The sequence below is a fragment of the Sander vitreus genome, chromosome 9 (assembly GCF_031162955.1).
Source record: "Sander vitreus isolate 19-12246 chromosome 9, sanVit1, whole genome shotgun sequence".
Taxonomy (NCBI): Eukaryota; Metazoa; Chordata; class Actinopteri; order Perciformes; family Percidae; genus Sander; species Sander vitreus.
The window spans coordinates 15,640,247-15,768,466 of NC_135863.1; the positions used below are offsets into that span (position 1 = coordinate 15,640,247).

A 128,220-nucleotide genomic window follows, 5' to 3' on the forward strand; every position below is an offset into this window, starting at 1 on the left:
CTTTATCATGTGTTCACTGAATCCAGCCTTTAGGAGGGTGAGACAGTCTTTGAAAGTAATTGGATAACAAAACCATTTTTCTTTTTTTTTCTCAAAACCTCATCTTTTCTCCGCAAACAGCATGTGAGGGTTCCTGTGTGAGATTCTCAAGCTGCCTGTCTCTCCTGGCTCAGCTCTGTTCCACTGGATGAGTCAGTTTTTAATTGATGTGTTCTCTAAGGCATTGCCTGTACAATCTTTGCCCGTCCTTGTGCTCTTTAGGGAAATCACAAATTGCAGTGCAAATCCATCACAAAGCAGTCACTTCAAGCACTTGGAAGAACCTGTCCTCAGAACTGCTCCAAGGTACTTGAGCGAAAAATATGACAACTTTGACGACTGCAGTTAATTTTGACGTGCATAAAAACTACACTATTGTGTGTAGCTAACATCAGATCCAATCCACTCTGATGTGTGCACTTTGGTCTTTTGGCTGTTGGGTAGAAATCGAAGAGTACTGTAAATGAAGGGGGAAATGCTATTGTCACTACCTTCCATTCCTCAAATGTCTAGGTTAAAGGCCCGCATGAGGAGATCCAGGTCACCAATATTTGCAGCCTGGAAGAGTTCGGGCTGGTCCATCATGGATAAAGCTATCCTCAGAGCAGCCCAGATGTTTCCAGACATGACCTGGTGGGACTGCTGCCGACTCCGGCTTTTCCTCTGGAGGCTTAATGCAGTCAGAAAGTTACTGGCCGCCTCTCTGGAGAAGAAACAATAATAGGAATCAGTTTGGTTTAGGGCATGCTGTGTGGTTTGGGGAGCGTGCAAGGGTTGATCCCACTCAGGCCCTGCACACCCAAACAGGTGATTTCACTTGTTAGGACTGGTAGGACCTTGTTAGGACCAGCATTTACAGTCAGCGCATGCTCATGGGGGAGAAGTAAAGCTGTGCAAAATTTTTAAAAGTGCTGGCTGAGGGAGTGGAGAACCGAAAAGATTGAAAGTCCAAACCAGAGGAACTATTGGAACTTTTCAGCTGCTTGGCACAATCTACTTTTATCCCATCTCCTCTGAAGTTAGGAGACAGAAAAAATACATCTTTCTATAAACTATGTGAACTTACTGTCCCGTGAAGTGACATAATGGTGCCTTCCTTGTTAGCTAAATGGTTACAGCCCATGCCATGAAACTGCAACGTCCCAAATTCAATTCCAGCCGTAGGACCTTTGTTTGACATTAAGATCTCAAGAATGTGCTGTGTATGGCTGTCTTGGTGTGTGGGTGTTACATTGTACATATTTACTTTTAATAGTATCTCCATCATTTTATTGTAATTTTTATTCTTTATTTATGTTCTTGACTATTGCAATACTTGCCTACTGCCTTTATTTTTAATTCCATTTTAATATGTTTATTATTATTGTATGGACCAAAAACCAAGGCAAATACCTTGTAAGTAAAAACAAACTAAGCTTATTTTGATTCTGGCCAGCTAGCTCAGAAAGCTATTGGGACTGACCATACAACTATGGGACTGACTAAGACTTGCATGTTTCCAACTGGCTAGCGTGTTAGCTTAGCAGAGGCAGTAGTTCACCACTAGTCCTGTAAATAGTCCCTCCGTCCGTCCCCAAGCTTCTAGCACTGCCTATTACATGGGGATGTAGGCTATATGAACTTCACTGTGCCTCTTTCTGGTGTGACCGGGCAAGACAATATGAGTGTGTAGCCTACAAACTGTGTTTAATTGACATCTCCCTGATTAAGTTGTTAGTTTTTTTGCACATTAGCTGGGTCAAATTACACCTGTAGCCAAAAGGCGATATGGTAATTTTTAACATGAGTACGGACCCAGTTTTTTTGTTCAGCGTGACTATAGCGAACTGCTAGTTTGGAGAATATTATAGATCCATGACGAAACTGACAGAAGGGCGGGAAAAAGTCACAATTACAATATCATTAGATTATCAAAGGGCATGCATTTTGGACATTTTGCTAACAAGTGGGTTGCATCCCCTCTCGTATGCCTACTGCCTGTAGAAGAGGTCTAATTAGCCAGAATATTGACAACACCTGTGGGGGGCGTACAGAACCTTAATGTATGCTGGTGATCTCATGCATGTGTGTAATTTGCCCAGAATGATATACACTGTTACTGGAAAGACATTGCTGTTACATTTGTTCAATGGTGTTAACTAAATTAGGTTCACTTTTATTTTATTGGGATGAAGGCAGACATGTCAGAGAAATATTGAACCTGGGCAGTTAAACTCTACAGGTTAGGTGAGTCCTAATCATGGTTTTATGCATACAATGTGATGTGACATGTCATAGGCCTGACCGTATTGGGATATATTGCAAATGCAGCAACACCTGTTAAGCTAATTAGCGTTACTTCAGTGTAAACTTACAACACACTCTTCCAAAAGGCTGTCAGCTGTCAGTACTCCACTTGACCTTGGCTTCACTCATTTGCTAACTAAACTTTGGCTGTGAAAAGTGGTAAATGGCTGCATTCTGGAGTAAACCATCTAAACTACATCAAACTACATCTAGACTGTATATAAAAAGGAGCAAACATTAACACTCATAGTTAGGCTACATTTTGACAGGAGGAGCTGGGTATCGAATCGCCAGCTCTGTGATGATTAACGTTAGTGGACGACCCTCTGTCCCCTGAGTCACGGTTGTCCCACTTGTTACTGTTATATAATTTTATAAGCTATCTACTAAATACTACTGTCATTGCTTCCATATGTTTTCATGGGTAAGCTGACCTCTCCGTTTCAGGAGAGTTTGTGAAGGAACAATCATGTTTGTGTCGCAACAGACACCAGTCATTAGCCAATTGTTAGCCTCAACCCTCACTTCAACCCAGACACTGAGGGTTATTTTCTTGTCCTTGCTGTCTCCAGGGTAGAAACAACTCTTCCATGAGGATTAATTATTCTCCCTTTAGATGCTGAGGGTCACTGCTTCTCTTCACCAAGCTAAGTATTTGCCGTTTGTTGTGCTAACATGCTAAATTATATCTTCTGTGCAGTTGGCTGGCTAGTTGTATTGCTCGGACCTGGCTAGCTATGTCTTGGCCTCTGTTGACTACTGCTGCCCTGTAGGCTACCGCTTTGTTTGTTTGTACCGCATGTGTATTGTTTTTGGAAGCTTGTTTTCTTTTGGATGTTGTCTGGCAGGTGCATTGTGAGTCTAATGTTATTGATTTAGGTAGCTGAATATGAATACTCAGGTTTGGGTAGCCTATTATGTTATGGGCTGAATTGTTTTTTGCTTCATATTTACTTTTAGGTTTTTGCCATTTCACACAATTATGCTTCTGTAATATTGGCTTTTGTCACACACAAAATGAACATTTTCTTTTTCACACTTTTATAATCAGCCAATCATTTGAGAAATGCTTCACTAAAAAGCAATTGCTGTTACACTTAACATTAAGTTTATATCATATATGTAGGCTGCTATATTTACTGTTATTCATCTGCTCATCACACTACTAAAACTACTAAAAATCACAAATGTTGGACAAATTTTGAATTAGAGCTGCAACCATTTTAATAATTGGTTAATTGTTTCAGTCATTGTCCAAAGAAAAATACCAAACATTCTCTGGTTGCAGCCTCTTTAATGTGAGGATTTAATGCTAATTATTATATTTAATGTTTAAAAGAACTCTGAATAATGACCATGCTGTGGATAATTCTAACAAGGATTTTTCACTATTTTCTGACATTGTCTAGACCCAATGATTACCTACTTGCTTAATTGAGAAAATAATAGGCAGATTAATCGATAATCGCAGCCCTAATAGGTGGGTTGCTGAGTTTAAGGTATATTTATCCTTACTTCGCTACATGTATATTCTCTTCAATAGCTGGAAGTACCATTTGGATTTTTCTCCATGGGTGCTAATTAGAGATGTTCTGAAACCGGTATCGGAATCGCCTCCGATACTGCCTAAAACACTGGTATCAGTATCGGGAAGTACTGGAGTTTATGCACCGATCCGATACCACATAATAAAGCCCTAAAGAAAAGCTACGTTAAAGTAGTTTATTTAAGTTCTTTTTCCGTTATGACTGACTGTCAAACTGGATAATACAAGAAAGTTCTGGCATTCATTGTTCATGTTTGTTCATGTTTCACAAAAAGTTTAACCTGAGCCAGGCCGTACAACAAATATCACATTCATACAGGGATAGTAGTATACAACTGTTAAAACATAATAAAATATATGACACACTGGTATCGGATTAGTACTTGGTATCGGCCGGCAAGTTCAGGTATCAGAATCGGTATCGGGAAGCAAAAACTGGTATCAGACCATCTCAAGTGCCAATGAATTCTACTCCACTGCGTCAAACAAGTGTAGGAGCTCTGTCCCACTCTCCTATAGCCCCAGGTCACTCACCTGTGTGCCCCCAGGTTAATACAGCTGATGCCCAGGTTGTAGCGGGACCTGATAAAACCTGGTTGCAGCTCGAGGGCTCGCGTGTAAGCCTCCACAGCTTCCTTACTCCGGTCCCCGTTGGCCAGTGTGGCCCCCAGGCGGTTCCACAACAAGTAGTCCTGGATGGGGGGCGAGTAGTGGTGTTGGTTGAGGGATAAGCAATGTCAGAGGGTGACGATGAAAGATTTGTTTTTAGTGAAGTTCACTGGGATGTGTGTTAGATATGTGGCTTGAATATATAATATGGATGTATTTAAAGTAGCTACGAGGAACTTTTAAATGTTTCTGAAACATATATTCTCCATCTGATGATCATAAATTACCTGTAACAGCAAACAAGACTAACAGTGTAAAGAAAGCTAATTTTATATAGTTTTTATTAATGCCTTTGCCTGGGTCTGATTTCCGCGAAGTCACAAAATGATTTACAGAAGGCAGACCGGCTCTACACTCACACAGTCTGATAGGTCACTGACTTCGGTCCAACATCGGAAAAGCCTGTTATTGTATCCAGCCAGGTAAAAGGTTGCAGGGGATTTCTTTATGTTGGCCTAATTGTATTTTCATTTTATTTTAGAAGTCAATGCTGATACTGGGGCAGGGCAATCAGACAAAAAGGAAATTAAACAAAGAACAACTAAAAGCTAAACGGAGAGTGACAGATGACGAAAACCAGAGTCAACTTGGTCGGGCTTTTAACAGATGGAGATTATTATGGGATTGTAAAGGATTCAGAACCGACCCTGAATTGGCTTTCTTCCTCCCAGACAGGTATGTAATGTGTCTATTTCATTCATAAAATAACTTTACAATGCGAGATGTGGTTGTATGCCAGTAATCTACATGAAATTACATCCCCCTTCCATTTAGCGCCCAGTTTTTATTTCTTTTCACTCCATGTTTGTGTTAGTCTACTATTTTCTTTTTGTCCCCCTGTACTTGTGTAAAGCGTCCTTGGGTTTCATGAAAGGCGCTATATAAATCTAAGTTATTACGTTGGTTGCTACAACAAACTCTTGCTAATGCTTTGGGTCGTGACACAGTGATACCCGGTTTAACTTACGATACAGCCAAAGTAGGCTAAGTTACTGTATGCAACAATTGAAATGCAACAGTGCATTGGTACCATATTCTCTTATTGTAAATTAATGATTTTCTATCTGAGCAAAACATTCATCTCAACTATATGACCTCCCGGTAATGCTAACTCACTAATACAGTGGGTAATAACGTTACATGCTTTCCTCCAGTGGACATTACGTATTTTTTGCTGCATTGGGCACATTATTTTTGCCTTTATTTTTGTAACTATCCCTAGATAATGGTAGATTTGTGTATCTAGTATAGTATTTATTCACGTATAAAGGTTTAACGTGGATATACTGTTTTGCAGCTATGCAAAAGGAAAAGATCCTTACGACAGCAGTTGTGCTAAAGACACTACCACTTTTGTCCTAAGGGGCCGCTAGACAAACTGAAAGTTCCTCGTAGCCACTTCAATTAGTAAACACACTGGCGAACTCCTTCGAGCCTGAAAAACTCATCTCCAACATTATCTTGAAGTCTATAATGCTTTCCACCTCTAAAAGACCTGATCAACAGCAGACAGTGTGTTTACCAGAATCAATAAAATAGAGCTGAATAATCTTTGCTGCTATACAACACTTAGCCTTGTATATGCAGAGACAGCATGACAAAGCAGTGTTAGAGACATCATTCTGTTTTTTATGTTTAATTTTTTATGCACAAAGGACATAGCTCCCTGCTATGACATAACCTAACAAAGGTATTTTAAGGAGGGCTGAGTTACATCACACAGGGTGTCCATGCCGTTGTTTCCCACCTGCAGGTACACAGGCACATACAGAGGTCATGGTCTGCTACAGTATAGGGGTCCTTCATCTTTGGCTAAGCCGAGCAGCGGTATATTATTATCTCTTTGTGTTCAGAGCTATTTTTTTCCAGCAGAGGAGCAGAAATTACCAAGTCAAATGGGGAGGTTGGATTTACCAGTGAGTAATATTCTTGCCGGCCTGGGACATGATTTGCATGAAAAAGACGCAGAGATTGAGATAAAGATTGTTGTTGTAATGTACTGAGCTATCCAGGTGCCCTGTTTGTTTGTTTGTTTGTTTGTTTGTTTGTGTGTGTGTGTGTGTGTGTTCATTCTTAGGCAATGACTGTTTCTCAGAGGCCAAATCAGTTTAGTGTCCAACAGACCAACCGTAGGAGGTAGCTAGTATTATGCTTATTATTGCAAATATTATCGTGCTTTTAGAAAGTAAAACAAAATGCAACAGCCATTAATATCTCAAAAAGTAAATTTTAGCTAGCATGCTGACCCTCCAATATTATAAAAGTAACAGATTATCACAAATCCTGTATTTTCAACCAGTTGTGATGCAATTACTTCACTTCGCATACTTAAAGTTTGACGTTTTTGGCACTTTTTCTACGCTTTAAAATAAAAAAAATAGAAATAAAGCGACAAACTTAAATGACAACAAAACTCAGAAAAGCTTTTATCGGGTGAAGAACCGTATTTGGTAACTTAATCAAACATTTAAACTAGTGTTTTCGTGCCTCTCCGTGAGGTCGTATGAACACGTTGATTTCACATTGACGTCACAGTCAACCAATCTGACCAATCAGGAGTTGCCCGGCGCCTTCTAAACATCAGTGACGTTCATGATTTTGGAAATTAAAGAAATACGCTCCTGCCTACGCACACTTCTACAATCACAACTTCGAAACCAACCATGGCAAGTTGATGAAACTCACACATTATCTGGTTGAATAGTTGTATTACATGTTGAGATAGGTGTTGTTTGTGTAGGATTTCTATAAATTAGTAAAACCTGTGGCTTGAAAAATGTTGAAACCATATTTGATTATACATTCACGTAAGACTAGTGCGAGTGACAGTGAGTCTATTTTTAGACATACGTCCGATATGTCTAGTAAGCCTACCTTTTTGTTTTTTGTTTTACAAATAATGCATTATAACGTAGGATAATAGTACTTTATAGTATTGTATGTAGTAGTATTGTAGTAGCATTGTATGTTGCCACAGGTTTGTATAACATTTTATAGTGATCCAGTGCACTTAAAGTTTTAGTTCACAAATCACTCAAACTGGGCTTGATATTGACTCAAAAACGTAAGCTTTTCTTTTGCAGCAGCTGTCTCCTCGGCTCTTTTTTTAAGGTCAAACGTGGTTTGCAGGGTCTGCCTGGTCCACCTGTGCCTCAATGCTGAGCGCAACTGCTTCATAGAGTAACATGAAGCGCTTGTCTAAGTGACTGGACTCGACATGTGTAAGACATTTTTTTTTTCCTACATGTTACTAAATTATAATTTTAAATGTTAATTTTTAGGTTTTTATGAACGTTGACACGTGAAGAAAGAAAATGGAGAACATTTTTTTCCTAAATAAATATTTTTGTTGAAAAGTCATGTCCTGCAATAACACTCTAGAGTATTTCAATGAGTGCCCTATAAAGGGTTTATGAAAACATACATCTCTTTGATATATGGAGGTCTAATACATTAACATCCATTTGTGAATACATTCACAATGTACCATGGAAAATATAAAAAAAATATTTTTGCAAGTTTGCCGTTTGTCATTTAATGTAATAAGCGTTACAAGTATTTTGTGCATTTAGTGCAAATAGCTCATGTACAGTAATTGTTTGGCATAATCATTGCCAAAATCTCACAATGCTGTGTCGTTTTGGAGAAAAGTGTGTTGCAGTACAACTGAGTACAATTGTCATAGTTTCTGTTTTGAATTATTATTGCAACAACAAAAAAATCACAAACATAGGGCATTTTGCCAAAGATATTATGAAACTTTGCATGACTCCCTGTAATGTAGCAACGTATCAACAGCCACCAGCTAGGGAACGCAAACGAACCAGCATCCTTGGAGTCCAATCCGGCAAAAATAAGCAGTAACAATTTTGTAAAATGAATTGGCTGTGAATATATGAATAAGCCTCTGATTAACCATTAAGTGTTTCCTGAAAGGTGCAGAGTTTACATCATTGGCATAATAGCGTGCCAGCTGGAGTCAACCAGCTGTCAGACATGTTGTCTCTGCAAGGAAACTAGTGCATCCCATGTGTTCACCAACTACAGCTTACAGTCAGCTAGTCAGCTCTTTGCCAGTGAGTCCTCAGCACATGCTGAATGGCAGAAGAATACTCAAAAATGGACAACTCAAAATCTCAGAAAATATTTGGCATGGCTGGATACCACTAGGTATGTTGTGGGGTGAACTGACCCTTTTAAGAATGTGGTGATTTTTGTTGTTTTACCATGTATTTCTCAATATGTCAGCACACTGTATGTGTGTTCCTTTAGGGATGACAAAAAGGGAACAAATTAGAATTAAATATTTTTGATTTAAGATGCAGATTTGCACTTTTTTGCCTTTTAACGTTTACAAATCAAGTAATTTGCACTTTTTTCTTACATGGTTCCTTCCACTGAGGCTCAAATCGACCAATGATACTATGTCTGCTTGCAGAGCATCTCTCAGTGTTTGTACAGCTTCACTCTGTCTAATCTGCATGTTTCCGTGTGTGTGTCCATCCTACCTCGGGCCGCACGGACAGGGCCGTATTGAAGGCCTCTACAGCTTTGTTGAACTCTCCGCTGAGGTTGTAGAGCACCCCAAGGCCCGTCTGCAAATCTGGGTCGACGCTGTCAGAGTTGTGCTGAACTGCTTCCAGAAAGAGCTCCTTGACCTCAGGCAGGAAGCTGTGGACACACACACACACACACACACACACACACACACACACACACACACACACACACACACACACACACACACACAGCTAAGGATTAATGTGACTTAAGGCTGCTGAGTAAGCTCTCTTTAGATGGCAGAACTATGATGTGCAATGTAGTGCATGTCAACTTTTATTCAGTGTAAGAAAACTAAAGTGGGAGAGATTGACAGGGGGGTAAATGAGAGATAAAGTAAGGGAAGAAGAAAAGGGGAAATTAAAGGGAAAAAATGCAGAGAGAGTTGAGTAAAAGGACTAGTTCCGTTTTATTTGTGTTTATTGGTTTAGTTTATGTAAATCAAGTCCTCTGTGTTGGCAGAAAACATAGTTTAGTGTAGTGTTTGGAGGCCTTGTATTTTAATTTTTTTTTAAACTTTTTTAAGTAGTTATTGAAATTAATAACTAATGAAATATTTTTTTGTTTTGTTTTTCTTTTATGTTGATTGGTAAGTTAGTTTATTTGCAATAGACCTCCATACCTTACAACAATATGAATTTCTACCCTCCAATACAACCCATAAGAGCGTTTCATAAATCAGTGCCTCTAGTGGTGGCAGAAAATAAGACCCACTGCAGCGTTTTCCGTCCTCATATCTAAACCAGAGAATGTAACAGTCGCGGAAATAAGGGGAGAGAGATATGGGGAACACTGTGGTCCTGGTTGGTAGCTCCCAGGGCCGACCATGGCCACCCCGCGACGGTCTCCTCCCCTCAGCTGTGTCTTTGGCAGCTCAAGTTGAGTGTCTATGCTTGTGACTGTTTTTCTCTATTCTACCTAAATCTCCGACGTGATATCATGACTTCGCGTAAACATACACGCCACTTCCAAATGCCGTTGATAAACATGCTAAAAAGCGAGTATGCATCTTGATAACACACCAATAATGGCATACAAATTGGCGTGTCATACATATGCCACTTCATGAGATCAGTCTGAAATCTCTGTAGTTTTGAGTTAGTTAGTTAGTTTCACTCCTGTGTTCCTGTTTGGACTTTTAGATATCTGCCTTATTTTACTGTGTATTATATATTATACATTATTATTATTGTATTATATATAATGTATTGCTTTCAGGGATATTGGTGCTGTGTTAAGTTACTATTAATGCAAACTGAATCTTTCCTGCTGTTGCTGCTTCACATTAAAAGCTTTCTATTGGCAAAGCAGCAGAACGCTTTATTTTGAAGAAGTTATAGGAAGTGCAATGTGTTTGTCACTTCATGTCATGTGTCAGTTTTCCACTAGGCCAGTCATAACAAAGGGAGGGAGGGTAAAGGAAAGTAGGAGAAGAGAGATAAAAAGAGGGGGAGAACTGCAAAGAGTGTAAAGAGTGAGGGATGGAGTAAGAAGCAGAAATGAAAAGGATGATATTTCATGTATTTGAGCATAGACCACAGTAATTGTACCTGTATCTCCTCACAGTAACTAGGGGATTAATGATTTGATAAAGTGCTGCTTTACTTTGGGAAACTTATATCTAACAGCCTAATTTTTTCTGGCTCAAGATAACAAAGAGTGGTTTGGCAAGATGGATACATGTAGCTCCATATAGCCTATGCCGCCTTGCCAGTGAAATAACACCAATACCAGCTGTGGTTCAGAGACCTTGAAACAAGTTTTTGCTCTTCCTGATAGAGTAATAGCAGTTTAAGTAAAAACAAATGGCCAGTAAAGATCTTGTTTTTGAGTGTGCAACATGCAGCATATGATACATGTGCATATGTTTGTCAGCTACTCAGTGACTCTGAACTGTTAATTCAGTAATTTCAGTAATGTCAGTAATTGACGTTGCAAAAAAAAAAAAAAAAAAAGATGATTTTTCTTGCAAAATGTGTGATAAAGAGGCTAAAAATACAGCTGACTGCTCTATTCTTTGTTTTCATCAGAGCTAAAGTATTGTCTAAATACTCCACCTTTCGTGTCTGTCCACGTTGGGAGCAGTAGACATCCTGCGTTGGGAGTTTGGGGATCCCATCAGGTGGGTCTTGCCCTTCAGCAGGTGCTTGTACTTTGGATTGTGTCGCAGCCAGCAGAGCAGGGCCTCGCAGGCATCATTTCGCATACCGGTGTTGGTCAGGCTCACAGCCAGAGCCATGAGGGCTGGAAGGTTGTTTGGGTGGAGCTCCAAACACCTGGATGGACACAGAACGCCGACATGGGAGAGAAGAGATGGTGTAAGGTGTGCACTTCAAAGGAAAATCTAGATTTGACAGGCATTAATTGGGACAGGCCAAAGCAAGGGAACATCAGGTAGAGGCTAATGATTTCTGGGTCAGGATGGATGAGCTGCACCTCTCCTGATCTGCCTTTTCTGCAGAGGACAAGGTTTGCATGCTCCCCTCAGCAGCAGCAGGGTTAGATGATTTGCAATAAGTTTGCATTTAGGAAAAAGAGAAGCTAGGGATGGAAAGTGTGTTTGTAGCGAGTGCTAAAGTTAAATCACAAGTTATATCATTTGGACAACTGCCACAAAGTTCTACGCAGGCTTTAGTAATTGAAAATGGGAGAGGAGCAGCATAGTGTTGGACGACCAACTTGGATTAGTTAAGAAACTGGAGGAGGCCAAAACAAGATTTAGCTTTCATTAAGATCATTTTGAAGACTTGCTACAGTTGATGCGCCAAATTCCTGAAAACCCTCATAATCTCAGTCGAACCAAATTATTTCAGTGCAATGTGTTGTTGTTGAAGATTACATAAACTTTGGTTAATCAAATCAAATCCACTGTACACTTTGTTTCTTGTGCAAAATGTTTAGTGTCCCATGCGTACAAAAGTGACCAGACAACCATGTCATCCAGGAACTGTCCCAGATTTGATTGAGAAGTGCTGTGAAGACAAAGCTCCATGTTTTGAGTGTCAAAAGTGAAGCAATGAAAACTAAGCAAAAATTATTTGCATAAAAATGAACAGTCAAACAAAAAGTTTATTTTCAAAATGATGTCTGTGTGGCTATATTGAATGAAGTGGTTAAAAAAAAAAAGAAGCTGAATAGGGCAGGATAACAGGCTGCTTGCCAACTGAAGAGGACTAATGCCAGTTAAACATCTAATCTCACTTTGTACACCATGCAAACTATCGGAGATCTGAATGGTGTTTCAGAATATGCATGAGTCTATTGGATTAAGTGAGATTCTTGCAGGAACTGAAATATAAATAATTCACCATCCTTTGTAATCCCATACATACATAGAACAGCAATTTATTTCTTATTAGTATTTTATTTTACAGAATGGACCATCTACTGTATGTCACACGTAAACAAGTAAGGATGTTTTTTTTCCTGAATTGCTGTCTCCTCTGTGTTCAGTTGACTTGTCAGTGTTCACACTCTCAGATAGGTGCAATGTCTGGCTTCAGCAGTGTTATGAATGAAAGTGGGCCACCTCCCATTGAGGACACATACCCTGGCTCTGTGCAATCACAGAGCCTGGTGTCATGGAATCATGAGGTGTCTCTATTTTAGGAATACAAATCTCAGAATGTTTCCTTCCAATTACTGGTTGGTAAAGTAAAACGATTGAGTAAAATGGTGATGCCGTTCTTCTCGGGACTATAAATGCAGTATGACAAATCTTTCCATCAGAATTTTGAATAGACTTCTCCCATACAGTTCATTGAAACCTCTCAGGCAAATTTCAAACGATAGGCTTCATCTTTTAACAATTCCACGGAGTCCCACTTGTGCAAACATATGGTGTCTCCGAGCAATAACAGCGGACAGCTCTGCCAAGTTTGAGAGAGATTTTTTGATTTTAAAAATGGTAATTTAATGCAGTTGTTTCTCCTTACCTCTGGAGGGAGACGATCGCTGCCTGCTCATTCTCATTTTCAGCCTGTGTGGTCCCCAACACTTGCCAAGCCTGCAGCAAAACAAAATACAGGTAACAGTAAACAGCAGGATGGGAACCTGGTATGCTCAAGGGGCTGAGACACAGTTACAGTGGCTCAGCATCGTCCGTCAGGCTCAATAAGTGGGATCCAGCACAGAGCGAATGATGCCAGTGTTTCAGACACATCAACACAGGAGCTACAGTGCATTTATACATTCAGAAGTCCTTTAATGTAAAACTTTTATGTTTTCAAACAAAGGTGCGTGCAATTATGATTTAAAAACAAAAAAAAAGTGTTTAGCTTGGAGGGTTGTCCTTAGATACTCTCAGATACTCCATTAAATCATCAGAGCGATAGAATGCCATTTATTATTCAATGAAGCTATAAGAGATGACTTGCTGAACGACTGCTTTATGTCTTTAAAAAAATGAAAGTGATAATTTGGTGAGGACTCCTCATTTATTTAGAGCTGAACGATTAGTCGCTCAACATCAAATTAATCAGGGACTGTTGTGAGGTGGAGGACATTTGTCAATGACCTATCCTCCCTAGAGGAGCAAATGGCTTATTTCAAGTAGGTCAAGTTGTGATAATGGATTTAACGTTTGAGTCATTTTTCGGTCAGACAAAACACATGAAGACTTCAAATCACAGTTTCCCAGAGCCTAAGGTGTCTTCTTCAGAATTCTTTGTCTTGTCCTACAAACAAAACCCATTACATTACCAAAAAAAACAAATATTCAATTTACAATGATATATAAAATGAAGAGAAGCAGCAAATCCGTTCACTGGATAAGTTGGAACAAGCAAATGTTTGGCATTTTTGCTTTAAACATAACTCAAATGATTAATTGGTCCTCAAAATATATGCACATTCATTTTGTATCCATCGACTAATAGATGGACTAAACATTTGTTGAGTTGGGAGTTTTTGTTCAGTAAATGTTGAATGTGACTGTGTGCAGGCACTGTGGTTGATCTTTGAACCAGTGTTGGTCCTCAGCAGGGACATACAAATGGAAAGTACCCTTGATCAGCACAAGAGGGCAGACAATGATATAACTAATCTCAAATCCAAAATGTGAGATTATGAGATTACTTCTCTGTATTTGTGTCTGTAAGGACACACTTAATAACCTGTTCTTAGGCTAATCTTTGTCTATGCTTTTTTGTTCCACTCTTTGAATGAATCAATGATTCAGAGGTCTTCACAGTGGGGCAATAAACCACTGAGCGCCCTAGGAGGAATTTTGGAATCGTATTTGCTCCATACACCGCGAGATAATCCTCTCCTCAGAATAACTGGCACATTTCTGTATATTCCAGGGGATTCCGAAAGTACTTTGTATGAAAGCTTTGCTCTTTCAGCCTTCAAAGAGGTCACTTCTTTAGACATGGGGAGAATACAAAAAGGAGAAAGAGAACCCTGCAGAATGAGCTATTATTCAGCTCACTGGGCAAATGGAAATTCTCATCAAGAGTATGAACAAGTATTTTTGCTACAGTAAACAACTCTTTTAGCAAGAAAAAAAATCCTTTGCCCTCTACAGGCAATCAGCATCCTGCCTGTGGGTGCTGCCTACGAAATCTGCTTTACACAACCCATGTAGTCAGGGGGGCATTCTTCCTCTCTAACTTCTCTCAACATGAGGGAGTTATTTGGGTTGGATTTAACCATTACGTAATTTGCGATGAAAACCCACCGGTGCAGGACTTTAGTTTTATTGGCCATGGGTGCTGTAAATGAGCATCCATCCCCCAGCTGTGTGTGTGTATGTGTGTGTGTGTGTGTGTGTGTGTGTGTGTGTGTGTGTGTGTGTGTGTGTGTGTGTGTGTGTGTGTGTGTGTGTGTGTGTGTGTGTGTGTGTGTGTGTATGTGTGTGTGTGTGTGTGTGTGTGTGTGTGTGTGTGTGTGTGTGATGAATTCACCTCTGAATCTTGAGGGTCCTGCAAGACGGCTCCTTCCAGCAAAAGTACAGCGTTTTGCAAGTCTCCCTCTCGAGACTTCTTTAGTCCCTCTTCAAATGCGTTAGGCAAATCTTTATAAGGATTATCTGTGTGGAAGTAGTAACCCTGTCAGCAAAAGAAAAAGGGACAGTGGCAATGTCAGTTTCTCTCTCTTTCATATTCAAATGAAAACCAGGGCAACTGTTCTGTGCAGTTGTATATTTAAGCAAAGCTCCAGCAGCAGGAATTGATCTTTTCTGCTTCACATCAAACCTGGGCTGAGCTCCCAGGGGTTTGTCAGTTATCTTTAAATGTTAAACTTTGCATTTTCAAAATGTGATTACCCTGGTGTGTTGTTGACTGCTTCTGAGTGCTATGACTTTGAAGCTTTTTCTTTAAGATCTAGTTCTGCACTGGGATCAATCAGAAAGCCCAGAGGTCTGATCTCGTATGATTCCCTTTAAGAAAAAGGTCAGCTGATGGGTAAACTATACTGCTCAGCCATGTGCTCTGTCCTCTGACACCCACAAACATGACTTTATATTGCATATGGTAATACTAAACACATAGGGTAGAATATAGGCTGTATTACATGGATACAAAATGTTCTAAATGTATTAATTTGGGGGAACATAAATCTGATTATTCAATACATTTAAAGTAAAAAGTAACCAATGTGTTAGTGTTGTTGAATTTCATGTTTATTTGCCAGAAAGCTCTATAATGCTTACAATCAAAGAATACCACAGCAGCTTCTGTTTCCAGATGGCATTTTTATTATAGGTTTTAAATGTTTACTTCCTGTTAAGAGAGAGAAGTGTCCACACCCAACAACTGGGTTTAAAGGAATAGTTTGACATTTTGGGAGATGTGTTGTTTTGCTTTTTTTGCAGACAGGTGAGAAGATCGATACCACTGTCATCTCACCTCATGCATTAATATTGTGTTCCATTTACCTCGGAACTCAGAAGCCATGCCTGGGAATGATGTCACAACCGAGTTGAATGCCATTGTTGAAATTCCATTTGCAAGTCAGATTTTTCATTGTGGGGTAGGCTCTAGCCAGGTTAGCAATACCAGTTGATAACAACGCATTACGCTGTTTTGTGTGCATACCAATGGCGTACCAACGTGTCCACAGATAGAAGATGAACAGGACTGTGTACGACTGATGAAGTGAGACATAAATGAGACAAAAGTGCTAATACACTGTATGTTACTACAGCTTTCACTACCGTTGATGGACAGGGCAGCCATGTTGGATTTTGAGCTTGGGGTACTTGGAGGTTGTCTGGGGGCGTGTTTCCGACTTTGACCTCGGAAAATCAGACCTCTGAGTACAAATGGAACGCACTACAAGTATGAAGCTAGGGCCTGAAAATGATCATCTTACCTTAGCACAAAGACTGGAAACGGGGAAACAGCTAGCAATATGCTAACTATCTCCATAATGAAAATCTCCTACCAGCACCACTAAAGCTCACTAATTCAGACATTATATCTCAGTTGTTTAATCCATACTTGTGAATGTAAGTGAGTATGTGAGTTACTTTGACCTTCTGGACTCTTGTCAGAGTAACTCACACATTTTACGTTTGTTTGTGATTAAATAAATGTGATAGAACATGTTAATTTGTGAGCTTTAGCGATGTTGGTACAAGCATATATTTGAACTTTGGACACAACCTGTTTTCCTTTGCTTCCAGTTGTTATGCTAAGCTACTGCAGCATTCCAGTTGAACTGAGAAGTCATTATTTCCGAGTTCCGAGTCAACTGAAGTCGAATTTGCGACTCGTAAAATTGGGAGAACCTCACCAACCCCGACATCACAATCCAACACGGCTGCTCCGAAAGCTGTAGGAATATACTGTTTATTAGCATGTCTGTCTTATTTGTGTCCCATTAAATCAGTTGTACACAGTACTGTCTCTCTTCTATGTGTGGACATGTTGCTATGGTGTTAGTAACTTTAAAATACCCCTACCTTGTTAAATATAATGGTTTTCCAACTTGTCACTGGTCACCCGGTCAACTCGGGTAAAACATCATTCCCAGTTCTGACCTCTGAATTCCGAGGTCAATGGACAACATAAGCCAATCACTTACTGACTCAAGCTTTATACCTAATGTACAGACATGAGTGGTATCAATCTTCTCATCTAACTCTCTGCAAGATAGACAATACGTGTATTTCCCTAAATGTTGAACTATTCCTTTAATCTTGGGGGAATAGGTAAACGGGGATTTTGTGCTCTTTTCTATTGAAACCTCATTTTGGAAGTTATGCCTGATTCAGGTATATTTTACATAAAAGTATAGTAAACATACTTTGTATCACTTTTTTCAAATGCTGAGTAACTCATTTTACAGTATAACTTTAGATAGGCATGCATTGTTTAGTCAGTACTGTATATCTCTACATCAGTGTCAAGACACATTTTTGCACATGCTGATAGTGACCTTCTCATGTGGAGAGACAGAGGAGGGAATCTGCGCCTGCTCGTTTTCTGTCAGCCAGTTCCGCCGAGCGAGCTCTTCCCACTCTGCCTGCATCTTATCCCAGAACTCGGTATCTGACTGCAGACGTCAGAGAGAGAGAGAGTGGGAGGAAGGACAGATGTGGGGGGAGAATGAGGGAATGAGTGATTAGTGCACACAATAAAACAACAGCTAATGTAATTTCCTGTCGTCCTGTTGTTGGAAATGTCACGTCTGTCTGGCTCACTGGCTGTAAAGTATGCACAGTGATGTTAATAGGTAAGCGTCCCCGTTTGTTCCCTGATAATGCTACATTGTGAACAACAAAATCTATGTTGAAATCATAAAAATAAACAACAAAACTTAAAACCACAAAAGAACGTACAAAGTTCTTATTAAACCTCATATATATGATTTGTACATACGTCATACATGACTTGTTGGGAGATAGTTTCTTTTTCTGTCCTTTTTTATGTGAGTTTTCTTCCAGCTGGCTGATTCAAATGATTCTTGGCTGTCTTCCTTTCAGAGGCAGAGCAAAGTGGGAAGAATAATGCCAAACAGAGCAGAACAGCCTCCTGTGATTTATTGAGTCCTTTTTAGCCATAAACTCATTAGTACAGTACATGACAGCACTGTGTACAGTAAATGTGTGTGTGTAGTGACACTGTAGAGGGGTAAAGGGTCAGAAAGCGCTACAGTATGAATTTATGTCTCTCGTAGTGTCAAAGGTCTTCTCATCTCCACATCTTAGAGGATTGTGTCCTGAAAATTATGTCTTGGTGGCTTTTAAATATATATTTAATCTTATATCAAATTGTAATTTAAATTTTACAGTGTATGCAAAATTTATTACAATGCATTTTACAATGTATGTGAAATTTCACTCTTAGTTTTACAGCCACTTCTCTTCTAATAGATGTTTCTTTTGCAGTGGTGAGTAAAAGTACTGCAAAACACTGCAATTAAAAATACATTTACATGTAAAAGTGTTACTACTGTAGATAAGGTAAAGTACATTAGTGTTTTTAGCTAAATGTATCCAAATAAACGTACTCGATATGCAGAATAACCCGTTTTAGTCTCTTATTATTCTATGTTATATAATTGGATTATAACTCCGCCAAGGAGGGTATGTTTTCGCTTTGTTTGTCTGTTTGTCAGCAGGATTGGGGAAAACTACTGGCCTGATTTTCATGAAACTTTGGGGAACATACACAAAGTATTTTTCACTTTCCTTAAAAATTGTGAGATAGCGCTTGGTCCTCAGGGAGGTCTGCGCTCTACCGAGGGCCCTTCCAGTTATTACTGCATTAATGAAAATGTTATAATCTATCAAAGAGAAAAAGGTCAATTTGTGCTCAGATTAGAGCTGGTATACTAGTTTTTTACATTGAAACTTGTTGGTTTGCTGCTTTGGAAGAAGAAAGTTGAATGTTTTCACTGTGTAATCTGGAAGAAATGGAAAAAGATTTATTTTTTCTACTGCCCTTTATACTCTAGACTTAGCTTTGTTGTTGAATGATATAGAGGATACAAGTAAGTTACTGGATATGTATGGTGTTTGAAAAAGAGACCTTCAAATTGACAGTTTACTTAGTCAATGCATTTTGAGGAAGAGAACCTTGTATCAGTAAGGGGTGGGTGATTACTATTGTTGTTGCTTTTTACTATTAGATTGATTTGTGAGCAGACCAGCTGGAAGATATTCTCTGTTGTACTATATTGATGTATTGTGAAGGTGTTTTATAATCCCATGAGGGATGGGCCCTGAGATGCCAGGACACTTAAATTCATTAATGTGCAAACAGAAGTTTAATGATGTAGCTTGTCAAGGTGGAGCTATCTTTAAACTGCTTTATATGTCGTTAGTTTAACCTGTAACATTACATCATAATTTATAAACCGCTCATGTCTTGGAATTTGCAAAGCAACTAGAAAAGCTGTTTAGTAAATGTAGTGAACTACAAAACAGTATTTTTTCTTTGAGATGTAGTGAAGTGGAAGTATAACGTAACATAAAATGGAAACATCCAAGTAAGGTACAATTTACAAATACCTCAACTTGTACTTACTGTAAGTACAGTACTTGTAAATGTACATAGTTACTTTCACCACTGTTCCTTTTGTAATGAATGTCATGGGACCAACTGTTCCAGCCCTGCGGCACAATCCCTACACAGTCCAGCACTGCTCCTGGCCTCTTGCAATCTTCAGCTTTATGCTCATGTGAATGGTTCCCATGCTACAGCCATGATGCTTGTTTACATAATATAGTCTACATTTTTAGTTTCATTATTTTCCATTGTGTTGTGGGCCTGTATTTGTACTGTGCCTTAGTCCATCTTCTCGTTATTTGCATCTCATAGACAGTCAGTTGTTTGCGTTGTGAAATCCCATCTGGTGTGTAACCTGTCCACCCCATAATTGCATCACGTGCAACGACAAATTGCTTGCAGTATTGAAATGGAGTAACTATACGGATGCGTTTTTAATTTACAAGAAATCTAGTCATATTTCTTAATGCTGGTGCTTTTTACACTGGCATTGCCAGTTTAATTATGTGGAACAAGACAACGATACAGCGAGGCAATCTATATCCTGTGTATCATTGGAGTGAACCCATAGCTGCGACTCTAATTTCAGCAGCTCTGATGAAGTGTTATGTGAAATAGATTGAATCCAGAGTTATTTCTGCTGCCAAATATGTCACCACTGTTTGGAAATGAAGTGGGGGTTGCAGCGTGGGGTGGGGGATTCATTACTTACGTCATTAATAAATTATTGATATGTGCAACGTAAATAATCATGGCAAAGGTTACACATACCCTCGACTGTTAGTGTCGCCTTCTTTTAGAAAAGGTTTATTTATGTTTTGCCTCTAAAATCCAATTAGTGTTTCTTAGTCAGCTGGATGGAGGTAATAAATACAGTGAAAATAAATGTACGCTGCCAGAAAGGTAATTTGTAGAACTAAGAACTAAGATAAATTATGCCAGGTCAACTGAAAACACAGAAACAAATGCTTTTAAAAAAATAAAGAAAAAATGGTGCAAAACACTTGCTTCAGACTATGTTTCACGAAAATAGTGAATTGTACCCTGACTGGGAAAACATAATTAAAATGGATTATAAAAAAACACAGATGTATGTTTTGGTCTAGGAATAGAATAGAATAGAAATGATTATTGATTATAATTAACAGCTCTCAGAAGATTTGTTTGGTGTCAGTTCACTGTCAATAAAGCAACACAGTTATTCATTGCCAAGCAAACAAAATATACCCTGCAGCATTATGTAAAGATAAGGGATATTTATCCTGTGTTCTCTTGAATTTGGATATTATACAAATACAGATCATAACCACGTCTCAAATTATACAAATTTTTCAGTCAAATGACACTCTGTCTGTAGACCATTTAGCACATGAATAAATGCATAAAGGAAAATGTAGGCTTATAGACTATGAAGCTTTTGGCAACCATCAAACACGCTATTTCAGGCAAGTAAAGTGACTAATTTTTTCATGATCCGCTTACTCAGTGTTTTTACTGCTGAAATGAACATTTTCAAGACCCCATAAATTAAAGCAGCTCCCTTTTGTTGAACTGGTAAACCAAAGTGATGTTGGAATTTCCGTTAATTTGTTGCTTTAGTAAGATTTTTAAATTCCTGGAGCAACTGCTTTTTTTTTGCTAAAATCAGATACTGTAGCAAGATGTTCAGAAAAAGAATATTTGATATAAGTCTTGATATGTGTGTTAGTGCTTCTCAAGTGGACTCTAACCTTTTTTTTTATTTATTTAACTTTTATTTATTCAGGGAAGGTTCACTGAGAGGCAGCCTCTCTTTTGCAGGAATGCCCTAATCACATTTACACATTCATACCTTGCTAAAGGGCACCTCAGTGTTGGTAATGAGGGAGGGACAAGCGCTGTTCTTTCCCCACCCAGATTTTATCCTGTTGGTCTGGGGATTGAACCGATAACCTCCCGCTTACAAGAACGCATCTCTAACCTTTAGACCACCACTGCCTAGTTGTATTAGATTCAACCTTTGGAGGAAACTAAGGTTTACTGATCCACCTTGCCCATGGGGCTTACATTACTTAAAGTCTCATTATTTACCAGTGACATGGAGAAGCCTCCAAAACAAACTCTCCTCATCTCCAGAGCAAGGCTGGCCTTTTAATGTTAATGAGCCACCCACTGCTCTGCTAGATAGGCCAAGTCTGTGGTCAGCAAGACAAAAATAGGAAGCTCGAGTCCTGATAATGTCACTCAGAAAGGGATACATTACCAATGCGTTTTGGCAGACAGATGTGATTATATGGATGTCTGTGATAACAACACAGATCTACTGTACTGTGTCCAGAGCATTAATGCAGTCAGTTGTGAAATTATGACATATTAATAGTGTTCTGATATGTGTTGTTGTTTGGTAATTATGGGCTAAATTAAGGATGCTTTCACACCTGGAATTTAGTTTGTTTGGTCTGGACCATGGTTAAGAAATGACTGATTTTAAGCATTATTACTCGAGACTACAAGCGGCCGAAATGGGTTTCCTCAGGAGGGTAGCTGGCGTCTCCCTTAGAGATAGGGTGAGAAGCTCAGTTATCCGTGAGGAGCTCGGAGTAGAGCCGCTGCTCCTTTGCGTCAAAAGGAGCCAGTTGAGGTGGCTCGGGCATCTGGTAAGGATGCCCCCTGGGCGCCTCCCTATGGAGGTGTTCCAGGCACGTCCAGCTGGGAGGAGGCCTCGGGGGAGACCCAGGACTAGGTGGAGGGATTATATCTCTAACCTGGCCTGGGAACGCCTCGGGATCCCCCAGTCGGAGCTGGTTAATGTGGCCCGGGAAAGGGAAGTTTGGGGTCCCCTGCTGGAGCTGCTACCCCCGCGACCCGACCCCGGATAAGCGGATGAAGATGGATGGATGGATGGATACTCGAGACTGCAACTCAACCTCATTTTATGAATATTGATGAACAATGTAGAAAAAGGAAAAGGGGCGTCTTTCATTGTCCTATTGTCCTTAAATCCTGTAGTTGGTCTGCTTTGTTTTCTCGCCACAAACATTTACAGTCTGCTTGCTGGTCTTTTATGTGTGAAAAGAAACCAAAGCAATGGCAAAATGCAAGTTTACCAACCTATCCATCAGTCAGGCCAGAGCAAACAAACTATTGGTTTGAAAACACCCTGATACTCTTCTTTTCAGGCGTTCTTCTCGCTGCAGTCGTTTTGTCTGCACCAGAGATCGAATTACATCTTTTTCACCAGCCTAAACAGAATGAACCAAACAAACAACGCAAACACACCAGGTATAAAAGCACCCTAAAACAAAAGCCTTTCATGTACTCTGTCAACAACACACTTGACACAACAATATAAGAGGACGAGGTCTAGCTTTTGTCTTCACAGTTTCACTTTATGTATTTTCTGCACTGTTACCTTCTTTGTTATATTCACCCCTGTATGCACCTCTGACCCCATTAATTTCCTCTGTGGGACAATAAAGTTACATCTTAATTTGCACTTGCCGGGTTTTTGGCAGATGCCTTGTGCACCCTCATTCTCATGTTGCCAGCTACACTGGAATGGTTTGGAGTTTGCTTGAGAACGCACTGATGGAAGTTGTTGAAGGAGGTGAAAGCATTACTCACTACTTTTCCCATCCGCATTTTCCCAGGATTAAAACCACTGACCTTTAAAACAAAAGCTCTAACTCTAACTTCTAGGCAGCTGCCTCTGCAATCTCTCACTAAACCAGAACTGCCTTAGACCAATATCTTGCAAGAAAAAAGTGAACTTGTCCCACTGCTGTTTTAATCAAACAAGAGGTCACACAGTCACCTTCAGCTCGTCTTTATCGCCACTGTGGGAGCACTTTCTCATGCCTCACAGCCAAAACAATGCTCCCTGAAATTTCAATTTACCCTGCAGCTGTTCCAGCGGTTCTCTATTTAATAAAAGTATTACATTGTCATCAGCTCAGAGTAATTGATGGTATCCTCATGTGATATGGACAGTCACTTACCTACTGAGAAAATATCTCTTCATCAGCCTCTTTGTAAATGAATTCAAAGCTGAGTTCCCTCTCAAGGCCCACTGCCATTTTCTTCTCCCTTTTCAAGGATTTTTACACACAAACAGTTTCTCATCAGTGCCAACTTTGTAAAATGGATGATATTTGGGAGCTTAATTCCTTGTCTACTCCCTCTGTGGGTCCTAATTTTCTTTCTTTCGGCTGCTTCGTCAAATTGAATGAATTGGCAGAAAGGCGGTGTGCTGATTTAATGTTATCTCTGCCGTCTGAGCTGTCTTCACCTCCATGTCTTCATAAGTATGAAACAGCATGCACATGCACAGCTTCTTGAATGGAAATTATGTGATTGTGGGCTTTGCAATTGGCAGTTGATGCCAAAATGGCTGACCCCTTACATCACAGCTCCTCTAGAGTGGAGGCCAGCACTCAGGCTGCTCAATCGAAACTGTGAGATACTGTTACAATCGATGGTCCATGCTCAGACGCTTGTCCAGGAGCATCTGAGAATCTCATCACTTACCTGCCCTCTGGCTGACGCTTGTGCTTAAACTGTGCAAATATTTTGGAGGATAGGGTTTACGGGTAATACAAGATGTGACATAATCGCTAACTTTAATTTTGGGAAGGGATCCCCAAGCAGGCGGGCCGCCTCCTCTGCAGCTGCTTCTCCTATTTTCTCAACGTCTTCCTGTCCCTGCTCTATTATTTATTGACCATTACACATAGCTCAGTGTATAACAGTCTACTGTAGCCCTCAGTAAAGCTGGAGTAACTCAATAGTGCAGGGTTCACTCCCATTTTCTGGGAAAGGAGATGTCCATTGAGGGGTTTTACCGCGAGTATAAAACAAAACTTTCCTGGTTATCTAAACTTCTGTACAGTACAGACACTCGATGTAACCTTTCAAAAATATCTTTAGCTGAAAGAAAACCTATTGCAAAATAGGAAGAAAAAAACTCATTAAAGTGTGGATGAAAATTAATTTCCATCCATCTCATTAGTAAATAAAATAGTAACTTCATGTACGTTGACATCGAAGAAGGAAAGTTGATGAAAGTACTTCAAACTAAAGCGTATTCTTTCTCTGAGATGTAGGAGATTTTCAAGTAATTTTCCATGTTGTCATGGCAAACTATCACATCCTTGATAGCACAAGAGCGTCAGACATACTTCACAACTCAACACATGGAGGGTGTCGTTACACAGTCCTGTGACGAATTAGGCAATATATAATTACTGTAACTTCGCTATCCCCTCTGGTATCTCATATGTCTGGCGGTAAAATGACTGACCTATTTACCTTCTTATTGTTAGCCAGCTCAGTGTTGTGAATATGTCTCTGGGTCAAACACCCTGTGAACTTGAGTGTGTGTAAATTTAGCATGGACTATTAAACTGTCAGCTACCACCACAGGGACGAAAACATTACAGGAAGCATAATAGTGGCCATTTGACAAGGAGATGAAAGGGCTGAAGGGGTCAAATGGAAATCCGCTCCACAGGACTTGAAGTACATACATTTAAATTGCATGAATGATATGAGGCTGCATGGGCAATGATGATGGAAATGTGATACTGAAAAAAGCCTTGGCTTGAAGTTCACAGAATACTTTGTTTCATCTCCTTATATATTTCTAAGAGCACTCGATGGATTTTTCCATCCCTTTCTCAAAAAGTTGGGGATGAACTGCAGGGTTGAAGTTTCTACTGAGAAAAAGATGTTCTTTACTATAGGAATATGAAAAAGATATAAGACCAGTTTCTTACATTTTATGATCAACACAATTCTCATTTGATCTGTCCTGGGTGGTCAAAGGTCTGAGTAGCCCCATTTATTCGCTGCAGTGGAGTCATTGGAAACTGTTTGGAAAAGAGCCGGCACTTTAAAAAAAAATAAATACCTGGAAGGTGATTGGATGAACCATCTGTCTATCATGTCCACCATTGTTGTTTTGAATGAACAGTCGCGGCCATGGTTGTGGCTGTCACATGCACTTAAGCAGCCTGTAGCTGTCAGTAGCTCATCACCTGATGCTGATTGGTTCAGTCTGCTGCTGTTCAGAGACAAACCCACTACTTGAAGCCTGACAAGATGAATTTCCGCGTTATGTGATCCAGTGATTCTCACGTGATCATGTGATATCGCGAGAACTGGTGGTGGGGACATTAAGTGGATGTGCATTTGCCAAACCAACCTGTATGTCCTCATTCTTGAAACCTTTTCCATTGTAAAATTAAAACATGCTATTATAAAAACCCCTCTCATAAAGGATATATGTCAACTTTGTGTAGCTTATCCGAGTTTGTTTTCAAGTGTGGCCAGGATGAGCTCCCTGCTGCCCCTTGTGGTAGATGAGGGAAATAGCTTCAACTACAGAAGCAGCTCTCAACAACTGTAGTTGTACTGTAGTAGGTTTTTTGTTTCCAACCCTGTCTGCTACATTACTGCCCCAGTAATATGCCCAGTTCAGCTCTGAAATGTTTTCAGAAACTACATTTTGATTTTTAAAAAAGACTTTAAAAATAAGGGCTCAGGGGTTAGGTTGACAAATTGGCAAATAGGGCTGAAGTCACGGTAATCTATAGAAGAACACTTTTGAGCTGCTCGGGATTCAGTATCTTGCTGCTTGGATCCCAGTCATCTGTTTTAAGCAATATCTTTAACCACTAGACCACTCTGATGCTTCCAAACAACCCAGACAAAGCTGTAAAGGACAGTGCACCGAGGAGATAAAGTTTTGCTGTTTAATATTGAAAAAAACAACTTTCCTGTTAAGTCTTATTAAATGTTAGTGGTGGAGATGGCTCTCTGTTGACAGGTGACAGATGTGAGGTGTACTAAGCAGCACTCTGCTTACCTCAACAGCAGCCTTGGCTCGCTCAAACTCTTCCTCCAGGGACTGATGCCTGGACAGGAGAGCGCTGCCCCACCGCTGCTCCTTGCTTAGGCGAGCCTGACACACACACACACACACACACACACACACACACACACACACACACACACACACACACACACACACACACACACACACACACACACACATTTCATAATGTATACATATATGCACAAACAAAATCCATTAAACATACACACTCACATTCACACAACACATCACAAGCAACCACACGGAGAGGGAGAGACAGGCAGGGAGAGTGTGCAGGGTCAGCCGTCTCTGCTTTCTCAGGGACGAGTAAATATCCCTACCTCGACAAAGCCTCTGACATGCTTAGGAAGGCCAGCAGAATCACTACTGTCAGCATCTTGCCCCACCCCGTATCTGAATGCCATGCTACTCATCCAGCCTCTTGCAATTTCACTCCCCCACCCTCTCCCTTTCCCATTCTCCTGCACATGCAATTTCTGAAATATGCTGATAGCCTCTTGGTTACAAACTTACATGTAAAGCCTTGCTCTGCTGTGAAAATGAAAATCGACCAATTACACGCATGTGGTTTTGTGTTATGAGAGTGCGGAGTAGTTTACAGGATTCCACATTACACCTACACATTTAAGTAGATGGTTTTGAGATACCCTGTCATGCTCAGATGTGATATGGGACTAGGTTTTCTGTAAATGACTGTATGTATTCCAGGACTAGCAAATACATTGCAGAGCTTAGGGAATTAATTGCTCACAGTCAGTGGCTTCCCACAGAAAGGGCCATAGAGTACCTGTAACAATTCCCATCTCTACAGACTGCCATAATGCAAAATTAATTGGGGTTACTTAATCTCAGTATTAATGGACTCAGAAGAAACTGCCTCATCCATTTATTGTAGATAACAAAAAAAAACTGCAGTATGCTGTAATAGGGTTGTTAAAGGAAAAATCCACCCCAAACAACACTATTTACAAAACCGGTATTGACCATTTTGTTGCTTTCTGGTCTTTCTGGTTGTAATTATTTATTTTAAATCCCCCTGAAGTCTAGAAAGAATTGTCAAATGGGGCATTTTTCCGGACTGAGTTTTTCATTTTCACTTAAATACAAGAGCGTCAATGTAGAAGAGGCAGTGACAGCAATCAGTTTGCCAACACAAGACTTAATAGACCAGAATGCAATGCAGCCTGTTTTGAATCAGAGGTGTTAGTAATTTGTTTTCATACTGTATGTCCATATGTATACCTTTTCATTTACAGCACCAAGTTCACATCTGTTCTTTTGGGTTTGTGGAATAGCATCATGGGAAATGGAGTCCTGAAGTAGGCAAGGCAGATTGAGAGAAATTGACTGTTTGTTAAGCCCTGACCCCCTAAGATACTGGTACTGTCCAACTTAACATTCCCACACAGTACACAGTTTACAATGATGATGGTGGCAGATTTACCACTCATTGTTTTTTTATTTATTTAATTTCATACAGAGGCAGACAAAAGCTGCTTGGCTGGCAACTTTCGATTATTCTGACTGACATTACAATTGACAATAGATGTTTGCTGTCAGACTTGATCAACTATAGCTATCTAGCTAATTAAGCTATCATTGCCTACATGAATTGGTTGAAAACGTTCTTTCCGACTGTCTTGTTAATGTTTCAGCTAATGTTTTACTTAATTAATCAGATTCCTGTAAAAGGAGTTTAAATACTGTATGCATTTGATGGCTACATACATGATGTCATGCTAAAAAGTCTGATACTAAAGCTGTATGTCTCCGGAAAAAAAATCAGCATCCTCACCAGTTAATGATTCATGTAGCTAGAAAACATGTAAATATAAACAAAGAATTGTTGTCTACTGCAGTGTAGAGCCGGTTAGATCACACTGTTGTTTTGTTTCACCATAAACCAGTTTGGCTGTTTAGCTTACATATTTGTTTGTATTTCAAACAGTATATTTTTACTTTACTGTTACAAGAGAAAAGACTTGTGATGAGAATTAATCAATGTGTATTACAAACATATCGCTATCTTGGGTAACATTGGCAGGAGTTGCTAAAGTGTAAACTTCCCTAAATGCAATAAAGAGCAGGACAGAGCTGCTAACTTAACCCCAACTTTGACAGCATCTAGGATCGGCTTCCACTCAGTATGGAAATACATTTTGTCGTGAACATGGCTTTTTTTTAAGATTTTTTTTTTTTTGGGACAGTGATAGTGGAGAGACAGGAAATGCGGGGAAAGAGAGTATGGGAATGAAATGCAGTAAATTGTCCGGCCAACCAGGAATAGAACCGGCGACTCCCTACTCAGGGCATTTGCGCCAATGTATACACCCTAATCACTCGGTTGTCGGGTCTTCCTGGAATCTATTGGGCGCTTTAAACTGATGATATTTAACGCTGCATCATCATCTGAGGGTGGATTTTTCCTTAACGCTCAAATTGTTGGGCCATTTTTGCATGTTGGTTGAGTGTGTGTAAATCTCATGCAACACAAGTCTCCCTTCTTTGCATGCATTTTCTGTTTGTGTGTGTGTGTATGATACCTGCTAAGTAGGAAACTAAAACCACACTTTACAGTGTCTCTGTCAGCTATTATGTAACTCCTGAGCTAACAAATTTAGTGTGTTTGTTTGCCAGTAACTTCCCTCGGTCAGTTATCTTTAATTCCATATCTATTATTTATCAGAATGCTGAAAAGGTGATGTACAGTGGGCACGGAAAGTATTCAGACCCCTTTAAATTGTTCACTCTGTTTCATTGCAGCCATTTGCTAAAATCAAAAAAGTTGATTTTATTTTATTTCTCATTAATGTACACTCAGCACCCCATCTTGACAGAAAAAAACAGAAATGTAGAACTTTTTGCAAATTTATTAAAAAAGAAAAACTGAAATATCACAAGTATTCAGACCCTTTGCTGTGACACTCATATTTAACTCACATGCTGTCCATTTCTTCTGATCCTCCTTGAGATGGTTCTACTCCTTCATTGGAGTCCTGCTGTGTTTAATTAAACTGATTGGACTTGATTAGGAAAGGCACACATCTGTCTATATAAGACCTTACAGCTCACAGTGCATGTCCGAGCAAATGAGAATCATGAGGTCAAAGGAACTGCCCAAGGAGCTCAGAGACAGAATTGTGGCAAGGCACAGATCTGGCCAAGGTTACAAAAGAATTTCTGCAGCACTCAAGGTTCCTAAGAGCACAGTGGCCTCCATAATCCTTAAATGGAAGAAGTTTGGGACGACCAGAACTCTTCCTAGACCTGGCCGTCCAGCCAAACTGAGCAATCGTGGGAGAAGAGCCTTGGTGAGAGAGGTAAAGAAGAACACAAAGATCACTGTGGCTGAGCTCCAGAGATGCAGTAGGGAGATGGGAGAAAGTTCCACAAAGTCAACTATCACTGCAGCCCTCCACCAGTCGGGGCTTTATGGCAGAGTGGCCCGACGGAAGCCTCTCCTCAGTGCAAGACATATGAAAGCCTGCATAGAGTTTGCCAAAAAACACATGAAGGACTCCCAGACTATGAGAAATAAGATTCTCTGGTCTGATGAGACCAAGATTGAACTTTTTGGCGTTAATTCTAAGCGGTATGTGTGGAGAAAACCAGGCACTGCTCATCACCTGCCCAATATAATCCCAACAGTGAAATATGGTGGTGGCAGCATCATGCTATGGGGGTGTTTTTCAACTGCAGGGACAGGACGACTGGTTGCAATTGAAGGAAAGATGAATGCGGCCAAGTACACAGATATCCTGGAAGAAAACCTCATCCAGAGTGCTCAGGACCTCAGACTGAGCCGAAGGTTCACCTTCCAACAAGACAATGACCCTAAGCACACAGCTAAAATAAAGGAGTGGCTTCGGAACAACTCTGTGACCATTCTTGACTGGCCCAGCCAGAGCCCTGACCTAAACCCAATTGAGCATCTCTGGAGAGACCTGAAAATGGCTGTCCACCAACGTTCACCATGACGTGAGTTCCGTCACCTGACGGAACTGGAGACGATCTGCAAGGAAGAATAGCAGAGGATCCCCAAATCAAGGTGTGAAAAACTTGTTGCATCATTCCCAAGAAGACTCATGGCTGTACTAGCTCAAAAGGGTGCTTCTACTCAAAACTGAGCAAAGGGTCTTATACTGAGCAAATACTTACGACCATGTGATATTTCAGTTTTTCTTTTTTAATAAATTTGCAAAGATTTCTACATTTCTGTTTTTTCTGTCAAGCTGGGGTGCTGAGTGTACATTAATGAGAAATAAAATGAACTTTTTTGATTTTAGCAAATGGCTGCAATGAAAATTTAAAGGGGTCTGAATACTTTCCGTACCCACTGTATGTTTAGCTAGCTTGGTGAGATCAACACTAATGAGCACAGAGTCAGGCAGCTGAATAATTCATAGGCTATTAATTTAATAATGGTGTCTGGAAACAAGACCCATGATGCAGACCTACACAGAGACATCAACTCAGGAGGAAAGCACTTGACATTTGGACCTCGTAGCACCACAAGGGAACAATCTCAAGGCCAACAGTATATCTGGATTTCCTGAAGGTTGCCTTTTGGCTTCAATAATCTCCTCTTTTTGGTCTTTTAAGTCCAATTTCATGAGATGGTGCGATGCTCTGCCCCATGGTGCAAATGTATAAGTCTTTCAATATCATATGAAAGGATGCATAGGGAGGCTTACATGTCTTCCACTAATATACTGCCTGTTGAGCTGAAATGGAAGAATTGTAGGTGTTTAGTTAGGACAAAATGATGGGTAAACAATTATTAGGAACAAACTTTAATATTAAGGCTACGTTATCATGCATTAACACGCAGTTGCTGAAAAAATTTAAATTCATCATTTCAAAAAATTATTATGAGGGTTTCACCATCAGTCACAACAATATGTTTGAGGCGTGTGAAGCTTTCTTACTTCAAAAGGATGTTGATTTCAGGTGTAGACAGCACATACAATAATGATGATTACTGCCTGCTCCTGTCACACTGAGCACTTACTTGAGATGCTAAAGCACACTCTGTCTCCACTTTGGTTTTTGCTTCCAAGTTCTTGTTCAATGGCTCTAATTGAGTTTTACAGTCTGTGGACCTAAAGTAGAAGAGAAACATGGGGTTTATATGATACAGACACATTGAACTCAACTTTATCTTTTTTATTTTTAAATAAAGAAATATGTAATAGTTAATGACCACCCTTTTCACAATCCAGTGGCCATGCATGTACCCTATGACGTGTGTGTGTGTGTGTGTGTGTGTGTGTGTGTGTGTGTGTGTGTGTGTGTGTGTGTGTGTGGGTGTGTGTGTGTGTGTGGGCTGGGGGATGTCTGGTGTGTGTGCTCACGGACATTAGGCTAGGTTAAATAAGCGATTGGTTTTCTGATGGACTTACGATAAAGGCACTTCTCGTTGTGGCTGCACTGTAGATATTATTATTTTCCTTTCTGACGTTGTGATAGACATTTAATCTGTAACAACCAACCATACCCAATGCACAGTTTTCTGTTTATGCATATGGTATAAATGGACTTCTTGTTGTCACATTTTTGTGGCTGCATGGGAGCTGTCCGGTGCTGAAGTCTTTCACCTTTGCACATGAAGGTTGTTTTTGTCTTTGCCTTGTGCTCACTTGTATCAGTATCACTTATAACTATTTTGTTGAATATTCTTTCGCCAAATTTAATTCAAAACTACATTAATATCGAATGGCCTGTGTGCCATTTCTGCTTTAATGAAAAAACTCTGAAGTCATAAAAATTGCCTATTTTTGCACCCCACATATTGGTGAAGCTCCACCTTAGCACCGGGAGAGAAACAATCCTGGCGCCAGCTATGAGAGTGGTGATGTTGGACCAAAATAATTAGCTGAAAGATGCTATAAAGCTCTGTTGAGGTGAGGGAAACTACGGAGTCGGCTAACAATTCTGTGAGTTCATCATTACAAGTGACCCCTTTTACATAGGCTACATCTAGTCATGTGATATATTGTTTATAATAAAAATATTGATTTAAAGCACAGAATGTAAATTTTAAGGCATGGAATTGTCCAATATGGGCATAATTCTCATGGATGATACAAAATGTGGCCATCTTAATAATGCCTGTTCAGGACAATACCTACCAAAGAAATTCATTGGATGAATTTTTAGATGAACGCCGTCTCTCCAACTTCCATTTTCTGTTGCCATTCCTCTCAGGGTTGGGGTTCAGCTCTTCCCATTTATCCAATGTTGAACCAACTGGTAATGGTAACAAAATAATTAAGAATAAAATAACAATTAAATCAGGAAACAGACTAAACTGACAAAAGAGGCAAGTAAAGTTAATTTGTTTCACCATTGATCAAATGAATCACTTCAAATCTAAAATTCACCTCTGAAATATAATTTACCCTCAGGACAGTCTGTTATCTGTTAATTTGGAAAAATGTGAATGTGTATTAAGCACAGAAGTACATTTCAATTTTTGTCATTAAGCAATGACACTAATTTAAAAAAAGTAACTATGTTTTCCATTAGTTAAAAAGCAAACCTTTTCACCCCGGATTACAACCACTAATGAAGTTATTCTGATAGGACAGCTAAAAATAGGGTGACAAAAACATCTGCTCACAATTCTAACAGGACATATAGTAACGTTTTTCTTGAAAATGATGCTAACTGGGTTATAATCAATCTCACTGCCATGAATTATTCACCACACTGTAGTTTGACTCAGTCTGCATAATTAGTTCTCATTGAAGACTTTAACCTTTTTAACTGACAAATAGGAAAGTAATTGGCCGTTTCCTTTTAATGTCTTTTAGGAGGATCCCTTTCATTACAGTAAATTGGCTTGATCCTTCTTTGGTCTATCTTGTGTGCGAGGGGGTCAGTTCCACAGATGATACATGGATGATGATGGGAGTTTGAGTTGTTGTTGGGAGATTTATGGCTTTTGAGAAACTGGGTGAGATGGTTGCAACAAGATAAAGCAGGACAGGGGACTATATAAAATTATGGGATTTTATTTTTTATAAATTTTTCGATGTGTATGATATTGTATGTATATGACATATAGATAAAGATAATAGGACAGCACTCCAATTTGATGCTTTTTATTGCCACACGACGGACCTTTCGGGCAGCGCCCTTCCTCAGCGTGTGCACAGGCAATTACAAACAATGTATGTATATGACATGACAGAATGGATCAGGTGAAATACACACAGACTGAGAGAAATTAAATTTTTCTCTGTTCAGTAGAAATACCTCACTGTACACTGAATGCAGTGCTGCCTGCTGTTTGGCTGAAAACACCATGTATGCTATAGCATTAATATACAGAATCATACCTAACAGTATATGCAGGTATGGCTGGGTATTTGAAAATTATTGCCAATACAATACCTGAGTTTTGAGACTGATACCAAAACAAGTTTACTCACTGAGAAATACAGTATAAACATGTTTTTTTGTTTTTTTATTTAACAATAGAAAGCAAACTACTCAAATGTTGAATTTGATCTAAACACAAGCAGCTGTACAAGAACTTCGCTTAAATAAAATGCAGCAAAATACACCAAAAATGAGCAAAAGAACGATCTGATAAGTATTCATATTCAATGCCCGCTTTTAGTAATTGACAGTTTTGTAAGTGCTTTTTCACTGTGTACCAGGGTGTTGCTGTCCTTGTAACAGGATTTTCAGGACCAAGTAACTGATTGGTTGGTCCGCATCATTGTCCCTAAGATGAACTATCTTTTACCCATAGATTGCATGATAGGAACGTATATTTGTGGCTCTTTTAAAGATTGTGAAAAATCCAAAGTTTACAATCCGTCTCTACCTGAGTCTATTGACGCCCTCTCTGGGGTCCGCATGCTTTGTCCTGTCTGTTCAACTTCCACCTGGATCAGCTCCGTCTCATCTGTCTTCTTCCTGTGAGGGTTGTTCTTCTGGCTGTTGCCCCGGGACGACAGGGGGCTCCTTTTGTCCTTGCTGCTTCTCCTCTCGCCAGGTTCACTGAGATCCAGCAGGTCCAGTGTTGAAGAGAGAACTGTGCAGGACATGACAATAGTTACGTTTAGTTTGTTTATGCTTTACAATTTCTAACCAAGAATTCTTGGGAATCTGAGAGAGAACGGGCACACATCTTCCACTTGCATGATGGACATTAACCACAAAGTGTACTGTAGATTGCACCAGTAATATACTTTGTTTATTGTTGGTTTTTATCAATGTGAAGGGCTGCTAGTTTGACAAGGTTCACTACTGATTAATTCTGAATCAGGAAAAGTACAGTTGAATTGCACATAATTTGACTATTCAAACATGCTATTTTCCAACGTTTTATTACTGAGTAAACTCATTGTATCACATTAAAATATTCAGGTATAAATGGATCCTTTGAGTGGTCTTTAATACTAGAAAAACACTGTTGCAATCTCTTATTTGCTGTGTTTTTTCTCTCCATTCTTTTGTTTACTTAAATAATTTCTCTTTGAAATGTATTGAGATTTTTGGTAATGTTCCTTTCTCTTTGTAAAAAGATAGAACAACAGGTTTCACTTATAGTGCTGCATGAAGCTTTGATTTTGAGACACACATTTTCTGACAGCGAGTTGAGCTGTCAAGGGTACTTAAGCTGTCATGGTATTGCCCCCTCGGTGGACATCTAAAACGTTTGCTGCTGCTCTTTTCAGAAAATCTAAATATACTACTGGCCACTGCAGTCTGATAAGGATAAGACAGGCAACTCCCTGAGGAGCTCCAGTTTTGTCAATTAAGTAATTCAATTGCAGGTTATTAGAGCGGCAAAGAAAGACAGAGCCTTCTGTCAAGGGGCTCAACGTTTGTCTGTGCTGTCGTCCAGCTTCACCACTGTAGACTCTGTAACAGTGTTACAATTCTAAGCTGATACCCAGGTTTCCTTAGGAAAAAAAAGAGAATGTTTGTTTGATTTGAGTAATTATTGCGATACATTTAAAACCTTACATCATAGCAGAATGTAAATGTCTTTCTTTTCCAGAAGAATTTTGTATGTACTAGATTTCTTTGAATGTAAATCAACTTCTTATACTTTCTTCTTACTGCCGATTTTTCTATTCTCTTTTTACTGCCACTTTTACTTCACATTTTGTCTATTGAATATGCTCTGTGTTAGTAGTTCGATTTTTCGATTTGTTGTAGTTTGAGTCAAATAAGCAGTATGTCCTGCAGCTGGCTGTGTGTTGCCATTTTTCGCTGTAACTTTAAAGGTGCTGTAGGTAGGATTGAGAAGTTTCAGGACTTAGCCAAAAAATTTGAACATCGACAACTTCTCAGTCCCTCCCCCCTTTCTGCTAAAGCCTAAAACGGTCTCCTAAGCCCCTCCCCGCACAAGGGAGAATGAATGTGTGTGCCTGAGCAGTGATTGACACGCAGTTAAACCACAGATGGCCTTAGTTGGTACATCTGAACAGGGAGCTGTGGATTTTTGCAAATTGCACTACAGTCTGTAGGTGGTGCCAGAGGAGCCGGATTTATTTTTTAAATTAAATTACCGGCTTCATGCAGTTCTACTGAACATAGGGTCTGTAAGGTTTAGCCCCATGGTGGAAGGACATTTTTCACCGGGTGCTTTGATTTATTTCTTCCCCATTCACAGGGAAAGTGCAGTAGTGCAAGGGTGAATTATTACAAAAATATATCAAAAACAAGGAAACTAAGTACAAACTATTCAAATTATCATACCAAACAAATATTAAACCATACAAAAACCTAAGTCAGGCCCTGCCACACCCGCACCCCGCACCCTTCCAGGACAAAACTGTTCTGCTGCAAGGAGGCTCTGCCTCCTTCCTTTATACCTGAAGCCCCTCCTACAAGACAAACCAAAGTTAATTGGAAATCAATCAAACCCCATCATCTTACCTCAACATTCCAAAAACATTTCTGGCTACATTAATACACAATATATCAACTATAAAACCAAAAATTAAATGTTACATTTTGAACAAGCTTCTAAAAACAGAAACTTTAGGCACTCCAGTACCCCCCTCTGTACTGGCTTACACTTGAACCGATCCAGGTCTTCCACCCTATAAATGACTCCAGACTCTATCACTTCTCATTTGCCGCTTTGACCCAGATCTCTGCTTGAAGATGAGAACAGGTGAATGAGACATGCAAACATTTGGATAACCTTGGGTAAATCCAATAACCTAAAATAAATGACTTGACATTAACTGTGTATGTGTCGTATTTATCAAATCATGATATCTACTCTTTCGACTAGTACTTAAATACACTGAAAGGAAATAACATGAATTGAAAAGCCATGTGTCCATTGATGCTAGCCCACATGCTAATGGTAATGCTAATGCTAACAGTCCTATGCTAATGCTCATGCTAGGGTTAGCTTAGCATGCTAGGACCAAAGGCTACCACTGACTTAAATGAAGGCATGGGGTAACCCCATGACAGGGTCAGTTTCAGCAAATATAACTAAAAGTTAGTTTTATAAGTCTTACCTATTGCACCTTTTAGACTGCTTCGTTGGTTATTTTCTGGAACTGAATATTTACAGTGCTACGTCGACAGTAGTCATACTTGTGTGAATATCTTGCAACTGAAATAAGTAAATGGATAAATAAAACAAAAGCAATTAGGGTGAAATGCATACAGGTGCCTAATTCCAAGGGGGACTTTATCTATTTATACTTCTATTGTTTTTTTCACTGCCTCCTGATTTTTATGATTCAATATCAGTGAAAAACATTGTGTAACAAACATGGGATGGCAATTGTTGCCTAAAATTCAGGATCCGTTAAGATAAGAGGTTCATAACCCCAGTAAAACAGTCTTTTTATGCATTGGTTATTTGAGGAACTTACAAGGTTCTCTCATTCGTTTTCCAGGACCCTGACTGTGTCTTTTGTGCAATGCGAGCTACAGACACATGGCTGCATAATTGGCGTGCTGCTGTTTCATGACGGCCAACTGAGAGCATTTGTTGACTGAAATCTCTGCCTAATTAGAGAGTACGCTTGTCTTCCATGCCTTGTGCTCTTTAGATGACAATTACAAATCAAGGGAGATACTCGTGGGGGAGGTTGTGTGAAGAGTTTTTAGCATTGAAAGGAAACAATCTTTTTCTAAAAAGGCAATGATGTCAAAAATGTTTTGGCACCCTTGAGTCTACTTGAAATGATGAGACTGGGAAGACAATTGCAAAAGTTTTTCTCATCAACTAGATATTTTAACTGGATGCTTGTATACTGTATATTAATCTAATGGATAACTAGTTTCTCTGTGATGACCAATGAACTGATGGTGAGCAAATACATACGATTACTGTGCATTTCATTGAAGTCTTTAGCTTTTCAGCTTCACACACAATGAAGACTGACGAGCGATGGGGTAATGAGAGGAGGAATGGCATACATACAAATACAACCTTTGAGAGTCAAACCTCTCAGTTTAAAAGTGTTACTGAGTTACCAAGAAACCCTCAACCCTTAACTGACCATTTTCTACAGTTTATAGCAACAATGTTCCTGTTCAAAATTCGTAGTAATTTTTGAAACAATGGGTTCTTGAATTCTGACCGAGACGAAAGCAGCCTTCTCATTTCTAGCCAATAATCGCTGATTTTGCAGACAAAAAAAACAACTAGCAGATTTAATAACGACGCTCTCTCTGTTTCACTTGTTTTAAAACAAGAACCCTGAAAGAATATTAAACAGGCACGTGAAAGCTACATAACTTATTAGCCCCTTACTGTATAATGTTAATGAAAAATGTTCATTATTCTAATGTAACCCAGCTTGGATGCTGACTATACAAGCCATGCGGAGGTTAGATGTGTCATATGTTGTTCCTCTGTATGCAATTTTTTTTTTCTTCAATTTTACAAGGGAAAAAGGTTTAAGGATAAAGACTAACTGATGAGTTTGGCAAATAATGGTAACAAATAACGGTAACCGTAACGTTATCTTAGGTAACAATTTCAGCTGAGATTGTTTGAATGTAAACTTCCCTAAATCCAATAGAACAGAACAGCTAGCCAACTCCTATGCAGTGGGGGAAATACCACACAATGGATTTGCCAGTCCTGAACAGCTAATTCTAATGTAACCCTTAACCTCATGTAGTTAGTTGATATGTTCATTGGTGTTCAGAGTAACTCTAGGTTAACACTGTAGATAATACGCAAGTTGTCCATGCATGCTAACGTTTGCAGCTTGCGATAGAGCATACAAATACTGTTTAAACCTTACAATTTTGTTTTTGTGGAAGGTGATAAAAGAGAGGCTAACCTATGAATGGACAATTGCTGTTTAGGGGGAAAGGTGTCCCTAATGGTCAAATGGGTGTTTCCCTAATAAGACAACATTTCGATTTACAATGTTTACATTCATCAAACAATATGTTTCAAGAGAGAAGAAAATGAACACTGAAATCTCAAACAATCAATTGTGTTCAAGTGAATTCAAAGGTAAGAACCATTGTGTCTTTAGAGTATTCATATGACTACTAGAATTTTAGAGCAAAGTGCTGACAAAAGAAATAAACGATTTGTAAGTGAGTATGGAGGAGAGGGGATTTTATGCAGCGAGAGGGTGTTGATGAGAGGCTCTTCTTGAATAAATTAGTTTCAGCCTACGTCTGCTATTGAGTAGTGATGGATATCCTAACCAGAGTAGTGGGAAGGACATTGCACTGTTATTTTGTCTCAACTGAAGGAATCAGCAGATTAGGTTAGTTTATAGCTCCAGACTTTTTCTCATTTTTTTACTTAAAGTTAAAATTAGTTAAAACTAAAAATGTAGACATTTATTTGACTAGTGGGTTTCTAAACCCCAGATACCCATGCAACCTATTTATAATTTATGATGGAGTTTTTAAAGTTCCATCAATGGGCAAAAATATTCATCAACCTCAAAATCAGACGAAAGTAAAACAGCATGCAACAGAGCACAACATGATGTAGGTCTCGTGGATTAGCATATCTGAGCTGGTAATTATCATTCATTATTGATTTTCCTTGCTTGCTTATTCCAGTTTAGTATTATTCAGTGCCAGTTCATCACAGTGTGAAAACAGATTGACAGACAATCACAATGAAAATTCTCTTCACCTGCATGTCTTTAGACTGGGAGGAAATCGGAAGCCGCTGGAGGAAACCCAAGTGAACACGTGGAGAATGAGAAAACTGCTTACAGTGTTTTAACACATGACATTCCTCTTCCAGAACCACTTGGCAGCACTGACATTTACATGTATAGGATTTGCTTTCAAATGGCACATACCTCTACAATATTGCACATGGACTACATACTAGACAGGATCTGACCATTTTGGGAATTTTGAGATTCGTGACCAATTATGTTAGGCCTACGTCATTGTCAGCGGGAGCAGCAGGAGGCACTGGGGAGACAGAAGGTTGAGTTTCCCCACAAAATTCTCCCATACTCTGCCCGCCTAAATCAGCACAGTCAGTGGCCAGTTTGGAGATGACACATGTCAGCTGCAATCTGGTTCTGCAAATCATCCGCATTCAAAAAACGGTACGGCTCAGTGATCAAGGTCCTATTCATGTGGAAACCAAGATGGCACTAGGCATCTGTTAAAGTCAGAACATTCAATTTCTCAACACCTACTTTGACCTAGTTAATTTTTAGTTTATTCATTGGCATGATGAGAAGGTTGTAAGGAATATAAACTGTACAATACACATCTAAGGGAGACACTCTTTCACATGCTCTACTGATGTTAAGACGCTGCCCTAAATAGGTAATGTTCAGACAGATTAAGCTACGTATTTTACTAAGTAAAATCTGATTTGACAGTTTGGGCCAATGCTTTGAAAAGTAGTGGTCCTCAATAGGCTATTATTATCACTGACTACGTTTACATGCACATAATATTCCGTTTTTTTGCACTGCTACTACTTTTTTTCCGTGTCATTGGATTACTGCAAAATACGGATCTTTTTTCTCAACGTGTCTTAACGTTTTATGGTGTGACTGCGCTTGGTTTCTGCGTTTGAAGAGGCGTCTCAACAGACTGGAGGTCCAACACTGAGTGTTCACTGTTACGTTTTAGTTGAATTTAAGTGTCGGGGCATTCCGCCACCGTCTGTCTATTGCGTTCCAAGACAGCCGTGCCGCGATTGGATTTCATAAGGGCGGATTGTTAAATTGTTACAATGTAATTTAAAATTTGCTTTAAAAATAAACATGTTTATGTAGCATGTTTGTTTTGTCCATATGTGCTCGTGCTGTGTTCCCCAAGTGGTAGGCCAGGTCTCTGTTGCTACAATGATTTTTTTTTTTTGCCCCCCCTGGCTCGAATGTCAAACTCCGCTGATGTTGATATCCAAGTCTTTGATAAGGTTTAAAAGTAGCTGTGTTTCTTCTTCTTATCGGGACTCCAGCCTTGCAAACTGTTGGCTGGTTGGTTTGTGTACAGAAACCATAGCAACGCACAGAGCTGACCATAAGCCTGCGGTAAAAACCCCGATTGAGACGCATATTCCGAATGAGCCGTATACATGTTCAAACAATGCCTCTAAAAACCCGAATGATACTGGAATATCCTATGTCTCTTCGGAAAATGCTATATTTGGAAAAAGGCCTTATTTGGAATATCCAACCGGAATATACTGTTTACATGACCTGTATCAAATTTGGAATATTGTCATATTCGGAATAATAGTGGAATATTGGTGTGCATGTAAACGTACTGATTGATGCATTTGTATCTAGAATTATGATTCATTCTATAGCCTATAAAGTACGGCTTCCTCCCAGTTACATGTACACCACATTGGACTGTAGCGACCCCCAAACTCAATCTCACATTTTACCTTATAAAAAATGTCACAAACATATTTTTTATGCTTGGCTGAGGTGAAAAAGTTGGTGTATTGATAATTACAAAATGCGACAATAGCGCAGAGCAAACTTGAACATGACTTACATAAGGCACGAAACAAACAGAAATTCCATATTCAAATTGTGTTTTCCATATTGTTTGCCACAGTTTCAGGTTTAACTGGAGCTATGTGCTGCTCATGGTGAAAAAAGTATTTCAAAAGGACGATCATTTTTGAGCTGAAAGGACGTTTTTCGATGTAGAGTGCCGCTTTATCGTCACCGGTGTTGCTTGGGGTACTCCTGGATGAACGCCACTATCACATCTGGCGTTTGACTACTAGGGATGCTAATTTAGATTTTCTTACTGACCGATAGGCGACCCTTGTTAACCAATCATTAACCGTTAACTGACAAGCAGGCAGCTGAGTCCCAGTTCACCAGTCCCGGAGGCTCAGACATACTTTATGCGTTCCGCAGACAGCCGTAGACTTGCGCAGCCACGATGTGCATTGTTGTGGACGCAAGCAGCCACTTTCCTGGAACTGCAAATAATCTATTCAAAAGACCTAAGTGGTTGAAAACCGATTTCACAGATTGACTTCTCTGAGTGTATTACTTAACAGAGAGAGAGAGAGAGAGAGAGAGAGAGAGAGAGAGAGAGAGAGAGAGAGAGAGAGAGCATGGAGACCAACAGTAATGCATTAGCTGACAAACAGAAACAAAATGAACCTCCGTTAGAGATGGTATTGCATTTTCCATTCATGATCCATTTTTAAGGCGAGCATATAAATAGCTGGACATACCGTGTTTAAATATGTACATCAGGTTGCAGTGAATTATTGCCTGGGCAGCCGTGTATTATCGGACGTGGTTACTAGAGAGCTTTGTTTTGTTGCGTTTGTTCTGCATGTCAAGAACATCAGATAACCTACTCTTTGTGTTGCTAGTAACAGTGATCATTGATATGATGTTGTGTTAATTAGACACATGGCCCAGCAGAATAAAAAAACACCCTCCCCAGTATAGTTGCCATGGTTGATAAAAACATGTTGACAGGAGACAGCATCCAATGTGTCCTTCAAATCCCTTATGTGTTAACAACCACAGCATGGCATCAAAGAGCTTTTCCTCTATATACTGCAGGGTAATAGTACATTTGTATTCCATATTATACTTTTGACATGGAGGCCTGTCTTAATGGTTAAAGGGCATCATAAACAGCAAATTACTTGTACTACTGGGTAGTCATCTACATATGTTTCACGTTGTCATCAAATTAACTGTACTGTACCAGCTGTGTTGGAAGTCACTGGGCGGGAAACCCCATCACACTTGGTCTCGCAGAGGAAATCGTCGATGGAGGGACTTAAAAGTGGGCGGCTCTCTTGTTGCTCACTCACCAGCTGTAAGGGCAAACAGACAAAACAGTTCAGGCTCTCACTCACAATGAAAATCCCATCATACAAGAGTCTCTGGTATGTTGACATTAAGTGAAGTTCAGTCCTTTTAGGCATAATACCGAAGACACCAGTGTCCCCATACTGACACATTGCTGCATTGCAAAAAAATGTCAACACGTCTGTGTCTTTTTCTGAAGATAACACACATTTGTGCTCCTTTGCAGCAAATTTATTCACAGCATCTTGACATAGATACTGTACACTGAAGTGGTTCATGTGTGTGTTGATCCACTCAGATGTTAGGCATGTTGCAGCCTTTGTTACAGTTATAAGAGTTTGTACTTGGGATAATGCTTATGTGAAGAGCTTATAGAGACTTGACATGTAACAGAGATCACATTCAATCATGTACTGTGTATTTTGAGTCATGGTAAGGCTCAGTGGCTGCTCTTTGATTCCTAGCAACATGTGCGAGCAATGTTTGAACACTGGCATATGGTTTTAGTGGTGCATTAGTATGGGATTAGTTCTTTTGAGTGGTAGCTGATGTTGCCCAAATGTTTCAACTTATTTTGAAAGCTTTTCTAACAGACATTAAAAAATTCGGTACAGTATTGTACTGTTGAGCTGTGGAAACCAGTTTTAATTGTTTAGTCCAGTTTAGTCGCAGTCGCCATCTTTCTCAGCTGCGTGCTGTGCACTACAATACATCACGTCAATAAAGCATCTCCGTATCAGTTTAATAGAAAAAGGAGCATCTGTATTTTTGAAGGAATGGAAAATCATACCGTTGGGATTTCTAAATACCTTGGTATACCCTAATACATTGGAGAGCAATTTCAATCAGATTGGCCCTCATTTATCAACTTAACGTAGAAACCAGCGCAGATATGAGCGCAGAAATCATCTTACGACAGGCTTCACGTGTGATTCATGAAACGTTTGTATCACACCAATCAGAGCGTAAAAATGGTCGTACATTGATAAATGCAGCGGCTGGAAACGATCGTAATTTAAATATCACGCCCCAAAATATTCTCGGTTTTGAGGCCTCGCCCCTACAATTTACGACATGGCGAGACGTAGTCCGGCTAAGAAGCAGCACTTTTCAGAGGTGGAGATTGAAACCCTGATATCTCAGGTTCATTTGCACTAACGTGTGTACTATTTGGCAGCCTGAAAACTGGTATTAAAGGCTGTAGAAAGAATGCGGAATGGAAAGAGATCACTGATGCAGTCAACAGTGTTGCCGTAGTAAATTGGACTCCAGCTGAAGTTTATTTAATTGATACATCCTTGACATATGTATGCTACAGTCCTAATAGTAATATACAGGCTTATATTGCAATCTCTTAGGCCTACATGGTGTACCTATATTTAAATAAACACACAGTAGCGGAGTTTATGCAGTGTCTTTTATTTTACTCGTATTTTTCATGAGTCAGAGCCAGGCAACAGCTGTGAGGGAGAGCGCTTGTCCTCCGCCCCCCGTGCAGGACCACCACCCCGACCCAGTCTCCTGACAGCAGAGGGGCTGGAAAAACAAGCCGAAATAACTCTGTCAATGGCAGAAATAAATCGTTCACTTGTGGCCATCAACACTTTAAAAGAGAAACGAACACCTGAAGAAAAATCAAAATGTTGTGCATCGTCATGTTTCATGTATTGAATATCATTGCCAAACATAAGACTATACCTTTTAAAAGCGAGGAATCATATCCTGTCTCATTCGTATAGCCCCCAGTTGGGACTGTGCTGGACACTGTTCTCTGGGCATCGGGTCATCTGGCTCCATCTCTACATTTATGGCACCCTGTTTTCCTGCTCGATGTTGTGTAGAACCCCACAGGCTAAACAATGTTGCAGATTTAGGGTCCCCCCCGCTGATGCAAGACAGAGCTATCTGCCCTTAATCAATCCGATGGAGCGCTCCACCGTGGCCCATGCACATATGTGTGCATAGAGGTCCTCTAAAAGAGCCAGATCTGCCATTGCTGATACATGATCAACTGATGACTTCTACTTCTCCTGTTAAACTGATGATATGCTGCACCGCAAGTCCACACTGACTCGAAAACTTGCGTACACAAGTTCAGACCAGACGTGAGATTTTATCGCAGCCTACGCTCACGTTCAAATTGATAAATGCCTTGCTTTGCGCAGGAATCAGCGTATGCCCGTCCTACGCCTGTTTTAGGTCGTACGCACGTTTCATAAATGAGGGCCATTGTGTTTGGGTGGATACTTGGTGTGACTGCACTTTCAGAAGAGGTCTAATCAGGCACAATAAGTGAAGGTGTGTAGGGCGTTTACTATTTCAGATTCTAATGTTTAGATATAAGTAGACATTGTTTTAAGTCTTTGACATGCACATTTAAAAAAGAAAAAAAAAAAAACGTTAGAAACCCAAGTAAGTGTACACAATTAACTAAAACTATGTCTTTCATTTACATTGTATTTATTTAAAAAATCTGATTACTACAGAAACATGACCAGGCAGTGCATGTAATCTCACTGAATGAGTCCTATAATAATCATTGAGAGAACCACTGAGATGAGCTGGGCTGAGAGAAACCTGCTGGATGTGTCCTAAACAATAATTGCTTTAGCATTATTGCTTATCTCACTTTCCAAGCCATGGAAATGCTAATCACCTTGCTTGTGATGCACCAATTTGTAGGCTTGCCAGTGCAGCTGCAGGATAGGTTACATCCAATTCATTATTGGTACCCTGAATCCTCGATACTCCAGGTGCAGCTGGCCACAAACCAATGCTTCATAATTTTGAAGTTAAAAACCAGTTTTTCGGGCGGTTAGAGGTTTACTCCTCTACGCAGCGGCTGCGGCCCTTTGCTGCATGTCATTCCCCCTCTCTCTCCCCTTTCATGTCTTCAGCTGTCCTTTATAAATTAAGGCCTAAAAAATGCCCCAAAAAAATCATTAAAAAAAATATTTCCCCATAGAAAGGGTAAGCTGCCACTACTGTTGTCAGCCTGTTTGGAGTGTGTAATGCCAGCAGTGAGGAAACATGACATTTGCTATTGTAGCTTTCCAGGCCATGTTCGCAGGCAGAATTTTAATGAAGTTAAAAGTTTAATTACCAATCATTGAATGGACTGAACACCACCTGCAACATCCTTGATATGAAAGGTGCTGAATGGGGTTTTCATAGCATATCTACACTGTGCCCTCACAATAAAATGTATAGTATATATATCCTGTGTGCCTTTAGTATTTAACCATTGTGTTTTGTCAACATTGGCTTTACACCCTCATTGTTTAGGGTCCCATTAGTCTATATTGACGACAATTAATTTATGGGATCGCTCCGGTGCCGCCAGATGTCCCTCATTTTCGGCTGGATGGCCCTCACCTATATTCAGACTTTCATTCAATATATTCAGATGTTCATTCAATATATTCAGACTTTCATTCAATATATTCAGACTTTCATTCAATATATTCAAAGGTTCATTTAATATATTCAGACTTTCATTAAATATATTCAGAATGAGATTCATTCAATATATTCAAACTTCACATATACATAATAATTTCCTAAACGGCATGCCATAATATATATATATATAATAGAGCACATGCTTAATTTATTGTATATAACCATGTTTTACATCTGAGATCCCAAACGGAAGTAATGTGTAATTTTCTGTTTTCACACAGTTTTGTAAGCTGTTTAAGAGGGCCTGGGGTCTCCGGGGACACAATAGATATTTAGGGTTAATTCCTGATGAGGTGGATATTATGAATTTGCTTGCATATTACATGCATATTTAAACAGAAATGTTTCTTTAGTTGGCAGTGATGTCCATCAAAGAGATGAGTAAAATGAAGACATGTAGAGGATGATGATAAATGGTTTGGGATAAGATTCAATATTTGCTGCACAAAAGAAAAAAACTGAAACTTTTGCAGCAGACAAAAAAAAACTCTTGAAAAGAAAGCGCATAAATAAGACCCGGAGAGAGGTCATTACTTTGTTGAGCAAGAGTTTGTGCTGCGCTGAAGAATGCTGACCCAGCATAGGTAATTAGAGTTTGTGCTGTTCTGGTGTCAGAATAAAGCTTTGGTCCATGGGAGCTCTCACAGTGTGAAGTAACTTGATTTCACCCTCTACTGCTGCTAGTCCATGCATTTCCCCCCAATTTTGGACTGCAGCGACAAATCATAGGATGCAAATTTTTTTTAAAGGTCGAATTTATCCAGTGATTTATGGTTGCCATTGACTAAGTTAAAATTGTTTTGTGTTGTCAAAGAGGCATCATTTCATCTTGGCTTCAAAACTTCATAAAACCTGAATAATAATCACTCAAATGTTGACCTTTGTTTTTTTTTTCCATATATTTTATTGGATACAGCGTTTAAACAATATTTACCACATAGTACAATATAAGTCTCCATTTTGTGTTTTCAGAATGAACAATTCTTCAAAATAAATGTCCTTTCCAAAAAAGAACAAAAAGGAATAAATAATAAGAAATAAAAATAAGTAAGTCAGTAAATCAATTACTAGACATATATATGCGTATACATACATACGCATATGTACACACGCACATACATACATATAGCTCTTAGAGAGTGAATTCAGGAAACAAATCAACAAATAACAAATAAAATAAATGAGTAAGTTAGGAGGACTGAGTGAACTGTAGAAAAAGGTTAGTAGTTGCCGACACCCAGGGCGCTGTGCCAGGTTGCTAGGATTCATGGACCAGCAGGAATCATGAGGGCTATGGCTCAGTTACACTTATAATGCACCTGATTGTGTTGCGGGCAGCCAGTGAGGTAAAGCGAGGTAGGAACCTATGCAGACAAATACTAAATATGCCACTACAGTGACATTTCCCTAACGGAAAGCTGGTTCACATAATTAATCAGTGGTTTCCAATGAGAATAACATTTATCAGTAGAGTCTTTGAGAGTAAACTTTATCTTCTCAAGTTTTAAGAAAGATAAGGTGTCACATAGCCAGGCTTTAAACGACGGTGGTAAGGGTGACTTCCATAGAGTCCGAATTTTACGACGAGCAATTGGAGAGGTAAAAGCAATAACAGTAACTTGAGTTTGTTGTTAATTTGAGTCCGTCCGGAGGTCTGCCAAAGATCACTATATGGGGGGAGGGACAGATCCTCAACGCCAAAACCTTCGAGATTGTGTCAAAATATAGCTGCCAGAAGTTGAACAATTTGGAGCATGACCAGAACATATGGGTCAAATCACAAGGGGTCTGAGAACATCTATTGCGTCCCTCGTCCGGGCCACCCGGATAAATCTTGGCAAGCCTGGCCTTGCTAAAGTAAATGTTGACCTTTTAATGAAAGAAATGAATCATTCCAAATGGCTTCTGCTGCTTTAATTAGATGATTTTTACCCGCTAACAACCTAAAGGAACCTATGGAATATTTAAATTGAAATACCCATCGCAGGCAGCGAGAGGAGAGAAGCTCTGCTTGTCATTTAGAGAAAAACAGCAGCATTCATCCACCCTGCTATTATTTACCACATCAAAACACTTTTTCCCTTTTAGCCTGCATGTGTTTGTTGTTGATGAGAGAAGGTTATAGTGGTCTAGCTCACAGTGTTGTGTAGGCTGTGATGTATATTTTTGAGAAAACGGGCTTATTTTTATCTTTTAGAATATTTTAACGGTCATATTTCATAATATAGATCTAGTTCACTCATGAAACATTCCTGGCATGTGCTGTGGGAGATCCGATCTTGTTCATCTAGACAATTAGAGCTCAACTAATTCATTGATTAGTCTGATTGACCTGCAACAATTTAGAAATAGTTTTTAATTGAAATTCTAAACTCCAATGTGACATTTTGCTGTCTTTCTCTGTTTTTAAATAATTTTAAATTGAATATCTTTGGGACTTGGACTGTTGGCCAGACAAAACAAGTAATTTGAATAGGCCCCCTTAGGCTCTGGGACACTGTGATTACAATTTTTCATTATTTCTTGACATGTTATGAACATTTGAGATAATTAATTAATTAATTGACTTGACAAAAATAATTGCTAAATTAATTCATTATGAAAATAACCTCAGTCGATTCCAGTGTTCCCTACAGTATCATGAAGGCATGAAAAGCCTTGTATGTATGATACATTATTGATATTGTACATTATAGATAATTTAAAAAAAATCCTTCTGTTTTGTTATGTTTTAGGATCCTGAAAGACCTGAATTCAACAAATCAAATGTAGCTCCATCCAAACAGCTTCTCAGCTGACTGGTGCATTCAACATAAATGCCAGTGTGCTCTCTTGGAGACATGGGACCTGGGGACTGGAGGAGAAGAATCTCTTGACAATATAAATGACATTCATAAATGCACATGCTCGCAGTGGATGATAACCAGAGAAACATCTGTCAGTGAATAACAATTTTTTTTTATGCTTGTGCAGCATCGATTGGGGGCATCTTGGTTTTACAGTGTGCATTAAACAGAGGTGGACTGTTAAACCTCTATAGTCTGTGTGAAAAAAATGATGGATGACCTTGGATTTCTCCACTCCGAGCAATAAAATGTTATCTACATGCCTTTTCTTAATAAACACTATTTTTGTGATAGACTAAAAGTCCACACTAACAACGGAGTAGCATGCTGGACATTAAGAGCATACTGTACCATAATCTTTAAGTAGTACATTAAATTCATTAAATAGTCTGGATGTGTTTAGAGAATAATGAGAAATGTTGACAGAATCTTGGCTAAGAGCCCTGCTGAGTCGTGTTCACTGCTTAAAGTTGGCAGCGTTATCATATTCTCAGAAAATACGACATGTTAAGTTGTGAAATGAGAACATTATTTGTGATAAACTGCAACCAGCTTGGCCCTTAAATGACTCAGTAAGAATTACAAAAACAAGAGGTGTGACACAGCAGGCTGCTGCTTTAACAACTGAGTGATGCAGCTCTTAGGGTAATACATTTTTGGCATGTATTCTAAAGTTTTTGTAGCCTGCACTTTGTGGCTGCACTAGGGATGGCAAGGTAGAGTTTAGATTCTCTACCCAAGCCCGACCCGAGCCCGGCCCGAAAGCCGGGCCGTTATTTTCCGCCACTATCCTCGGCCGGGCCGGGCCGGGCCGGGCCGGGCTGGGCCAGGTCCTTGATCAAGCATTTGTGTTTTTTTTAATCATTACTTTATTAGCCTAATTGGGTGGAGAGAAAGCTATGCCATAATCAGAAATACTATCTGTATATGCTATATTTAGGCCAAAGTAACAAATGTGTCCAAAATGTTACACAAGTTGGACTGCAGTTACAAAATGCAACACGTGTCATGCGCGGAGTCTCCTCCTCTCGCACACATCACACCAGGGCTGCTGGGCTGTATGGTGTAGCGTAAATGCAACATGGAGCTTGAGGATGTAAAGAAAAAAAGAAAAACAGGAAAATTACCTTTGAGCAAGTTTGAAGGAAAGTCGGAGGTATGGAACCATTTTAAACAAGTCGTGGGCAGTAACAACATATGTGTCGGCTTTGTCGAGTGCATTAGGCTAAGTGCGGCAAACTGCTCGCCTATGACAGCAAATAAAACGGGGACTTGGATGATGAACAGACACACTTCAACGTCCTCTTTTGTTACTTCTCCAAGCATGAGGGCGAAGCAAGCCCTCACAGAGAAATGCGTCGAGTTCAAACAACTCTGATTTGTAGTTGAGAACATCAGTTATAACGGCCCACGTATTAAAAAAGTGTCGGGTTGAAATCGGGCTCGGGCTCATAATTCCAGTTAATGTGTCGGGCCGGGCCTGTCTCGGACACAACGTGCACGGGCTCAGGTTGGGTCGGGCTTGATTTTTTGGGCCAGATCTAAGCTCTATGGCAAAGTCGGGTGGTTCATTTTTAAGTCGGTCCACCACTTCTGAGTGAAAAATCTCAACATCTATTGGATGGTTTGCTATGAAATGTTGGTGACATTTCCTCTAGTGCCACAATGAGATTGACATTTGTGGTTTTCAGTTAAATGTATCCACAATAGTGTTGCAGGGATGATGTATTTTTTTTTTCTTTCTTTTTTTGTGGGCATTTTAGCCTTTAATAGACAGGGCAGCTGTAGACAGGAACGGGGGGAGATAGAGAGGGGGAAGACATGCAGCAAATGGCCACAGGTCGGACTCGAACCTTGAGCCGCTGCATCGAGGACTGAGCCTCTGCATATGGGCGCCCACTCTACCAGGTGAGCAACCAGGCGCGAGGGATGACGTATTTTTGTAGGCCAACTTAGAAGTTAGTATCGCCCTAGTTCCCTTAACAAAAAAACAATGTTTTTTTCCGTTGGTTTTTGGATCATAGCACACAAAAAGCTTTGTGGCAAAACATTTATGATACTTTGTTCAGCAAGATAATCTTCAAAAATGAACACCACTTTCGTGTTCGCTATAAACGAACAACACCACCACTAAATGCCAACTAATTTCTGGGTTTTATGACACATTCCTGCAGCACTCTATGGTTGGATGGAATACTAGGAAATATAGTTTAGACATTCATGTTCAAAATTTAACTTCATCCAATACGCTGGTTTAATTATAATCGAATACCTGCAAAACTTGAGATGAGAATTCCCTAACGGCAGCCTCAGCTTCACTTTGTGTATAGGAACACACTAAACTGAGATGGTAAACATGGCAAACATAATACATGTTAAACATTTGCATATTTGCATTGTCATTGTGAGCATGTTAGCATTATGACGTTAGCATTTCGCAGAACTTACTGCTGTATCCAAGTACAGCCTCACAGAGCTACTAGCATGACAGAGTGACTTGTAATCGCTGTTGGTCGCATCAAATAATTCAGATTTGTAGTTTTTAAATCTCAAAATTCACTGTCAGTTTTTAACAGATACGCCTGAAATGTGGCTGTACATCACCGTTGGTCTCATGATGGAGGACACTGAGTTATCTTCACTGCACACTATGATCAATGTCGATGTTCTTCAAAGCACTTCCTGTGATTGCCATGGGGGACAATTTTAAATAATGGTCTTGAAATGATGAGACCTCTGCATTTTCCCTCTTCTAATCATCCAGAAAATGGGGACAGGAAATCTACCACATTCATCTGGGGAGATGCGTTAGGCACTTTGATAGCAGGTAGCATGCAAACGCCCATTATGGGTTGACTCTTAAGCCAAGAGAGCAGCTTCCTGAGCTGTTTGCCCATTAATCTCACTACAACGAGGTTACTGTTTTCCCCATCTGCTTTTGTCCTCCTTTGCTCCCCTTCTGTTATACCCTTTTGCTCATATCCTATGCAAATCACTTTGGCACTTTGTTAAGGAGTATTGTAGAAAATTATGTAATGGAAAACTTTAGCTAATTGTGCCGCTTGGGCTTGACTCCAAGAGATCTCTCAGATGTTGCTGTTAAGGGAACCGTGTACCAGTTAAACTTGACAGAGCTTTGAAGGCGGGGAGGTCGAGGTGAGGACAGGAGGAGGTAGAGAGGATGGAAAACACTACATAAAGGGAAAGGTGGATGAAAAATATCAAAGTAGAGGACTTACAGTGGAGGCTATGTTAGGGATGGTTATCTTGAGAAATAATTACAGCCAATATCTTTCAGTATGTTTAGTTCACATTTGGAATATGTTGGGTCAGCAATTATATCACATTTAACTCTTCAGTATCAGATTTTTTAAATCCAAAATTGTATTTTCTTGATTTTGATGTCAATGTTCTCTATAATGCAGCAAGTTGTGTACTCATTACAGTTGTGTGCAAGCTGTTGTGGGTGGCAATGTACTGTTCCATGTACTCCCACGGGCCTGTATACTGGAGTTCAGTTAGTTGGGTATTTTATGACTCATCATAATGTCTTTACATGATTTACCCTTAGGCTGCAAATTGGAAATTAAATTGTTAACAAGTAAGACAAAATTATCTACTATTGTGTGTTTTACGTCTTTAAAGGATATGGGTGACATTAGTCTGTATGATCTTATATTCAGCTAACCGCATGAAAAGACGAACAAAGCAATAGCCTGTCTCCTCATACTTTCCAATTTTCTCTGCTCTGTCTGTGGCACTCAGCCCCAAGCCAATACTTTCTATTTAAGATGAACATTTAAAAAAACACTTCACAAATATATAGTTTCAATTTGAAAGAAAAAACAACTCAGTCATTTTCTTAAACAGCTGGGCACTGTAGTTTTTTTTGCAAACATTAAAAGTAAATAGTGCATTTGTTGGGGACTATTTCTAGCTGCAGAGTACTTTTCTAAGTATCTATGGCACCAGAACGATGTGGCAGAGCTGTAGTACTTGAGTCCGGAGTCAAGACGTTATTCTATTGTCTCGGACTTGACTTGGATTCGTCTTGGACTTGGCCATAGATAGATAGTAAGAGGATGCCTGATTTAATGCTGCTTCCTTTGTCTTTGTTGTGTTTCCTTATCTTCTCAGAAAGCTTGGTCTGAGTGGAGACCCCTGACTCTGTGAAGCCCAATGAGACATTGTATGTGATATTGTGAAATTTACAAATAGACTTGATTTGACTTGACATGTGGCGTGAGGAGCCACAGCCTGTCACTTAGCCTCTGCCACTTGCTAAGTGACATCAAGCTGGGACACATTGCCTCTCAAACTGCAGCCTTAGCCACTGGAGAGCACGGCAGCAATCATGGGTTTGGTTCTAGATGTGGAAACAATGTCACGTTATCAGCTTTAAACTGCAGTTATTTTAGGGGGGTTTTAAGCAAAGTGATATAATAAAATGTTTAAATGAGAGGTGACTTATGGACTTGGAAATCTAGAGGAATCAAAATGAAATTCTTTACATAAGAAAAACAGAACAAACGACCTAATTCGTTTTTTCTCTGATTTTTGCTTTGCAAGGTTCAGGCATGAAATATTTACCAGCTGCTCTTAGCAAAAAAAAACACTGTTTTGTAACAGCTGCTTACTCACATGTGTGTGCTTGCATATGAGAGAGTTGGAGTCGCCTGCCTGCCTGGAACAGTGATCATTGTCAAGATTTAGTTTTTTGGAGGCGTCCCTAGTTTGTTGCTGTGTTTTGTACTGCAGTTCTGAGCAGTCACTTGACAGCGATGTCGCAGGTACTTTAACGTGACTGGATTGACAGCAGGGGTCGTTAATTGTCATGTTTTAAAGTGCTCATATTATGCTCATTTTCAGGTTCATAATTGCATTTAGAGGTTGTACCAGAATAGGTTTATGTGGTTTAATTTTCAGAAAACACCATATATTTGTTGTACTGCACATTGCTGCAGCTCCTCTTTTCACTCTCTCTGTTTTAGCTACAGAGTGAGAAATCTCACTTCTGTACCATCTTTGTTGGGAGTCGCACATGCTCAGTACCTATGTAAGGACTGATAGCTTGTCAGTTGCAGAGTATGAGGCAGTGCCATGCTAGCAGCTAGGCAAGCATTATAACGTGTGTTACAAAGTGACGCACGTTGGTCACGGAAGCAAAGGCTGGACTACAATAGAGCTGTTTGGAGCAGTTTGTGAACAGTGTTTTCTCTGGAAGATGGTAAATCCCTTTGGGGTGGACTTTGGGTTTTTTCACTTTGTAAACCTATAATGTGCACAAAAATATATATAACACAATAAAGGAAAGGGGAAAAGTCAAAAAGCACAACATGAACACTTTAAGGTTTATTGAAGGATTGCAAGAATTCTACGGCCTCTTTTACCAAAGATTTACCAACCTACTATTTACCAATGTCAAAAATGCATTGTCATCAGTCATGAAACCATATCTGTTTTCTTTGTTTCTAAAACATTTAATTTCGGAGATACAATGTTTTAGAATGGGGCCTTGCTGTTCTACTGTAATAGCAAAGAGTAGTGAATAATCTACAAAAAACACTGTTATATTCTTTAATATATTGATAATGATAAATGTAATAATGATTGTTTTGATACATTAGAGCATATATTTCCTTTATTGTGTTGTCGTACTTCTGATAGGTTTGTCCTGTTTTGTAACTATATGACTGGGCTGTTGGCTTGGTGGTTGGTTCTGGTTAAATGCCATTGGTTGTTGTAGCTGTTGACACTTCATGGGCAATCAGTGTGAGAATTATGAGTAGACGTAGGTTGGTAAGAGATCCATAACGTCACCAATTTGATGAAAAAATTAGGTAAGTAGAAGGGAAGTAGAATCTATTGCGTCTATTCAATAGATAGCAGATATGTTGTTGTAGAGGGAAGTTGTTCTTCGCTGATGTTTTCTTGCCATTTTTCTTTTTGTGATTTAAATTATGACAAATCATGAATTAAACATTCAACAAAATAAACTATATTTCTAAAAATATGTAAAGTCATATCCTGTTAGTGTGAGCTTCCGCCTATCAGTATAATTGAATCCCCTCCACTTGAGCGGAAGCATTATCTTGGTTGTATGACAGCTTTTTAAAAAAAAGAGGGCACACACATACACATGCATACTGTACAAAAAAGCAATCAAGCACAGAGCAAGGAAACTCATATTGGCATCTGGGGTACCGACTCCATCCAGCTACAACAAAGCAAAAGAGAAGTGAAAAGCTCAGCAGCAGGTACAATCATTTGCTGCAGTATTTAGTACACAGAGAGCTCAATCAATAGCTCAATGCCATGCTGTGTGGCCTAGCATTGTGGAAATGCATTCATACGCTGTTTGTGTTGAGGATTAGCTGCTTATGAGGTGTAAAAGGTTCATGAGGGAGTTTTTTTCTGTCCTGATTAGGAATGGGAGAGGACATTTGTGTGATCTCTAGTTAATCCCTCCGACATTCATACTAAAAGCACAATACATGTTAACTAGAAGAGCACTATAAATCTTTCAGAGGCTAATTTGAAAAGAGAAAAAGTAATATGGATAACTGCAACAATTTGAGGCTGCTTCTATAGATCATAAGATGATAATTCACTGTTTGTGTAAATTTAGTGATATAGGAGGAGGGTTTTATACCCCATAGAGCAGCTGGAAATGAAATATTTGTTGCTTCTTCGTTAGATGCAACAGTCAAAAGCCTTAAATAATGAGTTAGTAGCAGTGTTAATTTTGACAGCAAATTCTGATTTAGTCTTAGTCTTTTGAATAACACACCATTTAGTTTTAGTCTTAGTTTAGTCATCTGAAATCTTTTAGTCTTAGTCTAGTTTTAGTTGACTAAATATCATAAGAGTTTTAGTCTTAGTCTAGTCTTAAGTCTTTTAGTCTTAGTCTAGTTTTAGTAGACCAAATATTAGCAGATTTTAGTCGACTAAATCTACAGTGGACTTAGTTGACTAAATGTTCCTCCAGAATTTTTGGTCATTGGAAGTATCCATCAGTCTTTTATGGAATGGTGTTAAGGTTTGAATATGCAATACAGACACAGATTTAACGGTTCGTCCTAGACCTAGCTCTGACATTTCTGTTGTTCATGAGACATGTCATTGACCTCAGACCGGGTGCACTGCAAAACGTTAGCGTGTTGCTAACGAGCGAAGTCAACTGAAATCGGCCAAAGCTGTGTAACTAAGACTGTGCAACTAAACACAACTAAGTATAATGTAAACAACCTAACTGTTGTGAAAACGTCCTCAAAACTGTGCGAAGTTCTGCAAACTCGTCCTCCTGTGTAACTGCTGCTGCGTTTGTTTAGCTGTTGCGCCTGCATGTGCCGCAGCTTTTTAAAATGGCTCTGCTGCTTCCGCATAAATCAACCTACCCTCAAAGATTCGCTCTAGTCAAGATTTGTTGACTAGAGTGTCTGTTATATTTCGTCACAGTCTTCGTCATCGTATCTGACTTTTTATTTAGTTTTTATTTAGTTTTCGTCCGTGAAAAAGGTTCGTTGACGAATATTTTTCGTCATAGTCTTCGTCAACGAAATTAACACTGGTTAGTAGTAGACAGTGGAGGTCAGTCATAGGACACTCAAAGCTTTGCTATTGTTCAGTATGACCAACACAGGAGGAAGTTCCACTTGGAATCAGGGGGGAGGGCAGGGGGAGGGCTGGGGGGGGGGGGGGGGGGGGGGGGGGGGGGGTGTTTCTGAAATGGTTCTGCCCACCTTGGTAGTCACTGTGAGGAGGGGCTTCCCTTCTGATGACGCCTTACTTGGTATCTCCTTCAGGACCATGGCAACAGTCTTATCTGCAGCCCTAGAGTCTTTCCCCTACAACAGTGAAATCAACAATGACTTGTGTCAGGACAGTTGGACAACTCAGTGCTTTTTGCCCCCGTCCAGGGCATCTTACAAAAAAGACTTTACCTTATGATGATGGAAATACTGCGTGGGGCTATCTACGGTAACAACACATCGATTGAAGACATTTCCACAAGACTATGGCAATGAAGAGAGGGTTACTGCACAATGTAGAGGGTTGACTGTAGACAGTGATGAGCATGGTCGTCCACAGTAGTACTTAAGTACTTATGATGACAGAGTATCATACAGCGCTCATTACACAGACCATATTATTTACTAAGAATGATGTAGTGTCTGGCAGATAAATGTCTTCTGAGCAGCTGAAAGTTGTCATGTATCTCTGGTTGTGCTGGCATGTTGGAATCACAACATAAAGGTAATTGAAAGGTTCAAACTTCAGTACTGAAAGTGATGCAATGTGATGATTAAGTAAACTGCAGACGGTTTTCATGTTGACTTTATGGCAGAAAACCAGACATTCATTCACTTATCATTTTATGACACACAGATGTAGCAGAATTATAATCACACAGGAGACTACACATTTCATCTCAGAGAGCTCATCCCCTTGCAATTAAATGTGCTGACCAGAGAGAGACAAAACTGCTGTTCATCACACTCAGTTTCTACATTTTGTAGACTCAGGGAAGCTGCCTGTTTAGACTGTGCATGAAGCACACTGAAAGCCTTTGAGCTGAATCTTATTAGGGCTTTTCACATTTCCACATGCCAGAAAAATGAATTAGGCATTTCTTCCACTGATTTCCTCAGCTAATCATGTCACAAAATGCATTTGTCTGGAGGGAGAGTTCCCTTGAAAGCATAATGCTCCTATTAGAGTCCCAAAAACCACCTGCGCTCACTCTCTAGCTTAGTTGTACTCAGTATAAATGAACAACATCCATCGCTAAGATGACACCAGTAGCAACACACCATTCACATGGCAAGAGATGATTCTGAAAAACATTTGTTTTTAGTTGTTTTTCTGAATGGCAAATTATGTAATTTGAAAAGTGCTAAATGTTCCTTCTGTGCCGTATGTGCAGGTGTTGATTAAGCCAACAGTGTCGAGGATATCTTTCACCAGGCACACAGTCAGTTTGTATTGGCTTACAGTCTTGGCCCGCCTGCTGTTGTTTTGTGTCAACTTTTGCTGAACTGGCTCTTATTTTTCTAGGAATGAATATAGATATGTTTGGCAGCGCACAACAGTGGACAGTAATCGAGGAACTTGATAGCCTTTATTTATTTATTTATTCTACATTTTTGTTGTCCTGATCAACACAGCAGTTTGAAAGCTGGACAATAAGATAACTATGTGCTGAAAACGAAGAGAATGTAGACAAAAATATGAATTAGTAATTGTTTTGTTTAAGAACATCTGATTTCAGTGTCTGAGCTGAATGAAACAGCAGATTTTCATTAAATAGTGGTCTTCCCTAAAACAGCAGTTTAAGATTTGGTCACTGTGGGGCTGTTCTGGAAGATAAAATACAATAAAAACAAATTATCTTTAGCAGATGAGATTGACTGCAGCATTATCCAAACCGTTTAATCAAATCATTAGGTGCTGTTGGTTGCAGAGGACATAAATGGCTCAGAAAATCAATTTAAAATCTCCCAGCCACCACATCGTGTTCAACGCTCCAAACTAATACATTTACTGGAAAGTAACGCAGGCGTTCACATAGGATTGAAAAGCTTTATGAATTTCATAAGATTCAGTGTTAGTGAGTCTGGAGAGAGTTTGTTCCACATGCAATAAGTTGTATCTATTCTGAGCAAAAGCATCATTACTTGAAAATGGTCTTTATAGAGAACTGCAATTTTGCTTTCATGCTGGAGCAGTGACCTTGTTGGGTGAAGGAGGCAGCATGGCTTTAGTCTGACTCAGTTTAGACTCAAGATCGTCTCATTGTTTTCTGCTTTCTGTCTGAGTTGCTGTTTTCAAAATCCCTGTCTACAGAAATAACAATACTGAATCCTTCAGCTAAGGAGCTAATGATGGCCTGTTTTTTTTCCATTCAGAGGACTGCTTTTGAAAATGCTAATAGAATGTTTTTTTCTTTGCCAGCAACTTTAAAAGCTCCTCAATATTACTGTATTTTCCCTACTGCCACTCTTTGGCACAAGTACTGGTGAACTTCTCAGAAGGACTTCAAAACCCAAAACATATTTTTGTGGAGTAAGCCCTTTTCAGACATTGAATATGAAACGTTGCTGGCTTCATCTATCTGTGATGGCTTTTTGTCATCATTCAGACATACAGTAGGTGTCACATCTGACCACGCACAGCTTTGCTCATGACCTGATTTTAAGAAGGGTCTGGTATCCGCTTTCCATCAAAGACTACCTGCATTCAAGCCTGTGTTTCTAATGTGGGACAGTTTGAGATCAAATCTGAGGAGCTGTGATATCTCCATGAAGCAGTTTACACAGAAAGTGTGTTGCATGAATAGCAGGCACCAGGCTTTGGCACTTGCATTATTAGGATATTTTGTCTTATGCATGTTCTTAATTATCCGTCCATTTACACCAAAAAAAAACAGTATTAATAAACTGAAAAGGTGTAAAATTGCAGGATAATGCATTACAAACAATGGAGGCATGATGGCTCTGACTAATGATGAGTAAAATTACATTTTTAATGCAGACAGGCTATATTGTACCATCTTTTGTGGCATTCACAAGACATTGATAAAATAATCTATAGCGAATTTCACGTGTCATTGCTTCTATGCAAGGAAATTAAGTTTGTTACTAAACCTCTTTAGAGATGAAAAACTGTAAATGGTTGAAGGAGAGAGGAGTTTTGATCGGTTAGGAGATGCCTGTACTCTACCTTACCTTTTTAAATGTCTGAAATTGAGTTTAGTGGTCAAAACATGTCGCTGGACATGAGACCATTCTTTTCGGATTTTTAAGAGTGCAGTGCAGTGGGAAGGGGTTATGCTGTGAGCTTGCCTACTTTCTGTATGAAAGGGTGAAGCTTGTTTCCACAAGCTATAGGTAGCTATATACTGTATGTCACATCTGTTCTGGGGGGAAGGAATCCTAACTTGAAAATCTTCTGTCAATGTCTATAAAATAAAATTAGTGGATCCAGTGGATTGAGGTTTTTGTAGGAATGAAAACAAATGCACTCTTTTCATTAAATGTGGACTTCACAGTAGCTCCATCCTACATAGGCTAGTTCATGTAAGACATGGATTTCACGAGGGAATACCAACTGCTGAAAATCCGGCCACCTTTCTGTTGATCCGTTGAATGGTGTTAAACTGGTGACATTTAAGTCCTGCATTATGTAACAGGAGAGACCTCCCTATTTCAGAGTCAAAAGTAAAAAAAATAGCCACCTATAGGCCTATATATATATATATATATATATATATATATATATATATACACATATATATTAGGGGTGGGACGGTACATGTATTCGTATTGAACCGAAACAGTACGGGCGTCTCGGTTCGGTAGGCCTACATGCATTTACACAGAGGATAGGCCTACACGGTAGGGACGGTAGCCTACATGTAGGCTATTCGTATTGAACCGAAACGGTACGGGCGTCTCGGTTCGGTAGGCCTACATGAATTTACACGGAGAATACACGGTAGGCTATAAAAATAAATAAAACTTGCATGCAAATTAATTAATGTAATGCGGAACTACTGTTAGACACGCGGTTCTTTAGGGAAACCTAATCTGTAGCCCTGCCCTTAGCTCTGAAGCTCCCGATCTCCGCCTACATGTCAAGTCAGTCGGTCCGGTGAGTCCACACGAAGCAAACTAGTCTTTTCCATATACAACCAAACACGGACATAGCTGTAGGCCTATCCCTTCTCGCCTCGACCACAAATGGCCTCCAGGCCCGTTTGCTTCGCTGTTTGCTCTGGTATTAGCTGTTAGCTCCACCGTTAGCTGTTAGCTCCGCTATTAGCTCTGCTATTAGCTCCGCCATTAGCTGTTAGCTTCGCCGTTAGCGTGTGAAGCTAACACCAAAACTCGTCAACTGCTCTGTGTAACCGAAGCTGCTCTTTTAACATCCCTGCTCTGTGCATTCACATACAGTCAGGTCCATAAATATTGGGACATCGACACAATTCTAATCTTTTTGGCTCTATACACCACCACAATGGAGTTGAAATGAAACGAACAATATGTGCTTTAACTGCAGACTTTCAGCTTTAATTTGAGGGTATTTACATCCAAATCAGGTGAACGGTGTAGGAATTACAACAGTTTGTATATGTGCCTCCCACTTTTTAAGGGACCAAAAGTAATGGGACAGATTAACAATCATAAATCAAACTTTCACTTTTTAATACTTGGTTGCAAATCCTTTGCAATCAATTACAGCCTGAAGTCTGGAACGCATAGACATCCCCAGACGCTGGGTTTCATCGGTGGTGATGCTCTGCCAGGCCTCTACTGCAACTGTCTTCAGTGTCCTGCTTGTTCTTGGGGCATTTTCCCTTCAGTTTTGTCTTCAGCAAGTGAAATGCATACTCAATCGGATTCAGGTCAGGTGATTGACTTGGCCATTGCATAACATTCCACTTCTTTCCCTTAAAAAACTCTTTGGTTGCTTTCGCAGTATGCTTCAGGTCATTGTCCATCTGCACTGTGAAGCGCCGTCCAATGAGTTCTGAAGCATTTGGCTGAATATGAGCAGATAATATTGCCCGAAACACTTCAGAATTCATCCTGCTGCTTTTGTCAGCAGTCACATCATCAATAAATACAAGAGAACCAGTTCCATTGGCAGCCATACATGCCCACGCCATGACACTACCACCACCATACTTCACTGATGAGGTGGTATGCTTTGGATCATGAGCAGTTCCTTTCCTTCTCCATACTCTTCTCTTCCCATCACTCTGGTACAAGTTGATCTTTGTCTCATCTGTCCATAGGATGTTGTTCCAGAAATGTGAAGGCTTTTTTTAGATGTTGTTTGGCAAACTCTAATCTGGCCTTCCTGTTTTTGAGGCTCACCAATGGTTTACATCTTGTAGTGAACCCTCTGTATTCACTCTGGTGAAGTCTTCTCTTGATTGTTGACTTTGACACACATACACCTACCTCCTGGAGAGTGTTCTTGATCTGGCCAACTGTTGTGAAGGGTGTTTTCTTCACCAGGGAAAGTATTCTTCGGTCATCCACCACAGTTGTTTTCCGTGGTCTTCCGGGTCTTTTGGTGTTGCTGAGCTTACCGGTGCGTTCTTTCTTTTTAAGAATGTTTTCTTAAATTTGTTTTCTTGATTTGGCCACACCTATTGTTTTTGCTATCTCTCTGATGGGTTTGTTTAGATTTTTCAGCCTAATGATGGCTTGCTTCACTGATAGTGACAGCTCTTTGGATCTCATATTGAGAGTTGACAGCAACAGATTCCAAATGCAAATAGCACACTTGAAATAAACTCTGGACCTTTTATCTGCTCCTTGTAAATGGGATAATGAGGGAATAACACACACCTGGCCATGGAACAGCTGAGCAGCCAATTGTCCCATTACTTTTGGTCCCTTAGAAAGTGGGAGGCACATATACAAACTGTTGTAATTCCTACACCGTTCACCTGATTTGGATGTAAATACCCTGAAATTAAAGCTGAAAGTGTGCAGTTAAAGCACATCTTGTTCGTTTCATTTCAACTCCATTGTGGTGGTGTATAGAGCCAAAAAGATTAGAATTGTGTCGATGTCCCAATATTTATGGACCTGACTGTATAAGAGCAGCGCTTGTCTCCCATATCACACTAGGCTACTAGCTGATTGTCTTATTTTGTTTACAAGTTACAGATGGAGTCTGGAGATGATGCAGGGTAGGGGAGAGCCGGGACAGTTGAAACACTTTTTAATTAAACGTAATTTACAAAGCAATCATATCGCACTGAAAGCTAATATTTTGTCACTAGCAACCTACACCTGTCATCTGTCAAATACAGTTGCATTTTCAGCTTTGAACAAAACCGTTCAGGAATTATTACAGCAAAAGTGGGACGTGCGTAATGTTTCATTCGTCCCTCCTGGCCGGGACAATTGAAACAGCATGGGGGGACGGATGAAACATACAGTTTAAGCCATTTAAACTTCCCACAACTTCAATATTTTACTACATATTATGAATGGTACTCCCAAAAGCTGTTGTTTTAGGTAGATTGTTGCTGGGCTATACGTCTTCGTGAATGTCTGTTAACAACTAATCGCCGTCATCATGAAGCAGTTATTGAAATAAGCTATGATGCACTGTGGATGATTCTGCCATTTTTATAGCTAGAACAGTTTCCCCATTTATATCATGTTTCTATCGTGGAAAATGTCGTTTCACTAGGTTTTTACGTGGGTTAGGGCACTGCACATCCAAATAAGTGCCCTTAACGACCCACAGCCCGTCAGTCTCCATAGGATAACATGGGAAAACTCGACCCCCTACCTGGTGGGCTCAAATATATTTTCATCTTTCTAAAACTGCTTTTCCATGTCTCACCTCCATAAAGTATTGTATAAACACAGATATTTGTGCATTTACTTAAAATACATGGAGTTACAGCCAGGTCAGGATGGTTGAAACAGTTGTTTCAATCGTCCCGACAGATATATGCCATTATAGCTTGTTTTGCTTTCCATGTAAACAAGCATGCAATATGAAAGTCTGGGATTGTGGAGAACACTCAGTGGTCTACTGAATAAGAATGTAGTCGAACCTTTAAATGAAAAACACTCATTAATAATCGAAAAAATGTAACCGCTAATGAAGTTTACTTTGGACTATCAAAACTCGTTTATCGCCTGTAACTCTGTGATAAAAGGAAATAACAGGAAGATAATTGGCTGATAGAAGGAGGTTAACATGCTCTATGTTTTGTTATGTTATATATATATATATATATATAGGTGGCTGTAGACAGGATAAAAGATTATATAATTTTTGTTTATCTCACCTCACATGCAATATTAAAATTCAGGTTTGAATGTTGAATAACACCAGTTCCCTTCTGTATTGCAAAGAATGGTCAGAACCTGGAGCACAATCTGCTGGCCAGATTGGCTACATGCTACATCTGCTGGCTGTGATAATGCAGCATAATTTTAGTTTTGTCTCTCGGTGCTCCGGACAGACCTTTAGCCCCTCACATTATTTGCTCTTGGCTTCAGAGAGATGCCACAAACAATAGCTGGGATGCCTCTCTGCAGATGAAATATTGATCAGTCAGGGACGAGTCCATACTTTATGAGCGCTCGAGAGGAAAATATGTTGCACTCCTGGTTACAGTGGGCCATTATGACGACTAATGTGTAGACTGTAGCATACTAACTGGTACTCAGGGAGCTTTTGTAAATAAGTCATGGTAATCGATCCTCAGTACAGGGAACGGGCCCCTCAACACAGGCTAAAGTTCAGGCTACCAAGCAGAGCTTAATCTACACGCATGCTAAGTTGATTACTGAACCTGCGCAGTCACGAGCATAAATTTTGGGTGCAAAAAAGTTTCGCAATTTTGGTGGTCGGAGATGCTCAAGCAGTCCTGGTGCAGCTCAAACTGGTAAAAAGTGGTTGAGTTGAGAGCTTAAAAAATGTATATCATCTTAAAGACTCACAACTCAGTAAAGGGCTTCTTTCTGGACGAAATAGAGGTGCTTGTATTTGTACACTTTTGTTTATATCAGAAAGTCCCAGCCCCTAGGTTGAGGAAGTCAAATCTGAGCGGTTGCACAATGATTAACAAAGTAGGAAATCAGTAAAGGACATTTCTGATACACAAATTTATGCAATTTTTTTCAGACATAGATTTTTGCATCATTTTAAGTTTCAGGCCTTTTAAAATGATTCAAAATGGTCACAATGGTTGAGAAATGCAACCAGTGGTGAGAAAGTACCAAATAGACAGTGCTTTGTTCCAAGGGCTTACAAGCTGAAAAGGTCAGTGTGCCACTTTATTCACTTTGAGGCGAGCAGGTTGTTTGGAGCCACAAACCGGCACCAAAAAGGCTTTGTATCACCATTTCCACTGGCACCAACAACCAAGCCACGCTCAAAGTTGCTTAGATCACCTTTCGTTCCCATTCTGACATTCAGTTTGGAGTTCAGGAGATTGTCTAGACCTGGACGACACCCCTAAATGCATTGAAGCAGCTGCCATGTGATTGGTTGATTAGATAATTGCATTAACGAGAAATCTTACAGGTGTTCCTAATAATCCTTTAGGTGAGTGTATATTGATATCACACACACAGCAATGCCAAACAAGCATTTGTGTTGTCTAAAACAGTTCTATATATTTGGAGTCATCCAGTGCAAAAATAAACATATTGAACATTATAACTCATATAAAGGACAAACTATTCACATTTCTTACATACAGTGTATCAATCTTGGATGTAACACTATGGATTAATTGCACAAAGACCCCGAAAAACTCTGGACTTATAGGCTGGATACAAAACCTTCTGTCCAATTTTTGTCTCCGCTGAGGGTGCAGAGTTTTGGACCAGTCCTGACAATGGCACCCCCCCACCATGTACAGTTTAGGCTGTAGCATGCATTTTAGGGGGGGGGGGAAATAATCTTTGCGAAAACAATAGGGTTCCACAGCCCTGCTGTATGAACGTCCTTCCAGACTCAGGCTTGGACCCCTAATTATGCAGACACATTTAATCACAATGGAGACACTCACTCACTCACTCACTAACTCACTAACTCTCTCTCTCTCTCTCTCTCTCTCTCTCTCTCTCTCTCTCTCTCTCTCTCTCTTCTAATAGTTCTAAAACTCAGATAAGCTAGGCTAATACCTATAAATGTTACCTTGGGTCTTTAATTTTATTGCTGCCATTTCAACTGACTGGTTCATGAGGAGTTTTTCTATCAGTGTGACATTTCCTGTCACTGTTTATTGACTTTCATACACTTTTTGGTGATTGCTTCCAATAATGAATGGGGTTTGGTGGCAGCACACCTAATACACCACTGAAAACTGCAACCTAATGTGTTCTTGATTTTTTTTTGGGAAGAATTAAAGCTATAGTGCGTAGTTTCTGTCTCCCCCATGAGGAATTCTAAGTAATGACAACAACACTGTCGGCGCATCCACATGATATAAGCCTTCCGTGATCGCGCACCACCCCCCACCCTTCCTCCACACAGTTGCTTGTGGTCAAGGAGGACACGGAAGATTAAAAAAACATGGACTCTTCAGAAGATTATCTTCTAGTACAAATAACTGCCGTCTATGCCAAATCTCGTCTCCTGAGGATACATTTAGTACCCACTCATGTACTGAAAGTGGTTTATAGGGACTTGGAAAATGTGACATAAGTCATTTTGAGCCAAATAAACATGTCTGAGCACTAGACGTGAGCTAACTCTCAAAGCCTAAAACTGTTTGAAGGTGCATTCAGGACCACAGACAGGTTTTGGTTGGTGATGAAGCAATGTTCTTTTGTGCTCGCAGGCAAATTATCTTATTGAATTGCAGTTATTCTAATATGCACATAATTATGACCCTGAAACACAACATGGTGGATGTATTTCTCATCTCTAATTAGTTGTTTAATTCCTTGGTTACCTTATTTTCTCTATGACCAAAATGCAATTGAGGCCACAGAACTAATTAGTGGCATCGGAGGCTGCAGCAAAGTTGTCTGGTTTTAATTGTCTTTTGCGTGAATAATGTCATCTAATGCAGCATAATGTAGCATAGGAAAATATTTGTTACAAAGTTAGTAAATTATTTTCATTGGGGTTGTTTTCTACAAACAGTCAAGTGAAACACAGGGATTTACACTGACAGGGATTTACACTGACAACAGCAGAGTCAAAATCCTAAATATTTTGCCTAATTTCGGGGAGACAGACGTCCACAAAATGACGACGACTGGGCTGTGTGTATGCTTTGAAACAGCTAGTCATTTAATGCGATGAACGGCCAATACCGATGTTCTACCGATAAATTCATTTGCACAGAATTTTAACCCCAGATTGCTTGGGCAGCAGTGCTCAGCTAGTGATCTGTATAAAAATGTTGCCTGTGTGTGTACCTGTCAGGAATCTCTCCCACAGTGCTGCAACTGACAGACAAGTCTGGATGAATTTGGGCTTTGGTGATGCTTTAAATTCCTCAGTCAACAAAAGAGATTTCAGGTGATTTGCGGTAAGCCACCCTGTGCCTGCATTTTTTTTGCACCTGCAGCATTTAACTTCTGGAGGACATGTCAGGCTTCTGCTGTCAATCAGACCCAAGACAAATACTTTTTAGAGTTTGCTTTTGCCTTTTCAGGTGTCACATAGGTGAGATTGGTCTTGTAGAACAAAGAGACGACCAGAATTGGTGAGACAATCATAAGGATGTGTTGAAAAAGTTGAACCCGCAGATTTTTTTGCCCTTTGTTATGGTTTACAGCTAGACGCGATGCGATTAAGGGCTGAGCATAATGCGTTAATTTTTTTTTAATCGTATTAATCACATGCCACCATTTATTAATTTATTTTCACTTCACTCGGCTTTGCGTCATGCCTAACAGGCTACTATTTTGCCGTACTTCCTCGTAACACACCCTGCTGCTGCAGGAATAGCAACGCGAATTTCGGTGCCTCATTCTGGTGCCACTGATATGTCTGCACTTCTCTCTGATGCTCTGAAACAGACGTTACAGGCAACAGGAACATTGCTGCACATGACGCTAGTTAACACTATAGTTCAGGCACCGTTTAAAAGTACCGATTTAGCACCGGTATCCAAACCAAACAATACCCAACCCTAATATTAACTCTAGATTCAAATGTGTGACTAGATTAAATATATAATAAACAAATACAGTCAGGTCCATAAATATTGGGACATCGACACAATTCTAATCTTTTTGGCTCTATACACCACCACAATGGAGTTGAAATGAAACGAACAATATGTGCTTTAACTGCAGACTTTCAGCTTTAATTTGAGGGTATTTACATCCAAATCAGGTGAACGGTGTAGGAATTACAACAGTTTGTATATGTGTCTCCCACTTTTTAAGGGACCAAAAGTAATGGGACAGATTAACAATCATAAATCAAACTTTCACTTTTTAATACTTGGTTGCAAATCCTTTGCAATCAATTACAGCCTGAAGTCTGGAACGCATAGACATCACCAGACGCTGGGTTTCATCCCTGGTGATGCTCTGCCAGGCCTCTACTGCAACTGTCTTCAGTTCCTGCTTGTTCTTGGGGCATTTTCCCTTCAGTTTTGTCTTCAGCAAGTGAAATGCATACTCAATCGGATTCAGGTCAGGTGATTGACTTGGCCATTGCATAACATTCCACTTCTTTCCCTTAAAAAACTCTTTGGTTGCTTTCGCAGTATGCTTCAGGTCATTGTCCATCTGCACTGTGAAGCGCCGTCCAATGAGTTCTGAAGCATTTGGCTGAATATGAGCAGATAATATTGCCCGAAACACTTCAGAATTCATCCTGCTGCTTTTGTCAGCAGTCACATCATCAATAAATACAAGAGAACCAGTTCCATTGGCAGCCATACATGCCCACGCCATGACACTACCACCACCATACTTCACTGATGAGGTGGTATGCTTTGGATCATGAGCAGTTCCTTTCCTTCTCCATACTCTTCTCTTCCCATCACTCTGGTACAAGTTGATCTTTGTCTCATCTGTCCATAGGATGTTGTTCCAGAAATGTGAAGGCTTTTTTAGATGTTGTTTGGCAAACTCTAATCTGGCCTTCCTGTTTTTTGAGGCTCACCAATGGTTTACATCTTGTAGTGAACCCTCTGTATTCACTCTAGTGAAGTCTTCTCTTGATTGTTGACTTTGACACACATACACCTACCTCCTGGAGAGTGTTCTTGATCTGGCCAACTGTTGTGAAGGGTGTTTTCTTCACCAGGGAAAGTATTCTTCGGTCATCCACCACAGTTGTTTTCCGTGGTCTTCCGGGTCTTTTGGTGTTGCTGAGCTCACCGGTGCGTTCTTTCTTTTTTAAGAATGTTTTCTTAAATTTGTTTTCTTGATTTGGCCACACCTAATGTTTTTGCTATCTCTCTGATGGGTTTGTTTAGATTTTTCAGCCTAATGATGGCTTGCTTAACTGATAGTGACAGCTCTTTGGATCTCATATTGAGAGTTGACAGCAACAGATTCCAAATGCAAATAGCACACTTGAAATAAACTCTGGACCTTTTATCTGCTCCTTGTAAATGGGATAATGAGGGAATAACACACACCTGGCCATGGAACAGCTGAGCAGCCAATTGTCCCATTACTTTTGGTCCCTTAGAAAGTGGGAGGCACATATACAAACTGTTGTAATTCCTACACCGTTCACCTGATTTGGATGTAAATACCCTGAAATTAAAGCTGAAAGTCTGCAGTTAAAGCACATCTTGTTCGTTTCATTTCAACTCCATTGTGGTGGTGTATAGAGCCAAAAAGATTAGAATTGTGTCGATGTCCCAATATTTATGGACCTGACTGTATATTGATTGCCAGCATTTATGAACTTTGTTTACATTTTGTTGACTCTGTACCATGAACTCAGAATAGTTCACTTGTTAACAATAATTCATTTGAATAAAAAATAATAATAGAAAATCCACAGACAAGCTGGAATTGTGCACATTCTGAAAAAAATGCAAAACTTTTATCTACAGCAAAACACTTTTTATAACTTAAGGCAGATCTGACAATGTTTATCCTATATGTAGTCCCAATTTATTAACCAAGACTTAATTAATTACATATTCATCAACAAACAAGATCTACAGTAACTGTCCACTATTAGATTTACGTACAGGGAAATCATTATTCCACAGGTTCCCTGCAAACCTAATTTCAGCGCAGCACAACTGGATATATTTCATTATGGAGAGGATGTGCCATGGCAGAGCTTTCACAGAAATTAAGTAATACTCTAGGAAAGGCAGAGGACTGTAATGCCTTATAATGGGTATAGATGGCGAAAAACTGTCCCTGAGGTGTTTACAGGCTGCCGCTCCCAAGGACAGCTGAGCAAATACGGCTTAAATAGAAATCAGTGCAAAGCTATCAGGCTGTCGTGTGTGTGCCAGACTATTATGGACGAAAATACCCACTGACTTCACACCATTAAGAATCACCTTTCTGAGCTACTGGTCGCTGTAACTGAAGTGCCAATGCAGTGATTGGCAAGACATATAGCAGTGCCAGCACACCACTGTCTGCTGCTGGACTGTTTTCACGGTGACAACCTGGAAAGGGCCATGGTCAACAACTAACTTTTGATTAGGAGTATAGATATATGCACGTTATATGTAGTTCGATTAAAAAATATTCAGGCGGAAAACAATTGTGTGATGGATTTGGGTGAAGTGGAAATGTAGTCCTATTGTCTTTTATACTGTATGTATTATGATGATGCAAGAGAGTAAATGTTCCATAATATGGCTTAACATTTTAAAAATATTAGCGTTAGCGGTAGCTAGCTAGCTGTAGTCTTGCAAATTGTGATCCCCAGTCTTTGCAAAATCATATAGTCTCTGACTAAAACTCAGTGACATTATGACAGATTGTCTTTAGATGTGAGATGGTGTCTTTTTAAAGTCTTTTTAGAGTGTTCTAGTGTATGGTAGGCATAAGTTTGTTATAAAAGCCTTATTTCCAAAAGCCTGGCAAGATGGATTATTTTATTAGTATTTATTACACATGCTTTTTCTACCCAACTGTCACAGTCTGTAACATTTGGAGACACTGAAGATACAATTACAGCACAGCAGTCGGGACATTTCCAGAATGCAGTATTGGCCTACAAATGTTTTCATCTCTTAGAAAGAAGTTACTTAAGTGAACAGCTGTGTTAAAACAGTTGATATGCAAGGATGTAAGGCTGTAGCACACAGAAAATGCAGTAGCCCTGAGCTTGCATGCTGATGTTACCTCACATAGTTGTCAGTTTGAACCTCAGGCCATCAGAAAGTGGAAGTGAAAACATTGTTTAAAAATAAGCTAAAACAAATCATCCTTCTCCAGTGTTAAGCATCTGTTATTTTCTTTTTAGAAAAATCCGATGACTGTCTTAAATGCTAATAACTTCTCAAACTACTTGGTTACAAAAGAAAAAAAAATGCTTATCTTTATATTTTAAAAGATAATTAAAAAAAACTATTTAAGTAGGACACCAAAAAGAAACTCACAGTTAAGTAGCACTGTGTCACTTGTACAGCGGCTAAGTGCAATTTTTACCTTTTTAAAGGCAGTCATGTTTAAAAAGTGTGAGTCTGTCCCAGTAGAGCTGACATCACATAGAGCAGTGCAGTGTGCTGTGCAGTTCATTATGAGTCTGGTGCACACAAACACATCTGCCATCACTACTCTTCAATCTGACCACACACTGTTGTCTGGTGTTGAAAACCTCATAACTATTCATGCTTTTATTAGAACCAAAAATATTAAATAATTTTCAGTTCGTTCATTTAAAAAAAAAAAAAGGAAACAAGGGATTTTAAGACCCATTGTATACAAATAAATTGCTCTCCAATATGAAAATACAGTATTGCCAACGTAAAATGGTTGTTTTAGATTCAGCCATTAGCAGAAATGAGGATTTTAACAGTTCACCTGAGGACAGTAGTTAAACATTTGTGATCAGACAAATATACTTTGATGGATTTCAGAACAGGAATAAAATGAACATGAAAGAAAATGACAAAAGCATTATTTTTAATTGTATGTCTGGTGTAATATAAGATCCCTTCTTAGTTTAAATATTGTTGTTCTGCCTTTTAAATCCAATGAAGATTTAACACACTTCTATCGCTGCATGGATGACTTGAACTTGAACTCAACTTGATTCATTTGTGTATTCAAAACTGAATTACATGAACTAACAGTTAATCTCTTTCATAAATAACATAAGCCAAGAATCAAATTTGATATATATTTCCTCTTTTGGTTCAAATAGAATTAAATGCTAAATCTGCCAAGAAATTCAACAGCATGCACTGTCATAGAAATGAATGATTCCAGATATTTTCTGACCCTAAAAATGACAAATGAATGCTGAGAATCACTCTCTGATTGTGAGACCCATTCCCATTAGTCCAAAAATGCAAAACAAGACTTCATATGGCATCACTCATTGTCTTTGATAATCCCTCCATTAATCACGTTTCGATATTAATCACCCTAGATTGATTATTCTACATCAGTTATGTGATGTGTAGCATTGTAACATTTTAATCCAATATTTCAGATTTGTGAGCCCAGCTCACATTTGTCACATTCTCATATACTCTGTATGGAGAGCAACTCAGGCAAATAAGATTAATCTATTCCAAGTGTAACTGGATTGTCTTTGCATTAGGTGAACATAAAAAAGGCTGTCAGCCAGCATCACAAGCGATTAGTTAGCTAAACTAAATAGCACAGAACACAAAGTAAAGCTGAGGCTAATGTTTTGCAGGTTGTAGTCATAAACCAAACGGAAGTTTTGAACTGAGGGTGCTGCTAGATTAAAAGTTAAGTGATTACAGTTCATTTTTAAGGGGAATGTGATTTAGTAAACCAAATGCCATGGCAATCCACCAAGTAGTTGTTTAGACATTTTACTAAACATAAATGACAACGTGATGGTGGCACTGGAAGAAATTGTCAGGAGATCACCACAGTCAGCAGTATTTATCCTCTGTATAACATGAAAATATCTACTATTTTCATTACAACCATCCAGTAGTTGTAGTAGAAGTGGTATAGAGCCACACCTCTAACTTTGTCAGGGTTGATAGACATCTATTACCACAAATGACCACATTGGATTTGTGTGTGTTCTGGCCAACATTCTCACCAGAATTTTGGCAGTGAAACAGAATGTTAATCAATGCAAAGCGTTTGCTTATTTAATGTCCTTTTAACACCACACGCCATTGTTGACTTTAGTGCCACCAATGATGGTACCTTTATCCAACTGGTACACACACACACACACACACACACACACACACACACACACACACACACACACACACACACACACACACACACACACAGTTTAGACAGCGAAATGAAACGCAATTTTGCCTTTGACAAGTTGAAAACAACATAAATCAAATAGGTAAACACTAATATAGGGCTGAGTGATATGGTTGAAATTATTATTATATTGGTGGTAGTTTTCCATTGTGTTTTTGATATTGATATTTAATACAATTCACAATATGAATCCAAACATGAAACACCGGAAGTTTCTCGTGCACCTGCTCTATGGGCCACACAGTGCAGAAGCAGTGTCAAGCATCCAGGTAAGGCTCCATGGTGGCTTCATGCGCCACTGAGCAACCTCATAGGAATGATCAGGGCTCAGCTTCCAACACGGTATCCAGTTCTTAAAATAAATCCATGGTGATATCACTGTAGGTCAAAGGTCAGGAGGACACTGAAACAAGATCACCTATACTATGCAAAGCAAACTCCCACCCGGTGACATGAACTGAAACGGGGTGCATATCATCAAAAAACGAGCCGGCTGACCACAACATGATACTAAACCTTTCAGCCTGTATGGGAGCGATGTGTGTAATCTCGTTGGATACTGTAGGCTCATGTTGAAACATGAAACACAGGCTGCTGCTCATGAAACATTAACACTGGATCACAGAGCATGTAAAAAGCATGTCAATTTAAACTTGGGCTATAGAAGGACCCGACTCTAGGGGCAACTGGCATCCTACACTAGAGGATGTATGTTTTACTCATTAATATGTATGCACACTTAACACTGTATCCACGTGGTTGAAAACACTTGTGAACTGCCAACCCAGTCTCACGGCAGGTCGTGAAATGGTCACGTTATGTAATGTATTGATTTGTGTACAGGACACGATTATGTCGTTTTTTTCGTGGTGGTGAGCACGAATTTTAATGTAATGTATTTAAATGGGATGCATATTTTATGATCACAGCATGACTATGGTAGGGAGTAGTATGAAAAGCCGAAAATCTGCGTAGGGAGATCGGACGGGGTGGTGGATGGGTCAAACAACACAGGACTTTCACCCCTGAGAATGGGGATCGCGTCCCGTGTGTGGCTTTTTATTTCCCCGTGGTTGACGGTTCCTTTCCTCATTCTTCTTTTCCTAAACACAACCGTCTTGTTGTTGCGTGTCCCCCATAATGATAAAAAATCATCAGTAATGTGGACATAATGTCTAAGTGGGGAAAAGGCAAATAATAGAACAGCTAGAACAGTCTAGTAAGTTGAGAAAAGTACATCACTTTACTGTAATGCAGGCTGTAAAACCAGTAAAAGACACCACTTATGTCATATCACGATATTAAGATATCCAAAATCTAAGACAATATCTAATCTCATATCACGATATCGATATAATATTGATATATTGCCCAGCCCTATGCTTCCCATTCCGTGCTGAGCACCCAGAGACCGCGGGTCGTTTCCCGGCGTGTGACGTGTCCTTTCCCCGTTCTTCTAAACCCAACCTCTGTATAGATGCTTCCCATTACACTTCCCATTCCCATTTCGTGCTGAGCACCACAAAAAAAACCCGACATAATCGTGTCTGGTACACAAATCAATAGATTAAAAAAAACGTGACCATTTCACGAACTGCCGGTTGCAACTGCTGGGAGAAACGGCTCAGAAAGCGTCGGCATCTATTTAAAAAGTGTCCCTTGGTATTCATTCCAGGCAGCTTTGGGCCCCTCCCAGTTGAAGTACTCACACAAGATGTTTTTTGGCAGTTGAACATTTTAATGACAAGAATCCGATTAGGCAAGAATAACACAATAATTTTGCTCAAATTTCTTCTACTGTGCTTGGTTGAGCACTCTGAGTAGTGGATAATGAATTCCCATTTCTCATTATAAATGCATTTATCAACATTTCTTTATATTGTGTAACTGGGGCTACTAATATAGAGCACATACACAGATTTAACAGTCTGGCTAGAGGTACAGTACATGTAGGGCAAGTGTGGAGAACATAATGGGATTTAAAACTAATTAAACCATCAGTAAATGTGCATTTTGTCACCCATGATGTTCCTTTTCATGAGAAGCACATCAAACTATTAGGGGCTGGTATCATTCATATATAGTATTTAATAATGATAACATTGCAGACCACATTTCTGGAATACATATGGCTTCGGTGCTGTGCTTGAGTTGCAATTCTGTTCACTTTTATCTTACTAATTGTAACACTTGTGCAAATGTCATTTTATTCACATTCTAAGCTTGTGTCTCACTGTTAACAGACGCTGTTAACACATGCTTTTCTTTCCTCATTCCCTCTTAAAGTCATATTCTCTGGAGACGACTCCACTATCGGGTACCACGGAACCAGATGATAGGCTTTGTTTTGACTTCTTAGTAGGATAAGTTTGATTCTTTCATTGGACTCTTTAAAGTACTCCTCATGTATGTTGACACAGGAGTGGGATTGAAGCTCTAAAGTAAAGCCTATCCACAGCTCGCAGCACTGTTTTGGGAGAACTCAATGGCGGTTCTTTATGGTCATGTCAGCCACAAGGACAGGGAGCATGCTTTCATGTGAGTGGCCATGACCATGATAGTCAACACACAAGCAAATCAACCTGCTGTCACCTATTAATCATTAAAGCTAGAGGACACTCAAAATCTTGAATTTGCAATCATACTATATAGGTGTTACTTGTGTCACCTTGCCATCAGCTCCAGGAATTAACTCCTCAGCACGTCTCTGCTGTTATTTTTGCCTTCATTTTTCATCTTCTTTTCCTGAGGACTGTACTACGAATCCAGATCAACATGCCCTGGATTTATTTCAGTAACCCGGCTTCACCTAACCTAACAACCGCGGTCCCGCATAAATGGTGTCACGGCGGTGGTTAACAACTAGTTCAATCAACCCAGGGTTTCCCAATCCAGCGGTGCGCGCGTTCACATAAATGAGGCGGTGTTTGCACAGCATGACTAATCGCAAACATCTACCAGAGCTGCATATTTTAACTAAGAAGAGCAAACTATAATTCTACATAAATATGAAGAACACAGACACAATTTTACAGGCAAAATGTTATACAGTCTCTGCATCATAAATCACAACACTTATCAATATCACTTCCCCATCAGTCAGGCACAAGCTCTGACCATAATTACACTTGTGCTTTCCATAAACTGCCGTTGCTTTAGCCTATTATTTCAGTTGCAACCCTGGCAGTGGGAAGCGATCGTGAGAGCAAATAAAAACTATAAAAACATAATTCAAACCAATGTGCGCATTGGCAACACACGGCTCAAGAAGCCGACAAAACTTAATTCCATCCGCTGAAAATCTATATCTTTCATCAGAGATGTTCACAAGTCATTTTTTGTAAGTCCAAGTCAAGTCTCAAGTCTTTGAGCTTGAGTCCAAGTCAAGTCTCAAGTCTTTGAGGGGCAAGTTCAAGTCAAGTCTCAAGTCTTTTGCCACGAGTCCAAGTCAAGTCTCAAGTCTCTGGCCATCTGATCTGTCCCTAACACTGTATTGTTAAATCTTAAAAATGAATTCAAAGCATATCCTGTAGCTACCATCCATACAGTACAGTATCAACATCAGTTGTAGGATAACTTTATGGGGTCTACACATCCCTCTAGCCCTTGGACCTGGTGAAATATTAACCGAAGTCTGTCACATCATATGGATACAACTATAAAGATACAATTAGCTTGTTCCCAGCATTAGCACAACACTTTATGATGGTTAGCTTGTTACCTGTGATGATAAATGCTAAATGCAACGCCTTTTTCACTCAAAAAAAGAGAATAGTGGCAGCGCCACACCAGTTACAGAACAACATGCATCTCAGTGTCAGTCCAAATTACGCACAATAAGCAGTTTGAAGTTTGAAGTGTTAGTACACTCAGTGAAACTGACACCAGCGCGAGGGGGATCCGACTCAGAGGAGGAGAGGTTAGTGAGGCCAGCGTCTCCACGGCAGGTGAAAGTGCGCACGGATCCGCTGCGTCACGCATGGATGAAATAATGAAATAGTAAATAGGACTACAGTAACAGAAATATGTGCAGATTTAAAACAGTCAAGACGGCTCAGTGTTTGGTGGACCGGGTACACCTTGTTCACTTAATAGCCTACAAATCATCCACAGGATCAGTTACGCATCACATGAGTTTGCCCACCCAACACAGCGTTTGTTCCTGGGGAGATGGATCCGTGCGTCCCGCCTCCTGTGCGCCATGGATGTCTGAGCCTCAGCAACTACTAACTATAAAGATACAATGTGTCTGTTCCCAGCATTAGCACAACACTTTGCGATGGTTAGCTTGTTACCTGTGACGATATATGCTAAATGTAACGTCTCTTTTACATTAGCAAGTGACTGACCTATCTGGGTGCGTTTTGAGATGCCTGATGAAGTTCGACGTTGTTGATCCGGCATCATTTATCTTGGTGCCACACATCTTGCATGTAGCTCTTCGCTTACTGCTACTGTTTACAAAGTTATTGAAAGCAAAACTAATGACAAAAGGCACAACTCCGGGAGGACTTGGTGTCGCCATCTTCAATGTATTTTTTTGATATGTGAGTTTGCGCACATAAGGCATAACGCATGTGTTACGTTGCACATTATGGGAAAGGGCAGGGGATATGCAGCTCATCATACGTTTCCCCAACATATATGCGGCAATAAAAGAAAACAGAAATACATGAATAAATTTAAATTTAAAAAGCAATAATTGCATGAAAACAGGTTGTTGACGAGTCTCGAAGCTCGAGTCCTAGTCAAGTCTGAAGTCTGAAGTCTTTTGGGTCGAGTCCGAGTCAAGTATTAAGCCAGCTGTTTATGCGACTTAAGTGCGACTCGTGACAGTGAAGTTCACCTTTGACCTTTTGGACAAGTGGACGTTTGTGCCAAACTTTGATACCTGCAATTCAATCCAGGCACACTCATTTTATTATGTTTGTCGGTCCGTCCCATTCTTCTGAACGCAATATCTCAGGACCCCCTGGAAGGAATTTCTTCAAATTTGGCACAAAAGTACACATGGACTCAAGAACGAACTAATTAGAGTCAAGAGGTCAACGTCACTGTGATCGTGAACGTGGTATCTGAGAAAACATTGAAGGAATCAGACTCGAGTCCCCATCTCTGTCTTTCATAAATATCCATCAGGGAATGTTAACGGGGTTGTCGGTCTCTAAATGTTTTAACTTTCATGAGCACACCTCTCTCTTTCTCTCCGTGCACCGAGCTCCCCCGGATCTTCTAAGAACGGTGACGCCATTATCAATCGAGTATTGATTGGTCAGTAGGTGGTGCTTTTACACCGGTTGATCTCTAATCTCCAACATAACCTGCTCCCGAGCAGGTTAGGTGTTACCATGGCGATTTAACCCAGTAACAAGTGATCCACCGTCGTGATACACAAAACCCTGGGTTGAACCTGAAGTTACCCTGTTAACGCCAAATCTTGCTTCGTAGTACAGGTCTCTGGTATCTAAAGCAATTGTGTACAGCTGCAAATTAAACATCCAAGACTTTCAAGCGTGGACAGCTGCTCCTTTTGTTTGACAAGTTCATTAATTTAGAGACCTTGTCAATCGAGCTGCATATTATGCCAGACAAGATGTGTGTTGTCGAACTAAACAATTTCTAAATGGCTAGCAACAACAAAGATCACATTTCCAATGGTCTTAGCCCTTGATTAACCTCAGATCAGTCCTTGAAGAGTGCTCCTTCCTTGCTGACATGACTCAAAAGTTTTACAACATGATACTGTAGCTGTACAGGTTCACTGTTTGTTCTTTCTTCGTCTACTCTTTCCCTGTTGCCATCTGGATGCTTCACTCAGATGTTCTACAACCTGGCTTTACTCTGCCACTATACTGCTACAACCTCACATGAGCTATGTCCCAATTCAGGGGCTGCAGCCTTCGGAGGCTGCATTCGTAGACCGATTGCGTCACACCGGCGAGACGAAGGCTGTCCTATTTCATTTAATTTTGAAGGCTCCTTCAAATGCAGTCCACAAATGCGGCCTCCTTTTACAGAATTTGGAGGACTTAACTGTTGTATCCTTCGCAGCCCCAGGATTCCCAGAATCCCGTCATTCAATCAGAAGCATAGGCAAACACAAATGCTAACAACCAATATTTCTTTTTTTTTTTTTCTTTTACAATTTTCGTCTGCTATTTCATTTTTAAATTTACTTCTGAGAATGTTTTAGGTGAGAAATTAACTGTGTAAATGTTGAATATAGGCAGTGTTATGAAAATGTATGGCAAATTAAAGATTTGCTTCAAATTTTCTTCAGCGTGTAGAAGCTCCATAAACTGCCTGATGCCAACTAGCTCTGCGGGAGTAGCTAGATATCTGGCCGTCCAGTCGTGCTCAAATACCCTGCTGTGAGCTGACTGGAGCTCTGGGTCTCAGAGACAAGAGATGTTCACATGTAGGCTATTTTTTTTTTTCATTCTCTTTAAGACACTTGATAGGTGTAAAAAGGGGCAATTGGTCTTCATTCCAGGCAGCTTTGGGCCCCTCCCAGTTGAAGTACTCACACAAGATGTTTTTTGGCAGTTGAACATTTTAAAAACAAGAATCCGATTTTTCTGAAGTTGCTTGGTTGAGCACTCAGAGTAGTGGACCTGGACCACGACCTGACCATGAATTTTCAAACAGGTTGGCTCTTGATAGGAAAACAATGGAGAGACCAATATTAGAAAAAAACAAGGTTCACTCTACATGAACCACAGCATCAACAACAACCAAAATAGGAACAAAAAGTAATCAATAAGATGGAGAATGGTATAATAATTGTGGACTGAGAGAGGAAAATAAACACCCTGCTGCCAGTTTTCAGCAATAGACAGTAACATTTGAGTGCCTCTGTAGCATTAGACATTTCTGCAGCAGTCTATCGTTGTAACAGTCACCAAAGTGGTTAGCTAATATTCACGGGAGAAAAATGACAGACCACCATCGTCTCTTTGGTCTGGAAACTCACTCTGACCGTTTATTCTGCGCATGCTCACAATAGCATTCAAGTGCACGCAGGCACACACGTACAAATATGATGTCACTGCATAGGCTATTTAACATGGCTTTGATACTCATATCAAATATGCTTAACAGCCTCAAACTCACTATGAAATACAAAGGATTAAAGTACATAATATACATACAGTATTGTGAAGGATTGGCCGAGTGGTGAAGGGAGAACACACAGATGCCAGAGTAATCTTCACATAGGCTATGTTTAGTAACTAGAATGTGTTTGGCCAGAGTGCAACCTACTCTTATAGGACATGATTAAGCACCGTGACAAGTATATAGTAAGTAAGTTTAGAAAAACATATTAGTATTAGTAGTTAGTTAGTAATTAGTTTTAGTCAGAATCATTCTGAATAGTTCAAGGCAAACCAACACATGCAATATGTTGAATTCATTCCAGATTCTCCTTCCTTCCAGATATCACACATACACATCTGAGAATGACTTTGAGAGATAATAGGGGTGGTCATGAAGGCAAGAGAGAGCATGAGGATGAAGGCAGATGATGATGGCACCCTCAGGGTGAACTCTCACTCTGCCTCTACTTTAACTCTCCCCCTTGGATAACTCCTCATAGCAGAACAAAAGCCCTCTCAAGGCCCCAGTGGCCAGTTTCCTCTTTCCCCATTACCTGCCCATCAAGACAAAATGGTGGAGAAAGAGGACATTGTGCCCCTCTTGCAGAGCCAGCCCAAGTTATTACTTACACTATAGCTGTGTCGCTACTTGCAGCTTGGCCTGCAGCTGCTAATGATGAGGGATGACAGTAAAAGGAGGAGGATCCCCTCTGTGCATTGAGCAGGAGGGTACAGTAACCTGATTACTAGTGTCTGTCTGGAAAATGGGATTACATTCTCACTGCAGAGCAGTCTCTCACTTTGAGCCTCCAACTGTCCTAGATTCGGGCGGCTGCACTGTCTTCCTCTCTGTGGATGAGTTTATATCATTGTGCTTTGTAAGGAGCTGTCATTCAAACGGCTACTAGGCAGCTGTCTGCCCCTGAGTGACTTAATTGCAAGATGTGGCTTTCTGTCTTCTTCATGCATTACTGTTCTAGTCCATCAAGATGTGTTTTGATTTAATTATAAGCCTACAATGAGAGATGCAGATCCAGCCGCCTTTCAATTACATGATGAAGATGTTGCTGAGTACAGTATACCACTGGGAATTATAGCTGAGATTTGCACAGCAAATCCGGGCAACCTTCTGAAGAGTTACTTAAACTAGAAAATTGGCTTACATTATTTTGATACCTGCAATTCAATCCAGGCACACTCATTTTATTATGTTTGTCGGTCCGTCCCATTCTTCTGAACGCAATATCTCAGGACCCCCTGGAAGGAATTTCTTCAAATTTGGCACAAAAGTACACTTGGACTCGAAGAACGAACTAATTAGAGTCAAGAGGTCAACGTCACTGTGATCGTGAACGTGGTATCTGAGAAAACATTGAAGGAATCTCTTTGAGTTTGGCACAAACGTCCACTTGTCCAAAAGGTCAAAGGTGAACTTCACTGTCAAATCATAATGTTCTGCAAAAACATTTCTTTGACCATGAATCAAACCCTTAACTCAGAAGCAGAAGGGGAGATTGTGACCATATTTCACATTTGGTCAGATACTGAATTGGTGACACTAGTCTTGATGACGTTGATAGACATTAGACATTAGAGCATAGATTCAGTAAAACAAGACCAAATGTCTACAGTTATTTTAGCATGTGAGGCTCTACTTAGGTACAGTAATGCTTTGAGCTAAATGCTAACATCAACATGTTAATGTGCTGATGTTTAGCAGGTATGTTTACAATGCTCACCATCTTAGTTTAGCTAGCTTAGTTAGCTAAACTAAATAGCACAGAACACAAAGTAAAGCTGAGGCTAATGTTTTGCAGGTTGTAGTCATAAACCAAAGTATTGGACAAACTGAAGTCTTGAACTGAGGGTGCTGCTAGATTAAAAGTTAAGTGATTACAGTTCATTTTTAAGGGGAATGTGATTTAGTAAACCAAATGCCATGGCAATCCACTTACATCCACTTATTTTCATTACAACCATCCAGTAGTTGTAGTAGAAGTGGTATAGAGCCACACCTCTAACTTTGTCAGGATTGATAGACATCTGTTACCACAAATGACCACATTGGATTTGTGTGTGTTCTGGCCAACATTCTCACCAGAATTTTGGCAGAGAAACAGAATGTTAATCAATGCAAAGCGTTTGCTTATTTAATGTCCTTTTAACACCACATGCCATTGTTGACTTTAGTGCCTTTATCCAACTGGTACACACACACACACACACACACACACACACACACACACACACACACACACAAAGCAGGTTGCCCAGACACAGGCCCATGAGGCCCTTGTTAACTTGAGTGACTTTTCCCAATTAAAGCCTTTGAAAGCAGCAGCTGCAGGAATAGAGAATTGTAGGAAGGAGCAGTAGGGAACGGGACATTAATGTGCGAGCATCAGCACCACACCAACCTCCCAGCCTGCTGATCATGACCAATTTCTAAGCCGATCCTCCTTTTTTCCACAGTCTTACATGCCAGTCAGCTCTGATTAAAAATCCAATCAATGTCCTCAGTGAGGATACTGAGCGAGTTATTTCCTGCTTGCTAGTATGTGTAGCTCACTGATTACAGTCCTAAAAGCCCAACAAACAATCCAAAAATGGACCCCCAGTGCACTCCATTAAAGCTGAAAAAGTTGTCAAGTAAGATGGAATACATGTACACCGCACAGATTCGGATTTGATTCACATAAAAAATGAAAGGCAGGAGTCAGGCTTTCAGTGTTTATGTATTACCGAGCATCCTAGGTCAAGTGTAGGTCCCCTGTTCCACTTGCCCACCCCCCACCCTGATTAGTACTGCGTCACATTCTAAAGGCCCAGACACCCAACTCCACCTCCCTGCTGTCGCCCAGCCTGCCTCTCGTTCACCGGTCCTTCCCTGGAATGGATCGAGGTCCTGCTGCGCAAACAAGATAGGCTGCCAGTAATGGCTTATTGTTTGAGGATGCTCAACCATGCTGTGAGAGGAAATTGATGTTCTTCAGATGCAGCCATTTACATATAAAAAAGATCAGATGAGGATATGACAGTAAATCAGTCATTAATCTGTCCTTCATGGAGGATTTCTTCTATTTTTCTTTTTTAATTTTTACAAGATTTATTGCAGAATTTCTGTAAATCCTCAATATGACAAACAAGATTTGGCAGCTTAAAAAAATCTCCTTAATTTCAAACTGTGGCATTTCTTTGCATTGTAAGTAATTGTACTCTAAAGTGAACTGACAGTTTGTTCCAGTCAGGCATTTTGTCTAAAGAACTTTATCTGGACCAGCACCTATTTGGGCAGATACTGTTATCTGTAAAACTGAGCCAGGAAGCGTTTTGGACTTCCAGTGCACGGACAGAGCCAAATGATTAAGCAAACATTTAAAAAAGCTATTAGTTAAACCAGAGAAACACAAGGCAGAATTACACCTTAGACTGCCAGCATAAGCTTCTCGAGCTCTCTTTTTTTAATAGAATTTCTGTTTTTCTTGCATTTTTCTCTGTAACACACATTCTCTTCATACACAAACACATTGTCCTTTATGAAATAGCTTACACAAAACCAATTTCCACCGCAGAAAAAAATAAAAAGCAGCCTTTTAGCATCAATAAAGTGATGAATTACAGGTTTTTGAAAGCTGCTTTTAGACAAGGTATCTGTTTTTAGCAGCGCTTTATGTTTGAACATTAGTCATGTGGGCTGGCACTGTGTTATGGTTTTGGTGTTTTGTCTTGTCTTATCGTAGTCTGTTTTCCTGTAATTTTTGTAGCCTGGTTTTCTGTCATGTCTTGTTTCCTTCTGTTGTGTGATTATCGGTTTTGTTTTATGTTCTGTTTCCTGTTTTATTTTGATAGTCTGTTCTCTGTCTTGTCTAGTTTTACTCCCTGTGTTTTCCCGCTCTTGTGATTGCCTGATGTTTTCCACCTGTTTCCCAGCCCTTGTGTCACCTGCCTCTTGTTACCTCGTTACCCTCTGTATTTAGTCTTTGTGTTCCCCTTGTCCTGTGTCAGAGCATTGTATGTTGTTTGGAGTGTCTGTGTGCCATCTACCCTGTTGGTCTCGGTGTTCCTGATGTTTTACCTGTTCCTGTTTTTGTTGGATTTTTGCCTGCTGTTCCAGGACACTTTTTGTTCGTTGGATTTCATTTAAATAAATCCTTGAGATTACTCGTTTCTGCCATCTTGCATTTGGGTCCTACATCCCCTGAAACTCCTGACACACTGGCTGTGGACACCAGGGGTCTGTTTCAGAAAGCAGGTTTAGTGAAAACTCTGAGTTTGTTAACCCTGAGATGAGGGAAACTCTGGGTTTTCCATTTCAGAAAGAAAGAGAGAGAAAACTCGAGGTTTCTTGTCACTCATTTCCTCATTCATTCATTCATTCTGTATCAGGCACATTGTAATGCAGTTTATCTGCATGAATAAAAACTTAATAAATAAAACTTATTGTTAGGCAGATTATAAAATGTTTTTTTTCTCAAACATGTCATGTCCTTTTGTTGATGGAAAAAGCTGTATTACTTCACAGACAGTTTACGTCGGGAGATGATATTGAGTCCCGACTAAATGTATTTTCATTTCCAAATTTTTTCACAGTCCATCAGATATGTAGATAGGCCTACCTTATCCGTCCTCATATCACTAACATCCACCATCGTGGACATGCTTTAACATCCCAGCAGATTCTTTGTGTCACATTACGTTTTTCGCAAACAGCATTTTTCTTTATTGGTGAAGCGGATCATACTGTAATAGTAAAGCCACTGTAGCAGAAAAGTGTGACTCGCTCTGAAACGTTTTTTGTAGTTGTTCCCTGGACACAAACCAGTGAGAGACATTAAAAAGAAATACATTATTATACATTATAGTTCTGTTAATGATCATGGTGCTGCAGCCTCAGAATGGGATATAGTAGTAGGCCAAGCTTACTTTTTCGCCCGCAGGATTGCACCCAAATGAAATTATAGGTGTAATACAATTCCAGTTTTCACCAGTAATATAAGTTAACTGTGATTAAATATGAAATTAATACACTGTTAATGCTTACGCATTGACTCGAGCAGCAATTTTCTCCCACACCATTTCTCTCTCTTTTGCAGCAGCAGCCGCTGTCTTGCTTTTTTAACGAAATGCATGTTCAAACTCACTGTTTGTGCACATGAGTATTTCCGCCGACCCGTTTGTTTGTGGTTGTTACCATGGTGAATCATAGAATCATGGCTCCATTCATACTGCCTTTTTATTGTGGTGGTGCATGCGCGTGAACATACTCTGAGTTGAATGAACCAACTCATATCAGCTGTTCTGAAACTGAAAACTCAGAGTTTCCCATCTCAGGGTAAATCAACTCAGACATCAGGGTTAGACTCAGAGTTTGTTAAACCTCCTTCCTGAAACGGACCCCAGTCGTTTAGTTATACAGTAATATACTCACTTTATCTCATGAACTGAGCTGAAGATGCTGAATATGAGATTTATGGGACATCTTTACTGTAAAATATCCACCAGAGGAACAACGCTGGTGTCCATCAGCTTAGAAACTTTTAGGAGTTATAATTACTAAATTTAATTGTTACATTTCAAGAAAAAGCCAGAGCCTCAAATGTTATGCAAACTTAATGTAAAGGCGCATCCATAGAGACCATTAAGCAGCCCTCGCTGCACTTAACAAATCATTTATGGTTGCCGATGTTTTAAAAGCATTTACTGGACAAGTTCAGCCAGTCCAATGCGAGTTGTTCAACTGAGAGAAGTGGATACCTAACATCCTCTTTAAAGTGGAACATTTAAGGAGTTTTAATATTGAAGCTGCTTGTCTATTATAACACATTTCTGTGGACACAATGAACTGAATGAATTTGTGGACAATGACGCTGCACCGGCAAGGCATGCAATGTCATTTCATTTTAACAAAGGGTGCAGTCAACCATCTAATGGCTCTATTGTGATCATCACATTGTAATAGTACAAATCTATCAAACTTAAGGCATGACCCATAGAGAGGTGCATGCCTTTAATGGGAACTGCCAGCTATTATATACGGTTCTCTTTTATAAGAATGCTTTACAATGGGCAGGAATTTCTTCTCATTCAGTATATATGTGTGGATGTTAGAGAAAGAGAGAATGTGTGTGTGTGTGTGTGTGTGTGTGTGTGTGTGTGTGTGTGTGTGTGTGTGTTTGAGGGTGGGGAGGTGTGTGTGTGTTGTGTGTTGTGTATTATAAAAAGAAACCGTGACAAAGACGGAAAGAGGGAGAGACGCCCACTGGCAGCTCATTACCCTGTTCACCACAATCACAAGGAATCCATCAGAAGATAAATGTCCTCTCACAGTACTATTGATCTCAATGGAGACAGGATGCCATCGAACTCAACATGGCAAGACATCACTGACTACCACACAGCGCAATACACAACCATGATTCTCTGTCTTTCACGAAGCCAAAATGTGGAGGTGATGTGTCACCGTTCAGTCTTGGCATCTCACTTTTCAGATTAAATGTTTTAAGAGTCTTTACTTAAAATCAGCAGTAATCCCTTTTGAAATTTGTCAAAGTACCGGTAAATCAAACTCTAATCAAGGGTCACTGTGGCCTAACGCCATTTATTGCAAGTAAAGGCAGCATCACATAGCAGTGCCAGTTTTACGTCCTCTATCTTTTGGCAGAACTCAGACCAGACTGGATTTTCCCCCTGAGCTTTTTTTAGAAGAAAACTGATGTCCCGATATGACTGCTAGCACTAAGCCGAACATCACAAAAACAGATTTTCGGGAGACCATGGCCATTCATGCAGAGCAGATGTGCAAGGTGAGATACAGCAGCGTTATTGCCAGTTATTTGCAATTCTCTGCCCACTGGCTCACTGGGTTTCATTTGCTGTTGTTCTGACAGCTTTTTAAGCAGATTTAGACCCTTTGTGCCTTTTTGTCTTTCCCTTCAAGACGTTTGTCTTTGACGCTAACTACTTTTAAAACTAACCAGCAGCCAGTCACACCAGCCAGCCAAGATAGCACAATTTTTTATTCATCATCAAACAATGAATTAGTGCAAAGCAGCCCATTAGCATCACATGTAATTAGGATAATCTATTATAATATCACCCTTTGGCAAACACACATACAGTCCCACTTCTACAGATGCCCTTCCATGCCAGATTACAGTATACTATACGGGTGTGCAAATAAATCGATTCACATTCGTATCGCGATTTAAGCTCTACCGATTCAAAATCGATTCATAGAATTCCAAAAATCAATTTGTTATTTATTTTTTTTTTTTTTTCGTTTTGTAATGGCGTGTATACTATTGTCCTGAAATGAGTTTAGCTCGCCATTCCCATAGATGGCACTGCGTCAAATTCACGCCTGGGCACTCTTGTTATAATCAAAAGAAGAACGAGTGCAGCAGAAGTAGTTTAGTCGGCGCAAACAATGGCAAACCTCACAGAATTATTCAACCTGCTCCATCCTCATTGAAGGCGAGAGTTTGGGCACATTTCGGCTTCTATAACCTTGAGGGGAAGACAGAACTTGATAGGAATCATGCTATATCCAGGCTTTGCAAAGCGAAAGTTAAGTATTTTGGAAACACCACAAACTTGTGAACTCACATGATACGCCATCACCCAGAGATTAACATTAAAGATGTGGACGAACAACAACCTAAAATACCTAACATGCCAGTCAACCAACGCACTCTCTTACAATGCTCTAAACTCCCACCGAATTCGGAACGAAAATTTCTTTTTATTTAACAGTTTTATTTTATACTTGAATTAAATGTATTTGAAAGCTGGCCAAAGCTTGGTACTTTGCAGTTTTTAGTTGCAAAAGTTTTTATTTTTGTATGAAGACATATAAAGTAATATCAAACTACATTTAATTTGTTGTGTTTAAATTGTATGTCTACTGCAATGACATGGGAAAAGTAACTACATTTACATACTGTGAATCATTTTTTTAATCGAGAATTGGTTTTGAATCGAATCTCGAGCCTAAAAATGTATATCTAATCGTGACATTTTCTGAATCGTGCACCCCTAGTATACTAGGATGTGCTTGTACAGTAAAATCCAGTTTAGACTTCTTGACAAAAGCATCACATTCAACATGCTGTGCCATTGCGCCACTTCATAGCTTTGGACAAAGGAGGGATGATTACTATTCCAAGTCCTTCCTCTTCTGTGGCTAAACGGAGAAGGAACCTGACATCAAAGAATGTCCTTTAACGCATGGGTTAACTTAGTACTGTAATTATTAGTTGCTTGCATGAATAAGTGAGAAGGATGTTTACTGCATGGAAACAGATATTCACTAAGGACAAAAGGCAGGGATTCCTCAACACAACATTGACAAGTTCGGAGCAGAGGCTGGCTTTGTGCCTGAGCATCGATCAGGAGATCTCAGATTCCACAATAGCCCCATGTGTGTGGCCAATTTAGGTTCCTAGTTTTAAAACTGAAGACTGAAACAGCTCTTTTCAGTTTTTTTATTTTTATTATCTAGTTGTTGTTGCCATTACTTACATCAATCATGAGACCTGCTTGATCTGGCTTTGGACCCTTAAACATGACACTTTTGATAATAACAGACTAAAAACATCATGACCTACCAATCAGTGCAAAGAGCTGCCTTCATCAATGCAGAAAAAAATTGTGATTGATGATTTTCTCGTGTTGAGTCACTTAAGTAGACAAAAGTGGTTATTTCTGATGAGGGACAGATGCTGCTGTTGTAGCATTCTTTATTTAAATGCCAGACTTCCAACTCAAATCACCACGCTGAGTAGTTCATCATCAAAGGACACTTTCTACGCTGGTCATCTAGATTGGGGTGTGTGTGTGTGTGTGTGTGTGTGTGTGTGTGTGTGTGTGTGTGTGTGTGTGTGTGTGTGTGTGAGTGTGTGGAGGGTGCTCTTCAGACAAGATTGGATGTGGACAACAGTTCTGATTACACAAGGGTCTGTGAGGCACACGTAATCACGTCATACAGCTTAGTTTCTTACCATCTCCCACCCTCTGCCAGACTGGAGAGTTTCCATCTCTGGCTGCCTTTCGAAGACTTTGCGCAGCAAATGAATGTAGAGAGGAACAAACTGTAATAATGACCATGCTGTGAAGATGCAACCAACTCGTCTCTGATAGTTCCAATATATAATTTTTCTATTACAGTCTTAGTCTGTTATTGGAGTTAAAGCTGTTGGCCGGAAAAGAGGCTACCAACAACGCAGTGAAAATGCCACGCATTATCTCGCTCTTCAAAGCATGAACACATCCTCTGTTGTGCACAACACACTGATTTACATTAACAAAAAAATAATGCTAATAATGCTCCGACAGGATTTATGGCACTGGAACCTGCTGGTGTTTTTACTGTATCTATATTATGCATGACTCTGGATACCTGGAGTTGCTAATTTGATTTTACAAATGCATTCACCGCTGTCGGTCATGGATATGAGGAGCAATATCTCTGCATGGATTTAGTTATTAGAAGGATGGATTGGAGTTAATGAATCTTCTATTACAAGTTACAGGATCTGTGCACACAAAGTAAGAGAGGAGGTACTTTTGACTTTAAAATAACACAGATGAAAGGAAGAACGTCTGGGTGGTAGATGACTGAATATATATCCCTTCAGCTCCGTACATTATTACGCAATTAAACGAAATGATTGGTCAAATAATTGATGAGTCAATCAATTTTGATATCTGTTAAAGGAGAATTCCGGTCGATTTCATCCCGTAGCTCTGTTGTTTGTAAATTAGGAGTGCTGTCAGTAGCGAGAAAAACGAAAACAATCGGTGCTGCCTACACCGAGTTATCCTCCTGCTAGATTTTGCACCCAACAGGCTTAAACAGGGCTTAAACGGGGCAAGTTTTAAACGTGTTTTTAGCCTCTAAACATGTTCGAAATGCCATTACAAGTGCTTAGCCATGTGCAGTTATTCCTTCCAAGGGAACACAGCGAATTTGACTGCAGTAGATGTGAAAGAAAGGCATAAAAGTTGTGTTAATCCATACCTCTGTTTATTTCATGTTGTCCGGTGAAGTCCACACTAGTCGACTGCCTATCTCATACAGTTACAGTTGTGGCTGGTTGCATGTGATGCGGGTCAATGATCTGCTCGTGTGGATACTGTATCGCAATGACCACCGAGGACTGTAAGGAATGGGCTCTCATACAGCCTGGTCTGGATGGGTCCCCAGATAACGGACATTGTTTCGCCCATACAGAGAGGTTTCCCCATCTGATCTATAAGGATGTTCTGGAAGCGTTTTTTTTTGTCCCGAAAGTAAATTGGAAGAAGCGGCCTAAACCGGACGGACCTGATGGCCAGCTGTCTAATGAGTGAGTAAAACAGGCTTTCGTGACTCTGTCCTAGCTTAGGTACATTTGCTTTTTGTTGTAAATACACATTCAAAACACTAATCAAAACACACCTCTTCAGATTAGCTTACCACATACAATAATCTTACATTTCTCACCTGCTTACTGTTTTAATTGTTTTTAATTGCTTCTAAAGATGCTTGTTGTATGTGTTGGTTTTATAGCTTATCTGTTTTTAATGTGCTATATGTGCTGGTTTTTACTGTAAAGTGTCTTTGAGTACGATGAAAAGCCCTCTATAAATGAAATGTATTATTATTTATTATAAATAAAACGTCACTTCTTTAGTGAAATAACCAAAGCTCGCCCTTCCTCCCCCCCAGCCAATGCAGACTCGTGGCCTACCGGGTGATTCTGGAGTGGGTTCTGAGAGGAGAGCACCTTGGCGTGGCACCAGAAGAGCTTTGCCTACCTGTGTTATAGCAGTGATCAGACAAGAGTAGCCCTCCCCCACTGGAAGTTACACGGGATTCAAAGAGGCAGAGGACATTTTCTGAGTCTAATAATATGATTTCTAGTAATACTTGGTATTGCCATTACTAGGAATAAACAAAGTAATTGCACAGTTCTATTAGGAAAAAGTAAGAATATGTATATTGTACAAGTAAAGTAAATTGTAAGAATAAATAAATTGTAAGAATAAGTATATTGTACAGTTCTATAATATATTGCTGCACCTGTCTGTTATCAGTGGTTTTATAATATTACATTTGTGTCTTTACTTCAACAAGAAAAAGGAAATTACAATATCACAATCTAGACACAATCAATGTAAAGTATGTACAGTGCAGTGTGTGGTTTTATACATAATCATGCTGCAACATAGTCTGAAGTGTACAAAGAAAAATTTGTTCAGTACTCTTTTCCTAGGCATAGAACATGCTCATATAATGTGACCTGGCTTGAGCAACCAGTTCACTCTTATCCGGCTGTGGAACTGGGGCTATGTTACAAAGCAGTCACCTTCTTCTCTGTCCATGACGGGGTAAAGACTCGGAGAAGACTATGGTCCTGTCTTCTCTCCTCCTCCAGACACGCTCCATCAGGTCATCGCGGAAGGCCTGAGTTGTACGTTCATACATGGGCTTTGCCACCCATTGCTGAGACTGCCGCGAGTAAACAACTTTGTGCTTTGGTGGTCCTGACAAAAAAACGCCACTGTTTAGTCCTGACAAACTGTCCTGAAAAACTGACTATGTAGTATGCGATGAATGTAGTGTCTTTACATAAGAAATAATGGCATACTGCAAATAACTGCTAGCCTATAAAACTCATTTGTCATAGTCCCAAACATACCATATTACATACCATACCATATTCTAGTCCTGAAATACATTCTAATCATCAACATTCCCATCCGGAACATTGTCTTATATCAAAGAAAATACATTCCACTCACTCGTGACACATCTTCACTGGCTGTGCAGGGGACAGTCAAAGATGGACTAGATGCAGAAGCACTTAGGTCCTACAACTAACAAAAAAAGGATGAAACTCCAACGATGTCTGAGATGTCCATTTGTAGTTACAACATGATTATGATATTTACAAGGATTATCTCGACAAAGCTAACTGTAATATAAAGAACAAAAAGAAAAGGTATTAAACTCACTTGAGACAGATGTCCACTGGCTGTGTGGGGGGCATTGAAAGATGGGCTAGATGCAGTGGCAGCCTGGTCCTTCAATTCACAACATAAAGTAATATAAATAACCTTGTAATAACAATATAGGAAAATGATTGTAATAACAAATTAACATGCAAAATGGTTAAATAATTAAAACAACTTACTGTTTGTTGCTGTAAAAGAGGGAGTGCAAGATAGGCTATGCCAAATGATGAAGGCTTTGAACGTTGTTGTGGGGTTTTTGTCTGTGGATTTGAAAGAACTAGTTTGAAACTGGCTGGATGACCAAATTTGCTTGACGCCTTCTTGGGAGTTGACTGTGGCACTGCAGCTAATTCTGTCTCTATGTCACTGGATGTTGTACCCTAAATAAGTAAGAAGGAGAAATAACATTGTAGTCAGACTCAATGGGCCAAAACAGTAACATTTAGGATGCATCTATCATAATCAGTGTTGGGTGTAAGGTAATTACAGTAATATATTTGTTTTTGCTGTAACACAGTAATATAACTCATTACTAATTACATATCGGTAATATCATATGCGGGATACTATCTCATTAACGGGAGTTTTTTTTTCAAGAATTCACCAACACCGTGAAACATTTCTTCACAGGAAAAAAAGTGAGAATTACTTTAGCCTTGGAAAGTATAAATCATAAAGACGTTACCTCCAATTTGTGTGCAGCTGGTCTTTTCGCTTTTGGAATGGCATTTGCCTTCAGATACCGGGACTTGGCGCTCTTTTTGGTGAAGTCGTCCTCATCAAAATGTTCGCTGCAAACACAGTAATCTCTCTCACGTAATGTTCGCAAGGGAGTTTGCACATCAAGCTGAAGTGCAACCAGCCAAAACTGTAAAATCTCTCGGGGTAGACGGTGCAAGCTCAAGCTCAAATATCCCTTCATTTGGTTGCCGCAATTTGGAAAGGCACCATTTTCTCATATTAGTCCTGATCTAACTCCAAGCTCCGTCTGTTAGCTCTGTGAGCTCCTCCCTGCTTTTGCCGAGCTGTTGAACTCTTGAACTGCAGCTCTGCTCCTCCACTGTGGTGTCAGGTTACAGCCTGTTGATACATAGCTAGTCATTGCTATGGAGAGAACCTCGGCAAATCGTTTTCTGTGTGGAAAAAATGCTTTTTGGAATATTGGATTGTATGAGATCGGCAATCGACTAGTGTGGACTTCACCGGACAACAGGAAATAAACAGAGGTATGGATTAACACAACTTTTATGCCTTTCTTTCACATCTACTGCAGTCAAATTCGCTGTGTTCCCTTGGAAGGAATAACTGCACATGGCTAAGCACTTGTAATGGCATTTCGAACATGTTTAGAGGCTAAAAACACGTTTAAAACTTGCCCCGTTTAAGCCCTGTTTAAGCCTGTTGGGTGCAAAATCTAGCAGGAGGATAACTCGGTGTAGGCAGCACCGATTGTTTTCGTTTTTCTCGCTACTGACAGCACTCCAAATTTACAAACAACAGAGCTACGGGTTGAAATCGACCGTAATTCTCCTTTAAGTAATTTTGGTCATGCTACCAGTACCAGCATGTCGTTCCACCACTTTGATCCCCTAATTTTTCTCTAGTGCCACTATGGGTTAAACATGTGTTGTGCAGGTTGTGAGTGGAATAACTATTGAATTAATTGCTGAGAAATTTGCTACAAATATTCATTTTCAGTAGAGGATTAATTCTAATTACTTTGGGGATATTAGCTGCTAAACATCTGCATATTAGCATTGTCCTTGTGAGCATGTTAGCATGCTGATATTAGCATTTAGCTCAAAGCACTGCAAGTAGAAGAACAGAAGTACAGCCTCACAGTGACTAAGATGGCTGTAAATGCCAAAAATGTACTGGTTCTGGCTCCTCAAATATTAATTAATATTTGCAGCTTTTCTTTGCCCTCTTTTATAGGAAACTTAATATCTTTGGGTTTTGGTTGGACAAAACAAGCAATGTGAAGACTTCACCATGGGCTCTGGGATATTGTGATGGGCTTTCCCCCCTCTTTTCTGACATTTTATTGACCAAAGGAAAAAAAAGGATTGACAGATTAATCAATAGTTTGTTTTCTGGGGAAATTGATTAAATTGCTGTTTTTATTATTTTGCCCAAACCTCACCCAAACCCTTGACAAACTGCCTGAGCTTAATCAAGTTTTAGTTGTGCAAATGTAGCTTTACGTTTAGCTGTTTGAAAAGTGAGGTAGACAAAACCAAGTCCAAACATTCTTTGTGAATTTCACAAAACTGTACTAATCTTTCTCAACAACAACACACTTCTATCTTCTCCGTGTCTTCATTTCTCCCGGCACCATTGTTAAAGCTCTGACCTTTTCTGTGGCAGCCTGTCTAACTACCCTGGGGCATATGATAGCTGGAGGATAGGCTTTAATTGATGTGATAGCATCAGGTGTGTAAGGTGAGGGAGAGGAGTAGGTATGGAGAAATGTTGAAAGTAGAAAGGTTACGCTCCTGAGTGATCTTTGTCATCTTAACTCATGAAGAGACATTTCCAACGTTGACGTTACGGATCAGTGTTTTTTGAAATATTATTTCAGTGCCTGTGGCCAAAGAGGATAGTTGTACAGTCAATTTAGGAAAGTAATTTTGAATTTCTTCAGTAGAACCATTTTTCACTGCCTGACAGCACCTAATTGAGCCCACGTGTTTTGCACGACCTTTACATCAGACTGTATAGATTTCTCTCTAGTTGAGCCGGAAACAAACAACATTGCCAAGCCTGAGAAAATACTTCACTGGCTTCTTTAAGTACTGCGGACACGCAACTCTTATCTCAACAGCTCACTTATCTTTTGGAAGCTGGAACAAGATAAATCTTTTTTCAACTCTAAATGAACCTGAGTGAATCTCACTTTTCTTCTTGACATTCATTTCTAAAATACATTTAATAGATTTTCGAAAAAGATTCCTGTGATACAATATTTTAAAGTTCACGAGATGAATCACAGTGGAGTTTTTTAGTAGACCAGAAATAGAAAGTCGGTTAGGGTTACTTTTTACTGTTAGATTTTGATCAGTGTAACATTGGCTGCATTAATAAATCCTAAATTTTACATCAGATGTGTTAGTAGTTATGTTAGCATAAATTTATGAGCTAGCCAACAAGTTCCAATCATGTGTTAATTGTTCATGTATCTCTTGGTATATAAATAAATGTCAGAATTATGGTATGAAATGTCAGAAATCTTTTATATCAAAATTGCTCACTTTTCTGTAAAATGTTATATTTGTATTACTCATCTTGAACTCAGGATCATGTACATAATTTGTCCAATCAATGTTTGTGGCAACCAGCTAACCATGCCCATCTTATAAAACCATTCTTCACCATTAACTTGTTGGTCAAAGCAGTTAGCAGAGCAAATTCGCGAGTCAGAGGTGTGTGTGTGAAAGGCTTTGTTTACATTTCCACACATATTCCATTTCACTCGTAAAGACACTAAAACTTCTGTATATGCTAGCATCCACATGAGGGTGCACACACCCACACCCAAACACACTTTTAAGGACACATTAAACTCTTAATGGAGCATCTTGGTACTTTGACATTTGCTTCTCTTTCTCTGAGGAGAGGACATTGTTTTCCATTAGAGAGTCACTGGGTCTAACCTTGGGACTGACTGGGGAAAGTAATGAGTGAGGCCTTAGTGAAGTTCTCTCCACCTCTAAAAACATAAAGGTTTACCTGAGCGTGGCGCTTAACTCCCATCTGGCCTGGTAGAGCTCCGTAGTGACAAACAGTAGAGGGCAGTGGGAATCTCCCAGATGGATACCTACGGTGTAGGTTTTGATTTATAGCTCTGCGTTGATAGTACCACTGCAACACTTGACAATTGACAGATGTATTTTAAGTGATTGAGCCTTATTGTACGTAAATTACATTTCCCACAGTAACCATGTTTACAATATTTCATTCAGAATCATAGCCAATGATCGTTGCCACTGTATAGGTGTGCTGTAACCCCTAAACGCAGAAGTATAAATCCAGCATGAATGTGTACAGCCACATCATCCTTCCTACTGTGCCATTTCACTGACTGACTTCCACTTCTTTCTTCTTGTGGCACCTTTGCAGAGGGAAAACACATTCCTCTCTCTTGCTCTTGCCTACTTGCATTTTAAGACATCTTGCTCACTTTACAAAATGTCAGACCAGTCAGACAAAATGCCCCCTGAGGAAATAAGGTAAATTGTGATGACAGCCTGAGAAACTGAGGTACCCAGGTTTGACATTATTTACTGTATATGGTATCTCTGAATGAGTCTCCCTATTCGACATAGGGGAAAGAGGCAAGGGAGAATGTAGGCTACAACTTAATCAATGTAATCACTTTTCTGTGTGGGATGATCTGACACAAACATACCACACACACAGCTGGAACACCCCAAAATAGCAACAGACTGGTATCTATATTACTTTAATCTGGATCAATGGAAGTACATGTCCAGGATAATTGCCTGACTGATTGAATAATTGTAAAGATTTACAAGGTATATGTTTACGCCATTTACTATCTAACTGGGGCGTTTTTTGGTGGGGATTTGCTTTGGACAAAATACACACGGCAATACACTGTTAAGAGCAAATTATGTTTATCCATCTAATTTATATAGCTCATGTTACTGTATTTTGTGAACTGTTATTTCATTTAATATCGTATGTGGCGTTTTCTTTTGCGGGGTGCAAATGTTCCACCAAGACAAGTTCCTTCCCAAGATCATTTTGCTTAACCACCGTTGCTGTGTCTGGAGCTTAGCGCCGCCCAAGACGATTGGGATTGGTTTAAAGAAATGCAAACAACCCAGAGTGTTTTTTTCTCCTATCCCAGAATGTATGTGTGGTGTAGCCAGACCTTACTCCACAGCACTGTCAGCAAGCCCCTAACTGACACACAGGCCTTGGATACAAACACAGAAACACCTATACTCTCATTGCCTCTGTCAGTGATGGATTACGCTGAGAAAGAGCAAAGAATTGGAAACTACAATAGAACAACATTCATCTTGTCACAAGAGATGAGGGTTGTAGAAATAAATAGGTAAAACAAGGACATATATAGTGGGATATTTTGTTTTGTTTTGCTTTCTTCGGCATCCTCAACATATTTGTTCCCAAATAACTAAAATGTCACATCATATTGAAACACTTGTTTATCTCCTTCAAGGTAGTTGTTCCCACTGAAAATGCGGTCCCATTGTTCCTCCTCCTTTCTCCCCGTCTTCATATCGCTCCACATGAAACTCTCGCCCTCATAGTCCAGTAGCAATTTGCATGTTTCGCTCAGAATTCTTCAAATGGTAATAACGACTTTGCCCGGTAAAAGCTGACTGTTTTTTTTTTTACTTAAATTGTAACCAAGTATTATAAGATAAGAAGCCTTTATTGTCACTATGTTACAATGAAATTACGAGTGCCCCTCCCAGTGGTGCAGCGGTTTAACTTGCATATTAGGTTGGGTCAGGCTCAGGTCAGGCAATATGAGTCTGGGTCGATCAAGTCTTAAGGATGTGGCTACTGATCTGTGTTTTTGTCATGTTGTATGTTATTTGTTTTCAAGTCTTTCTCCTTAGGCAAGGCAAGGCAGCTTTATTTGTATAGCACATTTCAGCAACAGGGCAATTCAGAGTGCTTTACATAAAACATTAAAGGGCAGTTAAAAACAATGGAAAACATAAAAACAGATAATACAAGATTTTATGACGCTAGTGTGGGACAATGTATAAGCCGTCGCTATATACATGTAATCCACCTGCAATCCTTGCCGTTCCCAGAACGGCCGGTCTCACTGGACTTACTTTTTAATTCTCATTATATGCTTACATATAACAACATAACTTCAGTAACAGTTAAAAATATAAAAACAGATAAAATACGAGAATAAAAGTTACAGTGCAGTAGAAGTGAACAATTATTTAACGAAAGGCAGCACCAAAAACAAAGGTCTTCAGGCTTGATTTAAAAGAACTGAGAGTTGTGGCGAACCTGCAGTTTTCTGGGAGTTTGTTCCAGATGTGTGGAGCATAAAAAGTGAACGCTGCTTTCCCCTGTTTAGTTCTGACTCTGGGGACAGAAAGCAGACCTCTCCCAGACGACCTGAGAGGTCTGGGTGGTTCATAATGTAGCAGCAGATCAGAAAATTAAAGAAATTGTGATCTCAATGAGACATCCTAAATAGATAAAGTGTACAGCTAACTAACTAACTAACTAACTAACTAACACAGATGCCATTTAGCTCTGTTGGTTCAGTTTGTATTTCTGCTGGCAGGTATTTAATTGTGTTTAATGATATTTCCAACTAATACAACATGTTTCACAGACAGGATTACAATACAAAACCTATTAATAAAAAATAATCAAATCAGACAACTGTGTCGAAAGTTATGCAAGAAACTATAGATTATTTCAATCTTTTTCTGTCCATATTGTAGAACACAAAGGTGATTTTAAGCGGCAAATTGACCTCAGGAGATGACCCATGATGCTTACATCATCATAGGAACATATTTAACATCGTTCTCTCGGTTGCCAAGAAGCATTGTTCATTCCCTGCATGTATGGAGAGAAGTAAAAAAAAAAATTTAACCACACATCCATGACTTGCCTTGTTACCTACACTTGTGTGAACATGCCCCATGCTCATGGGCATACAGCTGTACACATGCACGCAGTAGCACGCAGGTATTTTCTGTGCATCTTGAAATCACAAACACATAATATATGAACAGGCATGAGCTGAGCTGCACATGCAGTCAGATAGAGGCCTGTGGGACTGCTCCAGGCGAGGAGTCGGTCCTGCTCTGCTAATGAAACCTTCCTGCCTTTAGACCTCTCAGCTGGTGTATCCTTGAACTCTGCATACATCCCATCTGTACTCCCAGCGTCTCTCTGTGCTCCGCTCTGCAGCCCAGCCCTCAACTGCTGCCAGAGAATTTATTAACTGCATGTCTCATAGGTATTTATAGAAATGCAAGGAAATTCCCTCTCACCTGCTTCCAACAGATAAACTTCTACAGAAAGGTATGGTGCATAGACACTTAAATACACTACACTAGATTTCAGATACAGTTAGTGAACAACTCAAGGAAAGTGGTATAAGTTGACCTTACCTCTTGCCTCCTTTACTTCTTCACTTAGAGGAACAACTGCTATAAACCCATCTGCCTCAAAACACTAAACAAATTCCACATTCACAAATTCTCTGTCTGTCTTTGCAAATAATGTTAAATTTCCTTTAATCTTTCAGCTACAGTATCATTATCCTCCACACATCATCCTTCATTCAGCATGTACAAATAACATCAAAGATTCCTATTTCAACCTCAGCCTAACACAGGAGAGCCAAAGAGAGAGACAAAGTATCGGTTCATGTGGCAAAAAGCTATTGAAAGTAATTTAAGGGAAATTAGAGCAGCTTCAGTTTACGTTTCAATATATATTGACTTTTCGGCAAACAGCTTGCTTTTTTTTGTTGCTGTAAACTGTAGTAGCGCTCAGGTTGTAAGTACAGAGCTGTGACAGAGAGCGTAGAAATTACCATTAGTGGTGATCATGAGAGGGAAGTGATTGGTATTTGTGGGTACACGCTAATTGGTGTGATAATATGCAGTCTTTGTTTTTTGCCGAGCATCCTGCAATTACCTGACAAGATCACAGACGAGAACGAGACAAAGAGCTATAGTGTAGGGCTGAGGGTGAAGATAGAGTTGCTAGGTTCAAACCCAGTGGCAGGATGTCGGGAGTCGGCAAATCAAAAGATGAGGATCTCTTGCTCCAGGTGTAAAAACTGATTCTCCCAGCAAAAACAGTGATGAGAATGAGCCATGATGAAGACAAGAGCAGTGTTTCATGTGTTCCCCACGTAGCCTTTGGATATACCTCACACAATGTGTGGATCTGTTCTCACTATCCAGTTTACAGTATCTGCTGTATCATATAAAGCACAAAGAGAGAGCCAAAGATAACATGCATGTGTATCTGTTTGTTTAAACTGCATTAACTGTAAAGTGAGTGGCGTTTTTTGGTGCAAAGAACATCGCAGCCTAAAACATTTGGTAGGAGATAAACCAAAACTTACCACACTGTACCACACTTAATGTACCATACTTAACACGATTCTGTCTGATCCCCTGACATTTCCTCTTTGAGAGGGTTTTCAAAGTCAGTCAGATTCATCCTCTGGGGGCTGTGAATGTCTGTACAAAATCTTGGCAATCCATCTAATAGTTGTGGTATTTCACAGTGGTAGACCGACCAACAGACCAACATTGCCATCCCTAGAGTCCTGCTGATAGTGGGGCTAAAGAGTTGCTGCTTTTCTTTCTTTAATATCTTTGTAAATTCAGTATCTTTGAGTTTGCACTGTTGATCAAATTAAACAAGACATTTGAAGACTTCACTTCTAGGAATATGTGATGGTCTTTTTTCACTATTTACTGACATTTTATAGACTAAATGTTTAATCAAGTAAATTAAAAAATAATAGGCATATTAGTCACTAATAATAATGTATTATTGCTATTAGGATATAACTTAATAATTAAAGTAAAGTTCAAGGAGAAACACAGCCTAATAATCTTTTTTACCTAAATTTGTACCACTGTCTGATGTAGAGTCACAAACGTAGTGCACAATCTGCATATTTAGTACCTTAACAAAGGAGGGGAGGCACTAACTCATCACTGGGAAGTCCCTATATATCACGGTGAAAATCCTGCTCGCATCTGCCACGGCGAAGTGCATATTTGTTTATCAACAGCTCTCATCCATGATAGCTCATATCCCCCCAGAGGACCGAACACATGCTCTCTCCACTCCGGCTCTGAGACCTGGTTTCTGAAGCAAATTAATTCCCAGTTGGACAATGACTGTTATGAATGGGTTGGGTGAGAGCGATGGATGGGCTCCCCATTCTTCTGCACAGCCCTCTGCTCCCAGTAACAAAGAAGCTGGGGCTGTCCTACTTTTGTGGGAGGAAAAATGTGGCTTTGTACAGTAGCTCAGGGGGACTCTCCATGTGGGGCTGCCGTGTTAACTGACTTGGAGAACAAAGACACCCAGAGGAAATCTCTCAGCAGAGAGAATGATGCATGTCGGTCCCATGACTTTCAGTTTTAGACTTCTAATGCTGTGTAAGGATTGTGAGCTGGTTCTCTGCCATAGTGTAAACGACACTTATCCTCTGTCACTTTTTTTGTCAAAACTTAAAGGTGTGTTTGAGCATTAAATAAGCAGCACAAGTCTATATTGATATACTGAATAATGAGGGAAATAGCAGAGCACACTTTTATTCATAGATTAGAGACACCATAACATATTGTTTAACTTTAAACACAATTTTGTTTTCACTTCACTTTAATGGATAAATGCTTCACTTTGGGTTTATGAATCCTTGTCAAAAGAAAGTAAACAGGTCTAAGTAATTAGACTAAAAGCTTTATTAGTCACTGACAAGTTTACATTTTTGACAGTCTGCTTTGTGAGGGGCACATTGACGGGACATGAATACTCAGAAAGCCAACATAATCATTTCAATCTCGTCCATGGATTCTCAAACAGGGAAGAGAGATTGACATGAAGTCTCACACACATACCTGCACACAAACACACACTCCTACTGTCAAACTTTGACTATAATGAACTGTAGCTCAATGTATGGGGGAGACACGGGAGGTCATGGGTGGTCATAATCTCAGTCTGTCAGACAGCAGGAATTCGTGATGTGAAATTATGGCTGAGGGACAGATTAGAGACTTGATTAAAGCGTACATGAAATAAACATAAACATAAAATAAAATGACTGACTTTGTTTGAGCACCATGACAATAATGTATGCCTTTTTCTCCTCCTTCCACTCCCTTCATCCCCACCTGTCATATCCACTTTCATCATTCACACCCACATCTGTCCCCAACCTTATTTTTTTCATTTTTAATGATTTTATAGGATGGGTGTTAGGAGAGCACAGATGGCAGTGAATGCCAAAATGACCAAATTCCCATGCTATGTAAGCAAGAACAACAAACAAACAATCAGCTTATAGGACAACTGCTGCTGATGTATGCTTGAATCCCTCTTAGTCCCTCTCTAGTCTGCTTTATGAGCTCCACAAGCTGCTCAGGGCCTCTATAGAGCCTTAACTACCCAACCAGGGAGGGATTCCCATTATGTCGCCCACTGTCACCAGTGACTGGATGCCAGCCACCTTTGTGAGCACAACAGCACAATGGGAATCATTTAGGTTGTTTATCTTCTTTATTCAGCAAACATCACTGTCTTTTAACATTTGTTTCTTTATTTGTGAGCAGAAAGAGACATACAGTATATAAAGCACCTTCAAATAATATCACGTGTGACCACAACAATTTACTAAAATGTCTGTAAAAAGACGGAGGGAGCGAGAGTAACTCCAACGCTGGTTTCAGACAAAATTTCGTAAGAGTGAACCGTTTGCAAACTGTAGATCAGCACATAACCTTCCAGCGCAGCCAATAAGTTTGCTACAGATCTGAATGTAAATGATCACAATTTTCTTACCTGGTATTCCCTGTCCTTTTCTGCCATGCTTGAGATTTTTTACTCAAGTCCTGGTAGGACGAAGAGTACAGTTAATTTACATAACTTCATTCAGAGATGCACAAATTAACTTTTTTCTTCTTTGCAGTAAAATTACCAACGTCATAACTGCTGCCTTTCGTCAATACCACAATCCTTTTGGATCGTCATCGGGTCAAAAGGTGAACTTCAGCTGCAAACCCTGCCCGAAAATCTCCTTTGCCAATATTGGCCTTACTCTGAGTAATGTCAAATTTGCACTTTTGGTGTGAGGTTATTTAAAATCCTCCAAACACAGCGTTCAAATTAATATTGAATATAATTTACAGTACTATTGCAAATTTTGTGGCACAAAGTCAGATAATGTGCATTGAGCATGTACATTAATAATATCCCTATTATATTCCTCTACCACAACATGATTATGTATGTTGTGATGTTAAAGCAGTTAGCTTCTTTAAAGTAAGATTGTGTTCCTGTTTGACCAAAAAGGCTGAAAAGGGAATTGCTCTTCAGTTAAACACTATCTGACATTTTGTTGGGGAAAAAAAATCTTTATCTCCACTATACTCTCGATTCCACAGACATACCTTTCAGAGCAACTTTACTGTTAAACAATGGCCTGTTCCTTCTAATTATCCTTTGGTGTGGAAATATATTTCTTTCTCTAGTTAACATTTTAGTGGTGCTCATTTCTCATAATTTCCCTGGATCTACTGTATGCCCCAAACTTCAGCGGCTGATCGGCTTTGCACTTCTTACATCTTGTAGACATTTAGTTTCCTTCCCTACTGCACATCTCTAACAAGGAAAGCAGTCTGTGGAGCTTTCGTTCCAGCCGGATACCACCTGATTTCACTCATTATCCTGCTCCTGAAATAGTCGGGCCTATTAAATCACTCTTAATCATGACCATGGTTCATTAAATCAAGGAGACTTTGAAACGGTCTCTGTGGGAAAAGACCCCTATGTCATGCCTGTAGCTGACCACCACAGCTGTGCAGTGAACAGTGAGGCTTTAGTAGACTTAAATCAGAATGATCGCCTGATCAACAGTCAACTATGATTAATGAATGCTTGTATTGTGGTGTAAGGTGCATGCTTGCATAGACTCCTGCTGGTGTTGTGATGCCCTTTCGACTTGTCTGTCAACTGGTTAATTGCTGTGCTCTGTTGGTTGATTATTCTGCGTCTCTTCATTTAAGCACAAATAAATTTTTCTTTTAGCATTAATTGGAATATTTTAAATCAGTAAGACATGTTATGTTGCATTCCATAAAACACATCTGATTATGCTAATTAACTGCATTTTAATGTGTCAGTATCAAGACTTTCTAGGAAGTCAGGTTAGGAAGAATCTAACAGGGCTTTGGTGTACAATGAGGAGAAAGCAAAATCACAAAGGGATGCACTCAGTTGCGAAAAATATACATACCACCAAAACAGAACAGAAAACAGGATTCTGCACTCTTTTCTCAACAATTGCATATTGTATCAGTGGCCTATTTACTCTTGCAGAGTTCTGGAGGGCAACATCTTAACAAATAGTCTTTCACCCAACAAACCAAACTGTTTCAACAAATCAGGAGCTTCATGAAAAGTACTTCATGGTGTGTACTGACTGAGATCTTATGAGGCTTGATCTACTTCTGATCAACGATAGCATCCATCCAAGTTCTTCCCCGGGGAATTTGGTATACGGTAATCAAATTATGTAATCATGTTATGCTTAACAGAACAAATATCCAAAGGCCTTGGAGCATCAATTCCATTAATCCAGGATGTCTTTTATGCACACAGTACAAGCGCTCTCATAATTAGATTCACTGTAAACATGAATACCGAAGCAGGGAAACCACCACAACAATTACTCTGCAATCTATAATGTCAAAAATGGGAAAGTGCCATCTGAGGGAGTATGGATGGAGACAATCACAAGGTCTTTCTTATATGTAGTACATCAAAGCATAAAATATACGGCCCATTAACTCTCTTGTAGCTTTTTGTTTTGATAAAGATGCCATGCTGAATCAGCTCGCCTCGCAGCATCTTCAGTTGCACCTTCACAGGAAGAGCAATGAGGCTGACATCCACACCTCTGAAATGCTTTTCTTTAACTGCATTAATCAGTGTCATTTCTAACACTTGATACTGTTATGGTTTTGGTGTTTTGTTTTGTCTTATGGTAGTCTGTTTTCCTGTCATTGTGGTAGCCTGGTTTTCTGTCATGTCTTGTTTCCTTCTGTTTGTGTGATTTTCGGTCTTGTCTTGTTTTATGTTCTGTTTCCTGTTTTATTTTGATAATCTGTTCTCTGTCTTGTCTTGTCTAGTGTTATTCCCTGTGTTTTCCTGCCCTTGTGATTGCCCTAATGTGTTTCACCTGTTTCCCAGCCTTGTGTCACCTGTCTTGTGTTTCCTCGTTACCCTGTGTATTTAGTCTTTGTCTCCCCCTTGTCCTGTGTCAGATCATTTTGTGTCCTGTTGTGGTGTTCCGTGTAAGTCTGTGCATTTTCGTCTCCTGTCTGTATTCCTGTGTGATAGCTCCTGTCCGTGTTTTTGCTCCAGTCTCTTAGTTTTGTCTCCAGTTTGTTTGTCTTCCCAGTTCGTGTTATAGTTTCTGTTTTTACTTGGACTTTATTTTTGGTTTCCCGTTTTGCCTGCTTGTTTCCAGAGGCCTGTACTACGAAGCGAGATCAACATGTCTTGGATTTCTTTCAGTTACCCGGCTTCACCTAACCTAACACCCGCGGTCCCGCATTAGCTGTATCACGACGATGGTTATCAACTAGTTCAATCAACCCAGGGTTTCCCAATCCAGCGGAGGGCGCGTTCATAAAAGAGGCGGTGTTTGCACAGCACGACCAATCGCAAACATCTACCAGAGCTGCATATTTTACATAAGAAGAGGAAATTATAATTCTACATAAATATGAATAACACAGACACGGTTTTGCAGGCAAAACTCAATACAGTCGCTGCTTCCTAAAACAGGAAGGAAAGCTGGCAAAAAAAATAGCCGAAGCTGTAGATGCATAAATCACAATGCTTAGTAATATCACTTCCCCATCAGTCAGGACCAAGATCTGACCATAATTACACTTGTGCACTTTCCATAAACTGCCGTTGCTTTAGCCTAGTATTTCAGTTGCAACCCTGGCAGTGGGAAGCGATCGTGAGCGCAAATATATAAAAACAAAATTGCGCATTGGCAACACACGGCTCAAGGAGCCGATATGTAATTCCCTCCCATTACAATCTATGTATTTCATAAATATACACATCAGGGAATGCTAACGGGGTTGTCGGTCTCTAAATGTTTTAACTTTTATGTGCACATCTCTCGCTCTCTCTCTCTCTCTCTCTCTGCTCTCTCTCTCTCTCTCTCTCTCTCTCTCTCTCTCTCTGCCTGCCTCTGCACACCGAGCTCCGCCTGATCTTCTAAGAACGGTGACGCCGTTATCAATCGAGTATTGATTGGTCAGTAGGCGGTGCTTTTACACCGGTTGATCTCTGATCTCCAACATAACCTGCTCCCGAGCAGGTTAGGCGTTCAGCGTAAGTTACAACGGCGATTGAACCCGATCACAAGTGATCCACCTTCGTAGTACAGAAAACCCTGGGTTGAACCTGAAGTTAGCTTGTTAACGCCAAATCTCGCTTCGTAGTACAGGTCTCTGGACTCTTGGTTTGGGATTTTTTGAGTTTATTAAATCATCAAGACAATCCTCAGTTTCCGCCTCTGCTTTTTGGGTCCGCATTTTCTCCAGCCTCACATAACAGATACAGTAAGGTGATCCTCTGCTCACAAAAAATGGACGCACTTTGTTTTACACACAACACAAATCGGTAACTACTATAAGATGCTGATAATACCTTTTTATCCACACAAGCTTATGACACTTCTGAAGACACAAGTCCAGCATTATATTTCTGCCAAGCAGCACTGGTAACGCCAAGCTGTGATATTACCCATGCAGAAGCCCAAGATTTGGCGTTGTTCGTTAAAAACTAATGCCAATATTGTATCATTGTGTGCAAATCTGCAGCAATTATGCAAAAAGAGTGTTTATGGAAATACTTTACGCTCCATGGATTATACCGCCACATTAACCCACATATAGATGCACCCGGTCAGTGAGAAACGAGAAGGTCAACAAATGAAAGATACCATGACAAAAAGAGAGAGGACATCCTTATCTTGTTCCCACAGCCAACAGCTTCCTGAGCTACAACACTGTAAGCTGACAAATCTTGCTGACTGACAATCGTGTAATAAAAAAGGACTTACAAGTGTATCTACTTTGAGGAAGGAAATCTGATAGCTCTGGTTATGATCGACTGACTGAAGCTGCATTGCTGTTACATCAAGAAGTGTGTAGAGTATGAGCTTCATTTAAAATTCCAAGCTATGGAGACTTACAAGTCTCAATGATTTATGCCCGGAGCCTGCATTCAGAGGTCACATCGACACAGTGAAATATAAAAAAAAAAAAAAAGAAGAAGGCGTATTAAACATTCATGTAATGTTTTAAAAATATTTATGAGAGACATGAAAAAGCACACTTAATTTGTTCCTCTACAAAAAGTCCCCTTGTTCTGAAAGCATGCACCCTCATCTAAATCTATAACTTTTGCACATCACGATGAGATTTAAATCATGAAATACAAAAATAATGTTTTTGAGCATTTATTTTAAAATAAGAGTTCCATGTTGATCAGAAAGTTTTAAATTTAGTATATTTGTCCATTGCTGTTATGACATAACAAACCCCACCCGTTCCTCACACAAACAATATGTTATTTCTACTCTCTATCCGACACTTTATTACTCACAAATTTCAAGTAGCTCTGATTTCATATGCACATGTAGACTTGACTATAAGAAGAAAGTGTTGTAAGCATCATGATAAATGCACCTGTTATGCAAGTGAGTGTTGTGGCAAAAGATCCATTACCGACAGCATCTGCTTTGCATTTACTGGACATTTGCAGCTAAATTAGCCCCACATAGAATTCAAGAAGGAGCCATATCTTGTTTCAGTTATGATCTAAACAAGGCACAGTGTAATGACTTGGATGCATTTGATGAAGAACATATAATGTGTGAGATAATTGAAACATTATGGGATGGAACATGGAAAACAGTAATTAAAATATAAAACATGTATTTATTCTTAGATGATACCTTTTACCATGACTCCGTATCGCAGGCTTTTCATTGACCCTTAAAAAACACGACCGTGGTAATCCAGAAAAGAGCTGCTGACCGCCTTTCCATGCATTTTCAATGAATACTGCTGCCTGAGTAATATATCGTGAAATATTAACTGTTGGTCTTTAATGCTCCCGAGTACTGACTCAGAAGTGATTTTTTTATTAGGCTGCACTATCAACCGTCTGGGAGCTGAAGTTTCTCTGTCAACCAACAATTCACACATCTAGCATTAAAAAAGAGGCTATAATTAACCACTAAGGAAGGATTATTGTTTTCCACTATGAGCTTATTGTGTCCAAATGACAATGTGTGATTATTGTACATCAAACGTGCAGTGTTGGGAAAACTCTGGAGAGCAGTTAAATTCTGTAGCATGATATAGTTTTATTTATATATTTTTTTATGTTTCCAGCTTTCCTGTCATGTTTTGAACATTTTGTGCTTTCTTGTCCCCAATTTTTGGTGTCTGAGTTGAGTTTTAGTCTCTTAGTAGCCACTGCAGTTTGCTATATGGAAATTGACGTCAGATTGCATGACGTCACGTGAGCATAAGCAAAACTAATGACTCGTTGTCCCAAGTGTCAAGGCTGCCATGCTTTAACCGGTATAGGCGTACCTCCTGTTTACATTTGTCAATTACCGGCAGGTGCATTAGTCTCTCTCTCTCTCTCTCTCTCTCTCTCTCTCTCTCTCTCTCTCTGTCTCTCTTGCTCTTTCTCTCTGTGTGTTTTCTACTATAAGAATTCATGTAGACTGTAGCTGACTAAGTAGAGTACGTGTATTTGTAGTTCCTTGGCCATTTGTCCGCTGTTTTCCGAGCAAACGTCCCTCAAACATACATGTCTCTGTTGTCAGCGTAGAGTTAGTTGATCTGCAGAAATCTCTACTTGCCTTGGACTAACCGTGATTACCTCATATCCCTTGTGTAAAAATGCCCTTGGTATGAACTAGGCTGCATGTAGAAGTGCGCCCTGTTCACATCACTTCATTCGTTCCATCACAAATGAAACGGTTCGTTCTCAATGGAAAAGGAACAAGCAAAAGAGGCTGGCTTCTTACCTGTAAATGCCCCTGGTACATATTGAGCACACAGTCAGTCGCGGATCTCTCCGTCAGCGGATCTTTAGACTTCTTCCAGACTTGTGAAGCAGAGAGTCAGACTGGAAGTGTTGACATTAAAAGCTATATCGGAGTTTTCGGGAGGTCCGGAGGAGCGCACAGAGCGGAGCTGTCCTCTCCTCAGGTGCTGAAGCGGACTCTTTGCGCTCATCCAGGATTTCTGTGAGCGGGGACACCGAGGCGCGCCGGGCGCAGGAGGAGTGCGTCGTCGGACCTCACTTTTACCTTTCCTCCCAGTGTGCTGACGCTGGATTGTGACAAGTACAAGCATTTGCTGTCCTTGTAGGAAATAAATCACAGCGATTTAAGTCTTCAATCCTGAACGCATTGCCGTTTTCCACGTATCTCTCCTTCCCTCTGTCTCCCTCTCTCCTCTCCTCCTCTCTCGGCTGTGGTCTAAATGTTTTGACGCTCCTCGGGTTTCGTTCTCTTCTTATAGTGCGCTTCTCTTTCCTGTTTGCTAACTCCCTCTGACCCAGCCCTCTGGTGCCTCCTCCAGTGCTGACGTGCTCCACAATGAGGCACACAAGAACAGAAAACACGTGTCCAAAAATGTCCACACCATTAATTCCAGATTTATTTTATAGTATCCATCTGTAGTTATGTAGAATAATTTTTCTTCTTCTTTTGTGTCCTGTAAACAACGCATAGCAAGTTTATTTAAAGAACTTCGGATCAATTTTATTACATATTTTTGTTTCTGTTGATTTTCAATCGTTGAAACATATGTTTCTGAATTAGTTCTCTCTGGCATATTATTATGCAACATACTGTATTGTGCAATTTCCTAATTAAATGCTAAAAGCTGAAAAGTCTGGTGTCTGCAGTGAAGATCAAATTAATGTTGTTCCCAGTTGTCCAATTAGTGGAATAAACAATTATATAACCAAAACTATGCAATTCATATAGTTTCCAAGTAATTGTGTAGGAGAACTAGAGCTCATTATCTGGTATAAATGTGTGAAATATTGTGGGTGTACTTCTATCAACATCAGCCTCATGTGGACAAACACAATTTTTCATCCTATAAAACTATATGCACCAAAAAATAAGAGAGAATATTAAAACAAGACATTTTCATCTTCTGTCTAGAGTCCTGTTTGTTTACAGTTTTTGAAAAACCATGGCACACCTGTAATGTTTAGCCTGCAATTATCCCATACTGAGATAAAACTTCCAGCTTGACCTGTAGGCTAATCAAATATGCTCCATGCTGGCTACTTTTATTGCAACTTGTTGAAATGTGCTGTTCTGCCTTTACATTATAATGTCTATCCAGGCCTGCATCTACAGTATATTATAAATAACCTATCATTCTTATCCTCACTGAATAACAATGTGTGGTGATCCATTCACACTTTGTTGCAATTTTTTTTTTTTAAAGCCACCTACTACTATAGCTACACAACTACCTACTGAAGAAATAGGTAATTTGACACAAAATTGATTTTAAAATGATTTAATACCGGTCCTCAGAACTGCGTCCATAGCGTCTGTCTGTTCTTCAGAAATATCACACAAGGAATGGAGTATTCAACAAAGTTGTGTAATAAAACAGTATTAAATAGGATAACATTGTCTAAGATAGATCAGAATATGTAGTATACTACAGCAATATAACAGAATTAAAAAGGATATCAAATAATATATCATATGGTATAGTTTAATATATAACAATATATCAACAGTGTGGCGACATATATAATCAGTCCAGACAATGGAGAGGGAGAGGTGAGTGTCTCTAGTGAAGCAGACACTGTGGAGAGATGGGTCTGTGTGTTTATGGGGGGCTGTCTCCAGACTGTACAGTTCCAGCCCGACCACAGAGCAGGCCTTCCTTACCAGCTTTGATGCCACCACTGCCATAGTGAAGAAAAGAGCCCTGGCTACAACAGACTGATAGATGATTTGCAGGAAACGAAGGATCTGAGTCTCCTCAGGAAGAACAGTCTGCTCTGTTCCTTCCTGAAGAGGGCTTCAGTGTTGTGAGACCAGTCCAGTTGATTTGGACATGTAAAGAGAAACATTTGGCACAGACATTAATGTTTCCCATGTCACGCTTCACTAGGACAGGAACCCAAAAGCAAACAAGGACAAGGTAAGTAAAGTGGAAAAAGGTAAGTATTTATTTATTTGGTTTTGGTACGTGGAAGCAGGGGAATCCAGCTGGTGAGGCAGTGGGTGGAATTGAGTCGGCTACCCGAGGAAGGAAGTGGTATGGGCGTGAAAATCACATTTCTCAGCCTTAATGAAAAGGCGGTTCTCCAGTAGTCGTTGTAGGACTTGTTTAACATGCTGGACATGGCTGGAAAGATCCTTAGAAAACACGAGAATATCATCCAGGTAAACAAACAAACTGACCGACCATATCTCTCAGAACATCGTTTACCATACTTTGGAATACAGCTGGGGCATTGGTGAGTCCAAAAGGCATGACCAAATACTCAAAATGACCCATGGGTGTATTGAATCCCGTGAGCCATTCGTCCCCCTCTCTGACGAGGACGAGATGATATGCATTGCGTAAGTCGAGCTTAGTGAAAACAATTGATCCCTGCAGAGAATCAAACGCAGAGTTCATCAAAGGCAGAGGATACTTGTTCTTGATGGTGATATCGTTTAACCCACGGTAGTCAATACAAGGCCGAAGGGATCCGTCTTTCTTACCAACAAAGAAGAACCCTGCTCCCAGGGGTGACGAGGAGGGACGAATGAGGCCAGCAGCAAGAGAATCCTTCAAATAGGTCTCCATAGCATCACGTTCAGGTCGAGAGATGCTGTAGAGGCGCCCCTTAGGATAAGTAGTTCCAGGGATCAGGTTTATGGCACAGTCATACGGTCTGTGAGGAGGAAGGGAAAGTGCCTTCTGCTTGCTGAAGACCTCACCAAGACCGCGATAAACTTCAGGAACTTGGGACAAATCCGGGGGGTCATGGTTGGATTCCTGACTGGACACAGAAGGGGAACAAGCAGACTTAAGGCAATTAGCATGGCAATCAATACTCCATTTGGTTATCCTTCCTGTCACCCAATCAAATGTGGGGTTGTGTTCTCTCAACCAGGGATAACCCAGAACCAGTGGAGCGCGAGGTGAGGGCAAAATGAAAAAAGACATGATCTCCGAGTGATTACCAGACAACAGCATCTTCACAGGTTCAGTCCTCATGGTTATGCGTGCAAGAAGTCTGCCGTTAAGAGTGGTAGCCTCAATGGCTTCCGGGCGTGGTTCCTTGGAGAGCCCCAGCTGTTCCACCAGGTCGGCATCCACAAAACTGTCATCTACCCCTGAATCGACCAAAGCATTTATCTCAACAGACTGGTTAGTGTTTATGAGTGTGACAGGAAAACTGGGTCTGATTGGATTCTTGGGAGACTGAGGTTGGCTCGCTAAGAAGCCTCCCACACTTAGCGAGCCTAGGAGTTTAACGGGCGCTGTGGACATGAGGAGATGTAATGACCCATTTTACCGCAGTAAAGACAGCTGTTGGACTCACGTCTACGCTGGCGCTCCTCCACAGACAACCCGTCACGTCCCACCTGCATAGGTTCCGGATCAGATGACTGACACGCTCCTTGAATCTCGTGGGACGTCGAACGGCCGGTGAAATCCCATCCGTGTCCGCACCTGGATGGTAACCGAACCGGTGAATGGTAGGCAGAGCCTCCTCGTTTCTCTCGCCTTCTCTCCCGGTATCGGTTATCCACCCGAATGGACAACGCCACCAGTTCGTCAAGGTCCTTAGGCTCGGGATAAGAAATTAATTCATCCTTGAGTCGTTCAGATAATCCTGATGAAAAACAGCCTGTAATGACTCCTCATTCCACCCACTCTCCACTGCCAATGTCCTGAATTCAATAACAAACTCAGCTACGCTGCGGGCTCCCTGGCGGAGTGAACACAGTCTTTTAGATGCATCCTTACCTCGGACGGGGTGGTCAAAAAGCTTCCTCATCTCAGCCGTGAATCTCTGGTACGAAAACATGCAGGGATCTTGTCCCTCCCAAACGGCAGAAGCCCACTCCAGAGCCTTCCCACGCAGCAATTCAATCACAAAGGCTATCTTAGCCTTGTCTGTGGCGTAGGAATTGGGCTGCAAGTCAAAAACCAGTCCACACTGCATGAGGAATGAACAACATTTTCCCAAATCTCCTTCGTACTTATCGGGCGTTGGTATTTTGGGCTCACAGAACAAAACAGCTCCAGGAATAGCAGGCGTGGATAGAGAAACAAGTGGTGGATTATCTGCAGAAATCCCGAGCTGAGCCTTCATTTCCATCAGAGAGGCAGACCGGTTACTCACAGATGACTCCATCTCCTTAAGCACTATGCTGTGCTGCCCCAACATCCTTTCCTGTTGGGTAATGGCATGGCGAACAGAGTCCAGGTCCACTGGGTTCATCTTGGCCGGATCGTTCTGTCACGCTTCACTAGGACAGGAACCCAAAAGCAGACAAGGACAAGGTAAGTAGAGTAGAAAAAAAAGGTAAGTATTTATTTATTTGGTTTTGGTACGTGGAAGCAGGGGAATCCAGCTGGTGAGGCAGTGGGTGGAATTGAGTCGGCTGACGGATTAGTGCAGACTCAGTAATAAAGGTGATGCAGACAACCAGACGGTGATGGAGAGAATCTTCCAGGTCCCAAAACTGAAGACAGAGGAACAGGCAGATTAGCAACGGTAAAACGTCACAAAAGAGCAGCACAAACTTCTCAAACTTACTAACTGGCACTCTAGCAAACATACTGGTGAGGATAACAATCCGGCAGGGAACAGATGTCAGTTCACGGCTTAAATGGTGGAGAGGTGATGATCAGGACCAGGTGTGCAGATTGCAGATGAGATACAGGTGAGTGTGATTGCAGATTCTCCCGCCTTGCTTCGTCGCCAGGCAACTAGACAGGATGCGTTCAGGAACTCAGAAAAACACAGACTCACAGGTGAAAACAGAAACTGAGGCAGAAAGTGAACCTAGGAAGCAGGATTCCTGACATCCCAATGCATGAATCCTATTTAATTGGTAATTTCCTTTAATCAGCAGCACTAACATCAGGTCAAAAATATTTTGTGTAATATATTCTTTAGTTTATAAAATAATACATATGACATATCAAATACCTGCAAACAAAAATTCCCTGTGATTTGTGTTTAGTGCTAATTAGCCAACATTTAGCATGCTAACATGCTAAGATGATGAACATGATAAACATTACCTGTTAAACATTAGCATGCTACAACATGTTAGCATGGTGATGTTAGCATTTAGCACAAAACACCGCTGTGTCTGCGTACAGCATCACAGAGCCTTCTTGTTCTTTTGAACATGTTTCATAAGCTGCAGAGGTTAAAGAACTCAAACTATATTGATGTAAAGAGAGGAAAGCTTCAATATTATCCTACATTGAGTGTGGATATAGTTAAAGTAGAGAAGCTAATGCACAAGTATGTGGTTTAGAGGAAAGATACCTGAACCGAGCCGGGTTCAAACAGATATTTAGAAATGATGTTCGGGTTCGGGTCGGGCTCGGTCACATCAGCGCGATAAAGCATTGAACATTTTAAATTTAAAAATGCTTATTATGTAGGTGCGTGCCTGTGTTAACGTGTGCTTGTTGCTCCGTGTGCGCTGATGCGCTCACCTGTTGACAGCAGGCTTTCCACACAAACAAACGTATGTGTCATTAGTGTGAGAAAAAACCCCGAGATTTAAACGGTGTCGGGCTCGGGCCGGGTTCGGTTACTGCTCTGTCGGACGAGGGCCGGGCTCGGACAGGAAAATGCGGCCTGATCCGCACTCTAATGTGGTTATCCCACATGCCTTGTTCATTTTAAAGCTTTTAGAGCTAATTATAGACAAGCATGCTATCTGTCTGAAAAAAATTAAAATCACAAAACCTTTGGGTATGAAGTTTTCACCTGGCAGCGTTTAAAGCAGGAATATTATGTGAATTGATTTTGAATAAAGACACTCAGGCTTTCCTTAATTACTTTGATGAGAGAATCACACCTGAAGAAGCACGCATAGTGCCTCTTCGGATGAGTGTTTATAATAATTATGATAAGTGATCATTAAAAGAATTGACACCCCTTTTTGATCATCAGCAGTGATATTTCTAGTGCAAAAAACATAATGTGAGCAATACAGGCTCTATGTATTCACTCCGCCATAATTCAGTCATTACCTGTGAGCATTTAAAGTTGGATCACAGATGGTTATGCCCATTTTTGAGTTAGCCTCTCAGGACAGGTCTTTAAATTCTAAAAATATAAACCTCAGACACATGTCAGAATACGTTGATCTCTGGCTTCTAAGCGTTTCATGTGAATTAGTGCCCGAATATTATGAATGAGGACAAAAATAGACGCAGTTGGCACATTTGGTGAGCCCATTATGAGCAGACGTATACCAAATTCAACAGACAAATTTGATGATTAAAAATGTAAATCTCTATTTTATCTCATGTATCATCCATTGGCTGATAGATACATCATGTGACGTCACGGTGGGTTTAATTCAAGTTAAGGTAGGACTTGGACTCCCTCCAAAAATGTGCCACTGCTGAAGCTGAACATATGGGCAAAGCACACACAGTAAGGAATTGTCAAGTTTTGTTGAACAGAATTTAGGCTTCATGTTTGATGTAAAAATATACCTGAGGCACAGCCAGGTGGCTACTGCACTGTTCACACAATATGGCATAGAGCAAAGTACAAAGCACTTTGTGCTCTCAAAGTAGTGCCTCATATAAATTCAGTCACACATGTCTTACAGTGAAGCATACTGCTCAGCCTGTAACTTTCATTTTCCCTCAAGCAACAGGTCACAGACTTTGTCAGTCAACGCAATTCTGTACCTCAATTCACAAACAAATACAAATTGCTGTCTTATGGCCTCTGCCATTTGTCAGTCTGGGTATTGTGTGTTTATTCTTACAGTGTAATAGAGCGGAGTGACGTCACCATCATTCTTTATTTGCTTGAGACAGGTCTGACCTTCAGTCAGTGTCACCCAACAATCTCAAAGTGTGTGTGTGTGTGTGTGTGTGTGTGTGTGTGTGTGTGTTTTTTACAAACAAACCTAATTAAGGAAGTAAGTGTTATTTGTTCTGTACTCGTAACCGGAGAGACCTTGGTACTGTAGTTATTCACACTAATATAGGAACAATCTGTCTTTTTGCTTAAGCAACGATAACAAAAAACTGTGCACCACAGAGCTGATTCTTGTACTTCTATCTGTTTGGTCACACTGCAGTTGTGACTTTTTTTTTTTCTTCTTCTTTTTTTTTAACAAACCCAGCACCTGAAACCTACATGCTCCATCAGGTCCCCTCAGACAAAATGTGATTTATTTTGATTTAGCACACGGTGTAACTACCACGCTAACATCTAAGTCATTAACAGTGAGCCAGCAAAACACAGAGCTGAAGAGGAGAATGACAAAAAGTTAATAGAGCAAACAAATGATGTCAAATGATCTAGTGTGGCAGACATTTTGTACCAGTTTACACACCGACAAACACGTTTCCCTTTGAGCATCAGCTGCACCTTGGGTGAAGGAATACACCAGCTTTTGTGATGATTTTACTATTATATTAAATATATTAATGTTAAAAGACTGGCCACAATTTTATATATTTTACTTTAGCCCCAGTACCTCTTGTATATTAACAACCTATGTCTGGGTTTTTATTTTGTATTTCATTTGTGGAAAAACTGCTGCTTAGCCCTGTGACTAGTGCGATGTAATTATAATACGCAAGAAGCACAAACTGGGGCCAGATATCATCATGTACTGTACATCTAGTGAACAGTACAAGTTGGCTAATCATAACCTTAAACATGTACTCAACTGCAAGCTGCAACCAGTCATCTAGACACCAGGCAGTAAGTGGATCTAAGAGCTCACATGGCCAATGGTTGAAATGTTCTTTCAGTGCTTTAATGACAGTCAGGACCTGTGATATACTGTTTCTTTATCAGTGTCTGCAGTGAGCCGTCCCGTGATGTATTGGAGGATTAAACAGCATGCGTTGGCCTTGTTCTCTCCTTGGGTAAATTATAGCCTGATTTACGTCTGTAGCCTGGTATCACAAGGCTAATGTTGCCGAGAAACTGGATGGTGCAGGCAGAAATGTGTCCTATTGGAGCAGGAATGTCTAATTACAGAGAAACTAATTTGGAGAAAAGAAACATTTTGCAGATGTTATTTCTTTGGGGGGTAAATGCTACCTTTGCCAATGTTTTATGGTTTGTACTGTAAGAGAATGTTTCAGTCCTGTTTCAGGTGTGATTAAAGAGGTTGTTTTGTAGACATTTTGAAGTTGAAAGCAACTATTAATCCCATCATATGTGCTTCTGTGTATTTTCTGATGCTGAATACATTTAGCATGTGAATATTATTAGCAGCCCAACATTCACAGTAAAGCTTACATTTGCCATCATGTTACATCAGCCTTGCCCTGCCAGCTCTGGTTTCTTGCAAACATTAACCCCATAATACTGGCCAGATAATGCTCTCATCTCCAACCCACTCACCCTGCAGCCCTCTCTAATGTTGGGCTATCACAACGTCTGCATCTTTAATGCCCAGATGACATGTCCACAAAGGAAGTAGCCTCTTTAAATATGTAGCCTATCCAGTTGTTTTGCCGGCTTCATTACCACGGTTATCTGTGCACGGCATGTGATTCATAATTTATGTTTCTCAAATATTCCCTCAGGAGAATAGAGGCGTACACAGAAATCCCATTCATCATACTGCTTCAGATTAACCAAACTAGGAATATTCATAATGCAGAAGTAGTTATATTTATCAGAAAATGCAGGATTTTTCTTGATGAATACAAAAGTAGATGAAGGGGTCTGCATTGCTTTGATATCACTACCCGCTGATTGTTATAGTGATTAGAATGCAAATAGCCTGCTTTTGCTGCTTTCAGTTGGTTGGTGGCCGACAAAAGCAGGTTGCATTCACAAGCCCGCTGAGCTGCGAGCGCCTTCAAACAATGTTGACCCCCTCAGTGCCTCTCCTTTTATCTGTGCACTTTACTATTTGTGGCAAGGTCAATCTTGCAGTTATAGAGATTATTTGTATTTTATTAAGGATCCTCTTGAGCTAATGCCAAAGGGGAGCTCTATTCCTCCCAGCATGGCAGGAAACACAATCAGAGACCATGTAGCACTAACAATTTTGACAACAGGGCAATATAAATAGTGCAAAGTGCTTTGTACTATGACTGAAACACACTTGTTTTTAATGCTTCTTTTTGTGCTTGTTGATAAGCACTATATAGGGTCATGTTCTTGCTGTGGGTTACCTGCAGGCGCTCTGGTTTATTTCCAGAATCTAGACACCAGACTACAGCCCCTTGTGACCTCGAACAGGATAAGCTGTTTAGAATGAGGAAACCATGGAGTTTGTAAAGGATGAAGTAGTGACTTTGCTAGAAGAGGGTGATGAATTGGTTTCACTCCAATACCAAATAATTCAAGGATAGAATCACCAACTCTGATATGTTTTATGTTTAAAAGCAATTCATTTACTACCATGTGATAAATGGAGAGCAATATGTTGTGATGTACAAGGTGAATGCATCATTAGAGCTACTTCTGAACACATTTTCATTATCACCAGATGATTTGCCTGACGTTTACTAAGTCTTTTTTATGATTATTATTCTCTTAATAATGCACATGTTAAAACACTGGACTGTTTTAATGGTAAATAACAAATGCCTTTATTGTGTGAATTTTCTGTAATAAAGGCATGCACACAACAGAAGCAAATGAGCAAGAAGTGTATGCACTCAATTTCTTTTTATGTATCGATAACTGTACTATCAATTCTCAAAACAAGACTGCTGACACTTGATAAACACCTTGGCTGTTTGTTTTGTAAAGTGTTAAAGGAACACGCCAACTTATTGGGACTTTAGCTTATTCACTGTAACCCCCAGAGTTAGATAAGTCCATACATACCCTTCTCATCTCTGTGCGTGTTTTAACTCTGTCCGACGGCTCCACCGGTAGCTAAGCCTAGCACGGATCCTGAAGGTAATCGGTTCCAACTAGCCTACTGCTTCGAATAAGTGACAAAATAACGCCAACATGTTCCTATTTACATGTTGTGATTTGTATAGTCACAACGTGTACAAATAACAAGGTCACATGAGACACAGCCATCTTCTAACCGTATATAAACCGGGAACTATATTCTCAGAAAGGCGAAGCAGTGCTACTTCTGCTACTTGGGCGGAGTGATATGCTTGCAGCACCTGAGAAGCCCCGAGCAGAGAGTAGAAATGCTACCTTCAGGATCCGTGCTAGGCTTAGCTACCGGTGGAGCCGTCGGACAGAGTTACAACACGCACGGAGATGAGAAGGGTATGTATGGACTTATCTAACTCTGGGGGTTACAGTGAACAAGCTAAAGTCCCAATAAGTCGGCGTGTTCCTTTAAATGAAATAAAAAAAGAACTGCTGATGCTAGTAAAGTAAGTAAGTCCTTTTAATTTATAACCTGTTAGCTGTTGAAGTAGAAAGATCGTGTGTCGTGGCCTAAACATTGCAGGATTTGGCAGGTAACTCGCGTTTCCATCCTGAACATAAGCCCCTACTTGACTCTTTCATCAAGACAGAAGTGCACTGATGCAGTAGATGCACTTGACCCTGATTAAAACCATGACTTTACATTGCTGGATTTTGTTACTGTTCAAAAATACATTATGTTCTATGTGTGCAGCCTTTTGAATGAATATGAAGAGTTGAAGGATGACCCACTTGATAAATCAGTCAATAGCTGAAACATTCAATCGTTATTTAAATCTGTATCTTGTGCATTTGCCTTTTTGACTCTTCCAACAACATTACACCATAAATCCTGCACCACAGAGAAAAGAAGCACATTTGTATGTTGAACAAGTTGTCATGGCAGTTTGGCGCTACACTGGCGAGCAGGTTGCCTCGCAAGTGAACAAGCTCCTTGTCCACAACAATGAGCAGTTAGTCATCCCTGTATCTGATCTGTCTGTCACTCTCTCCGCCTCCTGTCTCATCTGCTGGCTCATTCTAATGAATAGAAACCTGACACCTTCAGAACAAAGGCATGGAGATATGATGAGATGAGATATGAGACAGACGGGGGGGGGGAATCCACAGTGTGTAGCCCGAGGGTGGGTAATTGTCGCAGCAGGTTGATAACTACCTAAGTTTCACACAGATGCTAATTTAGGTATCCTGTTAGCTTACTGTAGTGTTTAATGGTAGGGAAAACCCTGTGTGTGTATGTGGAGTTCCTTAAGTGAGTACGCTGTGAGCCGTCATTGTGTAACGTTCGCTAATACAATATAACATACATACTTATTCAAGACTGAGTGACAGAGGAACATCATGAGGTACAGGAAGTGAGGGCAGAAGACCCATAACTTTTCAAATCCCTGTTAGAAATATAGAGCTATTGCAGGGTTTTACATGATAAATGACTGAGGGTAAACAAAATAACATGTTTGTTTTTTTTATAATTGGTATTCCACTATATTATAGCAATCACCATGTGTTATTTCTGCTGTAAAACATTATTTTTTTTTGGTTACGAATTTGAAAGTGTAGGAAAAATGTCTCTTTTTGAGATAATATATTAATATTCACTAGTAACTCATGGGTTATTGTTCAGAGATGTGTGCTCAGGAAAAGCTTGTTTAATCTGCCTGGAGGCTGCAAGGTTATGGTTAAATGAAAACTTTACCAATCTGAAATAATGTTATGTTTAAAGGTTATGATACAGTGTATTGCTTGTGCAGAGGCAACCCACCACACCTCATTATTTTCAATTATCTCCACCCTCTTAGTCCGTCTGTACTGATTCACATGTGAGGTGTCTTGCAAACCAACGTTTTGCTTTGGGAATTAAACATTAACATTTGCTGCATTCAAACTAGAGGCCTGTTCGAGTGGTGATGTGGTGGTGAAGACAGAAAGGCCGAGATTATAGGAGAGAAAGAAAATGAGATTGACATGAATTTGTGACCAGGGCAACATTACATAAGCCAGCTTTTTGTGTTTTGAGCTGGATTTAGATCTGAACAAAAAAACAAGTAACATTTGTGCCAAGTGTGACACAGATATTTTCATATCCAACCCGCATGACAAATAATAATAATTACATTTGGCTCACAAAGGATTTGACATCAGTATTTTGTCTTTTCCTCTTGTGTAAATCCCTTCAAAGTTGGCTGCATGCCCGGTGTGTGTTTTGACCGGGTGCAGTGTATTCAGGCTTTCAGGCTGACAGAGAGATGGTGTGATCAACTCTCAGTGCCGCCTGTCAGTGGTGACAGCCAATAACACCTCTGTGACCTCCCAACACACAACAGAACAATAGGATAATAAGCTGGATAGGCTTTTAGTGATATACACACACATACACAGGCGTCATGTTGCTGTGTGAAAGCCTCATAATTTGTCATGTTGATGATGATTAAAGCCTACCAGAAAACATTGGTTATGTGAAAACTACATGCTGGCTACAGTAAAAACAAAGCTGCTTTTCTTTAATCCTGAAAACTTAAATACTTTAAGTATCTTGCCAGTTGCAAAAACACTAATTATGACAAAAAATCTTATGGTCTATTTGGTTGTTTTGCAGCTTTTAATTTCATATGAGCTTGTTCAGCTTTGAAGGCGACCTTTGTGCCACCGTGAATGAGAAGTCATCAAAATGCTCAGACAAATCTGACATCTTTGTTTCTATGACAACTCATTCTGCTAATAACTCACTTGACATTGTTAAAAGCTTGAGGTGAGAATGTCAACTGCTGTTTCTAACTGTATTCATGCATTTGATAGTATTGCATTGTTACCTGTGTTTTGTTGCATTTTTAGCCATTTTGAATGATATCAGCTTCATTCTTCTCTGCAGCCAGGAGCTGGGAGATGTTACCTGAAGTATCGATGCAAGTCCAGTAGAAAGGCCCTTCCAGACTGTGTTTCCTGCTGGGAGAGTCACAAAAGCACACAGGTATGTTGCAATGATGATTAACATACAGCAAATGTGTTGCTATAGTTATGATTTGCCTCTCTAGATCCAGTTAGAGCATTTAGAGCCTTTTGTTATGATCATATCATTATGGTATCAAACACTTGAAAGGTGATGAGGTGAGGTCAAAAGGTGGTAGTTTCCTCCTTGTGAAAGAACAGCAGGTGTAGTCAGCTTGAATTCTTGTCAGGTACAATTTACTATACAACAAAAAGTATCAACTAAAACATAGTAACAATGCACTGCTTGTGTTTGTTAATTGTGCATTGAGCATGTTTACTACTATACATTAGTCTTGCATTGCAAAACCTATATCCACAGCGCTGTGCCAGCGCTGGCGAATGGTCTGGCTGCACAGGTTAACATTCTGGTATGTGGGAAAAAAATGCTCTGGCTTGTTTATATTTCTTTAAACCAATCATGATCGTCTTGGGCGGTGCTAAGCCTGGGATGCAGCAACGGTGCCCTTGCAAAATAAATAGTGGGAGGGAAGGTGAATGAATGCCTGACATCCGGCGAGTGAGAAACGACTAACATGATATTCTTTAAGTGTATTTTTATCTTCTTGGAGCAACAGTTAATTTAGCTTTTTTTCACATATATTTTAAGGTGCTAAATAATCCACAAAAATTGATTTAAATACCTTTTATGTGTAAAATTTCTTGGTGTCATTGCACTGTCCTCTGTAGAAAACATCACCCAGCTTTACCTCTAATTTGTTAAAAAATCCTGCAAATGTCGAACACCTTGTCAGAGAACACATATAGTAGTATGGTGGTATAGAAGCAGACACAACACACACACTCACACACACACACACATCAAAACCCAGAAATAGGGTCACACCCCCCACCCTCTCTCAGTTGTTGGATTATTAAAGAATGCTCTTGTGCTCCTCGATCAATTGGAAGGACTTTTAAAAATGGATTGCTTTGGTGAAATGATTTGTGAGCTGAGCAGTTTGTGTGGTTCTAAGTACGGACAAAGTTTAAATTACGGCAAAAAAATAATAGTGCCCTTGTTAAGGTTTTAATATGTCTATACACTATTCACATAATTCTAGTTTACCAGGTGTTAAAAGAAGATTTCTGTTTTTGTTAGGGTCAGCTGTGAAGCAAGTGAAACCAACTGCTGCATGAAACCCCCCCGACCTCCCATCATGCGTCAACTCTGAGTAGTTTATTCACAGCATGTCACAGAGATCACCTGTCAATCAAAGGGAGTATTATGACATGCTATTTGTGGAATTTTCAACTACTGCTCCAACCCATAATAAAATTCACAATCACAGACCTTATACTCCTGGCTCAGTTCAGACCTCAGTTGACTGTTCCCTGTACTCCTCTTAGAGTTAGAGACAAAACTCAATAGACCCAAAACAACATTACTCATCATTTGTCAATATTAGACTGAGGGAATATTCAGATACAGGACTAATGATGTGGAGACAGTGTCAAGGATTCCTTCTAAGGACAGCATTTCTTTCACTTTCACACAACATTGCATGCATCTGTCATGTTTCAATGTTGTGCACCTAGGAACTCATCTGTCATGATCCTAGCCTAAACATTATTTCATATCAGATTTGTATTAATTACTCCCATAATAATGTGGTTTTGGAATAAATACTCAATTCAATACATTTTACTAAGCACACGATGAGTAGTGCTTCACTCAAGTTGAAGATGTATTTATGCAGATATCAGATAGACCCTCAAACTTCCAAAAGCCTTATTGTTTACATGTCACAGTGTTCTGGTTTATTTTAGAATCACACAGCTTGCATACACTAACTTCTTAAAATCAGTATAAGGACTTGTTCAGGTTTCTGTGATGAGCATTAGATGTTTACATGTGCAAAACTGTAAACAGGACACTCTAAATCACCTGATAACTAGAAAACTAGTGTACATGTGAATGTGTACTTCATCAGCATAAAAATGACTTGTGTCTCAATATTTAAGCCACATAGCCTACACATTTACAGCTGTGGAGAGCTCCCCCCCTCCCCCCGCTATGGCTGCCAGAGGTTGAAGGCTCCGTTTACACAGAGCATGCTTGCTTCCTTTCATCGGTACCCCTCTTTTAAAATCACTGTTACAATTACAGTATATTCTTTATCTGGGAGATGCAAAGTCTCAACCAGTCACAGTTGCTATTGGATGTTAAGCAGGTCTGCTGGGAAATTCACATTTAGAATTTAGAACCACTGATGGAAACCACATCCCAACTTTTTCATCGTGTCACCCACTCTGCAACATGACATCATGACTTTGCGTAAACACCACTTTCTAAAGCCAAGAGGCGTTTTATCTGTACGCATTTTGAGCTATCCACGTGTATGTCTATGCCGTATTGACAGTGAGGACATACGTCATGGTAGCTTGCTGTCACGTGACGATTTGGGAGGTGTCTGAGCCCACCCACCATTTTGGGATCCTACGCTATCGGTTGCCAGGGGCAACAGTGTAAGAGCGACACAGAGACAGAGCAGGAAAGACGGTTCGAGGAATTAGCATCATGGCGAACAGTTGGGTTTAGGAAACGTGACACGGGTTGGATTTAGGAAAAGACAAACTGGTTGGGTTTAGGAAAAGAACAAAGCGACGGTTGAGTTTAGGAAATGTGACATGCGGGACACGAAGGAAACGAGACATGTGGGACACGATCCCTTGTCTCCTGGGTGAAAGTCCTGTGTTTGACCCATCCACCACCCCGACCAACCTCCCTACGCAGATTTTCGCCCTTCCATACTACTCGCTACAGCGTAAATTCACACGCAATCGCAAGGTAATGTAAGTCAATGGCGTTGATAAACACGCTAAAAAGCAAGTATGCGTCTCGATAACGCGTCCAAAATGGCATACGAATTGGCGTGTCATACATATGCCACTTCATGAGATCAGTCTGCACTCTGGCACTCTTTGGCAGCTGTGTGGTGTCATATGGAGTCAAGACAATCCTGTGCTGACCCCTTACACCACAACAGCTGGCTGATGTTCTGACAAATTTCCACTGGGGACTTGAACATGCTATTAAGCATGTGTTAATCACATCCCCATATGCTATTTTAACAGTTAAATGCTCCATCAGTTGTGGAAGGAATTAGTGCTTACTGTATATTTTTGGAATAACGATTCTGTGCAGTTTATTACTGTATGGACACCTAGCTCAAATTAATGCATGTCTAATGCAACAGTACTGTAATACATCCTACCATCATGAAGTTTATTATGTTGAGTCGTTAAACCTAATAAAAAATACTATCTAGCTCCATTTGTTGCAATGCCTTTGCAGTGCACTACTGTTAGCATTGCTGCAACTCTCATGTGATTCCACAGACACAGACTAAGAGAATGACTGACAAGGTAAGCATAATCATTGCCAAGGTTGGGTGATTCCGCCAGGCTATATCTGATAAATTAAATGAGATGGAGAAATGATGGGGCGCCAGCCCAGCAATGCAGCAAAGATCCGCTCTCTCTATTAGCCTCTCTCTCTCTCTGCCTGTCTGTCTCTTTCTTTTTGGAGCCCAGTCTAGTCACCATTGTGACAGGTGAGCAGAAGGAAAAGCATAAGGTAGACACATATAGAAATGTGTGTGCTTCTTTTAGGAAACATACTATGGATATATATTGTTTCCTCCCACTCTTTTGTCGTGGCGTTTACTTTACTTTCTCTATTTCTTCTTCACTGACTCAAACACAAGCATGCAAGGCCCCCTCACACACACTTTCCTTCATCTGGGAACACTTTTTTGCCATTTATGATTTACTGGAAAAACCACTGACAAGTTTTTCAAACGGAACAGCTCACTGCAATTTCTGCATTTTTTTGCTTTTAATTATACTCGTATGAGAGATAAAAATAGCCCAACAGTATGTTAATGAGTCATTGTACATTGTATTGTCTGTACTCCAGGTGACTCAGCATTGCAGGTGTTAATTTATATACCACCAAAGTCAGGAACATCTTATTCCACTACTGCACAGTCAGAGCATTAGAGTGCTTGCTTGAGTACACACACACGGATTACATGCTGATCAGTCTCTCTACCCATCTAAAAAAACACCAAATTCATCAGTGACCAATTACTGGTGACCTTTAGTGACTTCTGAACTTGACATCACAGCAATCTTTATCTCATGCAGTGAAGTGAAGGCTTTGGGAGATTGTGTGGATGTCTCACAGTTACATTACTCAATCATCCGTCCTTTTGCAGTTTCAGTGAGTAAAATGAGTCATCACTAATGAAAAGTTACTTAGTTTTTTAAATTGTATTCACATTCACTGAACCGACTCTGTTTAATAGCTTACAGTCATCATTATGTTGGGTCAGTGTGGAGAATGAGATGTTTGATGAATTAAGTTGTTTTGTTCTTTTTGTCTATATTTATGTCCTCTGTTTTGAACAATTTGTGATGAACTTGTTTTGCTTCTTTGAGTTATAATGACTATGTTGTATAGCAGTCTGGCAAAGCTGCAGAAAAAGTAGTACAGAAATAAATGCAATAAGAAGAGTACATGAATTGTACATGAATCAGAATCAGAAAAGGATTTATTGCCAAGTAAGTAACACTTACAAGGAATTAGCCTTGGTGGATTGTGCATACATAAACATATTAAAAGGAAATAACTAATTAAGATTAGGATTAAGACACACTTTATTTATCCTGCAAGGGGAAACTACATTTACATGAATCAATACAAAAACAAATATGTACAATATAACTGTTTAACAATACGAAAAAGGGCTTTATGGTTTAGTGCAGGATGTGCAAAAATGTTGAGGGATGTGCAAATGATCAGGATAGTATGTGCAATGGACAGCGGATGTCTTGAGGCAGTGTATAAAGTGTAGTGCATGCTTTAGGCCTGTGGAAGGCAGGGCATTGGTGACAATGAATTATGTTTTTTTTCAGTTGTAGTTCACTTTGTATTGCATATCAGAAGAAGAAATGGTGAATGTCTTAATCTAATAAATATTAAAACATACCCTCTAACTAACAACCAGCAAATATATGCAGGCTGTCACGAGATGAGCTCTAACTGTATTGGTTTTGTGCACCTGAACAGCAGCACACACTGAGACCAACAGTGTGTGCTGCTGTTTGAACATTCAGTGCCTTTTTTTTATGATGCTGTTCATGAGGCAATACTGAGCTCGGTCAGCACAGTACATCTAAGTGTGGATGGAAATCCCTGAGGGGAGAAAAAAACTACACAAGTCAAGGGTAAACAGCTGCTCAATACAGGGACACACAATTAAAACAGAATTTGTTTTTAGTTTTTATTCAGTGCCAGTCGAAGTAATCTTTATTGTAATGTTTTTACAGACAACATAATTGATTTAGCTGTAAACTACTATAATACATGACTCCAGGATAAATTGTAGGCTAGAAGCAGTGGCACAAAAGTGGGTATGCGCTATACACGGCGCATAGGGGCGCAGCACCATGGGGGGTGCCAAAGCGATGGTAAAAAAAAATGAAAAATATTGGTAATTTCAATATGTAGCTGCTGTTGTGCATTTCTAAATCATTTCTCTTTTTAGAGGACTAACAGGCTAGAGCAGGCGTCCTGTCTCATAAAATTCCATCATAGAATGTTGACATAGAAGAGGGAGGGGGGCGCGTAGTAAGTTGTCGTCTATGGAAAAAGAGCAAAGCAAAACAGCTGGTGGGGCTAAAAATAGAAAAAGAAAGAGGGAAAAGGAGATGACATGTCAAGGGATGCGACAGCAGTTAAATAAGTGGATGGTGAGAGGCAACAGGTAGGATTTAAAGTGTGACGTCTGTGCTTGGAGGCTTGCAAATATTCATGTTAACAGACTAGCTAGCGTTTGCTAACACTGGGAATGTAGCAGCCAAATGGGTTTAGGGCTAGCTTAGAATATGCAAAACCGAGGTTACTGAGCAGAAAACTGGTAAATATAAGGTAGAATGTACAATAAATGACAAGAATCTGGAAAACATAACTAATGCTATAACTCTGGTTTACCATGGAATCATGCATAGATTTGCTGCCAAACTTGGAGGCTTGCAAATGTTAACAGACTGGCTAGTGTTTTCCAACTTAATGCAAACCAATGTTGCTGATAGCTACATTTATATTTTGGTTAAACCCTATGGTACCAATCCCATGCATGACATATCTCAATTTTATTAAGGTAAAATAACAACTGGTAAATATAACCTAGCATGCACAATAAATGACAAGAAGAAAAATGTATAAATATGAAAAAAATATATAAATATTTAAAATACTAAATGTGAATGTAATTTCAACAG

General features: G+C 39.9%; 1 protein-coding gene across 1 annotated transcript; it reads right to left on the minus strand.

The window, feature by feature from the left end:
- Nucleotides 1–540: 540 nt before the first annotated feature.
- pex5la (peroxisomal biogenesis factor 5-like a) lies at nucleotides 541–113,301 on the minus strand. Its single transcript, XM_078259921.1, has 17 exons — nucleotides 112,824–113,301; nucleotides 112,396–112,689; nucleotides 111,291–112,333; nucleotides 56,735–56,839; nucleotides 42,578–42,689; nucleotides 34,272–34,481; nucleotides 32,566–32,683; nucleotides 31,446–31,536; nucleotides 31,129–31,158; nucleotides 26,405–26,500; nucleotides 17,486–17,602; nucleotides 15,007–15,150; nucleotides 13,036–13,106; nucleotides 11,158–11,376; nucleotides 9,049–9,211; nucleotides 4,406–4,563; nucleotides 541–742 (listed from the first exon to the last, which is right to left on the minus strand). Exons 1-17 carry the CDS (start codon nucleotides 113,299–113,301, stop codon nucleotides 541–543), a joined length of 3,651 nt encoding a protein of 1,216 aa, XP_078116047.1.
- Between the last annotated feature and the right edge of the window lie 14,919 nt (nucleotides 113,302–128,220).

Coding starts and splice junctions, on each gene's coding strand:
- pex5la (XM_078259921.1), bottom strand. CDS start 113,301: ATGAACCCAGTGGACCTGGACTCTGTTCGCCATGCCATTACCCAACAG. Junction 11,377..13,035: donor GCGATCGTCTCCCTCCAGAG/GTAAGGAGAAAC, acceptor GTGTCCATCCAG/GTGTTTGGAGCTCCACCCAA. Junction 4,564..9,048: donor CCCTGTCCGTGCGGCCCGAG/GTAGGATGGACA, acceptor CCCCCCATCCAG/GACTACTTGTTGTGGAACCG.